Below are 126600 nucleotides of genomic sequence, written 5' to 3'. Positions count from 1 at the left end.
AGCCCTTTGGCTGGTTGAAGAGGTAGATTGTATACGTATGCTCAGTGCTGTCCCTGGGTCGCGGGGCGGTATACGGTGCGAGGGCATCGCTTGCGTTGACGAAGGTTCGACCTTCCAAGGTATAGTTTCCACCCCACCAGTGCAGACGAGTGGTAGTATTGGTCGCCAGACCAGGGACAAGGGTCGAGTACTTGTCCGCTGTGGTGACGTCGGAGTCGGGGATGTTGAGGTCAAGCATCAGGATCATGTAGGTTCCGGGGTAGGCATGCTTGACGTTGCCGGGGTAGATAGATGGAGACGATGTCACATCTATAGAGCAATTGTGTTAGTTTGTTTAAGGAGTCTCGTGGTTTGAAGGACTGTGATGTATCGGGTGCCATACCGTCGGGATTGATCCATAGACCGGGGCTGACGGTCTCGTTTCCGAACGAGGCGCCTAGATTGACTTGCGTTGGTGGCCAGCTCCCTGCAGGAGTCTGTGCCAGTGTTGTTGCTGCGAAGAGCGCTGATGAAAGGATACTGGTGGTGCGCATGGTGTTTATTGAGTTGGATGAAGAGCTTCGTAGTGGCTATCTGGGATGAGGGCGAAAAGATAATTGGGCATAGGGGCGAATATATAATGTCATTGGAAATGTGAAGCAAAGGCATGGATTGATATCGTGCGGGTAAACACAGCCATAGGGCGAGCTACGAACATTCGAGACCAAGTGGAGAGGCCTCGTCATCACTGGGCTTTTCCCAAACGCCGAGGAAGACTGGGGATGTCGGAGGTCGGATGTCGGAGGAAACCTCTAAATGCGGGAAAAGCATGCTGTCAAATCTCGGGCAGAGTTTACATTATTTTCGGTGAAAACGAGTCAAGAATCGGATGGTGGTTTGCGCCATCCTGAATGAACACAGGCCGCTTAAACGGCCCCAGACCACGATCCAGAAATATGGTTATGTCTAAGCTTGTTTGCAGGATGAGCAGGTATCCACTAAATGTATGTAATGCATTAACTAATATCTATTGACAGTTTTCTAGTGTGCTTGGTATCAACATAAATCATAAATTACAACGCGTCATCAAACATCTGATTAGTGTACATCGTGCTCATCATGCCAAGAATTCAATCTACGAGCGCAGTGCGCTGTCCAGCAAGCGATCAATAAAAATCGCCCTCTAATGCTTCTCTCCCTGTTCTTCGTCGTCGCTAAAAGCGAACTTGGAGAAACGGCGAATGGACGCCCCCTTGAAATAGAAGACATACGGGATCGCACAGCAGGCGAGGGCGATGAAAGCAAGCAGAGAGCTTGCCCACTGGTAGCCGAGGCGGGCGTACATTTGCTCAGTGAATAGAACAGTGGATGCACCCCAGATGGAGCGAAGAAATGTCTTGGCGGCAAGGGCGGAGGCGGCCTGGTGCTGATAGGTATCCACTATATGTCTATGAGCGACTGATCCTCACTGAAAGTGCTTGGTGTGACTTACCGAGATAATTATTGGCCGAGTTATACAAGAAAATGAAACCAAAACCGACTGGCCAGCCTCCGATTGCAGGACCGATCCAATGAAGTCTGGGATAGGAGGTCCAAGCGAAGATGAAGAGTCCGATCGGAATAAGCCAGCAGGAGAACATCATCGGGATCAGACGAGCTTCAGCCGGGGGCTTTCCATTATACTTCTTGTACAGTGACAAGTAGTGCTTGTTCACAAATGGTGCACATGCAGCGCTCATGAGAACACCGATAGCGAGAGGAATGAACATCAAACCCGTCGATCCGGCGCTCCAACCTTTGCCACCTTGATAAACAACCGGATAGCTGCGGGGAAGAGAGTTAGAAGATACGCTCTGTACCAATTGAGGGGACGAATACTCACGCAATGAAGAACATGTAGAGCAGGCCGTACAGGACTGACATGTAGAGAGCGATGAACAAAACAATGGGTTCCAGACAGAGAAGTTGGAAGGGACGAAACAGAGTCATTCGCAATCTCTCCGCCAACGGTCTGGCATCCAGCTCCATCTCAGTAACGTACTTGGGGTCATCCTTTTCCTTTCTGAGCTTCTTCGCCCTGCGCTTCAGCAGGGTAGGCGCATAGGTCTCAGGGACAGTGAACGTGATCAGCACCCAAGCCACAAAGGCAAGGATAAGCTGCAACCAGTAAAGCCATTTCCAGTTTGTTGCATCAGCAAGGTAGCCACCAGCGAGAGGCCCAATGGCGGGACCAAGGAAAGGACTGGCTGAGAAGGCTGCCATAGGGACTCCCCGTTCTTCATTTTTCCAGAGATCGGCCAGTGTACCGCCTACCAGTGTCATCGGCGCGCTAAATGCAATGCCATCAATTGCTCTGCAAACGATAAGGGTCGCAATATTGGGCGCAACAGCACACGGGATGACGAAGATGAAGGCCAAGAGCAAGGTGCTTGCATAGACAAGTCTGCGGCCTACAATCTCCGATAGAGGGGCGAACACCATCGGACCTACAGACCATCAGTCAGTCACTCTGAGCTACGTGATATGGTAAGATATAGATGGTTCCAATTAGGATGCGACTTACCGACTCCAAATCCAATGACGAAGACGGTCACCACGACCAGACTAACTTCCCTCGAAACGCCAAATGTTTCCGAGGGTCCTTCTATATCGGCGGTGATAACACTGCTTGAGAAAGCGACGACGAAGCAAGTGAACGAAACCACCATGGTACAGTACCATTTGTATGCTTTGGACCAGTTCTTTGGGTTTTCCGGATCATCGATGCTGAAGGTGACCAGCCTCCAGTCTTCATCCTTTCCTGTCAGGGCAGACCGCACTGGTTTGATTATCTCCCCGGTTGTTGTTTCCGTAGTATATTCTTCCATGTTGGCACCATCGTTCACCTCTCGATATGGTAGGTCCAAGGGATCCGAGTTCGGATTAGACGCCATCGAGTGGGTTCGGCGGGGATAGTCATTATGGGTCTTAACTCGCTCTAGAGACTCCATATTTTGAGTGTGAAGAGAGACTGTTCAGAGACGGATACCACAGTCTGTGAGGTTGATGTGATAAGAAACATGGTGTCGATGGGCAGACTACATGACTGCATTTATAGAAATAACCTATGGCCACAATGCTATAGACACTACCACATGAGCAATGAGAAAGTCTCGATGATTCGGTCGAGATGCCGCGAGAACCTACAAACAACAGATTAGATGGCAAAGGTAAAATGATCTCGATGCCCGAAAAGGCAACCCGCCAGTCCGGGTCCACAGCCGCAGGGGCCATATTTCCCGACGCGGTAGGCAGAGCTAACCACTTCTGGCAAGATGGCTCGAGGCCCCGATCAGATTATCATCCCTGATCCGACTTGGGTTGATGATTCAATTGCAGGGGGTTCTAGACCTCTGTAAGAGATGCTATATACAAGTCGTGCCATGGTAAAGGATTTGTTGGGTATCTCTGCTAGAATTGCGTTTGCGCACAGGTACTGTACTCCGTAGCTAAGTGAGGTACGATATGTTATGCACGTGCTCGCACACAATACCTACCTCGAATCGCGACCTTGGAACATAAACAAATAAAGGGCACCGCCGTACTTATCTCTGAGCGTCGAGTAGAAGCATCCCGAGAAGTAGCCCGTCCAAGAGCTAGTTGATGAGATCTGGGAGACCACTAAAGATCCAGGGCAGAACTGGTAACTAGCCTACGAGGCCATGTGACGGCATGGCTGCCAGCCACGTATACATTCTCCAGGTGGAAATATGACTCCGAATGGCCTGATTCTGGATCTTACACAAGTCTTTAGATGTCGACGGTTGAAATAAGTGGAAAAGCCAGACATACTCGTCCCGTGCCAAGGTGGTGAGGATTGGATGTGGCTGCCAAAGCGTCGGTCGAAATTCGCGGTTGACGGCAGGGCGGCACGCGGAGCATGTTGCCCGAAACGGCAAGGAACCCAGAGTTCAGGCTCGGAATGAAGATGTAATGAAAATTGAAAAACCTCCCCCGGACCCAATAAATCCCCAGGATGTCCCATTCCATTATGCTACATGCTAAAGCTGCAGTGGGGACTGGCAGTGAAAGAGAGAATATTGAATGGTGTATAGGTGGTCCTAGCTTTCTGCCCCAGATTGGGGCAGCAACTGTCAAAAAGCATCATCGAAACACAACGACAGAAAATAAGGCTCACTATGTCGGCCAGGAATTATACGCGTATAGCCACGAGAAGATCCTTCGTGAAAGGCACAATGACTTTTCGACCTATACCCTGAGTACAGGACTTCAAATCCAGGTCAGGTGATAAGCATCTGAGAGCTTTCGCGGGTCTGATGAGTATGTGGCGACATGAGAGAACAAAGAATCAGCAGTATGCACTGTACTCCGTATATACTGAGTTTGCAACTTTTGATTGCAGTTAATACGAGGGAGCTAAAGAGACAAACAACTGCAAAGGCCAGAGACTCTGCCCGGCTGCCTCAGGCAGCCCCAGTTTGCCGCCGTTTTCCGGGGAAAAGTGCATCTCACGTGACAGATAAGAAGCGACGATAAGCCGGAAGGAGACTAGCGCGGGGTGGTTTTTCGCACCCTCCGCTCAACGGAGCAGAAAGATTAATTTTTGATTTGATTCTAAGAGACAAGCAGCTCAAACGCTTCCTTCAGTCTGTTGAACTCACTCATTAGAGGTGTGTCTGTGACACCTCTTTCATAGAGGACTTCTTTAGTTCTCTTCTCATTCCCAGTCCACTCGACTATATCCTTCCCTCTCCTTTCCGTCACCCGTCCCTCTCTATCCTCCCTCCCGCTCCCCCCAATCGAGTGACTCACTCTGCAACCACCTCAAAATGGCCTCCAACTCGACCTACTTGGCCATTCCCGGCTCTGTCGCCTTCTCCCACTCTCGTGGACGCGCAGTTGCTGCCAGCATTGGAGCCAGCGATGTCCGTGCCCAATGGATTCACTATGTCCACCTTTCCCAGCCTTTGGACGAGTCCCAGCGCGCCGTCTTGGAGCAGCTCCTCCGCTATGGCGATATCACCGATATCCCCCCCACCTTCACCGCTGAAGATGGCTCCTTCGACGTTTTCCACGTTTTCCCTCGCACGGGTACAATCTCTCCTTGGAGCTCCCAGGCTACTGGTATCTCTCACGTCTGCGGCTTGCGCCAGTACGTCAAGCGCATTGAGCGGGGTATGAAGGTCTCCTGTCTGCACAGCGGAAGCAACGAGTACAAGGATGGCTTTCAGGATATCCTCCATGACCGCATGACCCAGATCATGAGCGAGAACGAACCGGATCTTCACCTGATGTTCTCCGAACACAGCCCCCAACCCCTCGAGACGATCCCTCTTCACGGCAGCGACAAGTCGCCCAAGGAGGTCCTCCAGGAGGCGAACAAGAGACTTGGATTGGCATTGGAAGAGTCGGAAATCGATTACTTGGCCGAAGCCTACGGACCTAACGGTCCTCTCGCTCGTGATCCTACTGATGTTGAGTTGTTCATGTTTGCGCAGGTCAACTCCGAGCACTGCCGTCACAAGCAGTTCAACGCCTCCTGGGTCATTGATGGAAAGCAGATGCCCAACAGTCTCTTTTCCATGATCCGCAACACCCACAAGAAGAACCCTGAATACACCGTGAGTGCTTACAGCGATAACGCCGCCGTTCTCGAGGGAGATCACTCCGCTTTCTGGGCCCCCAACACGACTACCGGAGAATGGGGCCACACCAAGGAACAGGTGCACTTCCTGGCCAAGGTCGAAACCCACAACCACCCTACTGCTGTTTCTCCTTACCCGGGTGCAGCGACCGGATCCGGTGGTGAAATCCGTGACGAGGGTGCCGTGGGTCGGGGTTCCAAGCCTAAGGCTGGTCTTGCTGGCTACTGTGTCTCTGATCTCAACATTCCTGGCTTGAAGCAGCCCTGGGAGTTGGATGTTGGCAAGCCTAACCACATTGCTAGCCCTCTGGACATTATGTTGGAGGCTCCCATCGGAAGTGCAGCTTTCAACAACGAATTCGGACGTCCCTGCATTTCAGGATACTTCCGTACCCTTCTGACCGAAATCGATGTTGGCAATGGTCAAACTGAGGTTCGTGGTTACCACAAGCCCATCATGATTGCTGGTGGTGTCGGAACTGTCAGACCCCAGCACGCCATCAAGAAGCCCGAAGCTGTCAAGCCTGGCGCCTACCTTGTTGTCTTGGGTGGACCTGCTATGCTCATCGGTCTGGGTGGAGGCGCTGCATCCAGTATCACCTCGGGTGAAGGTTCGGCGGATCTCGATTTCGCCAGTGTCCAGCGTGGCAACGCTGAAGTCCAGCGGAGAGCCCAGGAGGTCATCAACGCCTGTACTTCCATGGGCGACGCCAACCCCATCAAATTCATTCACGACGTCGGAGCTGGTGGACTTTCCAATGCCCTTCCTGAGCTCATCCACGACTCTGGTCTGGGTGCCACTTTTGAGCTTCGTGAGATCGACAGTGCCGACAAGAGTATGAGCCCCATGCAGATCTGGTGCTGCGAAGCCCAGGAGAGATACGTCATGGCTGTTGGTGAGGAGAGCATGAACAAGTTTACCGCAATTGCCAATCGTGAACGTTGCGGTTTCTCTGTTGTCGGCCGTGGCGGAGGTACCTCCGAGGAGGAGAAGAGGCTCATTCTCTTGGACCGCGAGTCCACCGAGTACCCGAAGCCCATCGACCTGCCGTTGTCTGTTCTTTTCGGCAAGCCTCCTAAGATGACCCGGGTTGTCGACTCCCGCAAGTTAACGCTGCCCGCTGTCGATGCTAGTCTCTCCACATACCTTCCCTCCCTCGCTTCCAACCCCCTTGAGCTCCTCGGAGAGGCCGCTAAGAGAGTTCTGTCCCTTCCGGCCGTCGGATCTAAGTCTTTCCTCATCACCATCGGTGACCGGACTGTCGGTGGTCTCACTGCTCGTGACCAGATGGTTGGCAAGTGGCAGACTCCTGTGGCCGACGTTGCCGTCACTGCGACCGCACTGGTTCAGGGCGTGAAGTCTGGTGAGGCCATGGCCATGGGTGAGAAGCCTACACTTGCCCTCATCTCGCCCGCTGCTTCGGCCCGCATGGCGGTGGCTGAGTCTCTCATGAACATTGTTGCGGCTGATCTTGTTGATCGCTTGAGCCGCGTCAAGCTTTCTGCTAACTGGATGTCCGCCAGCAGCCATCCTGGTGAGGGTGCTGCCATCTACGAGGCCGTGGAGGCTATTGGTATGGAGCTTTGCCCCAAGCTTGGCATCAGCATTCCCGTCGGAAAGGACTCCATGTCTATGAAGATGAAGTGGAAGGATGAGACTTCCCAGGAGGCCAAGGAAGTCACTGCCCCTATGTCTCTTGTCATCTCTGCTTTCGCGCCTGTTGCCAACTACCGCAAGACCTGGACCCCCGCCCTGCGTCGTCTGGAGGACGTTGGCGAGACTGTTCTGATGTTCGTCGACCTGTCTTTCGGTCGCAAGGCTCTGGGTGGTTCCGCTCTTGCTCAGGTCTTCAACCAGGTTGGTGACGAATGCCCCGACATCCGCGACATCGAGATCTTCAGAGATTTCTTCGATGCCGCTCAGCAGCTGCAGGAGGCAGGCATTGTTCTGGCATACCACGACCGTTCCGATGGTGGTCTCTTCACTACCCTGGCCGAGATGATGTTCGCCGGCCGCTGCGGTGTTGAGATCATGATTGACAACATCTGCGCTAGCTCCAACACCAAGGATGTTGTGGAGACCCTGTTCAACGAGGAACTGGGTGCTGTCTTCCAAGTCCGCAAGGAGCATGAGATCCAGTTCCGCTCTTGCTTCGCCACCTGCGGGCCTCCTGCTGGCTTGATTCACAAGATTGGCCGTGTCTCCGAGAAGTCCAAGCAGAACCTCACCATTTACCACAAGCACACCTTGGTTCACCGCAACAGCCGTGCCAACCTCCAGCAGACCTGGGCTGCCACGTCCTACCACATGCAGAAGATGCGTGACAATGCTGCCTGCGCTGACCAAGAGTATGCTAGCATTCTTGATGATGCCGATCCTGGTTTGTCCTGGAACGCGACTTTCGACCCTAAGGATAAGGCCATGCCTCTCTTGACCAGCCTGACCCAGATGTCGCCCTTCAGCAACAAGCCCCGTGTTGCTATTTTGCGTGAGCAAGGTGTCAACAGTCAGGCTGAGATGGCTTTCGCCTTCAACATGGCCGGTTTCTCTGCTGTTGACGTTCACATGACCGACGTCATCTCCGGCCGCGTCTCTTTGTCCAGCTTCGTCGGTCTCGCCGCCTGTGGTGGTTTCTCCTACGGTGACGTTCTCGGTGCCGGCCAGGGTTGGGCCAAGTCCGTCCTGCTGCACGACAACACCCGCAACGAGTTCCAGTCCTTTTTCCAGCGCCCAGACACTTTTGCCCTGGGTGTCTGCAACGGTTGCCAGTTCCTCTCCCGTCTCAAGGAGTTGATCCCTGGCGCCGAGAACTGGCCCAGCTTCGAGCGCAACGCCAGCGAACAGTACGAGGGACGTGTCGCCTTGGTCCGCATCTCCGATTCCGACCCGTCTCGTCCCAGCGTCTTCCTCCACGGCATGGACGGCTCTTCCTTCCCTATCGCCGTCGCTCACGGCGAAGGTCGCGCTTCGTTCGCCCCTGCTTCCGGCACTACCGCTCAGTCTTTCGTTGCCGAGGGTCTGGCTCCCGTCCGCTACGTGGACAACGCTACTCTCAAGCCCACGATGAAGTACCCTGCCAACCCTAACGGCAGTCCCGAGGGTATTGCCGGTGTCCGCAATGCTGACGGTCGTGTGCTGGCCATCATGCCTCACCCCGAGCGTACGGTCTTGGGCGGCATTGCCAGCTACCTGCCCCCTAACGCCGAAGAGTGGGGCGACATCGGCCCATGGGGTCGTGTCTTTCTCAGCGCCAGAAGATGGGTTGGTTAGACGTTTTGTCTCGGCACCTTTTACCGCGCCTCGTTGCAATGAGATGTACAGCTTTGGAAGAGAGAAAATCAAATACAAGGTCACGGCGCCTGTCTTGAGTTTATTTAATGATATATATACAACAACCACCCCTTTCCGTCATTTCCCTGCTTGCTGGAATTGATCCTTTACGATGACATGTGCGAGAAAAATATGAGTGTTCAATTAGTTTCACCTGGTTGGTTGTTCTAGGTTTAGTGCACGGTATGAACACAGAATGTGAATAACTTTCAATGAAATTCTTCATCTTATTTCTCTCCCTGGTATAAGTCAGGCTGTAATCGTTCATCCCACCTCTTTTCTCTACACCTGCCATAGATCAGATAGGGAACTGGTCGACAGCCCCAGGGAATCCGACCCAAAGTCCAAGCGAAGGGGCGGTATCCGTACCCGAGCGCCACAATCTCGAGAAAGAGCAGCATATGGTAGGAGGAGGTACGCAGTATATACTGTTCCAGCTCCTTCCACTCGATCCTGCAGATACAGGAACCGCCCCAAGCTTCAACCAGAGTCCGAGAACGCATCCATCAATCCCAAAATATGGCAAAATCCTGCCTGCCACGGCCAAGGCTTATATTCCTGTACTCATATAAGGGTCATGTATGCTGATCAGCGGCTTAGCCCGCGGCGCACCGGTCGCGCTGGTTCGTTGTCTCGGTCTGCAGGATTGCAGCTCCAATCCATTTTCCTAATTGGGATTGGGGATCGGCTTTCCATGTTGCTTGGGCTTCTGGGCTTTGGTGGTTTAGTGGTTGAGAATGTTGGGTGTGGTGTGTGCTATTCCATGCTTTTGCTCGTCTAAATCCGAAAAGGATTGTTGTGAAAATCATTGAAGATTTGATCATCAATTGCATTATCTTGTCTATGGATATACGTTCTTCTCTTGAATTGAATAAAAAGCTGATTGTAATCATCGACATGATGTTGCTTCTTCGACGTCGGGCGTGCCTTGCAGCCCACGAACGAATCGCAATCGAAGTCACCCGAAGGGGAAAATCCAAAGCCAACATCCCAGACCCGTCAGCAGACGTCTGGATTGGCTGAATTCAGAATCTCTGGCTCGCCAGGATTCTTTAGGGACCGATCTTGCAGACTAAGTATTCTAGAAGGGGGTCCTAAGAATAGGTGGCGGGGGCCCGAATTTCCCTCTACGGAAACTGGGGTTTTGGACCCCATACGCCCTATACGGGTGGTTGTTTCGGGATGGCATGATGGTTCTTCCGAAAACTTTGGGATCAATTATTGGGGTTCGCCTGTTTTCAACAACTATGGATAGGGTTGAGTGAACTCCAGTATTGGGCTTGCAACTGATCATTCGGTGTGGGTATGTTGGTGAAGTCATCGGCGGAAAGTGAAATAAGCAAGACATTTGCGGCCCCATTTTGCCTACCACTTGCCCTGCAATTGGGGATCGGCGATGGATCGCATGGCTGAAGGATTCGAGAGTGCTGCAGAATAGCTGACCGTCGTATACTGAAACCGCCGGTTGCCCCATCATGCATCCTCCTGGCCTTGCGGGCTTGGGGTATTGGTATGCCGACATTGAGGCGACGAAGCAAGTGAAATGTATAAAGAGGCGTGCTGCACAACCACAGAAAGACTTTTTTCGCAGCATTGACAACATCAGCAGCATTCGTGCATAATTCTCGTCTTCCAACGTCATTCAACAACTTTTTGTTCGACCTTATCCATCATGGCTTCCAAACTCTTCAAGGGAATGGCCCTCGCAGGCCTCGTCTCCGCCGCGGCGGCTTGCTCGACCGAATCCGACGTGACGGTCACCTTCTATGGCTATCCCGACAACGATCCCCCGAGTGCAGACATTGCCTATGACTGTGGCCGTGGATACACTGCTGGTGGTAAGTACGGCCTTCTACGTTGACAACATCACACAAACTGACAGTATGCAGGTACCGGTACTTACAGCGACCCCTTGACCTTCGCATCCGCGTCCGGTGAGTTCGAGCAGTGTGAGATCATCTATCTTCCCTACCTGAAGAAATACCTTCGGTACGAGGACGAATGCGCCCAGTGTAGTACGTTATCTCCCCTCCGCATCGACGTCAAGAACGCAGGTACTAATCCGCCACAGCCACGGACTACAAGTCCGGCAAGCTGCACATCGACATCTGGACTGGCTCCAACTCCGACGGAGGCGACACCCAAATCGAGTGCGAGGACAACTTGACTCCCGACTCCCAGTCGATCGTCCTCAGCCCGGCGAGCTCGTACACCGTCGACTGTAAGTTGAATTCTTTCGTCGCACCCGACTTTTGTCGCTCTCGGAAATTCAAGCCCGCTAATCTTTGTTCTGCTAGCTACCGCACTTTTCGCCAATGGCAAATGCTACACCTCCAACACCTACAGTGGTGCTGAGGCGTCGACCTACTGCTCTTCTTCGGGATCCGGCAGCAGCTCCGGATCCAGCTCCAGCTCCGGGTCCAAGCCAACCTCGACGGCAAGCTCCGGCTCGTCGTCCTCTTCGTGCTCTTGGTCGGGTCACTGCGCCGGTAAGTTGACTGTGTCTGTTGTTGATTGATTGAGTGGCGCTCCGTCTGTGGTACTAAGTATGTGATGAAATATAGGTGCCACCTGCTCCACGGAGAATGATTGCTCGGATGATCTCACCTGCCAGAACGGCAAGTGTGCGTAACTCAAGTCTGCTCTTGAGTTTTACTGTAACATCAGTGCGTTGTGCAGCGGCTAAATTTGAGATTCAGAGAGAGTTTGGACGGTGAACGAACTGACGGCGTGGCGCATGTATCAATAGACGTATAAGCTTATTTGTCGAATGTATTGGTCTATCATATTGAGAAACTTCACCCCAATGGACGGTAAAATGGCGTTGGCATGCTTTGAAGCCGATTCTACCTCTAGAATATCAAAGCCGTTCGGCAGCATGTCGATCCCGATGGATATCTGTTTCACATTCCGAAGACAGCGGAGGGCGTGAAGCGATTACACTTCCTCATTGTGTCTGTTGTTCCCGGGAGCACCTGTGTGACAGCCATGATATTTGTACTGGGTGCTGAATTTGTTCATGTGATGGTGGCACTTCGCGTACTCGAGCTGCTTTCGAACCATATATAGCCTCGCGGTGAAATAGTGAAAGCTGAAGCGACGCAACGCAGAGCAACTGCAGCAGAAGAAAATACATCGTGATGATCACTAAGCTGGCAACCCCATGGATCGTTCTCCTAGCACTTCTGCTGGTACCCACCTGGCTGGGTAGACTCGCCAATGCCGAAGAAACTCTTCAGTCGGGAAACGAGACAGTAATCAGACGTGGTTTCTGCATCATTGGCGGCGGTGCAGCGGGCACCTATGCTGCAAGTCGCCTCCGGGAGCTGGGTCAGGATGTTGTGCTTGTGGAGAAGACAGGCCGCCTGGGTGGCCAGTCGCGAACGCACTTCGATCCAGTCACACGCGCCTCGATCGACTATGGCGTGAGGGCCTTTGAAGATTGTCCCGAGACCAGGAAGTTCTTCAAGCATTTCAACATTCCGCTGAGTCTTGACACCTCAACGGCAGACGTTGAGGTCCTGAGATTTGACTTCCGCACGGGGGTGTCGGTGCCGCCATACCCAGGCAATACGAAGGCGGCCATCGAACGCTATACCATGGAGCTTCAGCGATATTCTTACATAGCTCAAGGATGGAATTTCTCGGAACAGGTGCCAGAGCCCCTTCTCGAACCATTCGGTGACTTTGTCAGTGAGCACGATCTGGGGCCTGCAATGGAGACAGTGACCATCCTCGCCCAAGGCATGCACTATCTACTTGACTATGCGACTGCCTATCCGTTGAAAATCGTCTCGTTGGGTCGACTTACGGGTCTGGAGCACGGCTACCTGGTCCCCACGCGTCACAATATAACGGAGCTCTACAACGCGGCGCAGCAAGAGTTGGGGGAGGATGTGTTGTTTGGTAGCACTGTTGTGCATGCTCGGCGGTCAGACGACAAGCTTCACCGACTGACCGTCGAGTACGATAATGGCGAGAGGGTCGTAATTGAAGCAGATGCGACTATCATGGCTATGCCCCCTAAGATTGACGAGATGGAGGGGTTCGACCTGGACAGTCTCGAATCTTTCTTCATTCGTCAGTTCAAGTACGGTTATGTCTACACGGGTCTGATGAGGGACAGCGGGCTCCCGGATGATACCCGGATTTTGAACCGCGGGCTCGATACGCCATATAGGATTCCCAGGTACCCATGCATATACTCCATCCTGTCTTCAGAGGTTCCGGGCTTCCACCTAGTGACGTATGGAAGTGCAGAGGAGATGAGCGAACAAGAAGTTCGAGATGCGATATCCGACGATATTGTTCGACTCCAGGAAGGGGGTCTCAATACGACAGAGCCAACATTCCTTGCTTTTGCCACCCATAGTCCATACGACATGTATGTCAGCCGAGAGGCAATGAAAGCGGGATTCTACCAGGACGTGAAAGACTTGCAAGGGCATCGCAACACGTATTGGATTGGAGCCGCCTGGGAGCATCCGGACTCATCGGCTATCTGGAGGTCTGTTGATCGCTTGCTCCCTGCGATCATTGGGGATTAGTCTTGGCCTCCGTGGGGACGACGCCGAGGCAGGGAAAAAGCGGAGCTGGTGGCACCCTCGACGACAAGGTATCTAGACAACCGCAGATTGTGAGACCACTGATAGCTTGAGTTCCGCAATGAGTAATGAGTAATGATTCTGCCGCCCCTTGTGTGTGTTCCTATCGTAGAATCGTCCATGTCAGGACAAAGTACCTGAATTAGGTTGCGATAAGCTGGCGAATTCCCCGCTTTTCCCGCTGACTTCCCGAGTGCTTATCTTATCGCCTGGTCAGTGCAAGGGATGGGGGTGATTCGTCGCATCACTCGAGGTCAGACAAGTTGATAAAAAGCCGAGGGGCAGCATGTTCTGTCTTTTTCCCAATCTCTTGACTCCTTACTCCATGAGAGGCTCTGTATATAAGGCTTCAAAGTAATGGCAGAGCCTTCTGATACAGCTGGTCCTTCTGAGAGCCACGATGCCGAGGATACAACTGCCCTTGCATCGCGCGTGTTGCGCAAGGTGGATCGGCGACTGATACCGCTACTGTTTGTCACCTATTTGCTCAATTATATGGACAAAGCCATCCTCTCCAGCGCCTCGGTGTTTGGATTGACGGAAGATACGGTGCGGCGGACTCGCCCCTTGCAAGCTCCCGACGTCGCTGACAAGATTCATCTTAGCATTTGGTCGGACAACAATACAGCTGGGTCTCGAGTATCTTCTATTTCGGGTATTTCTTTTGGGAATGGGTACGCTCGATGTAATTGCCCCTGGGGAATAATGACAATGGCTAATATCCGTAGCCCACGAACATGCTGATTCCCCGAGTGCGGGTGGCCAAATACCTGGGATTCAACACACTCTTTTGGGGAGCGGTGGTTGCGCTGACTGCCGCCTGTGTGAATTACAGCGGTCTTTTGGTTGTCCGGTTCCTGCTCGGGGTCGCAGAAGCCACTATCACACCCGCGTTCATGTTCATCACCTCGACCTGGTACACCCGGGACGAGATCCCCTTCCGAACGGGGATCTGGTTCTCGGGAAACTCGGTCGGAGGTCTGATAGCTAGCCTGCTTGCTTACGGCATCGGACACATTGAGCATCCACTCCGACCGTGGATGTGGATGTTCATCATCCTGGGTGTTGCAACCTTTCTCTGGGGATTCGTCCTGCTGGCTTTCTTGCCGGATAGCATCTCCAGCGCCCGATTTCTGACTCCTGAGGAACGAGAGTTCATGAGCAATCGTGCCGTCATTGCTGGTACAGGTCGCACAGAGCACACTACCTGGAAATGGGAGCAAGTAGTTGAGTGTGTCCGGGACCCGAAGACCTGGCATCTGTTTGCGATCGCTCTCTTGACCCAGATTCCTAATGGAGGTACTCAGAATTTCGGAAACCTGGTGATCAAATCATTTGGTTTCACGTCTTTGCAATCCACGCTGATCAATATCCCGGCCAGTGTGATCAGCGCGGGAACGATCGCTGTGACCGGATGGCTGGCAAGTCGTTCCAACAAGCTTAACTGTATTCTGATCGTATGCGTGATCATCTTTCCTATTATTGGAAGCGCGATCATCTACGCTCGCGCACACCATGTTCCTTTGGGAGCGCAATTATTCGGGTACTTTCTTCTCTCAACGGGTCCTGGGGCACTGCCACTGGTGATGTCCCTGTTGCAGAGCAATAATCGGGGCGTCACCAAGAAGATGACGGTGACAGCTATGATGTTTGTCGCATACTGTGCCGGTAATATTGCCGGACCGCAGCTGTTCAGGGCCAGTGAGGCACCAACGTACCCAACATCCTTCCGCGCGATTCTGATCTGTTATATCATTGCTGTGGGGCTAGCCATCTCGTTGCGCTTCTATCTGCAGTGGCTGAATGCGAGACGAGACCGGGACGAGGGAGTCCAAGGCAGTGCAAGTTTAGCTGGTGCAGTGAGGGGGAAGGTAGTCGGCGAGCAGCGCGATGGGACGGACGTTTCGGTGCTCGTACAATCTGTGGAACTGAACCCAGCGGACTATGAGGACGTGACGGACTGGAATACGGTCGGGTTTCGCTATCGTCTATGACTTGTCATAAATTCTCCAACGAAAGGGTCAATGAAAGCGCCAAGCCGATCGACAAGAGACTTTCAGCGAATTCTGCCTGTGGAACAAGTTAGGAGCAATCCTATAGCTTGGCTTGGAAGCCTGCCATACAGCAACTGAGCCGTAGTGATCGCATTGGTACCAGTGCATCTTTCTTAGTAGAGCTCAAGCACGAGCAGAAAGACGACATTCCGTACCAGTAGTCGCAAAGAGGAGAAACAAGAACAAATTCCGAGTTGTGGAGAAGGAGAGACAAATCAGGAATGATGATGGTGGATGGTGGATGCTGCGGGCACTACGGAGTAACTGGGGCGTTTGTTTGTCGCGTTTGTTTCCCAACCAGTCTATCCAACACAATCACAATCACAATCCCAATCACTATTCCAACACCCAACACTTATCTTGCCAACTAACTACTGCTTGCTTCGACATTACAAAATCCTAGGCTTGTGTACTTCATACAAGTGACAATGTCTACTACACTGCCTGTTGATGACCTGCTACTATAACTTGCTGCTATCATCTCTGCGTGGCTCCGGAGCTATATTTACTGGAAAGAGGTAAGTTGCGACACGCCATCCCTGTCGCTCGCCATAGCATTCTGGGTAACGAGTAGCCGATAGATGATCCAGAATTGTGCACAGTGCTCAGATCCTACGAAAAGCCGATGACGATAGCAGAAGTGTCACCAATGATGGCAAATATTATTCGGTGATTGATCGGATTCCGACGGGACCCCGAGAGGGGATCGGCAGGGGTGATTGGAATTCATGCGGAGAATGACCTGATAACCACTTCGCTTCTCCTCTCAAGCGACCAACGAACGTGGACTAAACAATACAAGTCACACAGCAATGCATCTGGCAGTTTCTGCACGGTGCTTGGGTTCATTTCAGTGGTCGACGCTTGCCTTCCGCGGAAACACAGCGGATGTAACCTTCATCTAAGTGTTTCGAGACATTGCCGCAGACGGACTGATCGTCGCTCATTCGAGCTTGACCCTGGCAGAGTACGTCCTGTGGCTTGACACCAGCTGCACAGAATATATTATCATGAATGGTGCCAAGCTCCGTCAAGCAACACAGCTTGCACCATTCGGCCGTCCCCGCCCGCCTTCGGGACTATTTATTCATGATCGCCCAGAGTGTCGCACAAGAAGCTCTCATCACAAGTTTGCAATTGTCCTTTGACCCAGATTGCTGCGATGAAGTTTCTTGCCACTTCTTGGCTACTGTCCACCTTGTTGGTGGGCGTAGCGCAGGCCGTTCCCCATGTACAGCGAGACACGGTATCCAAGGTCGTCAAGAGGGGGATTGAGTACACTGTCTACCATCATGCAGCCACTGGAGCGAATCTGGAGATAGTGAAGAACTCCGGAATCTGTGAGACCACACCCGGGGTCAACCAGTATTCTGGCTACCTCTCGGTAGGAGAGGACATGAACATGTTCTTTTGGTAGGAGATGCAATCTTCGTCCGGGTTCTAGCTAAGCTAACGGATCGCCTTAGGTTTTTCGAAGCCCGCCACAACCCCCAAACGGCGCCTTTGACGGCTTGGTTCAATGGTGGGCCTGGTTGCTCGTCTATGATCGGGTTGTTCCAGGAGCATGGACCGTGCCGATTTGTCAATAACGAGACGACGCCGTCCTTGAACCCTTACAGCTGGAACACCTACTCAAACATGATCTACATTGATCAACCCATCGGGGTAGGATTCTCATACGGCAACGATGCTGTGAACAGCACAGTCACGGCTGCACCATTTGTATGGAAGCTGCTGCAGGCATTTTTCGCCCATTTCCCTGAATATGAGAGCCGCGAGTTTAATTTGTTCACTGAGGTATGTTGACAAGCTAATTGGCTTCGCGACTTATTCAGAAGTCTGATACTCATGCAGTCATACGGTGGGCACTATGGTCCTGAATTTGCTCACTACATTCAGCAACAGAATGCTGGGATTAAGACGGGCGCTGTTACTGGCGAGACTATTAATATCGGATCTCTGGGAATCAATAATGGCTGGTTCGACTCCACGATCCAAGAGAAGGCTTACATCACCTATGCCTTGCAAAACCCCTACCGTCCCTTGATTAATGCCTCTGCCGGGGCCAAGTACTACAAGGATTACCAGGAGTACTGCGTCCCAGCCATCCAAAAATGCACAACTTTGGGGACAAACGCTGCGTGCATCAAAGCTGGCGACATCTGTGGCGACCTGATCGACGACCCAATCATGGAAAGTGGTGATTGGGATGTCTACGATGTGCGTGAGCCTTCGAATGACCCTTATCCCCCCGAGACCTACTATTATTACCTGAACAATGCGGCCGTGCAGCGCGCGATCGGAGCCCGTCAGAACTACTCCGAATGTCCTGATGCTCCGTATTATAAGTTTTCTGCCACAGGTGATGGTATGTCGAGACAATCTTCATTCTTCCAACATGCACTGATGATGGTTCACTAGGCACGAGATCTTTCCTCGCGACCCTCTCCGACGTGGTTCAGACTGGCATCAATGTTCTGCTCTGGGCCGGTGATGCGGACTGGATCTGTAACTGGATCGGCGGGTTTGGAGTCGCCAACGCGGTAGAATTTGCCGGCCAGGCGGCTTTCCAGAACAAGACTCTCCAGCCATACAAGGTGAATGGGACGGAGAAAGGCACTTTCAAGACGGTCGGCAACTTTACCTTCCTCCGCGTGTATGAGGCAGGTCACGAGGTTCCCTATTACCGTAAGTCATCACCAGCCTTTCCGACGGAGCTTTTAATTGTTGACTTGATTTTCACGTACAGAGCCGGAGACCGCCCTTCAGGTGTTTTCCCAAGTCATCAAGAAGGTGCCCCCTTTTTCCACTTGATGGAGCGGTGAGTTTATGTGGTCGAATCCAATGCTATTGGCCAATGCAATGATCACGGTGGCGGGGCCTCGTGCGCAAGTGAACACGAATTGAATCTCCTCGAATTGCGGAGGCGGGGAGCCAAGAGATTCGGCGACGGACAAGAAGATTGTGCATACTCATACTAGCCGAACGATTTATCAACAAATACTTTCCACAATATGAATGACGAAGGAATATCCTGCGGATAATTTGCATGAAAGGTATGCCGCTTGCGCAGTCGACGGAAAATCATTGGCGCAAGGGACCCAAAGGCCGTGATGGAAAGAGGAGTAGACGTTCATGAGAGAAAGGCTTTGCTGCGACCGCGCTGGAGAATCATCTCAGACAGACAGCCATTGGGCTCTTCGCCGGACTCGATAGATGCATACTGCGTACTCCGTAGCGGTCGGCGACTGGTCTAGTATGTCGGCGACTGAGCAGATGGAGACGGCATAGAAATCCTCGCAGCAAGGCGGTGGGCGGCAGACGCGCGACGCGACCATCGCGTTGCGCATGGCTCCGGGTCAGATGAGCTGGCACCAAGATTGCAGCCCCGAAAAAGCAACGGACTGCTGCGCGATGGGTTGTTCTGTTGCTGGAAGATGGTCGCATGCTGTGACTAATCAATTGAAATAGGCCTATAACTAACGGAGTATTAGTATGGAAAGATGAGTCAGGGGTGGCTGAGGAGCTGAGGAGTGGTTGACTCACCGATCCGGAGTAACTACGGAGTACAGTACCGTCCGTCTGCAGTACTCCGTAGCAGTATCAGATACAGTTCACTAACTAGGTACTCTCCACGTCTGAACAGAATGGACAACCACAACCTTATCTTATCATCGAGTCATTCTCCATCAGCCCATGTTTCTCTAATCTTTCAAATCCTCTGCCAGTTGGAGACTTTAACTACAACCGGACTAGTGGCCTCGAGCTAAGTGGACATCTTCCAGGGTTCAGTCCACTCGGTGGAGTTCATTCAGTTGGTTCTGTTCAGCCTCGGCCAATCTCTACGGCTCTCGCCCCCACTTGCAGAATGTCCCCCCCGGCTCCAGGCTCCGGCCATGAGTCAATCTTTTTGCACTGCCTGACTTGCTTACGGATCTCACGTTTTCCCCACGCTCTTTCTATCCAGACCAGACCCGTGGATACATATCTGGGGTGATCTTCCATGTTTTTGTCCTGAACCTGAAAAAGTAGGCAGGACTTCCGAATAGCTTCCTTGTGCGACCAGTTGACACACACCATGGAAAAACCACTCCCCGTCGGCTACCGCTGGCGCTCCTCCCGCTCCTTCATCGTGTTCACCGTCACCGTCGCCTTGTTCGCCGAAACCTTTCTTTATGGCTTTCTCGTCCCCATCCTGAGCTACATGATCGAGGTGCGGTTGGGGATCGACCCGTCCGAGACCCAGCGCTACATGACCACTTTGTTGTCCATGCACGGCTTCCTGGGAATTGTGGCTGCCCCGATCATCGCCCACTTCGCCGACAAGACCCCCAACCGCAAGATCCCTCTCCTGCTGGCCCTGGGTGGCTGCTTCGTTGGAACCGGGCTCGTCGCTTCGACTCTCAATGGTGAGTTTGATCTTGATCCTTGACTTTGCTCCATCGCGATGAGGCGGCGATGCTAACTGCTGGACAGTGGCTGCGCTTTTCGTCGGGCGCACGATGCAGGCAATCGCCGGGTGTGCTGCCTGGGTGGTGGGACACGCCATGCTGACCGATCACATCGATGCCGATCATCTGGGGAAAACATTGGGTCTCGCGATGACTTTTGTCACGGCCGGAATTATCTCCGGACCGACCGTGGCGGGAGCGATGCTGGAACTCTTCGGATACTGGGCAGCCTGGTCGGTTCCGCTGGTCGTGCTGGCGGTGGACATTGTCGCCCGGTTGATTATGCTGGAACCTGATCGATCCAGCCCTGTCCCAGCTGCGACACAGGATGAAACCACGGGTCTTCTGTCGGATAGCTCCGAGGGCCAACCGACCCAAGGCGACGCGGCTTCGACCAGCACCAGCACCACTCTCACCGATGCCTCCTCCCCTCGACATTTCTACCAGATCATGCTGAGTGACGGGCGGGTTCTGGCCGGCCTGGCGAATACCTTGTTGATGTCCTCGATCTTTTCCGGCTTCGAAGCCACGCTCCCGCTGCACCTCCGGGACGTCTTCCACTGGGGCAGCTTGCCGACCGGAATGATGTTTTTCTGTCTGCAGATCCCCTCGTTCTTCCTCTCCGCGGCCGCCGGTTGGATGCGGGATCGCCAGGGACTCCGTAATCCGACAGCGCTGGGCTGGTTCACGTTGGCGCCTCTGCTGTGGCTGTTGGGCGTGCCCGGCGACGACAAGTTCCCCTGGGCCAGCGCCGATACCAACGGCAAACCGATCTTCGTCACCACCATGCTCGGCTTTGGTCTATTCTCTATGCTAGTTCGCGGAGCGGGCAGTCTGCAGGTTACTTGTGAGTGAGAGGCGTTTATTCCCTCGCCCAGGACATGTGCTAACCAAGAATAGGGGTCGTCAAGGAGAAACAGACGAAAGACCCGCTTATCTTCGGACCGCATGGAGGTAGCTCGCGCGCCTTCTCCATTGTGGAAATGGCCTTTGGGACCGGCTCGATGATCGGGCCCTTGATCGCCGGGTCGCTGTCCGAGACCGTCGGCTATTATTACTCGACCACGGTGTTTGGTGAGTGTTTCCCGCTCTGATGGCGCATAAGCCGACAAGCACGCTAACATTTCCCTTGCTTTCAGCCATCACCTGCCTCGCGCTCTCCGTGGTGACCTACAAACTCTTTGACAGCAAAACCGCCAAACCTGCCCGACCGGCGGACTCGAACGCTTAGACGAGTTAGAGCACGCTTATGGATTGATTATGACGACAAGCATATACAATAGACGATGGAGACGGAAATAAAAGTTTGTTTTGGCTGCATCGGTTCATAAATGTATAATGAATTCGCCTTCTTTCGTCGCTTGTTTTCGTGCAATTGTAGTCGTGGTGAAACGGGGATGGTACTAGATAGTCGAAGTCAAAATCCATACTTCCTAGTATAGTATCGCGACAACCGAGAGTACAGTTTAGTCTGTGCATTTCCGGAGTGGAACGTGCGTTATCTTGTCAAGATGGCCTTGAATGCCTTTAACGGTCGCGGTGGCCCGGGCGGAGGAGGGCGGAGAGAGCCCTTTATGCCCTTCATAGCAACACGCTGTCGGGTATTCTCCTTGAGAAGTTTTGATCATAAGATAGGTATCCCTGGCGACGATGCGGCAAAAATTGAAATAAAATAAAACATCACCCGTCCTGGTATATAGCGAGGATCAGGATTGCGGCATGAAGGAGATTCGACAGTGTGTTGCAGGGTGTAACAGCCGGCTCGAGCGTTGAGACAGTGTCGGATTCCGACCGAGACAAGCAGAGCGTGGATCAGGGGAGGATGGATGGATGTAAATATCCTCATCACTACTATTTACGCCTGGAGGCCCGGGTTTGCGACACCCCGGGTTTGGAGAGACTTCACGTCTACCGAATACCTCAGTAGGGTGGGCGGTGCTTCGACTTCGACTTCAAGGGGCGACTCCACTGGAGGAGTACTGCAGCTGCAGTGGCCTGCAGTGAATGTAGTAGCCCTAAAAGGGGGGAGGGGGTGGAAGTAACTACAGTACCCGATCTGACTGGATGAACACCACAGAACCACAGATATGACGGCGCTTGAGTTCTCTGCCTGATTGTCTTTGAAGGTGGATAGAATCATCCATATTAATAGAAGTTGTCCCAGTGCAAATTAGATTTTCTCCTTCTTGAGTCTGGGCGCAGTCAAAGTGGATCTGGAGGTGGGAGAAATGCGCCAAATAAAAATATAAAAAAAAGGGGGGAAATCGGGAGGGGCCAAGCATCTGAAACCTCACCATTCCGCAAAGGAATGTCGCTGGGTGCTCTGCGGTGTTTCATTTTCCCCTTAGAACGGTTTGCCAAGTCCCCTTTTTCCCAAACCTTTTCTACTCTTTAGTTTTTCTAGAACTGCGATCCATCCTCCATCTGTCTTCCCCTTCCCTTTTCCCCTCCTGATTTTCTTGGGTCCGTTGGTGTGTCTTTCGTTGGTAGACTTCCCCCCTCCTCCAGGCTCCTCCTCAAATCAATTCTCTTCTCTCCCGTACTCTGTACCTTCGCGCCTAGGTACTGTTGCTACCTCGTACCTATCTATCTACACACCACCTGCAGCCCAGCATTTAGCACCCAGCCATCAACAACCAGCAGTAGCTCTTGATCCAATGGCGTCGCACCACTCCCTCCTACACCTGGACTCGAAACGAGCCCTCGCTGCGATGGCTTCCTCGCTGCATCTCTGGACCCGCAGCGACTGCGACTCGAGCGACAGTACTTGCGGGGAGAAGCCCGTCAGCAATTTTCTCAAGAGCGGTGTTCCGGGCATTGTCACTGGCGTGTAAGTGCTATCCTTTCCATCTTCAAGCTTTAATCGCAAAGAGGACCATCGATTGATGTCGACTAGGATCGTACTGGGTGCTATCGTGGTGTTCGTCGTCTTGCATTTCCGCAACAAGAAACGCGATGCGCGAGAAGATCAAGAGATTCGCAAGTGGAACGAGGTCAACGTATGACCACGCTGCCTGTCCTGCCAGCCGATCTCCCCGCGACGATGCTATTATCTGGTCCGTGGCGGGGAACGTCTGGCTTTTCCTTCCTCCCACTCTCACATACCACCTACATACCCCTGTTTCTCTCTCTCTCTCGTATTATGATTGAATTTGTCTGGTTTAGTCGTGTTCTTTGAGCTCCGTCGCATCTCTCTTTTTATTTCGTGTCATTCTACATTCAGCCACTGCATGACCGCCCGTCTCGTGGTCACAACGACGCGATATCGAACTGGTTTGGCATCTTGATCTGGGTTTCTTGGTGATTTGGGGTTTCTTCCTTTTCCGGAGTTGGGGTTCTCGGTCGTGGGTCGCAGGCCAACCATTGAACATGTTCTTGGTCCCTGTTTTCGGTTGAGGGTTTGGTCGTGTTAATTTCCTGCTTCGACACCTACGGCTGGCCGGCTAGACGGATGCGTCCGATGGTCCGCCGGCTTGTACTATATTGCGATGGGTCTGTGAAGCAATTAGTTACTTGGGTGCGGGCCATCAGCTCTACGCTGTGTACATAGTTGTATTGTATATTCTATCCAACTGCCATTGGGCCATCAACAATGCCGATGAGCATACTGGCCCAGTTGGCGATCCTGTTTCTACTTGTGATAATCCTTGATTCTTTGAGACGGCATGCCTGTGGTGTGGTGTGGTGTTGATGGTTCCGCGTGCGAACTGCTCTGGAATGCGCGTCTTCCGGATGCGGAGACAACTACCCCATGATTCCAGTTCCAGCACGCCGGAAATAGACGCGGATTGGCCATCAGTAATGTTGTGCCATGCTTGGACATTCCCGTCGACCTTGAATGACAGCCCCCTCGGAAGGGACCGCAGCTTGGGACTGTGCCTGCGGAGTCTGGAGATGTGGGGTAGCTTAGTACTCTGTGACTTAGTCTGGCCTTAATTCACTCTTCACTAACACGTGACATCGTCCCAACATGCCAATGTCGACGATGAGTTTATGCCAAGTAAGAACCATCAGCATGATATCATAGTTATATCGCATCCTACAAGAAAAGGACTAATCTGTCGAACAACCCCGCGGATAAATTGGACCCCTCTTGCACTAACATGCAGCCATCAGCCTGCAGTCCTCTGATTAGTGGGATAGACACTCTCCGCCGTAGCCCTAGTCCCGTAGCTGCAGTGCAGACCAGAGCTGGGCCTGCATGATCACTACCTGTAGCTCATGCAATATCCTCCGCTTAAATAGCCACGCTTATTACCCAACAACCCATCGCAATGAGTCAATGTGAATTATATCTTCTGCAACTCTCACCATGCACCCCCTCAAACTCCTCCTCCCCTGCCTCCCCTGCCTCTCTTACACCCACGCAACACCCTTCAGTTTCAACCCCTCCACAGTATCATGGCACACCGCCCCGGCCACAAACTTCACCACCACCCTCCCTATCGGCAACGGCCGCCTCGGCGCCGCCGTCTGGGGCGGCCCGGCCATCGAGAACATCACCCTGAACGAGGACTCCCTGTGGAACGGCTCGTTCGTCGACCGCGTCAACCCGCACGCCTACGGGGCGTTGGCACCCGTGCGGCAACTGCTCGCTGGTGGCGACATCACCGCCGCGGGCCAGCGCACGCTGCGCGATATGGCGGGGGTTCCGGCGTTGCCGCAGTCGTATAGTGCGTTAGGGGCGCTGCAGTTGGATTTTGGGTTCGGGGAGGGCGAGGTGGGGAATTATACGAGGGCGTTGGATTTAAGGACGGGGGCTGTGGCGGTTGAGTTTGAGGTTTCTGGGGTTGCGTTTCGGTGAGTTTGCTCCTGCTCCTGATTTGGGATATGGAATTGGGGTGGGGTACAAGGCAGGGCTGATGGGGGTAGGCGCGAGTATGTGGTCAGTTATCCAGATGATGTCCTTGCGGTCCGGCTTTCGAGTAGTCAGCCTGGGGCGTTGGATGTCGTTTGTTCGTTGGAACGCGCGGTGTTTGTGGTTGAGAGGAGTGCGAATGTGGATAGTGATGGGGTAGGGAGGTTGGTTTTGAAGGCGAATTCGCTGGAGGAAGAGAGGGGGCCTATTCGGGTTGCTTCTGAGGCAAGGATCGTGGCGTCTGGAGGTGAGGATTACTTACTATATGTGGTTGAGTCGGGGGGGGGGGGGGGGGGGGGTGCAGGATGCTGATGCTGATACTGGTTGTTGTAGGGCAAATTGATGCCAACGGGACCTCCATTGTCGTGCAGGGCGCCTCGACGGTGGATATCTTCTTCGACGCGGAGACCTCCTACCGATACCCATCTGCGAGTCAGCGCGAGGCGGTGCTCGAGCAGAAACTGCAGAATGCGGTCAAACGGGGATTTGAAACTGTGGAGCATAATGCTGTCTCCGACTACGCTGCACTATCGACGCGAGTGGACTTGGACCTCGGGTCCTCCGGCGCCAGTGGCAGCCTGCCGACGGATACGCGATTGCTGAACTATCGGCACAGTCCTGACAGCGATCCAGAACTGGTGACACTCATGTTCCACTTCGGCCGACACTGTCTGATCGCCTCATCGCGCCGCAGCATCAACGCCTCATCCTCATCGCCCAGCCTCCCCGCCAACCTGCAGGGACTGTGGAATCAAGACTACGACCCCGCGTGGGGCGGCCGCTTCACCCTGGACATCAACCTCGAAATGAACTACTGGCCGGCCCAGGTGACCAACCTAGCCGAGACCTTCACCCCCTTCCTCGATCTGATGGACATCATCCTCCCGCGGGGCCAGGCCGTGGCGCGCAGCATGTACCACTGCGACAACGGGGGGTACGTGCTGCACCACAACACCGACCTCTGGGGGGACGCAGCCCCCGTCGACAACGGGACCACCTGGACCATGTGGCCCATGGGCGGCGCCTGGCTGTCTGCCAATCTGATGGACCACTACCGCTTCATTCAGGACACCACCCTGCTCCGCGACCGCATCTGGCCCTTACTGCGCAGCGCCGCCCAGTTCTACGAGTGCTACCTCTTCCCCTTCGAGGGCTACCTGAGCACAGGACCCTCCATCTCCCCCGAAGCAGCTTTCCTCGTCCCAGACAATATGTCTGTGGCCGGCAGCGCCGAGGGCATCGACATCGCCCCCACAATGGACAACGCCCTGCTATACGCGCTCTTCCACTCCGTCCTCGAAACCTGCACCATCCTCCGGCTGTCGTCGAGCGAATGCACTCGCGCCAACCAGACCTTGGCCCGCATCGAACCCCCCCAGATCTCCCCCGCAGGCCGCATCATGGAATGGCGGCTCGATTACGAGGAACAGGACCCCGGCCACCGCCACATGAGCCCCATCGTGGGCCTCTACCCGCTCTCCCAGCTCACACCGCTGGTCAATACAACCCTCGCGGCCGCCGCAAAAGCGTTCCTGGATTGGCGGATTGACAGCGGCAGCGGGAGCACCGGGTGGTCCCGCACGTGGACGATGAGCCTGTATGCCCGACTGTTCGACGGCGCGGCCGTCTGGAACAATACCCAGATCTATTTGCAGACGTTCGTCAGTCCCAATCTGTGGAATACGGACTCCGGGCCCGATACAGTGTTCCAGATTGATGGCAATTTCGCGTTCACGGCGGCCATTGCCGAGATGTTGGTGCAGAGTCATGCGGGCGTGGTGCACTTGTTGCCCGCGTTGGCGGGGAAGGTGGCGACGGGGTCGGTGAGGGGGTTGGTGGCGCGTGGGGGGTTTGTGGTCGATATTGACTGGGAGGACGGAGGTCTGAAGGAGGCGAGGATTGTTTCGAGGAGTGGAGGGGCGTTGAGAGTTAGGGTGCAGGATGGTAAGGTGTTTAGGGTCAATGGGGTGGTTTATACGGGGCCAGTGGAGACTGTTGTTGGGGGCGTTTATGTGGTTACCTCTGTGTAGGTCGGATGGGAGCTGTATGCTTGGGAATTGAGATGAAGTGAGTTATTGTTTCTCTTACCCAAGCTTCTATATAGGCCGTAGTCTCTGGCTGGTGACACGAACAGGGATCTATTGATCCTGATTAAAGGTATATATATACTAGTAATCACGGCACGACCCAATGCAATGCTATAAACGAGCATCTGTGTCGGGAAGGTACACATAATAGTCACCATTCTTATGTATATCCTATACTTAGTACACTATCACTCCCACCCAGCAATCACAGCCGACTCGACTTCTGCCAGACTCGCTCATCAGGCATATCCTCCGCCACCGCCGCAGGCAATTCAGGCTCCGGCAGCTCCAGGGTCCGCGCAGCCTCCCGCGCCGCCCAGAAGCCCGTCACAAACGCCAGGGCCAGACCCCCAGCATACCCGCGGTTACTGAACCCTCCGGCATCGACACCCGCAATCAACAAGCCGGGGATCGCAGTTCTATCCGCGCTGAGAGCACGGCCCCGCGTGTCGATCTGGACACCCCCGTAGGTGAATGTGATTCTATAGATGATTAGATTTAGTTCCACCCTCGCATATTCGTTTGGGGTGCTTACGACGGCTGCACTTCCATTGCATAGAAAGGTCCCTCGCCCTCAATTAGAGGGCGGGGAGCCACGCCCGCTGTGCCGGTGGGTGCATTCAGCAATACCTCCCGGTTGCCCAGGCGGATGCGACTGTCGTAATTCTCAAGCGTCTGCCTCGCTTGAATGCCATCAACGCCCCATGATTCTAGTTTCGTGATCAGGTCCGCGATGGAAGTAGCACTGACGACATTACACCCATGGTCACGGGCCTTCTGTAGGCGATCGATGTCTCCTGCGTTCGGGAACAGGGCGGAGACGCAGTGCTGGAGTCGTGTTTTGTCGCTGCAGAAGTTAATTAGCTTGTATCATTCTAGACCAAGGGGCGAGCTCACTTGAAGAGGAGGAACCCCCGTCTCCCCTCTTGCTTGGCGAGGTATTGGTTGACAATTTCGTCCCCGATGCTTTCGTCGACGAACCTACGTCCGCCCCGGTTGATAAGGAGACAGTACTTGCTCTCTGGTCATGTCAGCGCCCATATAAGGGATTGATGCAGTGGAACGTACGGTACTGCGCCAGGGCAAGAAAGTCCTTTGGATTCACATCCTCAGCCCGTACGGGCGCAGCCAGGAGATGGCCGTAGTAGGTGCCCATGCCCCGACTCGTACCTGCCCCCGCCGCTGACGCCAGGGCCAGTCCATCACCCACGGACCCTTTGTTCGATCGCACAAAGATGTTGTCCCCCCCAGGACCCAGATGCGTAGACGTGAGTTGTGCAGAGCCCTGGAATCCCCCCGTCGCCAGAACAACCACCTTCGCGGTCACTTTGCAGTATTGTACCTCCTCTTCCACGGGGCCAGGCGTGCGAATGATGGCTCCGACAATGCGGGACCCTGCGACGCCAGGGTGCTCCTGCAGGAGTTGGACCACGGAGGTGTTGGTCAAGATCTTGGACTGAGTCTGGCTGTCGCGGATGCGCTGTTGGTAGTATCGGTGGAGATGCGGGATATTGATCGGGAATCCGATGCCTACAGTTATGAGAGCCGTTAGCGTCTTGTTTGCATGCTGGTGGCAGGAGGCAGGGAAAGCCTGACCAATCGTCATAATCCCGTCGAACCGTTGCGATGTCGGGATTCCGTTCACGCGCATCCACTGCACTGCACGGAGATAGTCTGCGAGCCATGCTTTTTGTAAGGCAGGATCGCCTTCGGGAACCCAGGCGCGCAGGCTCTCGTAGTTGCGTGGTCCCCAGCTGGGGGTTCGGTTGTTAGTGCTCGCGAGCGGAACTCTTCTGATCAAGGTGGATGCGCTCACAACATGCCGGCGGAGTAGTTGGAGGATCCTCCGACAGTGGCCTGCTTCTCGACTACCAGCACTCGAGCGCCGGCGGAGGCGACGAAGGCAGCGCAGGCCAGCCCAGACATTCCTGCTCCGCATACCAGTACGTCCACCTCGATTGACTTCATTGTGCTTTGATAGGGTGTGGGTTGTGATACTTTGTGGAATGTAAGGCAAGAAGTGGTGGAAGGTGGAAGGTGGAAGTAAAATACTAAATACTAAATAAGTTATGTCCCGGTTGTACAGTACCTACTTAGTAGTATACAACCAATCCTCCGGCCACTAAAAGAAAGGACCGGTCCCGTGCCCGCCCGGCCGCTCACTAGAATATCGCCGGCAGTTCTTCCTCTTCCCCACATCTTCCCCTCTTCCCCTCATCCTCATCGTCACCCCAGGCGCCACCAGACATTTCACCATTTCACTTCGGTTGTCAATTTTAAGACCCGGTCTATACTGGTCGTTGTACCCGTGTTTCATCTGGTTCTCGATCAGGATGGTGCCCACCAGCGCCAACGAAGGTCCAACCACCCGGCAATCTACCCGGCCCGTGGCGCCATCGGCGTGTGAGGCATGCAGGAAACTTAAGGTCAGTCTCATCAAACCAACACTGGAGCACTTGATCTGATAGAACAATGATTCAGATGCGGTGCACTCGGAACAACCCCCTCCACAACTCACCGTGCGATCGCTGCATGCGCAACCATCGGCCCTGCCGGATTCCTCCAGCGCGGCCTCTGGGACGCAGACCCGGGGCGGTGGGCCGCTTCCAAGGCATCGAGAAAGCATACCGGAAAATCCAGGCAGAACTCAGGAAGGGACCGACCCTGATGCCTAAGGCTGCCACGCCATACAATACCCAGTCATCGAGCCCCAGCGTATGCGAACCGGATGATGGGCCCATTTCGGCCAATCCCTTGAACAGTTCCTCCCATCTTCCCTCCGAGGGGCTCCCGGATGGCCCTTCCCAGCCCATCAGCAATCCCCTTGCTTTGCTAGCGGACGCATCTGAGGCTGTGCATGCGGATGCCTCTCAAGCATCAAAGGATAATACCCGTGAAGGAAGAGAGAGAGAGTTACTATCTCGGTCCGGATGCGTCTCGTTGGGTCTTCAGCTCAGTCGAGAGAGTCTGGAGACTGGTCTGGACACTCTCTTTGCTTCCTCGGTCAAGCCTGGGCGAAGCTCAGACTACTTCAAACCGCCCGATCCCAGCGCTTTTCGCGACATTGGACCTGATCTTGACCCGGTAGAGCTAGGACTGGTGACCATGGAAGAAGCTCACTTTTTCTTCCCGATGTCTGTGCTCACCGCACGTTCACTGCGATCTGAGGCTGACACGATATAGTTACTTTGCTCGACTGCACCCTGTCAACGGCATCTTGGATCCCTTACTGCATACCCCGGAATATGTCCGGTCGCGGTCCGCTCTCCTCTTCACCTGGATCTTGGCTCTTACCGCGCAGTTCGCGAGCACTCAGTCTTCATTGGCAAAGCGACTTCAGTTGCATGGAGAGAAGCTTTCCCGACATGTGCACACCTGTGGCTTGAAATCGGTGGAGATCGTCCAGGGGTATTACATTTCCTTACTCTCCGCAACCCCAGCGAAGACATTAGCCGAGGAGAGGACTTGGCTCTACACCATGTATGCATTTGGGACCGCTGCTGAACTCGGGTTGGATCAACACTCGCGGCCGCGCGGAAGGGTCTTCGTAACCTCCGGTGAAGACCAAGCCCATGATGCTGGGGTTCGCCTTGAAGAGCAAGACCTACAATGCCCACCGGGCTTTGGCAATGAACATCACGCCGAGAGCACATATTACCAGCGGCTTACCAGAAACCGGGAACGCACTTGGTTTCGGATATTACTCTGGGAACGAGCAAACAGTGCTGCGCGTGGCCGCATCAACCCTATTCCCGACACGAAGCTCATCGCGGGTATTGAAACCTGGTGGAAACATCCGGTAGCTGATGCAGCCGACAAGCATACGTGTGCTTTTATCCTACTGCGCCGCCGTCTGGCTTCAATCCATGCCGAATTACAGGCACACGCTGCCGCTCCACCGGATGATCCGCACTGGATGAAAAGACTCGTTGACGAGAGGCTACAGAGGTGGTGCGACGAGTGGCTTCCCGTGCCATACAATGCAGCCAAACCGTCCGAGCAACTTGCCTCGATATTCCTCTACTATGTGTACCTGCACAATCGACTCTGGATTCTGTCGTTTGCTCTTCAGGACTCGGAGAACCGCACCGGTAATAGACACATCGAGGCCATCCGACAGGACTGTCTTCAAGCGGCGGTTCATACCTGCGAGGTCGCAGTCCGCGACCTGCAGATGGTCGGCGAGCCCCTGTATTGCATGCTCGCGCCCACGTGGGCGATGATCTCATACGCTGCGGTCTTAGCACTGAAGCTCTTTCATCAGGTGCATGGTACTCAACCGGCAGGGGATATAGAGCTACTCGCCCTTTTGTCGCAGGTGGCTTTGCAGCTTGAGCGTGCCGGAACCACGCCGCCCCATCGCTTTGGTATCGCGGCCTTGCTGGGAGAACACCTTCTGGGCATTCTTAGGACTAGGGCTGCATTGACAAGAGGTGTTCAGCAGAGTGTGGTGGAAGATTCCTTGCCGAGGTATGATTCAGGGCATCCTGCTGCGGCACTACCGGAAGACTCGGGTAATCTGGCTATCTATAATGCGCAGGAACCAGTCTCCGACCCCTGGTTCACAGATGCCTCAGCAGCGATGAGCTACGACTTGACTGAGGATAGTTTCGGTGATATGTTCCGGGAAATTTTCGGTCCCGGCTTTGCGGATTCCTTTTGATCGCATTTCCTGCCGATGGGTGACAGCATGCAGCTACTGCATGAGAGAGTGCCAACCTTGCCACAATAATGCTTCAAATCAAGCTATGGCCTGTTTGGCTGCAATTGAGTTTGCTTAGGCAGGTTTCAGGTGCGTATTTGAGTTTGTCAAACCTGCTATACATTCAGCACTTCGACCTACAGGCCTAAGAGACAGAAGACCTCTTCTAGCCGCTTTTATCTTGACGCGGTATTATGGAGATCGAGCACAATTGCCAACCGCTATGGATCCCAAGTCAAGAGCCAAGTGCATGATGCACCATCGCAGCAATGACCTCGGCTAATTCAATTCTTCACTCACTGCCCTCAGGCTTCAGCACCCAAGGGATGAATCCAGGCGCAAAGCCGTCTTCTGTCACCCCATTACCAAAGCTCGCATACTTTTGTGCCGGGTCCTCGAAACAGAGGTCAAAATCCTCCCAACGAACGATTTCCGTGGCGGCATAGTAGTGGTGGTTGGTCCCCGGCCATGGAACCACTACTCGCCCTTCATTGTTTTTGTCTACTAGCGTATTAGCAATTGAGACACCCTGCAATCGACAAAATTATACTCACACCATGAGCTGCATGAATCAGACCACGGCATGTCAGGCATGCAGGATTGAGCCCAGCGGACAAAGTCATGTTGCGCTTTGGGCTTGACACTGACTGAGCGAAGGCAGTCAGTCTGCAGTCGTGTCAGGATCCGAATGATGTAGTCTGACGTCCGTTCAATCCCCGGGATGACAGAGCCGTTAACAGGGCAAAGAGGTGGATGGAAAACTGCAGTGCTTACGAATCAGCTAAGGATCAGCCCTTTCAGGAAGTGGAAAATTTGAGGCCAAACGAACCAAAGAAATTGGGGAATCCAGCCACCATGCTTGCCATATAGCTCTCGCAGTCGCTTTGCGGACCCCAGCAATTGTTCAAACTTATTCCACCCCGTCCGATCACTGGAAAGCGAGAGGCGTAGGGCTCAAAACCCGTGGCGCAAACGACAACATCGCAATCGTACTCCTCTCCCGAGCACGTCCGCACGCCAGTCTCAGTGAGGCTGGCGACATGATCTTGAACTAGATGTACATGTTGCTGCTGCATGGCCTCGATATACGAATCGCCGATTGTCCATCGCCGACACGCTGGGGCAAAGTCCGGTCGAAGCATTTTTCGAAGGTTCGGATCCTCGAGTCTGTGATCGTAGTAGGATTCCACCCGCTCTCGCATTTCGTGATGCGCTGGGGTATTCTTCCACAACACACGAAAACCAGATGCGATCCGCCGCTCGAGCTGGATGCGATACTTGTGGTACACGTCGGGGTTGTTCGCAAATTCAAGCTTCTCTTCCTCGGTGACTGGAATGATCGTTGAGACGGGTTTCGTTCTGCGAAGCAGTCCTTACGTACACTTTTTGTTGTCATCAAAAAGACCAGGACCGGCCCACGTTGGGCTTTGACAGAAGTTGAATAGCTCTGCAGCTTCTGCGCCATTTGATCAGCGATCGCATAGCAAGGTCTATGTTCTGGGAAGGACTCACCATACTGCAGGGCACCGACGCATTGCATTCCACTGGAGCCGTTACCCAGAACAGCGACTCGTTTGCCCGATACTACCAGGCCCTCTGGCCAGCTTGCTGTATGGCAGATTGTGCCGCGAAATCCAGCCCTCCCGTCAAAGTCGGGGACTTTGTAATTGTTCAGCCGCCCAACTGCATAGACTAAGACATCCGCCTCGACGACGGTCTCTTCCTGAGTAGACTCATGCTTGAACGTGGCGATCCAGACCGAGTTTCTCTCGTCCCATGTTGCAGATACGCATCGTTGTTGATGGCGAATATACTTCGCTACCCCATGGTCGGCAATCACCGAGTCCAAATAGGCGCGTATCTCGGGCGCGGAGGCATACAACGTAGACCAGCGGGGATTGGGCGCCCAGCTATACTGATACCCATGGGCTGGAACATCACACGCGCATCTACAGCAAGAGTTAGTGTGGTGTCGCGACCGCTGGGATGGGTCAAAGTGTTCGCATGCAAGGTGAACCGTACCCTGGGTACCGATTCTCGAACCAAGTGCCGCCGGCGCCTTCTTGTCGTAGATTTCAAGATCTATGTTCCTCATTCGTGAGGTGAGATCGTGCGCTATTTGGATCCCGGATATTCTGTTTCAAGACACGGAGTCAACGAAAGATCTCAAATGCGAAATACCCAAGATAGGATAGAACCCACCCAGCGCCAATGACAACTACCCTCAATCGACGGGGCATGAACGCCGTTGGACTTACAGTCCCATGTGTCATTTTCACCAGAGTTGTATCGGCATTTGCTTGCTAGCAAGTTCGTAACTGCTACTATGTTGTTGAGTTGAGATGGATCTCCGGCAATGTAGTTATCTGCGCTCGAACAATCACTAGATTCTGGGATGAACTCAAATTCGACTGTATCCATAGTGGATGATTTCATGAATCTCTTATTCTGCTATCCTTGCTTGTGTCAACAAGGCGATGCTTGTGGTCGACTGTCAACAACTGGAACGGCCGAAAGTCTAAGGTAAGTGCGATGATAGACTTTATTACTTCATCACTTGTGTTTATTTACACTTGTTCCCTGCTCCAAGTTGAGAGAACCCAGTGCCTTGATCATGCCTGGCAATAGTTCTTCCATGCTAGTGCCACAAAAGTCTTGCTGATTTTCTGGCTGGAGCAAGGCGGGCAGCAGCCTTCAACCATCTGCCACACAGGCTCTTTTGCTGGAGTCAATCACAGGTCGTTCAACACGGGACGAAAAGCGTAAGAGGCTGTTGCTGTTACTTCAGCACGACGGAACCTAGATCCTGCCTCCCTCTGCATATAGCCTGTTCCTCGGTGAGAGCTGCTTTCGAGCCTTCTTCAATTCCTGGATGCAAACAACATCTTTCCATCCAAACTCGCAGATCACTTGTTCAGAGCCCCACAATTATCTGTACCTCATCGAGAACTACCGAGATTGTCGTCAAGATGCCTCGCCAGCCCACTGGTGCGCGCCCTCCATAGTGGATGTTCGAGCAATCACAAATGCCAGCGCGATGACATCCTGACTAATGGTCTGCCCAACAGTGTTGTCGATCTTCGCTTGCCCTGTATCATTCGTATACTACATCCAAGTGACGTAAGAGTGGATGTAGTCCTGTGCTTGCCAGGTTGATGGCTCAGAGACCTGGATGATGCGAATGAATCCGGACATTCAAAAGGCCTGGATGTACCTCCGGACTTTTGCCCTCCGTCTGGCTTGAACTCTCGATTCCTTGCATGGGGTGCTATCCTACATAAGCAGTCTTGTCCCTGCATGGTCTGGTGCCTTATTACGGCTATGCGATCGCATTCCCATCGCTTGTTTGTTTCTCCAGTGGTGAAGATGCGCAGCGCCGGAGCTGCTTGCCTCTGATATCACGAGTCGTTCAAATCACTGTTCTGCTCTCTAATCTACCCAGAAACCTCACTGTCTAGGCGAAAGGTGACTCTCGTTCAAGTCGCGGAAGGAGCCATTCCCAAGCATGAAGCTGATAAGGCGAAGGCGGCTGCCGAGGGAGGGGAGGGGGGACAGATATTGTGCGAGACTACAAATTCCGCTGCTACGACAATGTCCTTCGCCCAGAAGGGCAGCAGCAGTCGATCTTTGCCCTAATCCAGACATAATAATCTTCCTTTCAGTCGTCTGAGTGGATGCGACCCTGGCAAATCCGCGATGCAGGAGAAGAGCCTGGGCGGGACCCCAATCACCTGCCTATACAAGCCCTGACTTCACCCTCCTCAATCCCCCTTTTATGGCTCCCAAGCTTTCTCTGTCTCATTTCCCTCGCATCAAACAGACAGCTGGTTGGCACGATGCTCCGACCGGCGGATCCAGCGTTCATTGCGATGTTCCAATCTGACCCAGTCACAGCAGGTCTGTTCTAGGATCATCGGCTGCTCCGACTCAAGCTACGGAATGAGGAGCGAAGTCCGATGAGTTGGATCGAGAAAATACCGATCGGTTGAGATATCGACCGCAATCGTGCCCCTGGTCGTGATAGTGGAAGCACAAATGGGGATTTTTTGACCCATCTCCCCACTCTTGAAGAAATTTACAATGGAACGCGATCAACCCACGAACGGCGATCCGCATGCTAAGCACTGCTGACAGAAAAGCTTTGCGAAGGAGCAACACTGACCGCAACAAAAAATGACAGTTACGACATGAATGATGAAAACACGCATTTTGATGTATCTGGTGGCAAATGGAGAGATATTCGACAAAAGGATTGCCAGAAACAATGACCGGGAAATTGTGCAGGGAAATGCAAAATCGGAAGTACACCGGCATAAATTGATTGATGCCTGCGATCTGAGCTCGGGTTTACCCCCGGTGGAAAACACTGCATAAGCGAAGTCTTTAGCAGTAATTAGGAGCGAGCTTAGCGTGTTCTACGAGTGGATTCCCTGAAGGCGAAGGAGAACCAAGCATTTGTTTTCCGACGCCACCCACGCACACGCACCCACCCACAGCCACTCACCACTCATCGCTCCCCCTTCATCACAACCACTTGGGAAAAAACAGCTTGAGGGGACATAGACCTGGTAATGTTCCTGAATATCGTGCCTCTGGACAGAAATCAGTCTCCATCCATGGATTGACAGACAACGGCTTGTTCATCCACTGATAACAAAAGCCGGATAGAACGGATCCTGGACCTCTCAAAATCTGCACGTCCAATAACAGACCCTCGATCGCATGCTGGCTGGAACCACTCTAACGTCATTGGAGACCACCGATGGAGTCGGGATTCAGGGCACAAGCCATTCACAGCCCATGCACGCTTTCTCGGTGCACTGCACTCCTCAGGAACTCCCGAGATTCTGTTTTCCGAGGGGCCGCCGAAGAAGCCAACAGCCCCACTGGACAATGGGACAATTACGCCAGCACAGGCCCTAACTCCTCTCCGCCTCGACGATCTCTCACATCCCATCTCCCAATCCCAGTCCATCCATCCACACACATGGCGTCATGGAACAATGGCTTGCGACCGGTGGATATCATGTTTAGCCAGGCTCTCTCCTTCACCGCGGGTCTACTGGAGGCCTTGTTGTTGCTTAACTTCTCTTTCCCCCCTTTTTTCTACTCCCCTCCCATCTCAGTATCCGTATACCCTCAACATACCCAATAATCCTCCATCATTCGCAGGGAGACTGGAATTTCTCCCAATCGACGTGGATCACATCCTGAAATTTGGTCAACATGAGTGACGCAGACGCCGGACGCGACTCTGAACGCGACTCCGGACGTCCCCGGGCCAGGGTAAGTGCCTCCAAACAACTCGCTGTCAACAGAAAGTGAAGCTGATCTTGGATTTTCTGCGCTTTAACAGTCCGACGTAGACCGAGTCCGCGAGGAAGCGACCGGGGCATCATCGCCTCCTATTTCGCCGGTCGGCCGCGGTCGCCGTGGCACGATGGACTCGGATTTTATCTCTCCCACTCGTCGCGTCTCCGGTCGTGACGGCGAGCTGGGATCTGGCGTGCGTCGTCGCAGCTCGGCCGCCTCTCGCCGGAGCGGTCGCAGCGGTGGCATTCCCAGTCTGGCTCCGCGGACGACGCTGGCTCAGCGGACGCAGGGCAAGTTCACCGTGGCCGGGCCGGACGACACGCCGCAGCTGCGCCTGGCGCACGAGCCCTTTGTGCAGCCGGGCTACGGTGACCTTAATCCTGCCTACGAGCAGCCCGTGAATGCGCGACCAGTCTGGGGTCTGGCCAAACCCTTGCCTCGTGTGGTGCGGTCGGGCATGGTGCCCACCAAGGAGGAACTGCTTGAAGCCCGCCAGAACGCCCAGTTGCCGGCGGAGAACTCCCAAAAGTATGGACTGGACGTCGACCCAAACGACCTGGAGCAGGGCCAGATCGAAAAGACCACTGACCCGCGCCTCATGGCAGCCCAGGTCGAAGACGCGCGTCTGCAGCGCGAGGCCAACTTCATGAACAAACTCCTGTCGGGCGACACCACCTCCATCCGCGGCTCCCGCATGTCTCGCACCTCGTCCACCCGTCGTCGTCGGTCCTCCGCCGTGGGGTGGGAGGAGCAGCTGTCGACGGTGGCCGAGGGCGAGACGCCGGCCACCAGTATACACGGGGGCGACGACGAGGAGACCGAGGGGCCCTCAGCAGCAGCCCCGCACCGCGGGAGCAACGACCATCGCCCGAGCGATGTTCCACTGCAGCCAGTCCCGGAGGAGCCGGAATGGCACGGCGACGACGACACAGCCGGGGGGTCTCCGCATCTCGACGAGGAGCTGAAGGAAGGGCTGGACGACCTGTCAGCCCTGGAAGACCCAGCTCTGCCGGAGGATCTTCACCCGCTGGTGCAGGAGTTGGTCGAGGACGAAGTTCACAACAACCACACGACCTGGTCGGTGATCCGAACGCACCACCGCGAGGCACTGGCGGAGGCGCTGGGCGTTTTCGTGCAGCTATTCGTCGGCTTTTGTGCTGACTTGGCTGTCACCTGCGCTGACGCGGGAAACCCCAATACGACGGATTGGGCCTGGGGCTTTGCGACCATGATGGCCATCTACGTGTCCGGTGGTATCTCCGGTGCGCACTTCAACCCAGCCATCACCATCATGCTGTGGTTCTACCGTGGATTCCCCAAGCGCCTAATGCCCGAGTACTTCGCCGCGCAGTTCCTGGCGGCCTTTATCGCCGCGCTCTGCGCCTACGGTCTCTACTACGAGTCGATCCACGAGTACCTGGCCTCGAACGCCACCTCCGGCGTCGTCAACAGCTTCGTCACGAACCAGCGATACAGCTGGATTGGCGGGGCGACGGCCTTCTTCAACGAGTTCTTGGGTACTATGATCCTGGTAATTGTCGTGCTCGCGCTGGGTGACGACCAGAACGCACCCCCGGGTGCCGGTATGAACTCGCTGATCGTGGGTCTGATGATCATGAACCTGAGTGTGGCGTTCGCCTACCAGACGGGCGCGGCCTTCAACCCGAGCCGTGACTTCGGACCCCGCCTCGCGCTGCTGGCCCTGGGCTACGGCAGCGACCTGTTCACCAACGCGTACTGGTTCTATGGGCCCTGGGTGGGCGCGATCGGCGGGGCAATGATGGGCGGCTTCCTGTACGACTTCTTCATCTTCACGGGAGGCGAATCGCCGGTCAACTACCCATGGGAGCGGACCGAGCGGGCGATGCGCAAGAGCAAGATGAAGTGGAAGCGGCGGTTGCACCTTTCCAAGGAGGAGACTGAGAAGAGCTGAGTTCTGCTTATGAATCGCAGAGGTCTGCATTCGTGGCTTATGTCTATAGACGAGTTGTGGGATGTTGTAGATATTGTATAGCGCCGTGTTGATGCGTTTGTTTGTTTGTGGGTGCACAGCACCATGGTCGGTTGTTCATTTAGCCTGATTACATCTTAGACTGGATCTCGATACGATACGCCAGACCCTGGGGATCGTGGCTTAGTGGGTCTGTTATAGCATTATTTCATCTGTTATGCTTCAGCTTAATGCCGGTCCGAGAGCATTGCCTCGCCAAACACACTTTGCTTCGTCCGGGTCCAAACTCGGTGGTGATTTCCGCAAATAACATCCAAGCCACCAAAGTATAATTCAAGGTATGGCACTCGTCCCAAGAATCCGCTGGGTTAAGCAATGCCATTGTGAGGTTGCAACCGTTGCATACCTGCTTCCCGCCGGCATTAAAGTGTGGCAACCCTAAGTCGGAGGATTCCCATCCTACCATTCCCAACACATGGACATATTTAGCAACAGACGGAGACACCTCGTGGCAGTCTGTTCCCCGATCCAGCATGGTAGCTTAACAGAGTTGCTAACGGTTTCAATTTGCGCAGGAAAACCGGGTTGGCAGCGCCGCAGAATTCAGACGATGAAGTCACGGGACCCACTTCGACCCCGAGGCAGGCCGTGACGTCACGCTATCATCCGGTCAACACTTCCCTTCTACCATCATTTCTCATGACGCTGTTTCGAGTGCGGCCAGCAAGATTGTGGTGCTTGGCGGGGTCTCGGTTCTCCGGAGGAGGAGGGAGGGCGATATGCACGACTTCAGCCTGATCAACATCGTCTCCGGGTAAATTCTCTCCTGCACAACCACCAACCACCAACCACGACAGCCATCACCGGCAATCACATACCCGAATCGCAACCACAACAACAATACCAAGACCAAGACCACATGGAAAGCGACGAGCCGCATCTCTCGCCGCTGCGACGGTTCACCTCGGCCGTGCGCTGGAGTTGGTACGCCATCTCGCTCAGTTGGGGCGGGATTGCCGTCTTGCTGCACCAGACACCGCACCAATTCACGGGGCTCATCACCATCGGCACGATCGTCTTCATCGCCAACCTAGTCATCTATGCCGTTATTACGGGTTCCTTCATCTTCGAGGCGCTCAGCCCCAGCCCGATCGGCAAGGCCGCCTCGGGGCCCCCGGACTTCCGGACGCGCTGGCTGCACATCCAGCAACTAACGGACTTGTACTTCATCCCGATCTCGCTGCTCGCCTTCGCGGCCATCCTCTTCGGGGTCTCCTACTACGGCACGCCGCACTGCGGCCGATGGCTGATCCTGACGCTCCACGCGCTGTTCTGGGTGTACACGGCCGTCTCGCTCATCCTGTGCATTGTGCTGTCGTGGATCATCCCGCACATGCACACCACCCCGGAGAAGCACTACCCCATCGTGCAGATCCTGCCCTTCTTCCCGCCGATGCTCAGCGGCACGATGGCCGGCATCCTCGCGCCGAACCAGCCCCCTAACCTCGCCATTCCAATGCTGGTGGGCGGCACGACGATGCAAGGCCTGGGCATCCTAATGTTCTTCGTGGTCCTCGCGCAGACGGCGCATACCCTCACGCGCAGCGGTCTCCCCGAGGGCAAATTCCGGCCGGAGATGTTCATCGCCGTCGGCCCGCCGTGCTTCACCATCATCGCGTGGTACGGCATGGCCTCCGCAGCCATCGAGAAGCTGCCGGATTATTACCTGAGTAAGGCCAGCAGCGTGCACACCGCGGACGTGCTGTATATCCTGGCCGTGGTGGCTGGTATCAGTCTGTGGGTGCTGGCGTTCGTGCAGTTCTGGCTGGCCGTGTTGAGTATGGTGGAGGCGATGGCCCGCGGGCTGATTGCGTATGAGTTGAACTGGTGGTGCATGGTCTTTCCGTTGACGGGGTTCGTCCTGTGTACGTGTAATTTGGGCCAGGCGTTAAATTCTCCGGCGATTCTCTGGGTGGGCTCCGCCATGACGATCGGGCAGGTCGCGCTGTGGTTGGTGATTTGTGGGTGTCAGATTGTGGTCTGGGTGCGACGAGGGTGGTAGTTTTGTTTTTTGTTCTGATACTTCGGGGATAAAACTGCTGTGGTTGGGTGTATAAAATTGTGTGTTTCTTTTTTGTTGGTTTTAGCGTCGTTTGGTATATATCTGCATTAGATTGAGCTTGGAGGGGATAGTTGATGATATCCACGTCAGATCTGCATAGCATGTACACTCTAAGCATAATCGCATAAGCATGACCCAGAGAAAGGCACGAGTGGCAGATGTGTAGCTGGCTGAACCTAGGGATGATCTCATACTAAACTATCCCGGGCTCACCTTCTTCCCCGGATTGTCCCAGGATCGATGAGTCCAGGTGGCCGATTTTGACTTTAAAACAGTAGCTCAGGTTCAGGCCATCGTCCTTGACAAATATGGGTCAAGCATAGATATATTGCCTCCATCGATGTCTGAAAAGCGTTACCGTTGTCTGGGATGGGAAATATGGTGTCCACAAGGGGTACGGGGGCTTAAATACTTGGATTAGGGCTGATGGGTGAAGCCCATCAGGGTGGCTGGGGTTTTAAAGTGACACCGGATCTTTACGACAGTAACTCGCAAGTGGTTCAATATCTTTTAAATCCATGGCTAACATGATGGACTTTGCTCCCTGCATCCAGTAAGTTAGTATGTAACCACATCATCAGTACACCAAGTAGCAGTCATTCTCAATCATCCATTCTTGGTTGATCTCAATCAGTTTACCGCAACATATCACTCGAGTGTAGTGAGTACAATATATGCCAAAACAGACATTGAGAATGTGGCTGTCTCCACTGACCATTGTGGATTCAATATGCTCTCCTCATAATACTCATAAGGTCTTTCTAAGTGATGAGTCCTGTTTAACTATTCTTACCTTTTCACGGGGTTTGCTGAGCGGTTCATGCAGCCGTGTCCGTATACCCTCGTCTTAATTCCAAATCACCTTGCTCTTCCTCTTCCCACTTTACGGAGTAAGCAAGCCCGTCATGTTTCTCTGGGAGGTAACCGCGAATCGGATCCTCAGGGACAGACAAGAAGGTGTCACTGACCCAGCCGCCCCCTCATGTGGGCAGGGGCTTGTCGAGAATGCGGCTCAGCGCCTCGCTTACTACGGAGCACAGACAGCCACGAGCTCCTCCTGCCTGTTCTACTGTTACGGACTGGACAGGACGAGCCGTGTGACAGTGAACGCTAAGGCGGCCGTGCATACGCCCCATGCGCCCCTAGTGCACAGGTGGCTAGGACCTGACTCACTTGCTGATGGCTCATGAACATACCCCTGTTCGTCCTTCAGTGCAGGATTAATCTCGTGCATAGTCACTTTCTAGCCCTAGGTTAGTAAGTATATTAGCGCCGCTACCCCGCTGGCTTGACAGGCGGTCTGAAGTTGGCGTGCAGTGGATATATCTCGACCCCGTGCCACCTGTACGGTGGCTATTACATCTTCTCTTTGAGCCCCCGTTGAGGGTCTTCTCTCCCTCCTAGCGAGAACACATCCCCTCAGAATGTGTCTACCCGGTATCTGCGACCCCTTCGACCTCGAAGACTGCTGTGGCGGCTCCGGCACGGCCGCGCCCCAGGCCAGGCAGCGACCAGTCCAGCAGCCCCCAATCCGCCAGCAGCGAGCCGGAGTGCCAGTAAGACGAACACACACGTTCCCTTCAGGTACCTTTAACTGACGGGAAGGGATTACTATCTTTAGGCCGCCGCCGCCGTTCGCCCACCAAGGCCCACGCAAGTCCAAGGCCAAGGCCAACAGATGCAGTATCCCGCGGAACCCCAGAGCATCCGGTTCCTGTGGAAGGCCGGGGGCTATCTCCGCGGGCCCATGGGGGGCACGGATACATTGCCTACCGTCAACGTGAGCAGGACGCCTCGCGGGTGGATCGTCTTGGCTGGCGTCCCCAAGGGTTTACCCAGCATCAAACCCTATGAGCAGGGCCAGTTGGTTAGCGGGTGTCTACGGAACGTCACCAAGAGCTATTTGTTCTCCAATGCGCAGTACTACCGCACCAGGAAGGGTCTGGTGATCTTGAAAGGGGGACAGGTCTCGGGAGTCTAGCTGGTATTGCTAAGTGGGTATCGTGGAGGGGAGTTTCTCAGTTGAAAGTGGAGATAGGTACTGTGCGTAAGTTTAGGCTACTGCTGGCACTATATATTCTTTACATAGTATCATAAGACTACTAGATAACTATGTAGGTCTTAAATCCCCAATGAAGTATGTTATGATATGTAGGTAGACCATACTAAGAGATCCTCGATTCCAGGGCGCTGAATCTATTTTACTACATCTAAGAAAAGAGACATTATGTGATATAGTTGTATCTAATATGCAATATTTTACTACTTTTGTATCGTCCAATTTGAGGTAGTAAGAAAAAATATTATTTGTCTCTCACATTGCCCATGTGCCTTCAATGTGAATGTGGGCAGAAATCAGACTTTCTAACTGCCTTACATTCCAATTACCTATACTGGTTCCTCTATAGGCGATACCTAAAGCTATTACGCATAAACTGTATTGGTGTGTGCGTGTAATGCCTTGCTTCAACAAGTCACATAATTTCAAATTAAACTGGATATATATAAATACTACAAATTTGTAGAGATTTCTTTTTTTCTTAATAATTAAATAATTTTATAAAATATTAAGCTTTTCTTTTTAAATAAGCAAATTTATTAGTATTATATTTATAATTAATAGATTATAAGCCCAGCTTAAGCTTAAAGCCTTTATTTAATTAATTTTTATTATTTTTTTTATTTTTTAGTATTAAGTACTAAAAAGATTTTTCTACTAATTATATAGTCTACTAAAAAGTACTAAACTAAGTTAAATATTTTAATTAATTAATAAATTTAGTAATTAAAAAAATATATTTATTAATTAGTAATAATATAGTAGATAATTAATATTACTAAGCTTTCAGCCTTAACAGATATAGACAACTATTAGATCTAATATAAGGTCTTAAAAAAATATACTTTTATTTATAAAATTTTTAAAAAATAGTTTTTAGTACTAATATAAAATCTGTTTAATTTTTTTTATCTATTTAGTTTTCCAGTAAAGCTGAAGTAGCTGAAAATTTTTAAATTATATAAAGTATATCCAGGCCTATTAGCTTTGGCTCTGGTAAAATAAATATTAACTTTACTATATATAAAAAAATATTAAAATACTTTAAAAGGCAGCTATTTATATAAAAAGTTAAAAATAAAAAAACTATTAAAGCTATTTATACTATATTAACTATAAAAATTTAATATAGTATTATTAATCTTAACAGTACAAAGAAAGTCTGGGATAAGCTAAAAAAATATTTTAATATTATTTTTAATATATAGTTATTTAAAAAACTATAAACTACTATATTACTATAGTATAATAACTGTAAAAATATTAATAAATATATTATAAAAATATTTAAAATATTAAATAAGTTTTAATATAGCCTTACTAATAATAAAAAACTTAGTAACAGTATATATATTTAGTTTTTTTTTTATAATTTTAAAAAATAGTAGTCTAACTTTTTAACTTTCTATCTTAATTTTTAATATATTAAAAAAAGTATAATATAGGATTAAATTATTTAGATTTTTATATAAAAAAAATATATATTTAATTTAATTTTAGTAATACTAATCTTATAAAGGCGCCTAAAGGCTGGAAGTTAAACAATTTTAAATCTAAAAACTAATAAAGTAAAAATAATTAATTTAAAAAAAATAACTTTAAAAAAAGAATTTTTTAAAATATTTATAAAAACTGGACTTATAATTATTATAGTAAAGTTGGGTATAAAAAGTCTAGCTGCTAAAAACTATATCTAAAGTTAAAGCTATTTAAAATAGTAAAAAATACTAAGGCTAATATTACTAAAGATAAGTAGTTTTTTACTTTATTAATATTTTTAGCTATTAGCAGCTATAAAAAAAAAGACTACCAGTAGATATAAAAAATAAAAAACTATTAGTATTATTAATTATAATATTACTATAGTATATTGTAATATATAAATAACTAGATTATTAATTTAGGTTTTACTAAATATCTTATTAAAAATAAAAGTAGTTTTATATCTAAAACTATAAAGCTGTATAAATAAAAAATTAAAACTACTACCGGTAAAATTATATATTTAGTTAGTATAAATAATATAAAATTAAAGCTAATATATAGTTCTAAAAAATTTTATATAGTTAGATTAATAAATATATTATATATTTCTAATTTTAAAATTAACTTACTTAAGATTATATATTTTATAAAATTTAATTTTACTACTTTTTTATATTTTAATAAAATAATAATTTTTAAGGTAAATAATAAAAAGATTATTAGCTAAAAAAATATTATTAAAAATTAATATATTTTCCATCTTAGCTGTAAAGTAGTTAATATAGAAATTAATACTAATAATATTACTAGTTTTTTTATTTTAGTAAATTATTTTAATTTAGTAAAGTATACTACTAAACCTTTAATTAGTATATTATTTATTAAATTAAGTAATTAAACTATAAATTATTATTTTTATTTCTACAATACCAGTAAACAGTACTAGAAATATATTTTTAATATAAATAAAAGCTATATTAATCTATTTACTTAGTATTAGTATTTTATTTATTTTTTTATTATTAATTATATTAGACTATTAAAAATAGTAGATAGTATAAATATTAAAAGTTTTACTATTCTAAAGTATATCTACTAAATATATTAATTAGCTAATATTTTAGTATACTAAAACTATATATAAATAATTCTACTGTAGTAATACAGCTAGTATATATTTTTTAATATTAGTAGTAGATATATTATTATATTTTTAAATAAAAAATCCAGTACTTAATACTGGATGTTTTTTATTAATATATATAACAGCTGGGTTAATATTAGGCTTTTAAAAATAAAAAAAAAACAGTATTTAAACTAAAGCTGTTTATTAAAAAGTTAGATTATATACTATTTAAAATTAAATCTCTATACTCTAATAATATATTTAAATTCTAAAGTAAAAATATAATTACTTAAATATACTGTAAAAATATTAAATAGAAGTTTATAGTATTATATATCTATAGTTAAAATATATTTATTAAATATATTAGCTTTACTATTTTAACTTATATATATACAGTTTTCTAAAACCAAGGCCTTAATAAAAGCCTATAAAAAAATTATAAAAAAAGTTATATTTTTAAAAAACTTATTACTAATTTATAATAAAATAATAACTGTATAGAAAATATATAATAGAGTATATTTAAATCTATTAACTTTATATATTTTTAATTACTATAGTATTATAATAATTCTTAAAAAAATCTATAGTAGAAATAGGATTTTAAAAACTTAGCTATATAGTTAAATAATTTAACTACTTAAACATACCAGCCTAGTAAAGTAATATAAAGTTTTAAATATTAAAAATAATAAAATTATTACTATCTGTAATATCTACTTTAATAAAAAAAATAATTTAAAAATATATAGATTACTAGATAATAACTATAGCTACTACTAAGTACTAGCTTTGGTAATTTTATTAATAAAAAATCTATATAAGTATACTTTAAATAACAACTTTAATAATACTAGTAATAAAAAAACTATTTAAAAATATTTTTATATACTAAAAATACTAAAGTATTAATATTAATTAATAGATAATATTAGTTTGCTAATATTTTTTACTTATTTTAATAAATTTAATTCTAAGTATAGTAATAAACTGACATCTTTTATTAAAAATCTTTTTAAATAAAAAAAAGTTTAATTTCTATATTTTATTAAATAGGCTTTTACTGCTAAAACTATTAAAAAAAACAGCAGCTATAAATATATTATTAAATTAGCTATATATAAATAAGCTATAAAATTATCTAAAGTATTTTATCAGTTTACTATAATAATTAAAAAAATTTTAATACTTTAAAAATAAAAAATATAAAAATTAGTAGAACTGCCTACCGGCTAAAAAATAATATTAAAGTAGTAAATATATAAAATTAAACTTAATATAAATAATAAAATTTATAGATTTAAAATCTGCTATATTATTTATAGTTTTTTATAGATTTATAAAATTAATTATAATCTTATATTTATTTTTACTATAAAAATAGTAATAGTAAAAATATTTTTTACTGTTATAGTAGTATTTAATTATATCTGTAAATAAAGTAATATTAAATAAGCCTTTTTTTATAAAAAGTTTTATAATAATAAAAAAATTTATATAATTTAACTAACTAGATTTAAAAATAGTAGTATTAAGATCTGTAAGCTGCTTTTATTTATTTATAGATTAAAATAATTTATTAAAAACTAGTATTATAAGTTTTTTACTGCAGCTACTAGTATTAGAATAGTAGTATTTTAAGCTAATAAATATCTTTTTATTAAAAAATATAAAAAACTAATAATTTTTTATATTAATAATATTTAAATTACGGCTTCTATAAAGAGCCTTATTAATACTGTATTTTAAAAACTTTTAAAAAGCTTTATAATTACTAACTTTAGTAATATTTTATAGTATTTTAGTATAAAAATTAAATATATAAATAAAATTCTATAATTTTTTAAAGTATTTTTTTAATATATTATTAAGGCTGCAGACCCGGCAAATAAAAAGATCTGTAAAATACTACTAAATAAAAGTATTAAATTTATTAAAAGTATAAAGTAAGCTTTTAAAAAGAATATTAAAAATTATTAAGCAGATATTAAAAATATACTATATTTAATAATATAAATTTATTCTAATATTATATTTACTATTAAAAAACTTTTATAGTATATAAATAATTTAGCTAAGTAATATATAAATAGCCTTTTTTTACTATATTAATATCTGTAAAAAATAAGTAGATATAGTCTTTAGTACAGAGCCTATATAAAAAATAATAGTTTAGCTAAATAAATTAATATTATAGTTGGCTATATTAATATAAATTATACTAAATACTTTAATATATACTATTTAACTTTTAAATATATTTTTATATAGATAAATAGTCTAATTTTATAGGCTTTACATCTCTAATTCTATATTATAGTTTTTATATATAAAGCTGAATATATAGTACTTTATACAGCAGCTAAAAAAGCCTACTAGATTATCTATATACTTAAAAATATAGGCTTTAGAAATATATATTTAATAATAATATATATTAATAATAAAGGTGCTATTATACTTGCCTAGAATAATTAGCTCTACTAATAGACTAAGTATATTAATATTATATATTACTAGATTTATAAGGCTATACAGTATAGTAATATACACCTATAATATATTAAGTTCTTTAAAAATTTTACAAATATTTTTACTAAGCTGCTTAAAAATATTAAATTTAAATATTTAATTAAATAACTGGATATATTAAACTTTTTAATAGTATTATTAACTGCTGATTATAAAGATGTGGTTAATACTTTTTTTAACTAACTGGCTATTTATTTAAAAATATTATAAAAATTATTATATTACCTTATATAAAAGGGAAGAAGACCTTATAGTTAATTTATTACAGAAATATATTAGTATATATATATAATACTTTACTTTAATAAGTTATATAATTTTAAATTAAACTAAATATATATAAACACCACAAATTTATAGAGATTTCTTTTTTTTTTAATAATTAAATAATTTTATAAGGTATTAAGCTTTTTTTTTTAAGCAAGCAAATCCATCAGTATTACATTCATAATCGATAAACTGTGATAAGATCCCGAAACCTCAAAGCATCTACTAGCGTTCTACTTTGACGTTCTCAAGACACCTACCAAATAATCACGATCTACTCATATCCACACTGACGACCGCCTCCTTGCATGCCAACTACAAGACTGCAACCACCTCCTCCCTGGCCCCCGACACCGTCGACCCCGTCGCGACGAGCACGCGCCTCCCCTCGCCATCCTCCCGCCACTTCAACGGCCCCTCCGGCAGCATCACCGGCCTCTCCTTGCCCAAAACCTCCAGCAACCCCGCATCCAAATCCGCCCGCATGCCATGCACCACCTCGAACCCCCCGCCACACTGCAGCGGAATACTCTCGTGCTCCACCAGCCCCTCCAGCGCCGGCAGCACCTGGCCCTCCGTCAGGATCACCAGCTTGGCGGCGGTGACGGGGTCGACGAATTTCTTCATCACACCCCAGATCGTACTGAAGTAGCTGGGGGCGTTGCAGACCTGTGCCCGGTTAGCGGCGCCACGAACCCTAAGAACCCATAACGCGCAGCCTGCAGGATGACTCCACCACCCGCATCATAATGACAGGGAACCCACAAATATCGTCTCAATCGTCTCGGGATAACACGTCGCCAAGATCCAGCTAATCTCCTTGGCGAAATCCCGGAGATTCCACGCCTGCTTGAGGCTGAGCGCCTTGGCGTCGACGAGGTAGATGCTTTTGGTCACGGGCGTGCCCGCGGCGGCCGTGCACAGCGGGAGGATGAACCGGGTCAGCGTGTCGAAGAAGGCGCAGGCGCGCTGCGCCATGCCCGGGGCGTTTTGGTCGGTCAGCGAGCGCGTGTGTCGCCAGTGCTGCATGGCGTCGGTGTGCAGGTGCGCGACATCGAGGAAGAGGATGGGCAGGTGGGTGCGGGTGCGGCGCCCGGTCCAGTGCGGGTACTTTCCATCCCATCATGATTCAGTATGGGATTTGAGGGGTTGTAGAAAGAGGTTTGGGGGAAGAGCTGGGCGTACCAGTTTGCGCGTGGCTTCGTAGTCGTCGATCGAGATGGTGTTGTAGACCTCGACGATGGATTTGTCGGCGCGGAAGCGCAAGGCGGATTCGTATTGCTGCAGAGCGGAGGGGGGGTCGTTTTTGCGGGCTTGGAGGAAGCGGCTGGATCTTGGTTAGTGTCTGGATCCATGATGGATTGTGAATGAAATGGAAAGAGGGGGGTGTACAGTAAGGTCAGGTCGTCGGTCAGACCGTCCACGACATCCCCCGCTTGGAGCCCCTGAGGCCGGTCCAGCAGCCCTCGTTCCGCGCACAGGGCCTTGAAGCTGGTCAGCGCCGCCGTATCGGTTTCCGGGGGCGCGGTGTCCGGGGCGAGACTCGGCATGACGGTGGTCTGGCGTTTCTTACTGCAATGAAGGGGGAGTGACTGATCAACGGGGGGAGTGAAAAGTGGAGGAATGTCAGCCCGGGAGAGACGGCGCCTAACTTAACAGCTGAAGCTCGCCAGCTGGCAGCAAAAAAAGGAATGTTTGCTGGACGGGTCGAATCACCGACGCTGCACGATTATCTCAGCCATGGCCAGGCCCACGGCGTCTATCACGGCAATTGTGAGTTAGAACTTGGAACTGGACGCACAAGGTTCATTCGCGGCATGCAGATCGTCGATCTTCGCCCCCGGGAAAGAGATCGCGAATCTCCTTCAGCGGATAAGTCATCCTCAGTGTGTAGACACTGTACTGAGTAGAGTGTAAACGTCAACCGATCCATGACATCAACAATGGTTCATGGCAAGTGGATCCCTCCCGTGGAGTCCCTCAACATCACCGCGACGCAACCATGGTTTGTCGGCATGTCAATGCGCTTCTTTCACCCGACAATCCTCAAAGGACCCCCAATTAACCTTCGTGTGACCCTGTTTTCGCTGCCGATCACGATGACCCGACTGCTCGGTACCCAGATTTGGGGACGATGTTGCATCGCGGTTGAGGGTCGAGTTAGGGCTGGGGCCAGTCGATGACGGGATGGGTGAGATCGCCGATAAGAGCCCTGCAAACTATAAGGCCCCGGGGAAATACTGGGGGACACCCGATTGTAGCTCGATACTATATTTCAGCATCTAATACAGATAACCAATCATGCAATCGATAGCACCCTGCCCTGAAGAAGACCAATTCTCCGCCCTCGTGCCCCGCGACACCTCCGACCTCCACGGCTTCTGTCACGGCTGCCCATTACGCCGACACAAGTCAGAACACAAGGCCAACGAGGGCTCGCTGCAGCTGCGCGCCGACTGGGAAAAGTACGTTGGGCCGATCGAGCGATGGGGATCGTGTAATCCGTGGGAGGGCCACTTTGGGGCTGTCGTGCTGCCCTGCTGCCGCCCGGAGCGGATGGCCATTGTCAATTACATCTTTGAATGTAGGTTGCTGTCCGTCTCGCACAAGGTAACCGCGGCTGACCGTATAGATGCCTTCATGTACGATAACGTGGTCGAGTCGGCCGCCAAATCCACCGTGAGTACGGCTCGCTATTATCCACTGCATTCACTGAGTATCCAGATCAACGCCCACGCAGACGACATCGCCTTGGACGAGACGGAATACCGCACCGTGCGCTCCGTCACCGGCACGAAACAGGTGCAGTCCAAGATGCTGCTGGAGCTGTTCGCCATCGATTCGACCTGCGCCCAGGTCGTGCTCGACTCGTGGAAGACGATGATCAACACCACCGCGACCAAGGACAAGACGCGCGCGTTCCGAGACTGGGAGGAGTATGTGGACTATCGCATTATCGACACGGGAGCACCGTGAGTTCAGCAGCTACGCTTCATTCTGTCTACTACCGTACCGTATTACTGACAGCAGCAGCTTCGTCGACATGCTCATGCGCTTCGGGATGGGCTTCGTGCTCACCTCCGAGGAGCAAGCCAGCATCGAGCCCGTGGTGCGCCCGTGCTACGCGGCGCTGGGCCTGGCGAACGACTACTTCTCCTTCGACGTGGAGTGGGAGGAGTTCCAGCACTCCGCGGAGACGACCATGACCAACGCCGTCTGGCTGTGCATGCACTGGCACGGGGTCGACGTCCCCGCAGCCAAGGAAATGGTGCGCCAGGTCACGACCAACTTCGAACGGGAGTTCCAGCAGCGGGTGGCTGAGTATATCGCTGGCGATGGACGGGAGAATCGGAAGGTGCAGGTCTACCTGCGTGCTTTGGGGTATCAGATTCCCGGCAACGTGGCGTGGAGTCTGCGGTGTCCGCGGTATCACCCGCATCTCGTTCAGGAGGCCGGGCGTTTACTTGAGGAGAGTATGCAGACCGCGTCAGATGAAGGATATGAGTCGCCCGTGCAGGAGCACGTTAAGCGCGCGAGTGTGTCTGAGGAGAGCGAGTCGAGCGACTCGTCGGTCTGGTCGGGCGCGAACTCGCCGCGCTCGTCGATCTCGTCTGCTTCGGAGGAGGAGCGGGAGGTTGGGGAGGTCAAGCTGGGATCTGAGGTATTCCCATTGCCCTACCAACCTAGTGTTAACATACTGACGCCGTGCTAGCACCTCTCCAGCCCAGCCGAGTACATCGCCGCGCTGCCGTCCAAGGGCGTTCGCGAAGCGTTCATCGACGCCCTGAACGTCTGGCTCATGCTCCCCGACCGACAAGTGACGCTGCTCAAATCCATCGCCAAGACCCTGCACAACGCCTCGTTAATGTACCTCTCTCCCGTCTATCTTCCGTTCACTGAATACTAATTCCTTAGGCTGGACGACATCGAAGACTCCTCCCCGCTCCGCCGCGGCCAGCCCGCCACGCACACCGTATACGGGGTTGGCCCCACCATCAACTCGGCCAACTACCTCCTCCTGCAGGCCCTGGACGAGGTGCGTGGGCTTGAAGAGTGCGACAGGCAGTGTCTGGACATCTACAGCGAGGAGATGCGCAACCTGTTTACCGGGCAGAGCCACGATGTGTACTGGACGCGCGAGGCGGTCTGTCCGTCGGAGGCGGAGTATATGGAGATGATCCGACAGAGTATGTTCCTCAACCCTCTGCTGCTATCTCATCATTATCCTCGAGAAGACATTAACGATTATCCATAAATAGAAACAGGTGGCCTCTTCCGCCTCCTCGCGCGACTGATGATCGCGACCGCACCTGCGCAGCGCAATCGGTCCGCCCCCGCCCCCGCCCCTTTGCCCTAAGGAATCTACACAGTTCGAATACTAATGAGCACGCAGAGATATCCCCCTCCTTCCCTTGATCGACAACTTAGGCGAATACTTCCAGATCCGGGATGATTATAAGAATCTTACTGAAGAGGTACCCTCCCAATACGTCATTGAATAGGTGTGCAATGCTGACAGGGGACAGTATACCGACCAAAAAGGCTTCTGCGAGGACCTCGACGAGGGCAAGTTCTCTTTCCCCCTTCTCCATGCGCTGCGGGCGCAGGAGCAGGAGAAGAACGATCAGCTTTGGAAGATGTTGGAGCAGGGCCGAGCACCAGGGACGATGGACGTGGCGATGAAACGGCGGGTGTTGGACATACTACACGAGAGTGGCAGCGTGGAGTACACGCGGAAGACACTGCAAAGGATAATGGGGGAGATCCACGGGGGCATGGGGCGGGTGGAGCGGCAGACGGGCTGTGTAAATTGGGTGTTGCGGTTGTTGGTGATGCGGTTGGAGGTTTGAGGAAGTAATGGCTAACGTGTGATGATTAACTATGATGCTTGTTCGGCATTGAGCATGGTGCTTAGATATCGATCCTAGGCCATGGAATGCGTGGAATGCGTGGAATCCTTCTAGAAGCTTTACGTTACCCCAGGCTTGCATACCGACACTGCAACCGGCGATGACGTAGCATACCCCAAACCGCCCCCGCATTCCAGTGACGTTATCCCAATGTAAGCGCAATGCATTCAGCACCCAAGTCAGACAGAAGGTCAAAGGGTATATTACAAGTCTAGTCTATGATACACTCTATAAATAGGATGATTATATACAGCCCAAAGGAAATCCCAGAAACGCCCCAATGCAATGGATCATGTCATGCAGCGGCACCACATCACGCATTATTCGCGCAGGAGAAACTGCTGCCGGAGCTGTCGTCGTGGATGGCCACGCCCGACACCCACAGACCGCAGACGCAGATCGTGGCGCCGATGAGGAAGAGGCCCACGTTGGCCATGGTCAACAGCGTCTTGCGCCAGGAGGAGAAGTAGTTGCCGTAGTAGAGGTAGAGCCAGAAGACGCCGGGCAGGCCGAAGGAAAACCAACTTGCGAACAGGGCGCACTATGGTGTACAATTAGCATGGTTGAGTTGGGTGAGAAGGAGAGGGGATGCAACATACCACCAAGCTGACCAGGTTGCTGAACACGGGGATAGCCTCGGCAATGATCCAGGCGATGATCCAGTATCCAGCAGCCAGACCGATCCAGGCGCCGATTCCCTTGACACTGCGCTTGTGCATGACATCCGTGCCGCGGAACAGCCGGACGTAGACGTTCTTGATGGCGACGTGACCCAGCACCACACCGGCGACGACGATGGTCGGAATGGCGACACCATAGGCGACCTTGCGGACGACGGGGCCGGCGGAGCCCAGGGCGGGCGACTTGACGTTCTGGCCGGCGTAGCGGTAGATGACGGCGGAGGCGACGGTGTAGAGCACGATCTCGAACGCCTGCAGCATGCACAGCGACTTGGGGAAGTCCTTGGGGTTCTTCATCTCAGCGATGAATCCGAAGAAGGCCGGGTGGCCGCAGTAGGCGAAGCCGATGTTGGTCACAGCGGAGAAGCCGTTCACGAAGCTCGTCTTGCGCGTCAATTGCATCGGCTCGGTGGAGGGGTGTTCGACGCCCACGCCGATCATGGTGATGAGCACGGCGGAGAAGATACTGATGAAGCCTGTACTTTGTTAGACAAGTGGTGAGATAGATGAGTAGGCAGTGAGAGAACGTACAGGCAATGGCGAACCAAGAGACGTTCTTCATGGTGCGGGGCAGCGAGCAGATGAAGGAGAGAACCAGGCCGACCACGCCAAAGACCACGGAGCAGGTGCCGTGGTTGGTGAGGGTGTTCATCATGACCGTAAAGGTGACCAGGTGACTACCGGAGGCGAACATGAAGAAGAGCAATTGGGCGACCTCGATGAAGATGCGACCGGGCTTGCCCATCAGGACCTCGCCGGCGTCGGCCATGCTGTGAATGAAGGGATATCGCGCCCGGAATTGACCGATGACATAACCGGAGTAGGTGGCCACCACGCCCAGGCCGACAATGAGGATGATCGCAGGAATCAGGCCGACCGTAGCGACAGTCGAGGGCAGAGACAAGACACCCAGCGAGACCGTCTCGGCAATCATCACTAGAGGAAGGTCAGAATATGCGGGACGGGATAGTATGATATCACCACGATCACCTACAGAAGCCAGATTGCCTATCCAGGAAGACATTAGGATCAACAATTTCGAACATTCAGGTCTGGAACCGGGTACGCAGTGTACTTACCACCAATCCAAAGTCTTATATTGAACCTCACCATGCTCCGCGCCAAAAGGGTCTTGCTCCTCAGGGGGAGCCTTGAGGTCGGTATCCCAGGCCTCCGGGTCCGATGGGACACCCGAGCCATACTCGATATCCTTCAGTTCCGGTGACGACATGGTGAATTTCCTGGGGGGATGGAAGTAAGAGGAGGGGCAGAGGAGGAGAGGGGAGGAGAGGGGAGGAGAGGGGAGGAGAGGGGAGGAGAGGAGGGAGAGGAGGAAGAGGAAGGGAGAAGAAAGAGTCGTAAGGAAGGAAGAACAAAATGGAAAGGAGCTATGAACCGTTCAACAGAATCCGGCCTTGGGTGTTTCGTTATTATACTCCAGCAAAAACCCGCCAGGTGAAGCATGGACGCCTGGGCAGGTGGTTTTGGTCAGTTTTTGTTAGTTAATAGTTCGGGGCGGCCAGCCAATCCCAGCCTCGGGGACTGCAATTTCTGCGGGTGTGACACAAACTTTGCTGGCTGCCGTTTGCCTCTCTCCCCGATGTCGGCCTTCTGCCCGGATGGCCCATGGCCCATGGCCCACTCCTCCAGGAACCCAGAGAGTGGAAAGTGGAGTGGTCGAATTTTCTCCAGTTCTTCGGTGAAACTCAATAGCTAGCTTAGTCCTGATTGACGCATTGACTCGGGATGATGAATGCTCTTGTCGGGCTGTTCGTGCATCGAGCAACAAGATGTAGTTCCAGTTTAGCCGGGGGACGCAAATAAGGTGTCTGGGGGAATCCGGGACCATACCAGACTCTGCATGGAGGCAAAAGGCAAAAGGAAATTTCCACCACCGCATCAGGCCAGGCGGGCCCTGGTGGCAACTGGTGAATGACCATCAACCAGTCAGCGGACGGGATAGGGCTGCCGGTGGCGCTGCCCTACCCACTGCCCCCAAGCAGGCTTAGTCTACTCGTGCCGCTTCCGAGTCGGCCGCCTGGCACTAGTCCTCGTCCAGCTTAGCGGCATCGATCTCGGGGCTGGGCGGCAGTACTCCGGCTCTCCGAGGCCGGTCTCGCCCCCCGATCCTCTATCCCAGTCGGCCGGGGAAAGACCATCAGATGTGCTCCCGCCATACAGCATCTCGGGATCAGGAGGACGGACGCCTAGCGCTGTCTGCAGCTCATTGTCCGGTGCAAAGCTAAAACAAGCATATTGCATAGTCTCATGTAGTACTCGGTAGCTTGATGGCAGGGCTGACTCCCAAATGACTCATGCGGCGTGGCTCCCCGTCTCCTATATCGGCCGGGCCCTCTGACTCGACTCAAGCTGACAAACGGCTGCTTACTCCAGACCCCAGGGCTTCAGAACTCTAGAAGGCGGTGGAAGTTCACCCTGTCAACTTCAATGGTCGAGTGGTGCTGTTGTAGGTGTAGGTATGAGCTCTCCACCAAGTGGCTCGGTTAGCCGACGGGCAGTCTGTCTGGAACCGTTCCCGCGGAAATCAACCGCCAGCCTTGGATGCTGGATCCCCTCCCTATTCACCTGCACCTTCAGAGAGCCAGCAGTCTCCACGGGAAGATGGAAGAGTTTATGCAGGATAGATTTCATTGCAGGCAGCCCAAGATGCTTTGCAGAACTCACCGTAACTCAACACCACGTGCGTGCTGACCTGCAGCAACCTTGAACTGGCGCACCGTCTCAACCTCGCCTGCGTCGAAATCTCCACACGACAAAATCTTCACCCGCGGGTACATCCCGTGGGTAGCCACCACGTGGTGGTGCCCGTCGGCGCGTGGCAGCTCCTACATCGGAGCAACGAGGTGGTTCTTCAGCCCGAAGGCCAACCAGATCCGGATCGTCGTCAGCATCTGACAGCCGAACCTGGGTAGGGGTGGAGCTCGATCGGCAATGACAGGCTGTGGTCGGCTTCACACTGGTCGATTCTGGGTGCCTGAGCCGATAGAGAGGTGAAGACAAAGCTTGATGTTGGGTGGACTGGTCCTAAACCAACCCGGGAACACACTTCCGCGGTATTGCCCCTCTGTGCTGCACGAGAACTGGACCTGGATGCCGGCTTTCTCTGCACTAATGCGAGGTGATGTTTAGTAATGTCTGGGTTGACATGGACTTTGCTAGAGGATCGCCTCGATTGACTACTTTTCATGTTCACTCTTCATACGGAGCTCCTGTCATGCAAAAGACGATATCTTCACTATCACTATCTGTTTCTGGTTGTGCGCAGTATATACGCAGCCTGGTAGCTGCGCTGCTCCCACTATAACTGACCTGGTATTATCTCAACCAGCATTTCATACAGAAGCTGTCAAAAGCGTACATGATGCATCCAGAACTACAGCCCAGCACTATCCTATCCACCTCAATCGGAGGCATTATACAACCGGCGTATGCAACAAACCCAGAGGGCAGCAACCACTTCAGCCAGAAGTATCATACAGCCTGCTATTACAACTGACCCAGATCGAAGCCACTAACAATCCCTTCCCCCGACTTCCCATCATCCCCATTTCCGCCGACCTACTGCTCCAACTGCCGATGGATTGAATCCCGCACCAACTCCTGCAACGACTGCGTCGCCACGACCCCGATGTCCTCATTATCCCGACGCTCGTACAGGGTGCCGCCCTCGGCCCAGATGCGCCGCAGGGTGAACGTCGTCGCATGGGGGGCGCCCTGCTCCCACGCCTGGGCTTCGAGCTGTCGCAGCTCGTCCAGCGAAGTATACTCGACCTCCCACTTCTGGCCGGTCTGGAACTCGAACTCGCGCAGGATCTCGTGCGGGGTGGTGGTGAAGGAGTTGAGCTTGAGGGCGCGGTACCGCGCCTGGTCCCAGTGGGTGAGCGCGTGGGCGACGAAGCGGCCGACACTGTGCGCGTTAGCATGACTTCGCTCTAAAGACCTGTCCCTGGACGAGAGAGAGCCGATCAAAGACAATCGATACACATCGAACCATCCCTCGCCGGGGGGATCAAGGAAGAAACTCACTCCACCCGCGCACTGAAACTGACCCTCCCCTCCCCATCCCCAACCACCACCGCCTTCCGGGCCTTCACGTCCCACGACCCCGCCTTGGCCGCCTCCTCCGACCCCGGGGCGGCCAGCCAGAACGGATAATCGGGGTACGGGCCCGTGACGATGTAGGCGTACTCGAGCTGGTCGCGCAGCTGGGCCAGCGCCGCCCGCACCTTCAGCTTCTGCTGGTGCGGCTTCTCGTCCTTCGAGGCGGGGCCATACTCGATGTCTGTCCCGTACTCGGAGGGGAGGAAGCGACGAACGGTCTCGGATTCGGCGGCCAGTTGGATGAGCGGGATCTGGGCGGCGATGGCGGTGCGGCCGAGGGCTGAGACGACGGTGTCGTATCCTGTGGTGGGGTTAGTTGGGTTGATGGTAGGGAGAGTGCAGCACAGGACAATCTAGGGGAAAGGCAAGGGGCAATACCGGCATAAGCCTTGCGCACATCGTCCGCATTCCCCAAATCGCCCACCAGGATATCGACCCCCTGGCGGCGCAGCTTGTCCAGCACCTCGGTTTTGGTCTGCAGCGACTGCGGGCTGGTGAAGACAGCAAAGCGGCCGAAGTGGGCCCGGTCGTCGAGCAGCGCCTGTGTGATGTACGAGCCGATGGCCCCGGTGGCGCCGAAGATGAGGATGTTGGATTTGTCGGACATGTTGGTTTTATGGTTTTAAATGTCTTAGATGGTAAGAGAAGAGACGCCGTAGGTAGGGACTAGGGAGAGAGGTGGTTTGGTGAACACGCAGGGTGATGACACAATTGGGGGAGGGGAAACTGAGGGGTTATTTATTGTGATTAACTGATTCTTATTAAGGCCGGGAATGCAATTACCCCGCCGGATCAAGATCCGCGATAAGATGACAACATCGTCGGAGAGGATAGCATCATAGCATCATAGCAATTGCTTCAAGCAGACTATTATCATTATCATAAGTCGTAAGAAAACATGCAATCTATACTTTGCCCTTTGCCCTTTTCCCGTTTCCCTTTTCCTTCATTATCATCATCCCCACTTACGACCTAGGTCACATGCTCCTTCTCCTCCTCCTTGGGAATGCGCACGCATGTCACCGTGATCAACGCCGCCACCAGTTGACACCCCAGCGCAAACCACCAGATGGCGCGCAAGCCCTGCAGCCCGACATCCCCATCCGGGGTCTGGTCGACGCGCGTGCCGATCGCATCGGCCACACTGGTCAGAATCGCCGAGCTGAGGTTCTGGTTCGTCACCAGCAGACTGCCCGCGCTGCCCTGGTACGAGCGCGCCACGTTGCTGGTAATGAAGATGGAGGCCGCCGCAAAGGCGAGATCGGGCCCGAAGGTCACCAGCGCGATGCCGGGGAAGGAGAGCGCCCAGTAGATGGTGTTGGCGGTTTGCGGGAGGAAGAAGGCCGGGCCCAGGGTGAAGGCGAACATGGAGATGGTGTAGATGTAGTGGCCTGGCACCAGGTGCAGCGTGCGGCTGACGACCCAGGTCGCAAACACCCCGACCAGCGCGTTGGGGATATGGTACAGCGCCACGGCCACGGGTGTCGCGTGCTGGATGCGCAGCCAGAACTGGATCGCGTAGAACTGCCAGCAGCCGAAGAAGGACCCGAACCCCAGGAAGTAGGCGATCATCAGCGGGGTGAAGCCTTTCGTGCTCCACAGCCGGTTGGGGATCAGGGGTCGCACCACGTAGCGCTCGGTGACGAATAGCCCCACCAGCAGCACAATCCCCAGAACTGTCAGAGCGATCGTGTACGGGGACCAGTTGGTCACTCCGCCCTGCGTCAGGCCGAAGAGAAGGCACACGCAACCGCCCACGGCGAAGGCCGCCCCCAGGTAGTCGAATTGCTTGATCGAGGGGGCCTCGGTGCCGGCCACATCGGCCACGGGACGCAGTGGGGGAATGGCGAAGAAGGCTGCCACGGCACACAGTCCGGTGATCATGGCGTTGGAGCCGAAGATCCACGGGAGGTGGTGGAAGAGAAGACCCCCCTGGATGGCTCCGAGGGAGAACCCGAAGGGCGCACAGGCGGCCATGGCGCTGAAGACGCGGTTCTTGCGGATGCCCGGCTTGTACACGCGGCCGAGAATGCTCATGCTCCCAGACACCAGCACCCCAATGGCCAGACCCTGCATGGCGCGCACGATGAAGAAGAGGATGCGGCGCGAGGGGGAGAGCGAGAAGGCCCCGATCAGGTTCCACAGCGTCAGCCAGCCAAACGCTCCCACCATCAGCGGCCGAGGAGGCGTGAGGTCTGTCAACGAGCCGGACACAACGACGGAGAGGCCGTTGGCCACATTGAAGGCGCCCACCAGCCAGGGCAGTTCGGTGTTGCTGATGCCCAGGGCGGTCCGGATCTGGATCTGCGGGGCCAGCATGTCGCCCAGGAGGAAGGAGAAAAGCATCAGGCCCACGGAGCAGACGGCAATCAACAGGAGTTCGGCGCCAAAGCTGGACAACTCCGGAGGGACTCCCTGTCGAGCAGCCTTGGTGGCCTCGGGGGGTGGTGAGCCGGCTTCGTCGGCATAGACGTTGTCGCCGGGGTGCACGGCCGCAGAGGGGCGTCGGAATCGGGGCCCCGTGGCCGACAGCTCGATGGCGTCCTCGTCATCGCTGCTGTCCTCGCGGGGCCGGGTGATGGTCTGGGGGAATTTCTTCAGCACATCGGCGGGGACGGCGACTTTGGGTCCCAGCAGAGGATCCGGGGTTTGCGCCCCCGTGGCCGGAGTGGACGCAAAGCGACTGCTCCCAGCGCCGAGTTGGTAATCCGAGAACGAGGTGCGGCGTGACATGGCAGCTGATGACAGTCCCGATACAGGCTTATCCTCGACCGGACTGGGGGGCTGCGAGTGATCGGGGGTGGGATACGGAGGTGGCATGGTGGCGGATGGGGATTGGCGTGGATTCTCACTTCACCGTCATGTTGAGAGGGGTGGTTTGAGCAAGGAGGGTTTTATAGGTGTTGAGAGCTCCGGAAAAGATCGTCCGGGGGCATTGCACAGCTGTCCAGCTGGATTGCTCATTCTTTTTCGCATGGTGGCCACCCTGACGCTAAGGGTTCGAAATTTGCAGAGCTAAGCATCGATCCCTTGCGGTGGTTTGCGCGTCGCCAGACCCGGTGGATCCCTCCACCCACGGTTGGCTCCACGGGCCCTGGGACACACCAGACTTTAAATCAGTCAACGGGCTGGATCCCTCGGAAACTGGTTTCCTGAACAGAGGCATTGGTCGATAAGCGGTTGCCACTGTAGGCCCCGTGGGTCGAAGGATGGGTGCGGTTGATGTTGGGTGTAGTGGTGATTTTTGGGCATGACGATAGATGCCTGAAGGTGCTGTGGTGTATGCATTGACTTACTGTGTAGAAATGTACATACACTGCTCGAGGGTCAGTCGGTCAGACACCACAGATAAGCAAGAGACATACCAGATCGAAACCCACAGCTAGGCCGTGCAATGATCTCCCGATCGACAGCGAGGCAGCAGAGGCAGCTTAAGGATCGCCGACCTGCTCAAAAAGGGACCGACGATCTAGGGTGTTCGGCTTACCTTCAAGCTTAGTGTGGAATACCGTAAGTTAGAGCGTCCGTCGAGGGATACTCAGCAGTCAATTCGTATCAAATCGGACTTGGGGTGGCTGGACCTACATGAGTACTGTATGTATCAAGACGCTTAAGGCTACATCCACATCCACTTCTCCCGTCGGCCCGACTCCATTGCCCTAACTCGACCTTCATCACCACCCCCATCGGCATTCCACGCAGTCTACTATCTCTCGGACGAGACATCCGGTCCGAATCAGCAAGCTGACCATCACCGGGTCAGGATTTGGAAATCGGTCATGCAACCGGCAAACCCGACCGTGGCAGAGTGAGCCGATGCCGACCGGCGAGGAGGGAGGCCGATGGCCGAGGGCACAAGGTCTGTAGATACGAGGGAATGTCAGCCCATTGCGCATATCAGTGAGGATGACGAGGAGTTGTCTGATTATCTGAAACCTGCTTCTGTCACAAGAAAGAGTAAATTGACCATAGCTGGATATCTCGAGTATACAGACCGACCGGAGTATATAAGCCAACGAAGGTCTAGCGTGTCTAACCCATGACATTCCAGTCCAATCCAATCCTGATCCTGTAATCCTTCTTATCACAGTTGCAGTTGCAGTTGCAGTCGCCATCACATTCACATTCCTTGCTGATCAACTCCCCTCCCCCGCCATCCCCGCTTCATCTCACCTTCTCCCTCCCCTCTCTCTCCGTCATCTCACCTTCATCATCATCTTCACCAACTCCACCCTCGACATCCACCACCACCACCAAACCAACCATGCCCTTCGAAGCAATCGGCATCCTCTCCATCGGCGAGATGGGCTTTGGCATCGCCCAACTCCTCCGCGCCCACCACTACCGCGTGCTAACCTACGCCGCCGACCGGAGGTAGAGTCTATCAACAAACCCCGCCCTCCGATCTGTATCTCACCTCCCCTCCATCCACGCAGTGAATCCACCCAACACCGCGCCTGGCTGGCCGACATCGAACTGCGGCCCTCCCTGCAGAACCTCATCGACGAAAGCGACGTGCTGCTCTCCATTGTCCCGCCCGCCGAAGCCCTGCCCACCGCCGAACGCATCATCGCCGCCGCCAGTGTCCGACACCTCGTGCGCGACAGCCCCTTGTACATCCTCGACCTCAACGCCGTCTCCCCGGCTACTGCCCGGGAATTGGCCCAGCTCTTCCGCACCACCGCCCGACCGGACGATCTCCGCTTTCTGTCGGGGGGAATCATCGGGTCCCCGCCGCATTTCACCAAGCATGCACATCATGATCGGAAGCCTCCGAATGGCACCCCCACGCCTGAAACCGAGGGTCAAAAAGCCGCGGAAGACGGGGAGTGGAAAAAGCCAGCCCTGGTGGTCTCCGGCCCCGATGCCCTCCCGGACGCCCCCCTCGCCGCCGTCCTGAACATGCGACACGTCTCGCCCGAGATCGGCACCGCCGCCGCCCTGAAGATGTGCTTCGCCGCCCTGACCAAGGGCTTCACCGCGCTGGCCATCGAGTCCTTCACCACCGCCGAGGGGTTCGGGGTGCTGCCCGAGCTGCGCGGCCTGCTCGGGGAGTATAAGCCCGCGGCGCTGGGGATGGCGGAGCGCGGCGTGGTGGGCATGCCGTCCAAGGCGTATCGGTGGGTGGAGGAGATGCGCGAGATCGGGCGGACGATGCAGGAGGGGGCCGGGTTTGGGCCGGATGTGTATGTTTCGCTTTTGTTGGTTCTGTGGGCCAGAGGGAATCGGTGTGCTGACAGTAACAGGTTTAATGGGGTCGCCGAGGTGTATCAGGCTGTGGCGGCGGATCCGGTGCTGGGGCTGGAGAAGCAGAAGGCTGGGGAGCTGAGACAGCGCGGGAAGACGGTGGAGGATGTGGTGGGCTGTTTACAGGGGAGTCTCAAGGCAAGAAAGACGGAGTCGTGATTTCGGTGGTTTCTGTATCTGTCGAAGTCGGATGGGAGAAGACTCATCGTCCAGTCCAGTGAGAGGCACATTGTTTACTGGTACTCGTGATTCAGCCAAGAATGATCAATTCGTGCGTGCATTGTACTATACTGGAGACAGTCGACATACAACCGGCATCATTGAATTAAACGAACGTCCTAAAAGTGTACACGAAGAGAAAAACGGTCTATACTGCATACTGCGGCGAACAACCCCCTCATTCCTTCATCGCTGAGCTAAGCTAAATTTACAAGACAGCCAGGGCGAGGATGCCGACAACGGCACCGAGGAGAGAGCCGGGGAGGACACGGCCGGAGCCACCGGTGAAGAGGCCGGAGGAGGAAGCGGCGGCAGCGGAGGTGCCGGTGCTGGAGCCAGAGCCGGAGCCGGAGCCGGAGCTGGAGCTGGAGGAACCGGAGCTACCCGCAGCAGCGCTGGCGGAGGGGGTCAGACCGGAGCTGGCGGAGGGGCGGAAGCCGGGGTAAGTGCCGTTGCCGTGGCTGCCCCAGGTGCCGTTGCGGCCACCCCAGCTGCCAGAGACGGAGCCAGAGCCGGAGCTGGAGCCAGAGCTGGAGCCAGAGCTGGAGCCAGAGCTGGAGCCAGAGCTGGAACCAGAGCCGGAAGCAGAGGCACCGGAGCCGGAGCCGGAGGAGCCAGAGGAGCCAGAGGAGCCAGAGCCGGAAGCAGAGGAGCCAGAGCCAGAGGCGGAAGAACCGGAGCCGGAGCTGGAGCCGGAGCCGGAGCTGGAAGAGCCAGTAGTCTTACCAGAGAAAGCGGTGGCAGAGGCAGAAGACGAAGAAGCAGTCGAGGTGGCGGAGGAAGTAGAGTTCTTGCAAGACAGGTCGTACAGAGGAGTGGTGCTCAGGGTGCTGCCAACAACCCCGAAGCTAGGGTTGGGGGTGGCACCGTCGGTGTCCTGGAGGATGTACCACCAGGTGTTGGTGTTGCCGAACAGAGGGCAACCAACTTCGTCCCAGTAGATCTTGGCGTTGGCGGCGCTGGCAACCGCATCACCCTCAGAGTCACCGCTGACGGGCCATCCAGTCTCGGTCATCCAGACCTCCTTGCTGCCGGCAACAGCCTTGGTCTTCTCCCACGAGTCGAGGAAGAGCTGCTTGGCGTTGCTGATGTCGTTCTCGAAAGTCGACTGCCAGAACGGGTAGCCGTCGAAACCGAGCCAGTCGACGGCCTCAATGACCGCCGCGTTGGAGGTGTTGGTCCAGGAGTCCCAGGTGTCGACGTGGCCGATAGGGACATCCGCCAGTCCGGTGCCGGCGATCAGGTCGCGGACCTGCTGGATGTACTCGACGAGCTCGTCGGGGTTGACACCGACACCGGCGTCAGCCTCAACACCCTCGACGGAGTTGCGGTAGAGATCCTCGCTGCCGACGGAGATACCGACGACCAGCTTGGTGAAGTCCTCACCGTACTGAGAGATGGCGGACTTGAGGGCGGCGAGCTCGTTGGCCATGCCACCACCGGAGGTCCACAGACCGAGGAGGAGGGAGGTGTCTTGGGCGATGGCAGCGGGGATGGCCTCGATGGGGGTGTTGGTGCTGTAGGCTTGCTGTGCGGGGGAGTGGGGTTAGTTTGTTCCTTGCAAGTCAAGCACTGGAGGAGACCTACGATCATGGTGTAGAGACGAGCGCTGGTGAAGCCACCGTCAGTGCCAACCAGACCCTTAGCAGTCTTGAAGGAGGCCTCGAAGTCGGCCTGGAACATGGAGCTCTCGTCGGCCTTCTTGTTGCCGTAGTTGAAACCCTGGGAGACAGCCTCGGCAGTGGAGGCCGCGAGGGCCATGGCAGCCAAAGTGGTGTAGTGCATGGTGATGGTGGTAGTGTGATAGAGATTGACGAAGGTGAGTTAAAAGTCGTAAAGAGGGAGTGACTGCAAGGAACGGGAATTGGAAAAGAATGACAAGTCCACGTTCAAAAAATGATCAAGAGAGGGGGGGGGAAGAGGATGGGGGATGGAGAGATGGAGAGATGGAGAAAGTTGCAAAAGAAGGGCAGGGACAGACAGATAGATAAAAGAACCCACGGCAACGACAAAGAGCGGGAGAAAGCAATGCCCTTGGGTGAATTACTTGGGTCTAGAACGGAGCACTCAGTAACTTACAGTAAGACTGGCAACAAGTGAAAGGCCTAACAGCCCTAGTCCCGCTCCAACGGGGCCACACACCACTGAGAATAGCACCCTACACACCCAATGAGGGATTAATTGTGCCTGTTGGCCCTGGAATCTTCATTGCCGGTGGATCCCAGTGGGACTGTCTACCCAATAATCAGTCCGTCCCAAGACTGAGTGACAAGTCTCCCCCGTGGAGCCACAGCCGCAAATGAGGGTTGGCTGACTGGGTGGTGGGTGGTGGTCCGGAGATGACGACCCTCCTGCTGTCCATCCATGTCTCTCTCTCTCTCTCTCTTCTGGCTGTCTGTCTCGCCTGCCCCTGATCAATTGAAGATTAATTAAATTAATTAATTCATGATTGCACCAAACAATCTGGTCCATTCTCCAGGGGTTCTTGACTGGGTTCTCGAATCTTTTTTCTACCTGTACTGTACTACCGTCCATCTCCCGGTCGCACATCTCTCCTGTCTCTTCATTTCCCCTGACTAGTTTGCTCGATACAAGTCATCATCCTGCTGCAGGTACCGTCCAATTTCACTGGGTCTAATTCTGGAACGCCAACAACGCACGGTGGCTTGCCCACCACCGGCGATCTTTACCTCCAGCTGGCAGGCGTCTTACCCGCTCCGATGATCGATCACTCCCCTGACTTATGAGTACTCGTCCACCTCTCAAAGAGTCAAGGCAAGTCGGCCGGTTATGCTCATGACTGACGTCAATCGTAGAATAACTTGACGGTCGAGTCGTGCAGCTTTCCTCTTGTTTGTCTTGATTCGTCGCGTGGTGAGCAGTAAAGTTATCATCGCATCGCATCGGTTCATCACCTGTGCTAAATAAAGTCCCCCGTCTGGACTCTGGACCTTTGCCCATCCTCCATGCTAGCTACCCATCTAGACCTCCATCTTCGATAAATATTATTAGCATCAGCATCTGGAGATGAACAATGGTCGGCCACTATTGACACTAGATCAGGGGAGGGGGAATGCATGGACCCGGGGGTCACGTGCACGCCGGGCAAGTCGGGCGACGGGGGGCTGCCGTGTCGAGGCGGTGCTTAAATTGCTCACTCTTTATACAGTTTGTCGTACCCCGTGATCAGGTAGTCACAGAGGCTATACACAGCGCCCGCAGTCGTATCAGTCCTGGCAAACCGATCTGAACCACACAATGCTCAAGCATCACCTTAATCTTATATTCAAGCTGGGCAGTTCTACGTAAGCCCGCGGGGCCGACAAACCTTGAACGGTTGTGCTATTGAGGTCATCTCAGAGACATGTCTTAGCGGTCTATTCATAGATTCCCCTCATTTCCATGGTTTTGCCCCCCCTGGGAGCAAAGATGCGCCACACACGCCACAGTACAAGCCAATCGGACCCCACCGCTTGAAGAGAAGTGGGTAGACAAAGGCGGTCGACGCGTTGCCTGGCAGAATGACTCAGCAGTCAGGCTTTTCTTGCGCGATCCGTGGTTTGTCAGCAGCCAACCCGAGGTTCAATTGGGGATGTGAATGTACGGAGTACTGTGCTGTGGCAAGAACCACTCGCTCATCCCCCAACCTTGAAGGTTTGCCCCTCCGCAATCGGCCAGTGCTTCTGTGAGCGCTCTCTGCAGCACTGAAGTATACAGCATATATATTGTGCCGGCATATGTATCCCCACCTGTCAGGTAGTATGGTTGACAGATATCAGACATGCTTCTATACCTCGAGAAGCTCATTTAGCAAACAAAGGAGACAAATCTCCTCTACTCACGCCCCTCGCACCACCACTCGCAATCAAAGCCCCTCCAGCACCAAAACCCAATCCACATGCCCCTGTCCAAGCGGCGGCGTAAACGTTCGCACCGAATCCTGCCCACACTGCGTATAATCAAACGAGGTATACGTCCCATCCAACGGATCAAACCAACTCGCATGCACTTGACACGAGTTCAACCCCCCGGTCTCAACCCGGAACTCCTTGCCCGTAGGCGTATACACCAGGATCCAGTCCCCGCCACCATCTTTGGTCGCTGTGACCCTAGCATCATCCGCGCCCACATCCCCGACCAGCAGATTCTGCCCCGGCACGCGTCGGAAATAGCTGTCCTTGCCCCGATCCATCACCACCTTCTGGATCCACTGCATCTGACTGGACCCCGGGAGAACGAGGTCCTGCGCCCAGTCGTCGCCCGGTCCACTCCCATCCGAGGCGTATAATCCGGGGATCGCCATTTGTTGAACTGCGTTGGCTCCGTAGGTTAGGCCTGCCGCACCGGAGAAGACCTATTTTGTGGTCAGTATCTTACAAGTAACAGTCATAGGGAATAGGGACAGGAAGCAAGGGGTAGGCCGACTAACCGCCTGCCAGCTCCCGATGCGCACGTCGCTGGCATTCCAGTAGAACGAGTCGGGATTCCCGTCATTATACCGATGTTCGTAGTGCGCCTCATTGTCGAGGACCGGTCGCGTAGAGAAGTTCCCCGCCGCGTACATGCGCTCGACGGGCTCCCAGCCCCGCCGACAGTTCCACCACGGGATCGGAGGGTTGGGCGCGTAGTCCGTGTGGCCGGACTGGCTGGTGTCCAGCGTGAGCCAGCTGCGGTTCCCGAAGAAGGCGTGCGCCAGGGCAATGGGACCGCCAGTGAACCATTGGTTGGTGGGGTGGATGGTCATGAGAGGTTGCCATTTCTCTGCTGCTGAGGATGATGATACCGTTGAGATAGCTTGTCGCTCGCCGGCCACGATCCCCTCAGCTAATGCGTCGTAAACGGGTGACCAGTCCACCACTTCAGGGGCCGGGGAGACTCCGCCTCGGAGGTAGTCCGCCTTGACGGCGGTCTTGTTCTGCCAGTAGGGGTTGGTGTCGGCCACGAGGGTCTTGGGGAGGTAGGGGTACCGCTGGCCGATGAAGTGGCCGAAGGGGGCTGCGGTCGTTGAATTGAGAACGCTGGCGGAGTTGTCGCTCCCATGCACGAACTTCCCCCACGCGGGCACCAGACAGATGCGGATGCCGTTGCTCCATGCCAGTGCGACGATTGAGTCGATATAGGCCCAGTACGCCTCGTTCGGTCGCGTCACATCTTCGTCGATGAACGTCAGGTCGCCATTGCGGTTGGGGCTGGTGATCCCTTCCTGGGTGAAGCCCACGGCGAGAACGACGGTGAATCCCTTGCGTGCGCGGTCGGTCAGGTAGGTCTCCGCCTCGCTGTAGTTGAGCCGATGGAACAGTAGCCACGCGGTGTCGGCCTGCCAGAAGAATGGCTCGCCTGTGGACTGCTGCAGAAAGCGGCCGTCCGGGGAGGGGGCGATGGCGTAGTCACTGGGAATTTGCCATGCCACCACGGCGTGTATGATGTGAACAGCGAAGTAGAGAAGGACAACTCTGAGCATGATGAGTTATGGTATCTTGATTATGGCAGTCATTGCAGCGACGGTGTGGCCGTCGACTTGGGGAAATCTCCGCTTTTCGACCATTGGGACTGCTGCGCAATGCAGAATGACCGCATCAGAACATTACACAATGTTACAGTCTCTCCGCAGCGAGACAAGCATGTGCAAGGTAAAATTCCCACCAATTGCGAATTGCTGGAGACATGCTGCAACATGCTGTACCGGACTGTGTACTGAGTCTTGTATTCCGTGCTCCGGCTAAATCCAACTACCCCGCAATCTGAGGAATCTCATTAGGGCACGGCCGGTACGCGAGGAGTTCTGCACTGACATCATGCCAGTCTCCCTCTCTCGCTCTCAATCAGCCTATTTGAACCTGCTCAATATATCCCCTGCATGATCGTTAGACCGCCTCACAAGAATCTCCACCAACCATACAAACCAAGCGTTATGAATCTCCCCGCATCAATGGCCGGGGAAACGGCCGTTGCGGGCTTTTAGTCGGTTAAAATACTACCGGGGCACACCCTGTCTATCAGACATGGCTCCCAAGAAATACTCACATCCAAAACGCAGACACCTATCCAACGCGATGAAGTCTGCGCTTGGGGTGCTCGTTCTAGCCCTGACCACCAGCCCTGTAGTCTGCGCACCGTCGCGGCGATCACAGGCACTGTTGAAGAAGTTCTCGTCGCTGGTGATCTTCGGTGACAGCTACACCGATGACGGCGTCTATTCGTATATCCCGCCAGTGGCAGCGCAGGTATGAATGGATGCTTCTCTATCATTGCTGCAGCCCAAGGACAGCCACTCACAATCAGAACCACAACAGTCAACAGACGAATGGGACGGGGGCCGCGCATGGCCAAGTTACGTCCAGCAGTACACGGGGATCAACCTCTACGACTACGCCGTCGCGGGCGCAGTCTGCGACTCCGTGGAGGCCGATTCCTCGCGCAATGGGGTGAAACAGGACCAACTGCCCAAGTTCCTCGCCGATAATGAGTATGTCAACAAGACCACCGGCCAGACCGCTCTCATCAACCGACCCGCCGAGACGGTCTACGCAATCTGGATCGGCACCAACGACCTGGGGCCCGGCAGCTTCCTCACCGAGGTGCAGCCCGCCGGCATGGCGTTGACCTACTTCACCGAATGCGTGTATGCCCAACTCGACCGGCTACACGCTGCTGGCGCCCGCAACTTCGTGCTGATGAACCTCGTCGCCCTCGAGCTGGCCCCGGAATACGCCACCCCGCAGAACGGGGGCCTCCCCACGGGGGAGTACTGGACGGACAAGTCTACGTACGACGCGAACATCACGCAGTCGAGCGAGAAGATGCGCCAGTACTCGACGCTGGTGAACGCGGTGTTCAACTATCAGACGCCGTACGAGGTGCAGATCGCCAAGCGGTATCCGCAGAGTAGCTTTGCGCTCTATGATACGCATGCTCTGGTAAGGGTGGCTCAGTTGAGAAGTGATTGATGCAGGCTGACATATCACGCAGACGACGGATATCTGGGAGAACCCGTCCCAGTACCTGAACGGCACGGCGCCGCTCAACGTGACCAGTTCGATCTATCGATGTAGCTCCGCCTGCAGCTCGAGTGCGGTCCGGGACAGCTATATGTGGTGGAACGACCTCCATCCGTCCGAGCAGACGGATCGCATCATTGCGCGGGAATTTGTGAATGTGGTCAAGGGACAGAGTAAATGGGCCAAGTATTGGAGAAGCTAGACTGTTGGATAGCGCGGAATACTGCAAGCGTGAGCCTTTACCTATACTTCTGCACAGGAACTCGTAGTAGTTGTCCAGTTAGTCCGTTCAGACAGATACGATATGAGGTTGAGCGGGGCAAAGGAGGGCTTTGAAGAAGAAATAACCTTCCCCTTTTGCGTCGTCCCCATCCATACCTTCCGAGCGGCCCGGGCCGGAAGGGAGCAACCAGTACAAGAGCCAGATACAAATGCAATAGTAGACTCTGCCAGTATGCATGCACTATACAGGATTAGAGTGGGATGACATATGGAGGGATTTTGTACGCCTTTCTCACCAGTGTAGTCGATAGGTAAAAAAGGGTCCTGACGGAGAGCATCTTGCAAGTCGAATCGCCCCGTCCAGCCCCCGGCGCATTCTCCACCTTAATTCCAGATCACAATCCCATTGAGCTTACAGACTTACAATGAAACACCGGGCAGTGATCGACATATTCTATCGACCTTTGCGGATAGACTGCTACTCAGTAGACTACTTGGATGAGCCCACTCTGATCCGTCGGATCCCGTCTTATCTCCGAGGGAATTCCCCGAGACCCAGTCACCGAGAGAGGAATGGTCGCTTCACCGATGCATGGTTAAAATGTCCTCGGAAGTCGACAGCAGATGAGTGAGGCAGCATAGAAAATCACAATGACCGTCGCGAGCCAAGAACCCCGACCGTTGCAGGTGTTGATCGTCGGGGCTGGGATTGCGGGCCTGACTGCCGCCATTGCGCTGGGCAAACAAGGGCATCATGTGGTGGTGTGTATACTTTGATGACATAGCCGAAACCCCATGAGGTGTGTGTGCTGAGCGTCCCAGATTGTGGAAAAGTCCAAGTTCTCACGCGAGGCTGGCGCTGCGATCCATGTGCCACCCAACTGCACTGCCTTGCTGAATTGGCTGGACATCGACCCCAGGGATTTTGGAGGCACACTCTTGGAACAGGTATGCACTTGGCCTTCCGCTGGTGTGGCAGAATGGGATAGATGCTCACTCGTCGGCTAGATTCATCGGTATGATCACCTGGGCGATCTGAAGTATAAGAAGGACTTCGATGGCATTCGACACATGTGGCAAGCAGTGAGTTGAGCACCATTAGCACTCGAGAATTAGGTGCTAAATCGTCAGGAATGGTACCTCGTGCACCGAGTCGACCTCCACAATTATCTCAAGCAGCGAGCCTTGCAGACAGCCACTCTGCACATGGGCTGTAGGATTGTCGGGATTGACGTGGAGAGTGAGCGCCCTTCGGTCACCCTAGACAATGGAGAAAAGCTCGAGGGCGATCTGCTGCTTGGGGCTGATGGTCTTCACGTACGTATCCCGAGTGAAGTGGGAACATGAGATGAAGACACCTTAACCCACGCGATAGTCCATCGTCCGCCACGAGATAGGACAACAACCACCTGCTCCCTTCCCGGCGGGCAAGTCCTGCTTCCGCTGGCTTCTGTCCACCGATGACTTGCGCCAATTGGCCGCGACCAAAGATATTGTCCAGGAGCCTGGTGTCTTCATCGAATGGGCAAGGGACGATCGACGCTTGGTGGCATATCCCTGCTCCAACAACAACGTGTTCAATCTCTGCGCGTTCCTCCCAACGGCCGAGGCGGGCGGGCTTGGCGAAGGTAAGCACCACTCTCGATTCAAATCCAACATCCTAACCTGGTAAATAGGCTGGCAAGCGGTCGGAAGCAAAGATGCACTCGCGTCCGGGTTCTCTAACTTCGGGCCCGCAGTCAAGGAACTCGTGGGCAGGGCCGACGACAACCTCAAAGTCTGGGAGCTCTTCGACATGAAACCCCTTCCGACATGGGTGAGAGGTCGGTCAGCTCTACTCGGAGATGCGGCCCATCCCTTCCAGCCTTGTGCGTGACAGAGATTCTCCCCGGTCGAGCACAGTACGCTAAAAGCCAAGCAGATATGGGCCAGGGTGGCGCTATGGCCATCGAGGATGCCGTTTCCCTCGCGGTCTTACTACCAGCTGGTACTCGCACGGAAGACATCCCTGCCCGTCTGGCATTGTACGAGGAAGCCCGGCGGTCCCGTGTCGAGCTTGTCCTGGATTATACTCGCATGAATGGCGTGGATGAAAACGACACCACGGCCCGGAGAATGTCCGGTAAGATCCAGTCCAGTCCAGGGCACAAGACGCTTTGCTCATGATATCGATAGCTGCGGAGATGGTCAAATTCATGGGAATCTGCTTTTCACACAACGAAGTCAAAAGCTCCGCAGCACTGCTCGAGATGTCCAAGCAGGAGTAAAGGGATCTATAGATATATCCAGTTTGATAGCATTGTTGCAAGATATTGATTGTACGAAATGGTGCTAGGTTGAATACGCCTATGTTGGCACCTCAATTCAAGTTTCGGCTGGGTGGCAACAGATGGACCCATCTCCTCTGTCACGGGCCCTATAAACCCATGTCCGTATGCTGGAGATCTCATTCGGAGCGAGCTAATTCTTTGATAGCTGAGAACACGTAGTGCTGAGAGCAGGAGTATCCGATGTGCCAACAATCTCGTGCATATCCGCATGCCACACCAGGTAGCATTCGGCACCTTAGTATTCGTGATCATTGTCGCCACTGATTCGATCTTGAAAAAAGAACCAGGAGCAGAGAGCCCCTGAGCAAAAAGACGACAGCAGTCGGATTTGAACCGACGCCTCCGAAGAGAATAGATTTCTAGTCTATCGCCTTAGACCACTCGGCCATACTGTCTTGGATAAGGTGTTTGGAGTGAAATGTGCCTACTCAAACGGATTACAAAAAGGGGTTGTGGGAGACCCACTCCTCGGTTGAGTTCCGCAGCCGCTGTCGAACAGCATCTTGAGCTCAAAGTATTGACCTGAAGATGTTCATTAAGACGAGCGCTTTCAAAAGCGAATCAATATCGCTTCAAGCAAGCAAGCCTGGTGTTGAGGAGTGGTGAGTAGGTATACTGGCACTCATTTGAATCCTTCTACACTGTCAGCAGCAAAGGAAGGAGTGCCTGCATGGGGCTCTAACCGGATTCGGCCTAGACTGAGCTACAGCTCGGCTTGCTTGATAGGGTTAGTCTGTGATGAGTAAGTAATCGCTAACCAGTTTGAGGGCTAGTGCCATTTGCTCCATGAATCTCCTCTGATGAACAACATCGTCCATTCTATTGGTCTTGACCTGCATTATTTAGATTCTGAATTCTGTGCTAATCTGGTTCCTCTCTCTTACAAAGCTCTAACTAGCTCCTTGTCTCATGAGAGGTGGTTTGACTTGGTCTATCAGATTCATGTCATGCGGATCGTCTGTCGAAACACGATACAAAGTACGGAGAACAATTGCCAATATATACATCCAGACCGTCCATAGAATCTGACTTATGATTTGAGTTAATCCCCCATTTCTTGGGCTGAGTCGCACTTCAGAACTCTATAGATATGTAATCTATACACAGAATGACAAAAGCTAATCCTGTCCAACATCATACAGTAACAGTTCTCAACAGCTGCTGGCCCAGTTGATGGCCGGAGTGGAAAAGGAATTTCCCCGCTTATCTTATCGGGCCGAGTGTTTTCCCCCCCTCCTCCCTTCCAACTTGAAAGTTCGCGTCTCCTCCTCCTCCTTACAACACGCAACACAGCACAACACAATGTCTAGGCCGATGGACAACTTCCTTCAAGTCGTCCAAGACTGCGATAAGTGAGCCCTTAGTCGTATCCTTGCATCTACTACGACCTACTCACATCCATACTAGCTTTCCCTACCCGGAAGACACCGTCTACGATAACCGCACAAGCACACTATGGAAGTTCTACCTCCCCGACGATGATCGACCCCACGGACTCCTGACCGACGACATCGTCCACGCCATGCCCTGGACGTCCGACTTCGACCTCGTAACCGATCCAGCGAAGCAAGTCCGCCTGCGCCGTCCTACGGGGCCGGACTGGCAAGCCCAGTGCACCCAGATCCTGGCGCACCAGATGAACCGCGCCCGCGAACTCGGGGTCTTCCCCGAGCTCGGTCGGACCCGCGGGGAGATGTTTCCCATCGTGGGGGCTCGGTTCCCGGTCGCTATTGATCGCAGCGAGTTCTCCCTGTGGGGAATCATTGGGCAGGGGGTGCACATGACGGTCTACACGCGCACGGCCGCAGGGTACCAGTTCTGGATTCCGCAGCGCAACCCCAACAAGAAAACGTACCCGGGGCTCCTGGATAACGCGGTTGCGGGCGGGATGGCTATCGGAGAGACGCCGTGGCAGTGTCTGGTTCGTGAGGCTGAGGAAGAAGCGGGCATGACGGCAGATCGGGTGCGATCCGACGCTCGCGCGGCGGGGACCGTGACCTGGCTGAATGTTAGTGATGCACGGGCCTCGGGACCGGTAGGACTGATGAATCCTGGGGTGCTCTTCGTGTATGATATGGAGATGGGGGCGGAGGAGGTTTTGCGACCGGTGGATCAGGATATCTGGCAATTCCATTGCATGGGGGTGGAGTCGGTGAAACAGGCGCTGCTGGAGGGACGGTTTAAACCTAGCAGTGGTGCCGTGATGTTGGACTTTCTGATTCGTCATGGACTACTCACTGCTGAACAGGAGCCCGACTATGCGGAGATCGTGGCCAGGCTGCACCGCAAGCTGCCTTTGCCGTGTGGTCCATAGAGTAAGTACTCTCGAAGAAGCAATGACCACGTGACCCAAACACCTATCACTCTTATCGGTTTTACCGTCAACTTTCCTCTCGAGAGTGCGCCATGCCCGCCAACATCGACTCAGAGTCGGATGTATCCGACTCCCCCAGTACGATACAATCACCTCACGAGCGCCTTGTCAAGCATCTCAAAACGCGTGATCCGGCCTCCCTCCTGAAATCTTTCATCGCATCTACATGTACGGGGGCGGAATTGAGCAACTGCTGCCGAGTCAGTTATCCATGGCGGGTAGCGCAAATCGTCAATTGTACTTTTAGTACTCCTACGGAGAATCCTCACGGAAACCGGTTAATCTGGCCTGGTTTCTGTATGGTGTCGCTGACAAGGACTGAGGGGATCAGGTGAGGGAACTGTCGCTGAATTCGGTTGGCAAACATCTGATACACCGGTACGACGTCGAACGCCACAAAGACCACTTCAACAGCTTAGCTGAGGAAGCTGGCCTAGATTGCTGGAACTTTCGCAGGAACAGGGTGACTCAGTGTTACGATGCACGACTGCTGATACCGCTCATCCTCACCCGAACGCGGAATGTTCAAGAAGCCTCGTTGGACTTACAAGAGGACTTCGCGTACCTTAGCTATCTGCTGCACGCGGCAGTGAGTCCCCGGAATCAAAGTCCTTCAAAGCCTTCCAGCATCTCCGCAAGCTTCGACTTGTCAGCCATCGAGGTGACTTTTATCCTTCAGTAGCCCTCTTCTGGGTGAAGGACGTCGGGCACGTCTTCTATCTTCCAGCGCTAGAAGATCTGACTATTGATGGCATCGGGGCTTTTATGGCCGGTCGCCTTTTGTGTAACGGGAAGGGTCAGTCTCCCATACGGGAACTGAGCATTACGATAGGCATGTGGCCAGAAACCACGGTGACAAGATGGGACATTGCAACTATCCTGCAGCAGCCGAGAATACTAAAGCCGTTGAGTTTTACTTCAGCCAGATCCGTATGCCACACGAGGATTTCGTCGATGGCCTCTGGAATGGTCTCCTCCACCACCGGGACACGCTGGAAAGCCTGGTGATTGAGACGGGTTTTCCGGAGTGGACCGATTGGCTTTCGTCTGAGAAACCGGAGGCGTACCATCCATGTGCCCCTCTGGGAGAATTTCCAGGCCAAAAAGAGCTTGCATTTAGCGAGGATTGTCTCCATTGCGAAACTCCTTGCTGGCATGAAGACACCGGGACGTGGACGACCGCAGCATTTCCTCCTAACCTGGAAACCTTGACGATCATGGACTGTTTCCGTGCGGATGAAGAAGAATTGGACTTTGATAGCGTGCTGGGCCGGTTCGTCGATGAAGGGCAGGATGCCTCAAACAGATTGAGGTCTCAACCAGGAGATCTTACGAAGCCTTCGACTTCAACCAGACCGAATCAGCTTGTTTGGACAAAGGGGTTCGATTCGAACAGCGGAATTACGGACCTGGTGGCTCTCGGGTTTCGAAAGTCAGCGATCCCACGTCTCTTGTCGCCGATACTCAACAGTCACAGCTCCCAGTGGAGGCATAGATCGAGACGGTTTTAACAAGTACATCTAAACTAATGCGACCTGACAAATGACCCACGGAGGCCGTGCGACCGACGCAAATTGGCGACTATAATGAAATAAAGTACAAATGCGATGATCATGCGCCCAGCGTCACGTCATCGTTGAATGGAAGCCCAAGGAGGCAACGATAAAGGTAGATAAGAACACACGTATATATACGAATTGATTGAAAGGTATAAAACTAAAGCACTGAAAGGAAGACACTCGCAGGTTCGAAGGACCGTTCCTGCAAGAGTCAACGGAAAAGAAAAGAAAAGAATAAAACGTCGAGTGGCATATGTCATTGCGTGAAGAAAGAGAAGAAATGAGACAGGCGAGTCTCAATGGAACTGTTCGTCCTCGGGCAGCGGTCAGCCCAGAACCAGCTTGATCACACTGTCCGACGAACAGCTGAGGGTATCGACATCGTCGGGGTTCTGGTACGCCTCGGAGCAGTCGCTATCGCCGGCGGCGCACTTGGCCGACGGGCACGACTCAACGCTGGGGACGGCGGAGAAGCCGTATTCGGTGAACCACGAGTTCTTCTCCATGTTGATACATGACAGGTCCCACCAGACGGTCTCGCTCTCGGCGGTGTACTCGAACTGCAGCACCTTGCTCACTTCCGTGGTCGAGGACAGCTTGATGGAGATACCACCGCCGTCCGGGTTGGTGCGCCAGCTCTCGGTGAAGGTGCCGCCGGCGGGAACGAGGGTCTGCATCTCGCCCTGCGTGTTGGAGACGGACCAGGCGTAGATGGTGTGATTCAGGTTGTTGACAATCTCGACACGGCCGCCTGTCGCGCTGCTGCTGCTGCTGCTGGTGGTCGAGGAGGCGACGGCGGAGGCGGAGGGAGTGGCCGAGGCGTGGGTGGAGGGGAAGGTCGAGGTGTGATGCGCCGTGGTGGTGGGCTTGACGGTGGTGGTGTGCGAGTCGTGTCCGTGGGAACCAGCCACAAGGACTTCGGTCACCACCTGGGTCTCCGTCTCGACCTGCACCTCGGTGGTCGTCGGGGGCATGGCGATGGGGATGGCCGAGGCCATGGCCGCGAAGAGGGCGGCGGCGCGGATGTAGTTGGAGAACAACATGGTTGGATGAAGTAGAGACAGGACGTCAATATCGACTCAGACGATTTTTAAACTGACGTGAGTTGAGAAAATAAAGGAAGGACGATCGAACGGTACGATCGAATTGTGGCTGGTTAGCTGCGTCTGGAGGTTTCAAGGAATGACTTCTGACTGATAGCAGCCAGAGAAAAAAGAGTGACAATCCCGAAGGAGAGAGGGGAAATGAGGAACGAACAACAAAGTGTAGGGGGAGCAGAAAACTGGACGAAAGGAGAGAAAGAGAAGGAAGGAAAGAAGGAAAAGGAAGGCGCAGCAGAGCCAGCAGGTCTTATAAAAGAAGTATGACAGGCCGTGAAGATTCGGCAGTGGGAAACCTGGGCTGTAAGGCGCGCGGGCCCAATGTAGCGCCCCCCTCCAGGAGGAGGAGGGGGGGCAGACGAACATGTTTGGGACTGCAGGCCCCATTCATGGACTTGATTCTCCTATTGACTGGTCTCGTCTGGTCTGGCCTGATTGCTTAACCAGATTGGCTCAAGTGGATGGCGTGGCCTGCCAGGCACCAAGTGGGCCCAACAGAAGTCTGTCGAACGTGGCACTGGTTGGTGAATCCTTCTTCCCCCTGACACACCGACAGAGTCTCTGTCATCCGTGCATTTGCAGGAATTCATCAATGAGATCAGATCGGAGGAGGTTTAATTTATTTCGATCGGGGTGGTTCCCCAGAGTCCCTCAAGAGTCAGGGTTGTTCAACATCACCTTCGAGTGTCGCCAGAGAAAATGCTGGATATGGATCAGCAGACGGAAGCTTGTCAGTTGCCGCGTAGTCTAATGGCTGAAGGCCCAGTGAGCCCCAAGGTGCAAGTGGGGAAAAGCGAAAAAACCGAACAATAGGCTGCCATTGATTGCTGTCGACGCTGCTTGGCGCTGCGTCGGCCGCGCGGGAGAGCATAGAATGGTGCCCTAACTTCTACTCACTCGATTGCATGGCCCGACCCAACCTCGGAGAATAAGTTATTTGTAGTCTCACTGATTCCCGAGGAACAGGGGTAAGGAAGGAAGGGTGGTCAGCATCTTGAAACAACCCCAAAGTGATACCTCACATTTGTTATCAGCAGGGGGATGGACCGGATTGGGTCCGGTTCAGACTGGGCGTTGGTGGTGGTGGTGGTGGTGCTGCTGCTGTTGACCGAGGCATACCCGGTTGCTTCGGGTACTCAGTCCCGGTGGATCAAACTGAATAGGCTATGCAGGCATCTCGCCAGATTCGCCACCACGAATTTTTCGGATCAGGTACAGACCGTACAGTTACTCAGTACTTTTGCCGCCTCGAGCCATGGATGGGTGGATGTTGGTGCCTGGAAAAAGTGGAGGTGATGCGGGCATTTGTCATCCGAGACTTTCGCCCTTGGCTGGATGTCTGAATGCCTTACTGCCTTAGCGCCTTAGTGCCTCACTGCCTCGGGCATGGAGATGGCTGAGGTATGAAGAACACAATGGTATTGAACCAAACTACAGCTAACTCATGACTCCTGCAAATAACAGTGACAATCTAACCCATTTGACTCCCTCACAGAACAAATTCCCAACCAAGACAGACATTCACCACTCCCCCCGCCAGGAATCCACAAACTTCCGAATCAGCCCGTTCTCAATCAACTCAACACCTCCCCTCAACGACGGACTCGCCGCCTCCGTCTTCTCCATCTGGAAACTCAACCCGGCCCGACCTGGACTCTCATTGTCGTACTTCTCCGTGAAGAAGTCCAAAAGTTTAATGGTGGGATTCGTGGCCGGGTCTGGATCGGATTCGCGCAGACGCTGCACCCATTCCCGCTTGGGCAGGATCTCGAAGTCCAGTCCCGCTTGTTGTAGCGCGGGGAGCAGATCCTCCGTCCAGCGGAAGGTTCTCGAGTTCTGCACGTGGTAGACGACCCTTGGGTCGTGGCGGGAGACTGCTGCCAAGGTGGAGGAATCGGCGGTGGCAATCCCGCTGAGTTCGAGCACTGCATCGGCCACCACGTCGACAGGCAGCCAGGAAGGGGTCTCGTCCAGCGCTGGCAGAGCTTTGAGGGTGTGTGCGGTCTGCAGCATTAGCGGGATGGCTTCGGTGCGGTTCCACTTGCCCGTCACCGTGTCGCCGACGATCTGGCCCACGCGGAGGACCTTGGCGATCATTCCCGTCGTTTCGGCCGCCGCTTGAATGATGCGCTCTGCCACGAGCTTAGAGCGCGCGTATCCCATGTTCTGGGCGTGCGCCAGCTCCGGGATCGGGCCTTCGGCGATGGTCGCCGGCAGAGGCGTCCCGGCGGCGGCGGAGATGGAGGAGCAGAAGTAGAACTCGGCCGGGGAGGTGCGCGTGCTGGAGAGGCACAGGTTGATCAGGTTGTGGACGCCGCGGATGTGTTGTTGCTCGAAGCTCTGCACGCCCAGGGTGAAGTTGACGGCCCACGCAGCGTGGATGACTTTGGTGAGCGACTGGCGCAGGTCGTTCAATACCTCAGCTGGCAGGCCGAGATCCTCGCGCCCGAACTGTGATGGCAGGGCGATAATTTTGGACACGTTAACCATTGGCAGCGATCGGGTGGACAGGCTTGTGAGCACGCGGTCCAGTGCGTCAGAGGGGCTGCTCGCCCGAACGAGGCAGTAGATCTGCTTGACGGCTGGGTTCTCCATGAGGCGTGAGAGGATGTATACGCCCAATGAGCCGGTGGTGCCGGTAAGCAGCTGCGTGGGTTAGTACCTGATGGAGATCCCAAAGAGATCTAGTGAGGCACTGAAACTTACAACAGTCTCTTTGGCAGCGGGTCTGCTCACGAAAGTCGAGTACTTATCGATCAGTCGGGCCATGACACTCAGCTCGTCTTCAACGCTGCTCTCTTGCCCGGTCCGGACTGCGTCGAGATGGGCAGCCAGCTTGCGAACGTTGGCGCAGTCGTAAATCACATTATGACCCAGCTGAGCGGACCCGATGTCCACTTGATTTTGAATGACACCACGTGCCTTGATGGCCTGAAGACTGTCTACCCCTGCTTCATAAAAGTCAGTGTCCAGATCGATGTCCCTGAATCCCAACTCGTCTCGGAACAGAGACAACAGATGCTGCTCCAGCTCCTGCACGTTTTCAAAGACGCGGCGGTTCGCTGCGGCAGTTGAGCCGCCTTCCTGGAGCTTGTGGTACTTCTCCTCAATTAGATCATCAAATTCGATGTAGCACCGGTTGCGGATCATGGTCCCCTTGTCGGTGGCGGGATACGAACAGCCGGGGTCCAAGATGATCACCATGTCGCGGGAGATCTGACTGAAAGCCTCAGCATTCGCGTTGGCCGCGGCGATGTCCGGCCAGATCTGGTCGAGGATCTCTGCCTTTGCCATCCCTTGGCACTCGACGCTGGGCACGACAAGCAGGCCCGGGAGCGGACGTCCGACGCCGTACACGAGATTGTCCTGCACACCGCGATTTTGACGGATCCGGTGCTCGATGGGCACGGGGAGCACCTTCTCGCCGTTGACGAGCGTGATGCGATCGTCCAGTCGGCCCAAGTATTTCCACGCATTCGTGATGGACGGGTGTTTCAGGAACGTATCGCGCGTGTGGAAGGAGTTTGGTGGGTCGTCCGAGTTCGAGCTGACTTTGGCCGGTAGTCCATCGAGCACGACACACTCGTACGAGCCATCCTCCAACGGGTCCATCTTCACAAAAGGAGCCACCTTGGGCAGAGGTCGCACGTAGTTCCATGCCTTGTCTTCTGGGGGTCGTTCGGAGGTCATGAGCTGGCCGAGTTCAGTTCTGCCGTCTGGATTAGCATGCAGGCATTAAGGCATCTTTGAAGCGGGCAACATACGCGCCGTAGTGACTGATCAGCCGCACGCCTTGCTCGACAAGAAGATCCCCCAGATCATCAGGGCAGCTGCTCCCCCCGAAGAGAACCTGTTGGCACTGCGCTAGTGCCGCGACACCGCCCTCGACTTCACTCAACAACTTGAGCACATACGGCACCCCATGGAAGCTCTCTGGGGTTGTCACCCGCATCGTATCGAGCACATGATTGCCTGTTAAGGGCAAGTTTGCGTTGTAGATCGCAACAGGCTTGCGCTTAAACAGCGACCGGAAGAAGGTCGAAAGGCCGTGGTTGTGGTACAGCGGCAGGGTAAGCAAGGCCCGGTAGCCCTTGCTGGTGCTGTAGTTGGCGATGCACGCCCCGTGAGTCTGAAAGATTGGCTTGGGGAGGCCAGTTGACCCAGAAGAGTGAATGATGAACGCCCATTTCTGACTCAGGTGACTGTTGTCGGTCAGCTGTAAAGACGAGCTGAAGGTGGTCGTTGAGTACGCGGCATGCTCCGGAATCTTGTAGGTAGCAAGGGATGCGGTAGACTCGAGCTTGTTCACAGCCTTTGCGGTTGACCCGGAGTAAAGGAGTTGAGTGCACTTAGTGGCTGCGAGGAGATTCACGTAGGCTTCCGTGCTGAGTCGTGTCGAGAGCAGCAAGACGGCGTATCCCAGCCGGGTCAATGCGAAAAGAGACACGATGTAGTCGAGGTTGGAGGCGCCGAGAATCGCGACAACCCGGTTCTCCGTCGGGTGGGAGAACTGCGTAGCGATATGAGAATGGAAGAGGGACCATATTGATGTGGGCATCGCTCTTACCTGTTCAAGTCCAGTCTTCTTCAACTGTTCGATTGCGCCGTTGGCGAAGCGATCCAGCTGGCGAGCAGAGTAGTATACGTAGTCGCTGACCCCATGAGAGCTTCCCGGGTAGCCAACCAGTGGTAGGTCTGGCGCATCCTGAATGAGTTGCAACAAGACGTCGTTGATCGTCTGGGGGAAGATCTCCTTTTCGTGAGGCGGGGTGGGTGGGAGTTCACCCAGCTGTCGGGCCTCTGTCACGCTGTCCATGTCTGGTGTGAGAAGCATGATTACCGTGAATGGAAAAGATGGAAAATAAGCCTTTTTGGCTGAAATGCGGCTTCGGCATATAATGAACTGTTTATCTATTACTCCGTAGATGCTGTTGCGGGGGGAGTACGGAGTACCTCACGCAAGTGAATTCCCCGGTTAACTTAGGGTGTGGGGTCGGAAAAGACCCCCCCCACTCGGATAAGCATCGCCTTAGCCGAGCGAAGCAATCGCCCCCCCAGCCCGGAAAACTGTAGCATCGAGTTAGAAACGCGTCTGGGGAAAAGCTTCGGATTTTATTCCCCTCGCATGTATTCGGTATCCCGCAATCATCCGGGCGGAAAATCATCACCTGTGCATTGACTCAACCGAGGGTACCGGACTTGTATTCTTGACATGGGCTCACTTTCGAAGCGGTCCGGAATTCTTCACGTTGCAGGACAGGGTATAGCAAACATGTAAATGAATAAAAGTCGCGACAAAGAAGCTGAAGCTGCGGTCGTCCCAGCATCATACGCATTTACTTACGCATTCGCTTCACGCTCAGCGCAATGGCAGCCAGACACTTCATCAACGACGGGACCACTCTCGTGCAGGATGCGCTTCAGGGCCTGGCACTGACCCACCCATCGCTGATCTACGACCCGGAGAATAAATGTGGGTAACCCAATGTCAAACGGGTGCAGTACGAACTAATGCTAATGCACTGCAGCGATCATTAATTCCCGCCATGACGGCAACGCCAAAGTGACTTTGATATCTGGCGGTGGTGCGGGACACGAGCCTTCGTTTGCCGGCCTGGTAGGCGATGGCCTGCTCAGCGCTGCGGTCTCTGGGTCCGTCTTTGCGTCGCCAAGTGTGCATCAAATCCAGAACACGATTGCTTCGGCTGGGGGATCGGCTGGAACACTGCTGATCATCATGAACTACACCGGGGATGTTCTCCACTTCCATCTCGCTGCGGAGAAGGCTCGTCTCGCGGGCCATGAGATGGCAGTCTTAGTCGTGGGGGACGACGTGTCGGTTGGCCGACGCAAAAGTGGCAAGGTAGGCCGGAGAGGGCTAGCTGGCACGGTCCTCGTGGAGAAGATCCTCGGGGCGGTCGCGCAGCAGGAAGACGCCACTTTGAAGAAAGTGTATCAGTTAGGTGAGGAAGTTGTGGCGAATTTGGCCACGGTGGGGGCTGCCTTGGATCATGTGCATCTGGTGGGAAAGCCTGCCACAGACCTGACGGTCCGGACAGACCAGGTCGAGGTCGGCATGGGGATCCACAATGAGCCAGGATGCTACGTGCTTAAGCCTCAACCTCATATCAACGTTCTTGTGGATCAGATGCTGGACCAATTACTGGATCAGGAAGACGAGGATCGAGCCTATGTCCGGTTCGACGATGCGGAAGAGTTGGTGCTCATGGTTAACAACCTTGGTGGCATTTCGAACCTCGAGTTCTCAGCTATGACGAAGGTGGTCGTCGGACGACTTGGTAAGGTAGAGATTCCCTTCTGTGATCAAAGTTGGCTAACAGCAGGGGCGCAGGTAAACGCAGCTTGCATCCAAGACGAGTATACGCTGGGGCTTACATGACCAGCCTGGACGGAAAAGGATTTAGCATCACATTGCTCAAAGCCAGCAAGGCGATGATACAAGCCTTAGATGCCCCTGCATCAACTCCTGGCTGGACCGCCCACCAACACCTGGAAACCTCTCCCGTAGCAAGAAAGTTATTTGCTGTGGAAGAACAGGCCGAACGCCTGGACCCAGGTTCATCGCGACTGAAAGGTCAGTGAAATTGTTGCGATACCTCCGTGTATGCGGCATTGACACACTGTCTAACAATAATCTTGAGCCAATAGTGGACAACATATCTCTTTCGGCGGCCATTAGTCGCGCCTGTCTCAAGGTTGTGGCTGCGGAGGAAGAAATTGATCGCTTCGACTCCTTGGTCGGGGATGGAGACTGTGGCTCGACGCTGGCGCGGACAGCCAGAGCAATTCTGGCGGACTTGGAGAAGGGCGGGTGCGTGCACCCCGACGGTGATGTGGTTGGGACCGTGGAGGCTATTGCCAAGGTGGTCGAGGACAACATGGATGGCACTTCGGGCGCGCTTTACGCGATTTTCCTGAATGCAGTCGGCGCCTTCTTGCGCAACGGTGGAGTAGGACTGCAGGAAGAGAGACTAGTCGGAGCCGCTGAATGGAGCGAGGCTTGTGTGGCGGGACTCGATACTCTGCAGCGCGCCACTCCAGCTCGAGTAGGTGACCGGACGTTGATGGATGCGCTCGAGCCGTTCATCAGAGCGCTGCAAGCGGGTGAATCCACAGATGCAGCTTTGATAGCCGCACAGGCTGGCCGAGATCGAACGCAAGGAATGCGAGCTTCGCTGGGGCGCGCTGTCTATGTCCCCGAGCAAGGTTGGAGCGAAGTTCCTGATCCCGGAGCTGCCGGACTTGTAGTCTTACTCAAAGGTCTCTTGTTAGCTTGAGCATGTCGAAATCTCATGTAATCTCTTTCTACCTTGCTGTGCAATCCGAGGTCTGTCGTCTGAAGCCTAATATCAAGTATTCGCAGTCTGCTTGCCTCGAGGCTAGACACCTTGAAATTCATCCAGAGGAAAAAGATAGTCCAGCTCTCCTAGTCCAGCAACTGCTAGCGAGTCCAAGGCTTCCCAGTCGGAAATATTCATAATCACTGTCCCACCGAGTGCATCGTTCGTAGGGTTGCCGTGCGAGGGCTGCGGGTGGAGGTGCACAGAGGTCAGGTCCATCCACTGGTTGTCCGCAGGTTTTGCCCCGGTCTGCAGAGGTTGGAGGCCGAACAAGGCTTCGCCCACACTGGCTTCTGCAGCTCCATCGGGTCCGGTGCTGCCATGTCCGTGCTGTGATGGAGGTGGTTGGCCCAGACCAGATGAGAAGACAGTCTGGCTTCCTAATACCCCCGAACGAGTATGGTTGATCGCTGTTCGAGCTTCTTGCCGAAGTTCCTCGAGCACTAGCACGTAGCGCTGTGCAAACGAGGAGCGCGAGCCGCAGAAGGCGAGATCCCGCTGGGCTTGCTCAGCAATCCGAAGATACCAGTCCAGTCGGTCCGGTCGATTCACTTGTGTAGAGCCCTGGACCACATGGACGTAGAGGACGACAATCGCGGAAAATGTGTAGTAATGGGTAAACTACGCACGGGCTTATCAGTGGGCTTGTTTGGAGTCGTGAAGATGGGGCCTCTTACCCAGAAGGTAGAATACATTCTGCCCCGGTCGCATAACTCACGGACGATTGCTGCGATCTTCATGGCAGCCTCCAGGCACAGTCCAGTGTACTTTCGGACCGATTCAAATGATTTGTCATTCTGAGGGCGGGTGACGGTGGAGTGACCAAAGTCTTTCAGAATGAAGGGTCGGTATAGTAGGACCTGCGCATGGTAAAAAGCGAGATTGAGAACGGTATACTGTCGTTGGTAGGTCAGCATGAGCAGATCAACATTTGCCAGATCAAGGAATCCCGATAGCTCCTGACGCCAGCGAGACAGACTGGCCCCGTATTTGGCGGCCGCTGCCGCTTCCACCTGCCCGCTGGCCCGCCGGGGCCCGTAGACATCATGTAAGATTCCCCCAATAATGACCGACAGCTTGGCATGATAGACGGGGGCCAGCATAATGCTCTGAGCCGATGTCGTCGCCGGGAGGATCTGGTCGGCTAGAATGTGGCTGTCATTTGCGACCGAGGGGAGCTCCTGGTCAATATCGTCGTCATGAAAGATGCGCGGACGGCCTAGAGCGGCACTGAGATAGTTGTCGAGACTATACGCACACCAGAAGACGCGTTTTCGGCACTCCCCCTCCACGCAATCGAAGCCAGATCCCCGGTCTCTCCTGCGAGCCCGATGAAGGCCAATGGCGATGGCCAGGCGGGCGGTCGTCCCGAACAGACTCCAACAATGATTGATGCGAGACTGCGACAGAAGGTAGAAGCACTGGGCCAAGCGGGCCTGCACACTCGTCAAGCGCACCGGGCCAGTCTCTGCAGCCAGATGATGCTCCGCGGCCGCCAGGTAGAGGGTGCCGTTGACCGACGCTCCGATCCCTTGATCTGACTCTGGTAAACACTGCTTCGCGTGAGCCAGGACCATCAAAACCAAGGCTCGAATGGCGCGCTTGCCAGGCCCCGCCACCGCCGAGTCCTGTAGGGGACCATAGAACTCGGAGACCCATCCCTCCACCTGGGCCTGATGGAGAAAGCGGTGGGTCGGGAAGGCGAAATCAAAGTATCGAGCAATGAGGATATCGGCTTCAGATCGAGGCGGAAGCAGCAGAAAAGCCGGGTCCAGCTTTGACAACGGGGCGTCACCAAAGCTGAAGATAGGGGCATTGATCGGGAGGGAGATCTGCTCTTGCAGTCTCCTCTGGGCTCGAATCAGAAAGGAAACCCCTGACGAAGGTCCTACATAGTGACCCTCCATATCGGTCTGATGTGCTTCAGGAGAGCCGCCAGAGGGAGCCTCGTTCACAAAGCCATTCTCTCTGACTGGCGAGGCTGGAGATCCGAGGGGGAAGTCGGTGGTGGTGGTGGTCTCTGTCCTGGGAGGAGTATTGGGCTGTTCACGAGAGGGAATGGGAGGGAGCTTTCCCCGGTTGTACTCGGCTGTGTAGTCGCATGGTTTGCCGGTGCGCTGACAGAGGGAACATGGCAGCGTCCCTGAGCAGCGTAGCTTCTTTCTATCATTCCGAGTCAGCATAATGTTCACCAAGAGAGCGTGGATCGAGGTTTGCCTACCGTTTGCAGGCGTCGCAGGCACGAGTTACGCGGACTCGCTCCTTGCCACATCGTCTTTTGCGAGGGGGTTCCGGCAGCGTGTCCATGGAAAGAGTGTGTAGATGATGAGAGAGGTATTAGTTATTGAAGATGGAATAGAAGAGTGGAGAGTGGAGAGTGGATGGATGCAGGGGAGAAGATGCGGAAGGTCGGAGGTCGGATACGTAGTTAGTTAACTAGTGGATTAGTCACCTCCAACCCCACGGGGTAAAGTTAAGTCACGAGGTCTCTATACTACAACTATACGAGTATCCTTTGGAAGTAGAAGTAATATCCACTCTCTACCCTTTCTTGGAAATTGTGCTTGAGTTCGCTTACATTGGCGAATCGAATAGCTTAATACAACCAAGGCCTTGTTACTTCCCATTGGAAAGCCATGTACTGTCCTGTACTCTAGTACGAGTACCTAAGAAGGGGAGGGCTCTAACATCTCCAGGCAATATACATATCCCTTCCTACTCCTACCATTCTCGCCACTCTCCCCCGGGACCCTGAAAGCTTGGACTTCGCCAGGCAGTGGCATCCACCGCTGCAGCCCGGATCTTTTCTTCATCCAGCTCGATCCCCAGTCCGGGACCATCCATCAACCGAATCAGGCCGTCTTGCACCGTCCAGACTTCAGGATTCTTGACATACGTGCCAATATCCGCTGAGCCGTGGTTGTAGTGGATCCCCACGCTCATCTCCTGGATCGCAAAATTGGCCGAGACGGCATCGACCTGCAAATTGGCCGCGAGGGCAATGGGACCCAGCGGACAGTGGGGAGCCAAGGCCACATCGTAGGCCTCCGCCATGGTCGCCATCCGACGCAGCTCCGAAATGCCACCCACATGGCAGATATCCGGCTGGAGAATACTGACCGATGCAGATTCCAGGAACGGCTTGATGTCCCACCGACTGTGCAGGCGCTCCCCCAGCGCAATAGGGATGGGCACCAGCTTGGACAGGGCGGCGATTGACTCCGGGTGCTCGGACAGGAGTGGCTCCTCGATGAACAGTGGCTCGTGCGGGGCGAGCTTGTGGGCCAACTGGATCGCCATCGCCTTGTGCACGCGCCCGTGGAAGTCTACGCCCGCGTCCAGGCCAAGTGCCTTAACAGTCTTGAGACGCTCGACCGATGTATCCAAGGTGTGGGGGGAATCTAACCAGCCCAGGTCCTCGGTAGCGTTCATTTTAATCGCCTTGAACCCCTGCGTGATTCGTGCGCGTCTATAGAAAGGCCTGCAAGTCAGAATATCTGCCCAGACACAGAACCTGTGGCTCTTACGCTTGCACCTCAACATCCCCCGGTCGGTCGCCTCCAATCCAGGCGTATACTCGCAATTGATCCCGAACTTTGCCGCCCAGGAGTTCGTAGATGGGTAAGCCCAGTCGGCGCGCTAGGAGAGAACGAGACGATTAGGCGTGAATGTGCGCAATGCAAGGGGTTAAGAGCGCGCGCTCACCTTTGAGATCCCAAAGGGCAATATCAATCCCAGCCAAGGCACTCATCAGAACTGGTCCTCCGCGATAGAATCCCATGCGATAGCCATTCTGCCAGATATGCTCGATTGCACTATATGGCGAAGGGAATCGAGTCAGCCAGAGCGAATGTAGAATGCAGGTTTGGACCGGTCTAGCTTACTTGGCATCCAAGCCGTGAAAGCGAGCCGTGAAGGCGTCCAAGCAGCCTTCCACTGCCTCCGTGTGACCTTCAAGGGAGGCTTCACCCCAGCCAGTGTTGCCATCGCCATCGGTGATCTTGACAAACAACCATCGTGGGGGGACTCGAAAATACTCGATTTGGGTGATAGGTGCCATGATTGTTGAGAATTGGCGATAGAGATGGTATGCCAGGACAGGATACACAGGCCGGCCATGTTGAAATGCAGCAGCGTCCACAAGATGGGTTGTCGCGATCCATCTTGGCACAGGGAGGCACTCCGGAACAGGTGCGGCGGAAAAGATGTCTCGGAAAAAGAAAGCTCGGAGGGGAAAGCCCTTCGGATAAGCATCACCACTCCGCTACTTTTCCGAGGCGGGCGCAGATGGCGTCACTCGGGCTCGATATTGATAAAACCGCGGGGCTAGCAAAATTTGGGCTAGATTGATTCAGGTGGCCAAGATTGCTGTTGATATTGCTGCGTGCGTGGCATCTGTCTCATTCGTACCCCTCTTTCCCACCGACTCACCACTCCATCCCTCTATCATCCCCAATATGGCTTCAGGACGCACGTTCAAGTTGAACTCGGGCTATGAGATCCCTGCCGTCGGGCTTGGGACATGGGTATGTCGCTTTTTGAACGAAACGCCCGGGAAGATGGATACTGATAGCGCGGTTATTCCAGCAATCGAAGCCGAACGAGGTGCGCGAGGCCGTGGTTGCCGCCCTCAAAGGAGGCTATCGTCACATCGACGCTGCTGCCATCTACGGAAACGAACAAGAGGTTGGAGATGGTATCAAAGCCTCGGGCATTCCGCGCGAGGAGATCTTCGTGCGTATACCCATCATTCGTTGAATGTGAATGGCCTTGGAGTTCGGAACTGACCGCGACGTGGCCCTAGCTTACCAGCAAATTGTGGAATACCCATCACCAGCCCGAACATGTCGAAGCCGCCGTGGACAAGACCCTAGCCGACCTTCAAACCGATTATTTGGACCTTTACCTGGTAGGAGGCAACACTGGTGTTGAAGGGGGCAGGCTGGTGGGACTGACTCAATGTCATATAGATCCACTGGCCAGTCTCGTTCCGTTATTCCTCCACCACCAACCAGCCGATCGTCGAGGAGACGGGCTTGATTGATGTGATCGACGTGCCGGCCAAGGATACCTGGGCAGCAATGGAGGAGCTGGTGGCCAAGGGGAAGATTCGCTCTATTGGAGTGAGCAACTTCACCCGCGAGAAGATCGAAGAATTGCTCAAGACGTCCGTGCACTGGTCTCATGGAAACAATGAGTTGACTGACGTATCGCCAGAGCCCAAATCCCCCCTGCCGTGAACCAGATCGAGGCGCATCCCTATCTTCAGCAAAAAGACCTTTTGGAGTGGTCTAAACAACAAGTGAGTCTCCTCAAAGTTGTGTCTCAAGGGGTTGTTAACGGGTGTCGTGTCTAGGGGATTGTGGTAGAGGGATACTCTCCCCTCGGAAACAACATTTATAACATTCCGCGGTAGGTGGCGTTAAGCATTTTCCGACTGCAGGTACGGTAACTGACGTGGACTTAGCGCGGTCGATGATCCTCTCGTCATCGAAACGGCCAAGAGCCTGGGTAAGACTCCAGCGCAGGTCTTGATTAGCTGGGCGGTTCAGCGCGGCACCGTCGTGCTGCCCAAGTCGGTCACCCCCGAGAGAATCCAGAGCAACTTCGAAGGTATGCCGTATTTAGAACGTCTATCGGATACTGAGAATGTAGGCCTGACCATACGATTGTCAATTTAGATTTTGTCCTGCCCGAGGAGGCATTCAACGCGATTGAATCCCTGGAAAAGCACCAACGTATGAACTTCCCGGCCCGCCTGGGGATAGACATCTTTGGTGAGGTGGGCGAAGAGAGTGCTCGGAAAAGCGCACTGGCCTGGGCGGAAGAGCAGAAACGACTCAAGGCTCAGGCTTGATGTATGCAGTAGAGAGATGGAGATTAGAGAGGGTGATTACAGTACAGTTACATAGATGAATGTGATGGATATCCGAGTCCCTTCGCAATGGCCACTCGACCACCCTATTGTCGTTCAGGCAGAACATGTAAAGTGCATAGGCTGGAGAAATTCAATTCAATACTGTATGGTACAACACAATGGACTGGCGTCACTTGCGACTGAAGATCATGAGCCTCGTGGTTGACCTCCTCCTCGGATAAGAAGAGGCAAACAAGAATACGTATCCGACAGCAGTGGCTCTTTTCCGAATTATACGAATCAAGGGTTCACAGTCCGTGCTTCACGGCCCTGCTACCCCGCAATTACCAGTGGGAATTACCCCAGGTTCTTCTCCATTTAAGCTTGGCAGAATCCTGGTCGGTCTCTGTCTCCTTGGCTGTGCTGTGGACAGGTCTGCTGGCTCTGATCCCACTTCCTTTCAAATTCCATTCCGTGAACAGACCTTCTACACCAAGAGCCATGGCTGATATCAGGAAAGATGTCACTGCCGACCATCTCGAATACAGTGAAGATGGGAATCCCATCAAGAGCCAGGACAGCGACCTGGTACGCAACATTCGCAACCTCCCCGACGATGAACGACAACGACTGGAGAAGAAACTGGTGCGCAAAGTGGACATTCGACTGCTCATCATGATCGTGGCCATGTACATCCTGAACTACCTGGACCGCAACAACATTGCAGCTGCCAAACTGGCCGGGTTGGAGACAGACTTAAACTTGAAGGGTGACCAGTATCAGGTAGACCCACGCTCGGAAAACCATTCTTCAGTGCATAATTGACCTCTTTCCAGCTCTCGGTCAGCATTCTGTTCATCGGATACTTGCTTATGCAGGGTACGTCTAGTTGATTGGCGTCCATTGTTGGGGTTCTCAGACTGATGGATCCATGCATAGTCCCATCCAACATGATCTTGAACAAGCTGGGAAAGCCCTCGCTCTACCTCCCCGGGTGTATGCTGGTATGGGGCGTGATCTCCTGCGCCACTGCTGCCACGCACAACTTCACGGGTCTACTACTTTGTCGTTTCTTTCTGGGATTTGTCGAGGCCGCGTATTTCGTATGTGCGCCGACATAGCCAAATGGCACACTTGAAGCCATGCTGATGACTTGCTAGCCCGGCTGCCTGTATCTGCTTTCCGCCTGGTACACCCGCAAAGAACTTGGGAAACGAACTGCACTGTTATATTCCGGGTCCTTGCTATCAGGTGCCTTCTCCGGTCTCATCTCGGCGGGAATCACCAGTGGGCTGAATGGCGCCCGAGGCCTGGGCGCTTGGAGATGGTTATTCATCATCGAAGGATCGCTTACTGTAAGTGCGCGACGCACCGCGATATCGAAGCAGAGGGATTAACATCGCGACCAGGTATTTGTTGCGTTCATTGCGTTCTTCATCATCCCCGATCTACCACGAACCACGCGATGGTTGTCGGAGGAAGAGAAAGCCCTGGCTGCCTGGCGGTTGGAGGCCGACATCGGTGAGGATGATTGGGTGGACCAACAGCACCAGTCTATGTTGCATGGCGCCAAGTTGGCATTCTTGTAAGAGCTTCAAGACGTTGAGCTTTGGAACCCGTGGGAACGATTGCAGCTAACCCTCAGTCCAGCGATATCAAAGCCTGGCTCCTACTGGGAACCATCTACGGCTGCACAGCTTCAGGAGCTGTAACTACCTTTTTCCCGAGGTATGTATCTGCATCAACCATTCCGGCGAGATATAGTGCTCATGATGTGTAGTGTAATGGCTGGGCTGGGAAAGAATAATATCGACACTTTGCTGCTCACGACACCACCGTATTTGATCGGAACCATTGTCGTCCTGATCAATGCCTGGCACGCTGATTTGACGGGCGAGCGCTATCTGCACATCGCCCTGCCTCCGATTCTCGCCATTGTGTCATTCATCCTCGCCATGGCGGGAAATTCTTTCGGCGCACGTTATGTGTATGTTCCTTCTTTTTCTAAGACTATTGGCCATTGAGGCTGACTGGAATTAGGGCGATGTGTATCATGCTCCCTGGAATCTATTCCACTTACGTGGTGGCCCTGGGCTACATCTCCAACAGTATGGCGCATCCTATGTCACGCGTACAAGAGCCCCTTGATTGACAAGACACAGTCCTCCCCCGTCCCGCAACAAAGCGAGCGGCGGCTCTCGCCTTAATCAATTGTCTGAGTAATGTTTGCCAGATCTATACACCGTATCTATACCCGAGTAAGTTGTCCTTTTAACATGATGAGTCAAATTTAGTCAAATGGTTGACTGATCGTTCTGATGACAGACTCGGCATCACCAAGATATATCACGGCGTTCAGCGTGAACATCGCAATGTCTTCCATGACTATCATCTTTGCCACAATCCTGCGCATTTACCTTGGACGACTGAACAAGCGGTTGGACCGAGAAGAGGGTACCGATATGGGGGCCTCGAGTGGCCAGCGAAACGATAATGAAGAACATGGGCTGCCTGGTCAGGCTGTGACTCGAGGATTTAGATTTCTGCTCTAGAGTCACTTCGGAGGTAGCAACTCGATTCTTCGCTATGTGGTGATCCTGAGGCGATGGGAACTTGTGCATGACTTCAACCCCAGGATCAGGGCCGGTGGGTATTTCAGCTGCTTATCATGTCTACCGCGTCAACAGAGTTGAAAATGGGAACTTTTCAGGGGAAAAAATCGGCTTGATTGACCCATTCCTCCGGGATGATCAATAGAGGGACAAAACTAGCGATGAAAGTGGGGCGTAGTTCGTGTTGGCGTGGGAATGAGGGCAATTCTTCCCGAGACGGACACGCCGACCTCCGAAGATGGAGCCATCCATCCATCCAGATACGCGCTCAAGGCCCACTGCCAAATGACAAGATGTTATAAATGGCAAAGAGTTCCTAATTGACTTCACCGTCCTCAAGAGATTCCGTCCCAGTCCTTCGCAAAGTCTACTTCGGCCCTTGTGGCCCGTCCGCTCCTTGACTTGGTCGTCATTGTCATTCGCTTACCCACACACGATCATTTGAAGATCAAATATGAGACTCATTCATTCCCTGTGGCCACTAGTATGGCTCGTAAGTTACGGCATTGATGCTGTCTACGCCACCGACATCGACGTCTGCACCCAGGTCACCCGCGATGCAGTGGCCAACGGCGATTTCACAGACGAGTCGGCCTGGACCTCGACCTCGACCTCGGATGAATACTCGATCGTGACCAGTGGAGGTGCTAACAATGGCGGTTATCTGTAAGTTTCTGCAGTCTTGTCTCATTGTGCTTCCACATGTCTCTAACGCGCAGTGCCTAGTGAAATACCCTATAGCACCTCGCAGAATGGGTTCGTGCTGGAGCAACCCATTTCACTCCGAGAGGGCCCCTACTACCAATTCAACATGTATGCCAACCTATTTGGAGAGGCAGACTCGAACGGAGCCTACCCGTACTGTGAGATGGATGTCTACGCTGTGACCGAGGATTCCTCCCGGTTTGTGACCTATGGCTACGTTTGGTCTGCGGATGGAAGCGCCACTGGTTGGGATTTGATAATGGGACAATGGCAATCAACGACTACCGAGGCGACCCTCCGGCTAAGCATTACCTGCTCGCAGGCTTCCACAAGTACGCTCCAGATCTCTAGCGTCTCGTTCTTGGGACCGGAGGTGGTCTGTACATCCCAGTGTGCAGCTGCCACAACCACTTTGACCGGGGAACTGGTGCAAGACGGCGACTTCTCCGACGACGAGAGTACAGTTTGGCGTGACATGTCACGGAGCACTAATCTCGACTTGGTGGACGACAATGCCCCGGGTGGTGGTCAATGCGTGTAAGTGAGGGGCACAGCAGTTTATCACGAACGCTTACGCTGACCAGGTCGGTCTAGGTTCGTGTCAGGCTCGAATTATAACTTCTACCAACTCAACCAAACCATTGCCGACGCACAAGTTGGACAAACGTACGTGGCCTCAGCTTCTTGGAGACTCAAGGCAGGGGAGTATGACTCCGATGTGGCTGTCTCTTGCAGTATCGACTACCGGCTGTCGGATGATGCCTCGGGACTTCTGTTGGATCTCTTCCATGACGAGGTCACGCTTTCATCCACTGATAGTGGCTGGATGACGGCGAATGGAAGCTGGGATGCCACAGTTTCGGACTTTCAAATCCTCGTCAGTGTGCAATGCACTACCGATGACTATACGTATCTGCCCGACATGGAAATTGCCAATGTCCACTTGGGTATCCCAAGTGTGAGTTGCCCAGTACGTACATCTTCATCAGTCGTGGTAGCGAGCTCAACTCCTGTGCCTTCATCGTCTGCCATCCATTCCTCAGCAGCGATTTCCTCGTCTGCAATTGTTAGCCCTAGCTGTGCTGTTGCTGCTGCTTCTTCTTCGCCCGCCACATCAGTTTTGGCAGTGTCCTCGGCATCAATTCTCTCGTCTGCGAATGTTAGCCCTAGCCGTGCTATTGTTCCTTCTTCTTCACCCGTTTCATCAGCAGGGACCGTGTCTTCAGCACCAGTCTCTTCGTCGCCAATCGCCAGTTCCAGCCGGATACCTGTGTCTCCAGTGTCATCTGCAGCTAGACCGTTCTCAACGCCCATTCGGTCGCCGTCCGCTGTAGTGAGCCGCAGTCGCATTGCCGTTTCCTCTATTTCTGAAGGTCGCACTGCCTTCACTCCTGTCACGACGCCGGTGGTTGTCCCAGTTTCAGTTCCCAAGTTCTCGTCGGTGGTAGCTTCATCAGCGCCTCCACTCCTCCCTTCAGCTACAGTGTCTTCTGCTCCGACCGAAGGCAAATCTACCGCGACGCCAGTCGTGACTCCAGGCTTTTCGAATTTGCCATCTAATGGTCTTCCTGTGACCTCCGCTGTTACAAGGACTGTGCCGAGCACTGATGCTGCGACATCAATTTCTGCCGGGCCTGACTTGACTACATCCACCGTCTTCGCCACTAGCACTGCTACAATCACCGCATGCCCTTCCACTATCCCTAACTGTCCTGTCTCAAAGAAGACCACATACCTCACGACCGAAACGATTCTTGTCTCAACCACAATCTGTCCTGTCACAGCCACTGCAACCGTCGTCGACGATGGCTCCTATACGTCCACAATTCTGACAACCCGAACGATGACCATCACCTCGTGCGCTGCAAAGGTCACCAACTGTCCGGCTCGCGCCCAGACCACATTCATAAGTACTCAGACATTGGTGGCTGGAACCACGGTCATTCCGGCCAAGGCAACTCTGGCTACCGCAGCAGTCGATCGCATCCCTGCAAGTGCAACCGATTCCGCATCGCGCTATACCCACACCGTGTTGCCCGAGGCTGGTGAAGACGGTGTAGCAGGAAGTCGAGGAGGTACTGGTCTGGCCAACACTATCAGCCAGTATAAGGCAGCTGCCACATCTTCCATAAATGGCGTTGTTCCCAGCTTGGAGACTGCATCTGTCTCTACTAGACCTGGAGCAGCTGTCCCAGACTTGACTTCTAGTTCGAGGGACGGTTCAACTTCAAGCTTGAATATCGGCTCGGGGGTGGAATCTAGCTCTGGTTCTGGTTCTGCAGATCATCTATCATCCGAGTCGAGCCCTAGCTCTGAATCTTCAGCCGGGGCTGGTTCTGTCTCGGGCTCTATCCCAGGCTTTACCTCAGATTCATCCACAAGTTCCTCCACAGGTTTTTTCACAGGTTCCTCTGCAGGCTTCGCCTCAAGCTCGTATGCAAGCTCATCGGCTGGAGCCCTTCCCGGCTCCCCTTCATACTCCTCGGATTCTGTGTCCGACTCTTCACTCGGGCTCTCTTCTAGCTCCTCATCCAGCCAATCCTCTAGTCCTGTTGACGGGCATTCCTCTAGACCTGCCTTCGACAGTGCCGCTAGCACAAGTTCTAGCCACAGCTCCGGCACCGACTCTGCGCTTGCCTCTACTTCCGGCTCTGGCCCTGCATCCGGCTCTCCCTCCGGTTTCAGCCCCGACACTACCTCAAGCCCAGCCACCAACCCCACCGCGTCGACCAACCCTGACTCCACCCTTGACTTGGAGCCCATCTCGAACGACGCCCAGTCCGCAGCAAGTTCTTCAACATTGGAATCCGAATCCGGCGTCTCGGCTACTTTCACCAATGCGTCTAATAGTGCTTCCACGGCACAGAACGTATCTAACCCAATGGCACCTGCAAGCATGAAGGGCATTGAGACACCAGTCCCATCTTCAGTTGCGGCTGCCTACACTTCGAATCCGTCGAAGTCACCCATCAACTCGCCCGCAGCATCATCCTTCGCCACCGTGAAAGCGACGGCGCACACGTCTGCAGTGCAGGGGTCGTCCAGTACCGGAAGCGCTGCTGGGCCCATTTTCACCGGTGCTGCCGCTAGCCATCGCGAGCAAATTCCGGTGTGTGGGTTACTTGCTCTCGTCGTCGGTCTTGGGATGTTGTGAAAGCCATTCCGATGGCTTGATATATATTTGCGCTCACAAACCACCCCCCTTGGTTTCGTCCTGAGCTCACCTGGGTCAGACTGATAATTACGAAGTATACAGTCTTAATATAATCTCACCATTCTGACGCGCAAGAAAAAGAAAGTAGAGGATTGCTGATAAAGGGTCTTTGACGTCAACCAGAACATCAAATATAAGGCTACGTAGACCCCTGGTTTTGAATCTGTGGTTGCACAATGGAGGACATTTCACCTTCACAGTCACCTGGCAATGATCTTGATCTCCCAAAAGAGGCTACGGTGTGAGAACGCGCCAAGTTTTGCGATGATGGTATTATTTCTATATCTTGGATTACTAGGGGAGACTACTGCCAGCAGTAAGTATGCTCCCCGATCTGGGTTTAAAGACCAATCCCTAGACCCCATGACGGATCTGCATCCAAATCCCCCATGTTAAACCACCCGCACATGTCTTGTAGAGAGTCTAAGGATAGAAGAACATCCGACTCGGAGCTAGATATTGAGACTTCTGACGTAGTTCCCGATGCCGTTGTCTCATTCCCGTGAATTAGACCGGGTAGCTCACTCGAGCTGGTACTCTCCCTGGAGCGCGCACTGGTCGCTGTTGCGGGGACGAGACCAAGCACGTGGCTCGCGATCGTCTGGATCTCGCGGACGTTCTTCGCGGTCCTCGGCCACCATTCGCCCAGTGCCTTGAGGCATCCGATGATCAACCGTATCTGGTCGCGTGCAATGGCCAGGTCCTTGCCTGCCAAAAGGCAGTAGCAGGCGGAGAGTAACGAGAGGACGCCCTCGCTGATCATGCAGGTGACGAACGGGGTATGATGAAACTGTTGCACGGGGAGGGCCAGCAGGCGGACCTGGGCTTCGACGGATCGCAGGACCCGGACTGTGTGGACGTTGACTAATTCCGGGGTAGGGGCGTTCGGAGGTGGGTCTCGGGCGCAGCTGGATAGATCCTCGACCGGGTTGAATTTGAGATCGGAAAACGGCCGGTGTAGGCCGATAGAAGCGCTTGTGAGGGATGGTGAGCTCGATTTGATTTTTCGGGAGCATTCCGCAACAGGCTTACACGTGGATGAGTAAGTGCGCTTGAAACATGAGCTCGTCGATCTCGCCGGTCTTGCTCATCAGCTGCTTCCGGCTCGGGGGTAACAGCAGCATCCACCCGTCCAGTATTGAGTCGGCCGTCTGAATGACTCGGGTCGAGTCCTCTTTGACTGTATTCCTTGGAGCGGTCGCGATCGCCATTGCGGCGCATCGCGCGGCACCAACCAGGTAGGTGAAAGACGAAAAGACCGGGTCATCAAGAGCGAACTCGCGGCAGTCAAAGTCTTGCATAGTCTTCGGCGGGGGGATTTCCTACTTTCGCGTGAGTCGGGCCAGTATGTGACGAGGCAGGGGACTTTTCATACTTACACCTGACTCATATTCATGTTCTTCGCACGGCAGACCCGCCGTGGCCTGAACGTCTAGAAATGCGAAGGCCATCGTGCCAAGCGTGCCTGCAAAGAATAAGTCCAGAACATAGACTGACCACCACGCCCGCCGCCAACACTCTTGTAGCACTCGATCCTCGCCGCCGTGAGTGAGGGCAAATTGCGACTGATACATCTGCAGCTCTTTCGCCAATCGTCCTGCTTGTTGATTCTCAGACAATGCTTTCTCCTTCCGCCCATACCAGAACAGAGCTATGGAGTAGAGGAGGCGGGACGGAACCAGGACGGGGTCGAGGGGGGGGGCTTGAGCCAAGCAGGTCTCGGCTTGCTCCTCTAAAGGATCGGACCATTCGTGTGCCAGATAGATATGACCTATACAATACATAACAGCAAGCAGGGGCCTCCATCGGGTCTCTTGACCGGGATCCTGAAGGAGGGTTAGGAGATGGGTCTGCGGTGGTGCATAAGGATGCAAAGAATGGAAATGGCGGTAGTACGAGTCGAGGAGGCCGGCATGATCCGGCTGATCGATCTGCGTCTGCGGCCGAGAGGAGGTTGATGTAGAAGAGGTCGATGTAGACACAGTGGATGGAGGGATATTGAAGTGTTTTGTGCTGGCTGGGATGTTGCTGAGCAAGTTGGTCTCTGTCTCTGCCTCTGTCTCTGTTGCTATTGCCGCGGCGGCCAAGCGCTTGCGCCGTTCCGCCAGCGCAGCGCGGTCCAGACCCCCCCGACGCGACCGGGTATACTCACACGGCTGAGCCACTTCCACGCAGCGACTGCAGGCGGGTCGCTTGCCGTCGCATTTGAGATGTCGACTCCGGCATGGTAAGCAGGCCAACGATGAACGGGTGACTTTGGAAGTCATGGCGAGGGAGAGTGATGATGATGATGATGATGCTACTCAAGTATCGACAAGAAGATGGAGATGGAGAAGAGGAAGACGGAGTGGGGGACGGGGACCGCATGACTCAGCATCCAGGCCCAAAGCAGACTAGCGCCGGGTATCCGGGTATTCGAGGGTATTTGAGGTGAATAGCCAATTGAATTGAGAGTCAACGTGTATAGCATCAATACAGGGTACCACTTTAGAACCCTGATATCCGGAATCCCGTCCATAAAATTGACTACTCTATAAATCTCTAGAAGATGCATCTGCCTGGGCTCCTTGTATCATCTCCAACTCATCAATCATTCCTCTCTCATATCTTAGACCATCTTAGACCACTCGACACTATCCCAAACATGCCAGCCAAAATCGTCATCCTGGGAGCCGGATTTGCCGGGCTTTGGAGCGCACTGGCAGCCCAGCGTCTCATCAACCTCGCCAACCAGACCGGCAATATCAAAGTACTGGTCATTGCTCCTAGTGCAACTCTGGTCCTCCGCCCTCGTCTCTACGAGGCAGACGCTGGCAATATGATCCACCCACTGGGTCCCCTTTTCGCGGCCACTGGCATTGAGTTCTGCCCGGGGACCGCCCAGAGCATCGATGTCAAGGCGCGCATGGTTCATACACAGTCCACCGATGGAGCCGAATACGACGTTCCGTATGATCGCCTTATCTTGGCTACCGGAAGCTCCGTCGTTCAACCGCCAAGTATCACTGGGCTTCGCCAACATGCGTTTGACGTGGACTCTCTAAAGTCTGCTGCGAAGCTTGACGCGCATCTGGCCACACTCCAGTCTCTGGACACCAGCCCTGCGCGAGATACCGTGGTGGTCTGCGGGGCTGGTTTTACCGGAATCGAATTGGCCGCGGAACTACCCAAGCGATTGGGTCATATTGCCAATCTGCGGGTCATCCTGGTAGATCAGGCTGAGGATCTCGGTCCCGAGCTGGGACCGGGTCCGCGTCCAGTCATCACACAAGCCTTAAGTGAGCTCGGCATTGAGAGTCGATTGGGCTCGGGCATCCAAGCCGTGGATGCGGATGGTGTCACCCTCATGTGCGGAGAACGCATTGCCACCAAAACGGCCATCTGTACGGCCGGGGTTCGGGCCACTCCCCTCACGCAGCAGATCCCGGGACCAAAAGACTCACTCGCACGAGTCTTTGTTGATGAATGGCTCCGTGCCCCGTCTGCCAAGCATATCTTGGTCACTGGCGATGCCGCGTGCGCCATGGCGGACAGGGAAGGGCACTATGCCTTGATGTCCTGTCAGCATGCCCTGCAACTGGGTCGGGTGGCGGGCCATAATGCAGCAGCCGATCTCCTGGGTGAGTCTCTGGTGAAATACTCCCAAGCAGCCTATCTGTGCTGTCTGGACTTGGGCAGTTGGGGGGCGGTGATCTCGGGGGGCTGGGAGCGGCGGGTCCAAATGTCCGGGGAGATGGCGAAGCGCGTCAAGTGCTACATTAACCAGAAGTTGATATATCCACCGGAGGATGCGCATGACGCGTTGCGGGCTGCGAACCCAACTGGACCAGGCTCAGACGAGTTGCTACAACAGATTCTACAGGTTGTTTGACGGGGCTTGCGGGGTTATGTCGTGATCACCCTTTCTCTCTCCCTTTCTTTCTTTATTTGCTTTTTGTTTCTCAGTGGCTTGATGTATTTCTAACAGCATAGAACGATTTCAGAACTGGCTATATTGATTTTCCAAGATCTTAGTTGATTGTCACGTAGAGCGGGGTATTGCGCACTGTAGTCCATAAAGCCAAACTCCGAGTATTAATAATATACAAACTCCTCGGACCCGCCGTGAGCCTTTGATGCAGCCATCAAAGGGCGTGCTCAAGCTTTCCGTAAGAGGACGGATTGAATTCCATTCGCGAAGAGCAGTCTCGCATACTGATAATGAAATTGTTTCAAGATCTCAGAGCTGAAAGGTACATTCTTCTGCGGGTTGCATTGAAATGACTGGAGCTCAATCTGCACCTTGCTTTCGGCGGTTGAGTCTGTCTTGCCCTTGCTGTCCCCGTTTCCTTCAAGTCTTGTGATCTGAAATCGGTGACAGCCTGCGAATGAGGATGCATCCGACCCAAAGCCGTAGTCAACCCAACTAGCGTGTTGACCGGTTTTGGTCACTTCTGACTCGGTGGCAATGTGCTTGTCTAGAATCATGAATGTGCCGAAAAAGCAGGTGCCCACAGGATGGAGCTGGGAGTCGGAGACCTGCGCCTGGCGCCAGAGAGTTGGGGCCATGTGGGTTTCTCTTGTAAAGCCTGAGGCATCGTTCTATTAATGAACTCTACTATTACTCGCATTGACTCAGGAGATACGGACCGGTATACTCCACAGGTAGAACTCTTCCCCCAGCAGCCGTCAGCAGCAGCCACTCCGGGGCAAAAACGAAGCCACCAAAAAAGCCGCTTGTGAAGAGTGCAAGGACGCTCTCATCACTAATTCCAGCTACCGCCGAGCCAGGAATGGTCTGGGTGATGCCGTCAGTGCCTATGATGTGCTGGCGTGGGTTGACATAGGATGAACTGAGTGAAGTGAGAAATTCAGGGCGCACCGCAGCCGTCGAGGTGGAGTGAAGGAGGGAGTGGAAAAAGGGTGGTCGAGGAATCCATCGGGCAGACATCTCTGGTAGCATGTATCGATATGACCTCCAGTGCGGTATTGATATTATTGATAGTTATAGTTCTCTATTTGTACTGTACTCGCATAGGTCCTTCTTCCGATTCTACCCGAGTCCCCTTCCGGCTTGTTATCGATATGACTCAGAAATGGCGGTGTTGCCAACTACGTATAGACATTATGCTACTAATTGCTTAGGAGCCGAGTTTCCTGCATGATGCGAACTTTGGTACCTAAACACTATTGTATGCAAAGCTTCGACCGGCAACCATGCTGCTGATCAAGGGGTAATGTATGATTGAACGGGGGGAATATCTTTGCCCTAACGCGGCAGTCCCTTCAACAGCTGAGGACCTCGTCACGAGTAAAGCTACGGACAGGAGGAAGCAATTGGCTCTGCGGCTAAGCTCTGGGGTTGGCGTGAGGGGAAGTGGGAAACATCATGTTTAGAACAAGACAAGACAAGTCGTTACTCGATGAGTGAGTGCATTTATCCGGCTGGAATGCGGGGGTTTCTGATTGTTTCCCAGTCCTTATGCAGGTCCCCTCACCTTATCCTCGCTTATCCGGCAAGCAATCTAATTTCTCCATAAATCACATAAAATGCCCTGACAGATGGTTGCAGTCCCTAGAAGTACCTTGCAGCTCTGCAACCCCTTCCCTGAGTAATTTCCCGGTGGACTCTGCCCATAATGCGGGGTGTTCATAAGCCCGCATGCATGGGGTCAGTCACGCTCGCATGTCGCGGCACATGAAGGACGCAGCCTAGCATCCAAGATCAGAGTGAATATAAGCAGCAACCTCCCATCGAAAGTACTTGATTTGATAGTGACTGAGACGGAACGCACTGAAGTCTTCCGTTCCACCATCATGCATCTTGTTTCCCTGTCGGCATGGGCCATGACTTGGCTTGCGGGTCAGGCCCTGGCCATTGACCTGACCGTGTCGAAGACTGGTGGAAATGCATCCAGCCCCTTACTCTACGGCATCATGTTTGAGGTCAGTAATAATATTCCACACAGGGTTCAGGCTACGTATTAATCTTGAATATCCCCGCTCAGGATATCAACAACTCAGGTACGATGCAGTCAAACCTATCTATCATCCCTCCGGGTCGCCTGTAAGCCAGCTAACTCGAACATAGGCGATGGGGGAATCCATGGCCAGGTGCTTCGCAACAACGGGTTCCAGGGCACCAGCCCCGGGCTGACTGCCTACGCCGCCGTAGGCAATGTCAACATCACACAGGACACTTCCAGTCCTGTGAGCAGCGCCATCACCTCCTCTCTCAAGGTCACGGTTCCTTCCGGAGCCACCGGCTACGTGGGATTTGCCAACACGGGCTACAATGGAGTTCCCGTTTTGGATACCACGTATACCAACTCGTTCTATATCAAAGGTGCCTACTCGGGGACGGTCAATCTCCGGCTCGTGGGAACCTCGAGTGGGATCGTCTATGCAGACCACAACATCACAGTGAAGAGTACCACCAGCAAATTCACCGCTTACAAGACGACCTTCACGTCGAGTCAGTCTGCCGATGCAGACAATGAGTGGCAGCTGCGGTTTGATGCTTCGAAAGTTGCGGGAAAGTCTCTCAATTTCGGCTTGGTTCAGCTGTTCCCACCCACATACAAGTCGCGGTAAGTCTACCTCATAGACATCAGCTCAACATTCCAGCTCGACCAATGTATAACCAGAATATGTCATATTTGTGTAGACAAAACGGGCTGCGAAATGACGTCGCCAGCTTTCTGGCTGAGATCAAGCCGTCTTTCCTGCGTTTCCCGGGAGGCAATAACCTGTAGGTGCAACGGTCGCGAGACAGGATATTCTGTGGTACTGAACCCTAACCTCCGTCCAGTGAAGGAGCTAGTCCCAGCAATCGGTGGAAATGGAATGAGACTATTGGCGCTGTTGTCAATCGACCGGGTCGCCAGGGTATGTGACATCTCGTTTGTTCTATGAGCGAACAGTTGGAGATCTAACGACTTACAGGTGATTGGACTTACGCGAATACCGATGCACTGGGTAAATTACTCTGCACTGCACGGAGGATATTATGCTGATGCAGCTGTCAGGCCTCGACGAATATCTTTACTGGTGTGAAGACATGGGAATGGAGCCAGTTCTTGCCATCTGGGCAGGTCTTTCACTAGGGGGAGGTATCATCTCTGGTTCGGCATTGGACCCGTACATCGATGATATCCTCAACGAGCTTGAGGTTTGTCGCTGACATCGAAGTTCACTCTACTTCAACACTGACTCTGGGGACTAGTACGTGCTTGGCTCTACGGCGACGACATATGGTGCGCTCCGGGCGAAGAACGGCCGCACGGAACCCTGGCCAGTGAAATATATCGAGGTAGGCAATGAAGACAATGTACAAGGCGGATGTAGCACGTACGCCAGCCGATTCACGGCGATCTACGATGCGATCCATGCCCAGTATCCCGATTTGATTATTATTGCCTCGACGACCTCGAGCTCTTGCCTCCCGGCCACATTGCCCACTGGAGCCTACACCGATATCCACCACTATCTCTCGCCCGACTCCTTCGTTGCTCTTTTCAACGAGTTTGACAACTATTCTCGTGATCATCCCCTTCTGGTTGGGGAATACGCCAGCACGACTGGCAATGACGGGAGCACCACCTACTGGAGCTACATGCAGGGCAGTTGTGCCGAAGCCGTGTACATGATAGGTCTGGAACGCAACAGCGACGTGGTCAAGATGGCGAGTTTCGCCCCGTTGCTCGAGCATTTTGACATGGCCGAGTGGTCGGTAAGGACTATGCATTCTTCCTCATTCACTGGACCCACAGCGGCTGATACTTGGTTCCTCCGCGCAATAGCCGGATCTTTTCGGTCTCGATTCTAGTCCCGATTCCATCACCGGCTCAACATCATTCTATGTCCAGAAGCTATTCTCTACCAATCGGGGGACCACTATCCTCCCCGTCACAAGCTCTGCAGACTTTGGGCCTGTCTATTGGGTCGCTTCTGTGTCCGAGGACAAAGTCTACTATGTGAAACTGGCGAATTACGGGTCGACGGCCCAGAATGTGACGGTCAATGTTGCGGGAACCACCACGGGATCCCTGGAATTATTGTCAGGCGGCGAGCTCGTGAGTAACTATCCACACGACGTGTCGATTACGCCTACCACCTCGACTGTGTCGGGTCGTGGCAGCTTTACCGTGAATCTGCCGGCCTGGGCAGTTGCCGTTCTTGCGGTATCGTGAAGCATGAAGTCGGTCGATCAGGGGATGTACTGGAGTCTGAACGTGCAGTAAATAAACAGAGGGTATGAGTACTGGGGATAACAAGTGTCCTGATCGAGACATAGTCCGGCGAGTGATCCAAGCAATACATTGTCTGAAATACATTCCCATCCGCCCGTTCATGGCCGAAATCTATCTACAGCTTTGCCCTCTCTACACTCTGGCTCTCCCCGGCCTTCAACTTCTTCCAGTAGGCCTCCTTGGCCTGCAAGATCTCAAACGCCTCCTCAGCCCACCGGTCCTCCCACGGGGGTAGACCGGCTCCCTCCCCGGCCAGATCCACCAAAAAGTCAAAATACTCCTTGAAGTCTGGTTTGATCTCATGGAAGGCAACTCCATTTCCTTTACTTTGCAAGCGCCTGAACTCCCAATGATCCTGTTCCGCTTTACTCGGGAGGTCCCTCGACCGACCGGCAAAGTAGCGTGCCACCGCGACGGCCTGATACTCGTAGACGCGGAAACTAATAGCCGCACGGACCTGTCCCACCAACGCCAGCGAGGGATCGGCAATGCGGAAGATGTGCTGGTAGAAGCCTGCCACCCGATTGTTCGGGGTCACAGGGTCTGGGGTAAGAAAGGGGTAGGAGGCTCGGTAGCCGGTAGCGAAGATGATTTTATCGAAAGTCAGCGAGGTGGCGTCGGTGAAGTGCGCGGTAATCCCTTGCTCGGTGGTCGAAACGTGCGCAATGGTCGGTTTACGCTGCACATTCGAAAGTGTCCAGGCGGGTTCGAGGACGGGGTTGGACCCTCGCTGGCTGAGATACAGGGGCCCTGCCACGAGGGGGTGGATTTCCGTGACGATGTCTGCGGCGGAGACATTGCCTCCGACCACCAGAACGCGCTGATTGACGTAGTGGTTGGCACTCCGGAAGGCCTTGGCGTGCTCCAAGGCACGCGGAGACGCCTCCCACGCGGCGGCCAGCCCGGGAATCTCGGGGATGTTGGGGACGTTGTAGTGCCCCGTGGCCACGATCACAGCATCGAAGGCCTCGGTCCACCAGTAGTCTTGAGGGACCCCGCGGTAGAGCTGGCCGGATTTCCGCAGGGTGAGTCTCCATTCCTCGCCGATCTTCTCCACTCGTTCGACCGTCGTCTGCAGCGAGACTAGATGGAGGTAGGGTTGGAAGAGATCCTCGATGTAGTTGGCTACCACGCGGAATGGACGAGAGGCATTCCCGGGTCCAAATTGTCGGATGGAGAGGGCCGAGTTGACCTCGGGAAATGGAGTGTGGGTGAAGGACATGGCCTTCGCTCCCACGTTACTGTCGAGGTGATAGTAGATGCCTGTGCGGGCAGTGGTGTTCTCTGGCAGAGGAGGAGTGAATTGAGGGAGCGCAGAGGGCGCCGGGTTGGACACATCGAGAAGAGCGTTAGGGCTAGGGAAGGGATCCGGCGCCGCATCGTAGTGCCAGATGCCCCCCACCCGGTCGCGCCGCTCAAACACCCGGATCGTGTCAAACGTGTTTTCATCATGGAGAGCCTTGACAGCAGACAGTCCTGAAGGACCAGTGCCAATCACGGCAACACGACTGTATCGTGGGGGCATGGTTGGCGGCGAACTTTAAACACATGGAGTTGTAGTTGACATCTGGCGGGATGATGCATTCCTGATATATATGCACCGCTTGCATCCGACAACAACAACACAAACACCAACACGTCAATGGTCTCCCTCCTGTCGCCATTGCTTCCTGACGCGATATTTGGAGCAGGTCAATGGCCAATTCCATATGGTTCTGAGGGGCGATAAGAGTTGGGGGGTATCTCCAATGGTGTCATTTCTGCAACCATCACACAACGGGCCCGCCATTCCGCACCAGCCACACTACAAGCACAAGGAAGGATAACCACCACCTCATTTGCCTCAAATCTCCAGGAGATCACTCTAGTCATTATGCACATAAAGACAAACACCAGTTATCAACTGAAAATGTATACAAAGGAGTGAAAGAGGTATTCCGCCTCACTTAGAAAGATAAATAACCCCCCGAGTCTATGTACAACTGAATCCCTGGCGCAGCATCCATCGCCACAAATAGCTCCATCGATCTCTTCTGCACCTATAGACCAACAACAATGAGGATTGAGGCAATCGCCGAGGCACTGCGTGAGGCAGAGGTTGAGGCTCCGCCAACCACTTATTCTGGTACTTACTACCGCGTTGGACAGGCGTCCCGGACCACGCGGTATGGGATTATCGGGGGCATTCTGGAGATCGATGGCATCCACTACGGACTGACTAGCATCATTCCATTCCTTCAATACCACCCTCCACATCCGCCGGTCGTTCGCCGCAGCGCGATCTATAGCGTCGAGACCGACCAGTACATCGGCGGACCTCCACCAGACCAGGCCAACGAGGCGGAGCCCGACCCCCGGTTCTGGAGCCGGGAGCAAGGCTGGGCCCTGGTGAACCTGGGCCCCAAGCCGGAGCACTGGACCAACTACTGGAACCATGATCTGACCCCAGATGAGGTGGTGACGCCGCGGTGGCCCGTTTCGCTCTGGAGGGGGTTTATCCCATACCACCGAACCCGCCAGTTAATTGGGTTGCTGTGGGATGCCTGGTCGGAGCCAGTGACCTTTCGAGTGACCAACTATGTAGAACTTAGGACGCCCCGGATAGGCACCGTGGATGCCTACCGGATGAGAGCATCCATCCCATTTTATGACTTGCTAGGCACGTGGGTGGTAGATGCGGAGTCTGAAGTTCTCGTAGCGATGATTATAGCCGGCCCGCTACGATGGGAGGATCAGCGTGTTGTGTACGCGGTGGATGCGACGATCATCATGGATGAGCTTGCCGGTCGATTTCCGGGCGTGAGCATCACCATTCCGAATCGCCACGAGTAGACTCTTAGGCTAGGTACTAGTAGTCAATGCTTCGACGGTCCAAGAGAGCATACAAATTGAGAATTCCGTAGACTCGTAGAGGAAGCTCCATGCAATCGATCTGAAGTGAATCTATCAGGCGGCGGACACTTGGCACTTGGCATCTCATCTCGAAGATCCAGACATAAAGTGGCAGCGAAAAAAATTAAAAAATGAAAAAGGAAAAAAGAACAGAAATAAAAACAGTTTGCAATGCATTATCCATTGTATTGTGTAATATGGAACTGTGTGTTACATACGGTACTGGCCGGGTAGGGCAGGGCCATGGTTGGCCAGTTAGCAAGCCGTCTTATCGCCCGGTAATACTCCCTAACGCCACCTGGAACAACCCTTCTCTTTCTCTCCTCCCTTTCAACCCCCCCCACCACCTCTTGTCAATTTTGGCTGCTATGACTACTAGGTAACTATATCATTTAGATGGACTCCATTATGTCTGACAATACACCTGTCACCCTGGCGCAGATGCCTCAGCAAAACCATCTCTGGGTTCCGGAAGATGACTGGACCGGGGTGGTCGACCGACAAAAACGCCGCCGCCTGCAGAACCGATTGAATCAACGTGCCTATCGTATGTACAGTATCACCTTCCTTAACGTTGATAATCATCCTATTCACCACCTGCATTGTACGGGATCTCAGGCATGAAGCAGAAAGCAATCAATCAATCCTCCGCATCAGCACGCGAGACTACTGAGTCTATGTTCGATACCTTGGTCCAGGCCCGCAACACCACCACCACCACCACCACCACCCACTCAACGGACTCACCACGGTCGCATTCCGCAGATGAGCCTGATGACAACGATCTGGATTGCCATCTCGTTCCTCAAGGTGCTCTGCAGTTCCGGCAGCAGTTTGAGGCAATTGCACAGCAGAGTTTTCGGCTGGGCAGTCCTCAGATTGAGCACTTAGTCAGTCTTCGCCGGCTGAATGTCCACCGCGCCATCAATGAGAACATCCGCGCCGTGGGCATGACTCCAGCTTGGATGCAGCCGGACGATGCTCTGTCTATCTTCAACTTGTCGCTGCCGGGCTCTTCGGAGGCACAAATCCCCCCCAGTCTCCGGCCCACTCCTATCCAGCGCCTCGTGCCTCATCATCCCTGGCTGGACTTCTTCCCCTTCCCGCGGATGCGCGAGGTCATGATTCTCGCCGGAGACCGGCTCGACGAGGATGAACTGTGCCGGGATCTGATGGCCTTCTGGGACACCCGTAATACGGGGGCCTCCCTGGTGGTCTGGGGAGCGCCATGGGACCCCCGGAACTGGGAGGCGACCGAAGAATTCGTGCGCAAATGGCGCTGGCTACTGGTAGGATCGCCCGAATTGCTCGTGTCCACCAATTGGTGGCGGGCAAAGAGAGGAGCTCCTGCGCTCCGTTGGCACCAGTTAGGGTTACAATGGCCATCGAAGGTAGCCACCTAGCCACCTAGCTACACAAGGAAACCATCATGGGCTCAGGATCAAAGCCATTGCGACCTCTAAAGCTAACGCCGGAATAAATATCGCCAATTAGACCTCTTCTGGCTGTAAACGATGCGACGCAGACTACCTCTGGGCTGTCACAGACGCACGCGTTCTGGACCCCGCGCGATGACGAGGAGTACTGCAGGACCAGATCAAGACAATTAACAACCCAAGAACTAACCCTCCTCCGATTCCAGCAACCAGTCCAATTATCAGCGAGCGGTAGCGGTCGAACCACGAGTGTGCTGACTGCTGATTGTCACAGCTGTCGCCTTGACATCGACTTCCATTATCTCCGTGACACTGAGCGCCTGCCCCCTCCCTGAAGCGGCACGTGGCCCCGTCGCAGCATGCGTCCTCCTCACAATGTCCACCACAGTCGCACTCCTCCCCTTCCTCAACGATACCATTTCCGCATCCGTCTGCTGTGATCATCGTCAGGTTGCGGTCGCTATCATCCGCAAGGCACGAGGCCTGCACCTGTCGGTTGCCGATCAAGGAACATATGCTCCCCATGCTGCAGGGTGAGAATGTGGTCTGTCGAGATGATGATGATGGGTTCATCAGATATGCACCGGCTGCGTCGCATATAGAAGAGGAAAGGGGACAGCATTGCCGGTGAGACGAAGAGCAGGCCGGGGATTCGCAATCGTGGATCGCTCCAAACATATGCCCTGATTCGTGGCTGTGGAGACCAAAGAAGCGTCAATATGGATCAGGCTAGTAACGAACAGAAGCAAAATACAGACACTCACGCAAAGACCTGCCATTGATTCAAAGTGCGCGCCACGACGTTCGCACCTTGATTGATGTTGCACAGCCCCCCGATCAAAGACACACCCACCACATTGTTGGTTGGACAGTTTGTCATCAAGGTCCAGTAGGCATTCGTCGCGTCTTGGGACTCTCTCCAGGAGGCAAACTGTCGGAGACGCCAGTCTATGTCCCCGGCGGAACACTGTACGTTCCAGGGCATGGTCTCGGAAGCATGCTCAGGGCAGGCTTCGTCACTGATGGTGAGGTTCCTGATGGCAAGGGAGATGTTGAAAGTCCGCTCGAACACTTCTGAAGCTGCATTGACCATGCCGATTAGTCCTCGTCGCATTTCTTCACTCGACCCAAAGGCATCTCGAAAGGTGCAATCCGTGGCCAGGCCAATGAGAGCAATTCTTCGCGAGGTGGGACATCCGGCGGTGCTGCCAATGTGCTGCAGCACCTCGTCGAAATTTCCCATGTACTGACGCCAAGAAACCCGGCCATGCGTCACGACTCCTGCGGCTGCCGAGACAGTGACATTCCTAAAAGCGCGACTATCCTGCACCGTGCGTGTAGGTAAGTCTCGCAACTGGTCTAGGACTGCATCGGGCGCGGTGATCTCCACGTGCGTGATGGAGGTGTTGTCCAAGCCATCGACGGCGGTGACGGCTTTGAGCTCATAGTACCGACTAAGCAGATATACAGTCCCCTCGAACAACGGATTATCTCCATCACGGATCAGATACACACGGGCTCGGCCAGCTGGATGCCACGAGCTGTTCGTGGAAGATACCCAGGCATCGCCATAGAAGACTCTTCCCTGGTGATCGGCAAAGGACTCAACCTCTTTAAGCTTTCCACTGCTATCGAGATAATGAATGTGGGCATCTTTCCAGATGATGGCACGATTGGCCTCCAGCTGCAGCCGGACCCTGACATCATGTTGGTCAATGACGAATGTAAGGTTCAATTGTTCTGCAACCCGAGCATCCTCCGAGGGAGTCTGAAGGTGAATCTCTTTTACTCGGGCTGCACGTTCTGCTCTGGGAGCGTGGGTTGAGTGGGCTAGTCAGGTTAGCCGGCTTAGAGCGACGCAAGTTTGAGACGATTCACTTACCTATGGCCGGATGGATAAGCAATACAGCGTACAGCAAAGAGACAACCAGGCGATGGAACATGATTCTTTGAAAATGGATTGATGCTCTGACTTTCGCACATCTCTAAGCCCCCTTTTTAAGCATCGGGCCTGATATCAGAACTATATCACCGAATGGCTCGGTGACGGCGGAACTCTGCTCAGGAACGCCACTTGCTTTACAGTCATGGCAATGTGAATCAAAGTGCTTAGGCAACAGTATTCTTTGTACACAAACGATGTGGTTGATGCTAATCAATGCCGATGTTCTCGGGTTTTACTTCGGATACCGTGAGCCGTCTCACTAAGTCATGACGCCGCCAAGCACAGGCATTCAAAGGCCAGTGCAAAGAGAAGCACAGCCTCCTTTAAGGTGTCCTGTATCTTTCCTACCCCGAGCAATAGCGTATCGATTACAGGTCAAATATGACGAGCATAGCCTAGAGAGTGTCTAATTATGATCCAAGCTAGAAGGTTCCAGTCCCGCCGGCCAAGCAATGCTAATATCTAGGCATTGAGGGCATTAAGAGGCAGTGCCCTAGTACCATGGCCCATGGCTGCAGCCCAGGTCAGCATCCGGTGGAATCTCGGTTGGAGATAAGGTACGGCGCTAATGCAGCTTGCTTACGCCAAGAGCCCCACTTGGACTCCTTTTCTTCCTTTTTATCGGCTGTCTACCATGGTAATCATGAAACATGCTGACATCCCCCCACGGATCGCCATTCCCAAGGGATCCAAGAAACGAATGATTAATGTATTCATGGTGAACTATACGTCTTCATTGCTCCCCAAAGACCCTGGACAGACTCCTATCTACACAAACAAGCCCGCCGACACCGGCGCACTCAGCATCTGCTCGGTCTGGATCTCCCCAAGCAGCGCATTTCCCGGGTAATCCTCCAAATCCAGGTCCATGAAGCCCCTCGCTGCCCACTTCCTCGCCGTGACGAAGAACGAATGACCGTTGACGGTGGGGTCACTGAGCACCCGCAACAGACACTGCCCGGCATCTTCAGTAGTGGCGAATTGCACTCCGACATTGGAAACGTGGGCGAACGCCTCGTCCGATAGGATATTGGTTCGAACGTACCTAGCGCCATATTTTAGCACAAGCTATGACGCCATGTCCAGCATGCATGCTTCTGCAACCTACCAAGGAGAAATCACGTTGACGCGCGATCTGTAGTAGTACGTGGTCCGCCGCAGCGAATGCATGATTCCTCGCATTCCCCACTTACTCGCGCTGTATTGCGGTCCCCGGGGACAGTCCAGGAAGGCTGCTCCTGACCCGATCAGAATCAGGCAGGTATCCTCCTGCTCACGGTTGGGTGTGGTGCCATTCTGACGGATGAAGTAGTGCGCAGCCAACTTGGCCGTGTACAAGGGGCCCTTGATGTTTACGTCGATAATACTCAGATCCGGCTCGGATGGTTCCTGGGCAAGAGGGGCTTGTAAGAAGACCTCGTCCGGGCGATGAATCCCGGCATTTGCCACCACGTAGTGAATGCGGCCGCTCGGGGACCAGGCCACTGCCTCTCGGAATAGTTGCACCTGATCTGCCCAACGACTAGCGTCGCAGGCAACAAACTTGGTCCTGAAAGACATTCCTAGTCAGTGACAGACAATCATTGATCCAAAATGATGGACCCAGCCTACCGGGCGAGCTCTTGCTCCAGCTGTTTGCCCTTCTTCGGGTCAATGTCGGCGAAGCACACGTAGGCCCTGGTGTACGCGGGTTAGCTGCTTGACTCGGGATGATGTGAAAGAATTCCAGGCTTGTTCCCACCCTGCAGCAACCAGCGCTCGCACGTAAGCTTCACCCAGCCCACTAGCCCCTGTTCGTTACTGAGTTCAGACATGGTCGGGAGCAGGAAAGGGTTTTGGACGAAGTACCTCCTGTGACAACGGACAGCTTGTCCCTCAGATTGCTGGTGTCAAAGTCCTGGTCGCAGTTGACCGGCCCGGTATGAACGTAAGGAGCCATATCTAATGAAGGCTTGGATGGTGGAGAAGGCCGCGTACGTGGATCGTGGCTTATCGTGAGTTGGAAAAGTGTTAAAAGAAGGAGGCACAGGAAATGGCAATGACCATGCAAAGAGGCTTTTTATCTGTTTCGGGTCGAACACTGGGTCCCTTGCCAAGGTCGCAGCTGACCTCGAATTATAAGCTTTGGAGACTCTGAATGGTTAGGGTTCCGTGAAGGAGTGTCGCCCCACACGTCAGCAACTTGCATGAGAGACCCGGTGACACACGTCTTCTAATCGAGGCTAATGACGTAGAGCAACGAACTGTAGATACATAAGTATGCTGGTCAATCTGTCTGTTGTCCTACCTGAAAGACACCAACTCATCTTCTCGTTCTTCGACCTTCAACTTCACGCTAACGGAATCACCATGAAAGTTGCAGCTGCTCTGAGCCTTTTACCAACCTTGCTGTATACCATGCCAGCAACCGCTCAGAACATGTCCTATGCTGCCGACAACTTCTACCGGAGTGACAGCGTTACTCTCCGGCCCATTAGCTTCAAGAACCAATACCAGATGACTGTGGCTGGGAATCTCTTCGTTCCCCACAACCTCACTGAGAATGGGGGCGGTGCACCAGCCATTATCGTCGGCCATCCGATGGGCGCGGTGAAGGAGCAGAGCGCCAACTTGTATGCCACCAAGCTCGCCGAGCAGGGCTTTGTCACCCTATCGTTTGATCATCAGTTCTGGGGAGGAAGCTCCGGGGAGCCGCGCAATGCTGTCTCGCCTGACCTGTATGCTGAAGCATTCAGCGCCGCGGTCGACTACCTTGGCACTCAGGACCTGGTCTCGATTGATCGCCAGCGCATCGGTGCAGTGGGCGTCTGTGGCAGTGGTAGTTTCCTCATCAGCGCAGCCAAGATTGACCCGCGAATCCGAGCCATCGCGACGGCGAGCATGTACGACATGGGCTCCGTCAACCGGAATGGTCTTCAGCACTCCCAGAATCTCACCCAGCGCCAGGCTATCATTGCCGACGCCGCGCAACATCGCTGGACCGAGCTGGAGGACCCAAGCCAGACGGAATACACTAGCGGTACACCCAACGAGCTGAATGCTGACACTCCAGCCGTCGCACGGGAGTTTTACGACTTTTACCGGACTTCTCGCGGTGAATTCACCCCGGCCGGTTCGACTCCGGAGCTCACTACTCACCCGACCTTGACCAGCAATCTCAAGTTCATGAACTTCTACCCTTTCAATGACATCGAATCCATCTCTCCTCGTCCCCTCTTGTTCATCTCCGGCGACCAGGCTCACTCCCGGGAGTTCAGCGAGGATGCTTATGCCCGAGCCGCTCAACCGAAAGAGCTTCTTTGGATTCCGGGTGCCGGCCATGTTGACCTCTACGATCGCGTCGACCTCATCCCCTTCACCAGGCTCACCCAGTTCTTCCAGGCCAATCTTGCCAGCAATGGCACGGGTGTGGCTCGTCGGGGCATGATCTATGCCTAATCGCTCCACACCTGTCTCATGCGGTGGCTCGGTACCAAATAGCGGTGTTTCGGGTTATGACTCTTAGGGCTGCCAGTGAGTACCGCCGGACATGAGACAGTAATCAGGGAGGGGGGAAATCAATGCGATTCCTCGTATGCAATTGCTGATATCCAAGCCAGGACTTTTAGCACTTGCTTTGGCACCTGTTTTGGCACTACTCATTGATTACTATGCAAGACCACTTGTAAGGCTTACTCGTGGGGGCTGATTAATGTGACATACTACCACAAATATGGCTGTTCGATAGGTATACTCTCATACATATTTTTCATTCATTGTCGGCGGTGCAATGTCCTTTGTCCTCTCTCTTCCTTTCGACACGGCCATCTACAGCAATCGATGCTAGGCCTTGGATTAGGTAGACCGCATTGTCAATATTGCATACCCTGCTTTTGACTCCATATCCTGCAGACCCTTTTTTTTATGCTTTTGTGTGCAGTTCTCTGTAATGCTGTGAATGATATTGGGTCAAAGAGCATCGGATAGACTCTGTTCTTCATGCTTTGTTCCCACTGTTGTTCATGTTGAATCCTTTGAACTATCGTATTCGACAAAGGCCGCAATCCCCTTGGTACAAATTATGTCCTGGTACTGCTGGTAAGTATTCATTGTACTGAACCAGAACTTCTTTCTTCACTTGGTCAAAAGCATGTGTGGCATTGTAACCTGTTTCCTTCCTTGTTCCCTGCATGCAAACTATATAAGCCCGCAAATCTCCTCATCTTTAGTCTACATCTCAACCTCAATAGCTAGAGACGCAAACCTAACACATACTAGACACCGTCTCAACATCGGCAACACAACCTTATCTCTCTCTTACCTTTCAACCTGGTCAGAATGGGACGTGGAACTTACGACACTTCCGGTACCTCTCAGCCTGCAGGCCCGGCACCACCGCCAGCTAAGGAAGACGAGGACAAGAAGTAAGGTCTTGAGCAATCTTAACCTTCCCGCCACACTCGAGCCCAATGTAGGGTTGGTTGGCAGAAGACTGAAATGCTGATGAGGAAGTAGAATTTCTCTACATCCTCCTTTCCAAGGATCAATGTTAAAAACAAGAAAATAAAAAAAATGTGAATTTGACCCCAAGTCAAGGGGGCTCTATCACTAAATGAACGAACCATTGTTTCATGAAAAGACTCTTTAGCTTCCCAATGTTGTCAAACTTTAATTTCAATTCCGTTAGGATGATTCACACTAGGAACCTTACACCAAGCTTCTTCCGAAAATGTCTTTCGATTTTAGCAACGGTAAGACGTGTTACCCTGGCAAACCAAGCGTGGCGGGACCCGGTATTGGCGGAATATAGAACTGGAATCCCGCGCAAAGGAAGCCACGCGTCAATCGCGGTCCTCCGAGTGATAGACACACATCAATTACAATACAGAAGCCCATATCTCAGAGCATCCACTCTTCTTCTGCCCTAGGCTGCCATGCGCTCAACTCGAAGCTGCAGCTCCTTGACCAAGTCGATTCCTACCCTAGTAGCCTCGTCCAGCGTCTCATCCGGCAATCCGAGCAGCTCATTCTGCACCTTGGCCGAGAGATCACCGGGATCCTGTGGATAGAAAGCCCTAGCGTACAGCATCTTGCTAAAGCCCGCCATATTCCCCCGTTTAACCTGCATCAAACCATCCTCGTACCGCTTCTTGGTATCCTGGTAAGTAATTCTCCAATCCGTATCGATGGTGGAGGTCACACGCTTTACGCTGTCAAACATCTCGTTTTGGCTGACCGCAAAGCTTTTGATGTACACGCCCTTGTTTGAGAAAGTGGACAGAGTAAGGGTTTTGTCGCTTTCATCCTGGGGAAGCTCCTTGAGGCTCAGCACTTTGGCCACGGCGCGTCCCACCTGCGATAATGTTGACGTCGAGATCTTGACGTTACCATCGCCATAGACCGTCAGGGAACGGTGGCCAAAGTCGAACCCAAAGCGCGCCTCTCCACCCGCCAAGCTGTAATCGTACCAGAATCCACAGCAGACTGTGATCCACTGCATGCCCAGGCTCTCAATCTCGTCCCTGTTGGTTTCGGCGACAGGCCCCAGCAATGTGTCTTTGCCAAACTCGATATTTTCAATGTCGCCGGCGTATCCGTTGGGCATTACGTATTGAATTCCCGCCTTGGCAGCCGCCCGCACAAGCTTGCTGTGAGTGTCTCTGGGAGCAGTCGGGGCCATGGTGATGATCAAAAATTGCTGGCCCTTGAAGGCTGCAACAATGGTGGCCTCATCCTCGTAGTTGATCGAGGCGACTTGAACACCCTCGGGAAGCTTGTTGTCACTGTCCTTACGGGAGATCGCTGTGACAGTATGTTTTCCGGTGGCTAAAAGCGCCTTGGCAATGTGCGACCCAATCGTACCCCCAGCCTGAATAACATGGTCAGTTGTGCTGTATCTCTGCATGTGTTTCTTGGGTTTACCTACCCCAACAATGGCGACTCTTTCAACGGTGTTGGTGAAGCCGGCGGGCTGGTCGTTGGCGTACTTGGGCATGGTGGTCAGGGAACCGGTTGCTTGTCGGTGTTCTTGTTCAATGAGGTGCTCGTTAGGTTCAAAGTTCGTGAAAGGTACAGTGTCAGTTCTTTCTCCAGGGCATACATGGAATATCTCCATCTATTTATGTACTTCGCCGTGCCTCAGCCCAACGACAAAACCCGCGCTGGGCCGCACGCAGGGTATATGAACACTTCCTGATTGGCTCGTGCGGCGATAAGAAAGCCAACTCCGCAATAGCCGCAAATTAAGCCCGCCGCCGACCCAACTGGTCATTTTCATAAATGATTCGCCCGGGGTCTACATTTGAGTTCTCTATGAATATGCAATGTATGATATCATTTTACATTCTAGAATTGTGGGCGACTCGGGTGAGTCGGTATTAGGCATGCACTTCGCCCTCATCGGTGTCTTCATAGAGGGAGGTCAGGACCGAGCATCGACAAATATGGCTCAATGAAAAATTGATCCCAGTCAATTTCCCAACCCATGTCTGGCATCGCGGGATTGACCTGGCATGTCGGCGGTGTCTGACCAAACTCATAACCTGCCTCGACGGCTTCCAGCTGAGCCAGTTCCTTTCGCTTCTTGGTCATGGTCAGGCCGAGGAGGTGCCGCGCCATGGACAACGCTTCCCGCGTCAGTCCGGTATCGGCGGCCTTGACAAGGTGCTCCAAGCCCTTAAATGCACCGTCAATGTGGGGGAAAGCTACCGGGGTGTCAATGGCCAACAGGATGCAGCAGTATTGGAAGACGCTGCCAATCGCGTTCCAGAACAGATGACCTTGGTCAGCTTGCTTCTTAGCTGCCTCCACTGCGGCGTTGCCGCTGTCAATGACGAGTTTGATGATCTCGTCCGGTATCTGGGTGTTGAGTTGGTAGAGCCGTCGGTAAAAGCAAAATGCAAGATCCGCCTTCGTCACCACCAGGAACGGCTGTGTCACTTTGAACTCATTCAGGGCTTTGAGGCGGTAATATAGCTCCTGTGTAGGACTGGACGGCTGTGTGTTGTACGTCAAGGCTGCGTTGGGCGAAGGAATGATGTGAGCGAGTTGTACGAACTGATCAGCCACGGACCCTGGCACGGAGATGATGGGCTGGCAAGTCACGGTCCGGTATCCGACCGAGGATAGATCGTACTCGTAGGACAGGATGTTATGCCCAGCCCACGAGACCCAGAAGATTCTGCGCAGACGGTCGGCACTATGACCGAGGACGGCGGCGCCAGCCATGGAGGCCATCTTCTTAATGGTGACTTCCTCATGCAGGCCGATGGCCTCGCAGAGATGCATCTGCGTGCACGAAGCGATCCAAGCATTACTGGGCCGGGTCGTGGCTCGCAGATAAAAGACTCGCATACCCCAAGCAACAATGTGGTCGATGCCATGCAGACGCATGGAGGAGGGATCATCGAGAATAGCCTTGGCGTATTGCACCAGGTCCGACTCCCGTGGGTGTCTTCTTGGGGACAGGAAGGATCCGAGGGCCGCCACGCCGGCGGCCACAGCAGCAAAGGCGACTGCATTGCTGCCAGAACTACGGTAATAGTCCCAGCACCGCTGAGTGTAAGTGGTAGGGTCAATCACGTCGCCGATGGGACCCAGTGCGGAGAAGTACATGCTCGAGAAGAAGCCAAGGTCTTCCTCCGAGATGAGATCCCCCAGAAAGCAGTGAGCGTTGGATACTTCTTCGGGGCGAACGCCAAAGTTATAAGCAAATGACCGCATCTTGGGGGGGCTTTCGGAGCCCAGAGCCACGCCCAGAATATGCGGGAATGCCATGGCCGCTGATGCCCCCGAGTATCGAAACTTTTGCTCGTCAAAGATGCCAGGAGATGGGCCCCCAGCCACGGCGTGAAGGGGACCGCGGGATGGCGAGGGGACTGGCTCGATCTGAACCCGGTTGGGTGTTTCATTGTCACGCTCGAGATTTGTGCCCTTGGCTGGCGGCAGAGGACGGTGGTCGGTGGAGGTGTCGGTGTAGGTGCAGTTGTAGCCGTGGGTGGAGCACATCCCACAAGGATACACGGTGTCGCATTTTCGCTTGCGCTGATGGCACGGAATGCATGCCTTTCTCGCTCGCCTGCGCTTGGTGACTGGCATTGATATTGATAGGACCTACCTAGCCCGATGCAGATGCAGATGTGCCCGACATCCACATCCGTGACATTGAATCAAAGATCAATATCTCTGTAAGAAGATATCATGAAGGAATTCGATTCACGGTCGGAGGCGGGAGAGAAGTTTAACTCCATCGGGCTAGCGCGATTGATACCCGGTAGATACGAGGTATTGTATTGTAATGTATTGTACTGTCCGGTATTGTACCTTGTATGTTATCTACCAGTGCAGTTTAGGGTCACGTACGGTATGACTGGGGCCTGCTTATCACGGCAGGTAGAATCAGGCATCAATCCCAGAGGTCTGGATCTGACTCATCTGAGTTCAGTCACTTGGTAAGTATCAGTAAGTATCAAACTAACTGTTCCTTCACAGGGTGAGAGTGAATATCGGTTTCCTTTCCTCAAACTCCGGGCAAGATGGCGTCTGAACCCCACCTACACATTTAGAACGTCATCCTAGAAACCAAGGCGACTTCCACTAAACCTTCGATTGAAGAAGGTACGGCACTATTATGCATTGCAGCGCCCACGTCTTAGCCGCCCACAAGTCGAGCAAACCCACATAAGCATCAACGTGAGGATTTACAGGCCGTGATGAAGCCGGCCTTTGACTTCTGGCTGCTTTCTTCAAGTTGTGGGCGCTGTGTCTGCGGCAAACACTCCCGGCGACGTTGGCATAGATTTGATCTAGCCCCAATGCTACCAATCAGAGCCCAAGCGAATTCTGGACTTGGCAACTCACTCGTCTTCTGAGGTCGTTGGTGGCTGCACCGTAGAGAGCGTCATCGTGCTGTCACAGTGGTAACACATCCCGGTGCGTAGGCGGACAAACCCTCCGAGGATTATTGACGGCGGAGGTGGGGATCATGCATGTCATGGATAAAAAGCAAGCCACCTGCATTGATTCTATTTCACACCATTCAGGCATCTTATATAGATTGTATTCTGCCAGGGATTGAGGACTGAGTGAGCTAGTTGTATGCGCATCCCAGCACCTCCGATGCTGGATCAATCAAGCAGCATCCGCCCCCAAAGCTTGCTAAGTGACAAACAAGATGCCGAGTAGCTCTGTCCATTTCGGGTCATCCTCTGGCCGTGTGGGATGATTGAATTGCTTGCCGACCCTCTCCCTGAAAATGATGCCACTATGTGGTAGATGTCGTATGTTCCAAATCACGAAGGCATTTCCTAAACACTTCCGCAACTGACCATCTCGCTTGATTAGCATAGTTGACACCGGGATTTTTGGTAGTAAAACTAGTTGAGCCGGCTAATGGTACCGGGCCTAACAAACGGAAAGGAACAATGGATTGTGCTGAGGGAGGGGAAAGATTTGCTTCGGCTTCATACAATGGCGTCATTCATAGGAAGTCGGTAAGAGATTCCATCTCTCAGGAAGCCATTTCCTACGTCCGATATGGTAGATCATCGGGCAGCTTTCCCCCTCAATGTTGAAGGTTAAAAAGCAAGCTACCTGTAGCCTATCTGCTTCTTCTCTAAGACGTTCTTCTTTGCAGCACTGCAATCATCGCTATTTTCTCGATCGACCCCCGAGGCACCGGCGATTCCAAAACTTTCTCCACCATGGCACGATTTCAGTCCTCTCCTCGCATTCCTGTCCTTCTTATAATGGCCTTGGCCCTAGGCGTTATGGGCATAGTTCTCCCCCCCAAAATTCCGGTGCCTGAAAGCGTTGCTGCAGCGCCCCCTTGCGGCGAGGTGGTCATCCTGGCAGGGGGTGCGGCGGGCCCAGGGGAAAAAAGGTGCATTGGGGCTGGATGTCCTATTCTTTGCAACCCACCAATCAAGGATTCAGGAAGCGACAAGAAGTCCGATGGCAAGAATTCTCATGACAAGGACTACGATGAAAAGGACTACGATGAAAAGGATTACGATGAAAAGGAATACGATGACAAGGACACTGATGACAAGGACACTGGTGACAAGGACACTGGTGACAAGGACTCGGAAGACAAGGGCTCCAGCGAGAAGGAATCGAGTGGCAAGCAAACCGACGGCAAGCAGTCAGGGGCCAAGCAATCGAAGAGCGAGCAATCCACTGATAATGAAGATGGCCACCAACCGATCAGCAGGCGATCCCTTGACAGGTTTGTCAGAAACGGGAGGCAACGGATTACCCGGCAAAACGATGGCGACGAAACCAACAATGAGCAATTCGGCGACAGCTCCCATGGCGATCAAGCAGACGGTGAGCTTGTGACCGACAGCGATGAATCAAACGACAAGCAATCTGATCGCAAGCAGACCAATGGCAAGGGTTCTAAGAGCCAAACTTCCGCCGGTGAAGAGTCCAATGGCGAGGATTCCAAGGACAGCGACACCAATACCAAGTCCAGCGGCAAGCAGTCGAACCGCAAACAATCCAGCAGCAAAAATGATGATGAGGAGACTGATGAGGATGAATCAGAAAACAACTCCGAGAACGCGCAGTCAGATGGCAAACAATCCAACGGCAAGAAGTCCAATGGCAAGCAATCTGATGACGAGGATTTCAATGAGGAGGATTCTGATAGCAAATCCAATGGCAAGAAGTCCAATGACAAGCAATCGAACGACGAGGAATCCGATGACGAGGACTCTGATAATCAGTCCAAAGGCAAACAATTCAAAGGCAAGCAATCGAACGACAAGGAATCCAATAAGGATGATTCTGATAACAAAACCAATGGCAAGAAGTCCAAGGGCAAGGAATCCAACGACGAGGAATCCAATGATGGAAATTCCAAGTACTGGGAAGAACAGACCAATGGCAAACAATTCGGTATCAGGCCAGAAAATCGTTAGCAAGCCACCAAAGAGCATCCGACGACGAGCTTACCGGAGACAGCACTCGGTCTGACGGTGAGGACGGGCAGGTCTTTGTCGACGCCTCTGAGGTTGTCCTCGCATTGCCCCACGCAATGGGACTGCCACCAAAATGAACGTTGAGTTCGGGTCTCGAAGAAAAAGGGCCTACTATGCGAGAGCGAACCTCGTCATAAAAGTGGTTTATGTTCTTGAAGATTCAATATGGGTAAGGGGGACTGGGGAACTGGCTCGCAACGGTCGCCAGGAGAAAAGAATATGAAAAGTTTTGATTTAGGGCACAATGCTAAATGATGATTGTACGAGGCTAAACCCCGTAAAGGCGCTTGTTTCTCAGTAACCAGTGATTAAACTGCGCAGTGATATAACTGCGCTTTGATGATATTAAACAAGATACCGTGGCACATAGCGTAGATGGTGATTATATACTGCAGGCTGAAGAACATCACTTACATCACCACACAATTTGCGTCCGCAGCAGAGCCCAGGGTGATGTGAGAATCAGGAATATTACTCGGCTGCAGCCGGACCCTGGACACGGGCACACTTTTCTTCTTCCATTGTTCGTACTTACCATGCTCACAAGGCACCAACAGGTGCAGTAAAGGTGTTTTCTTGGTGTAGCCTAGGGGCTTGAACTTGAAGGCATACATTCCGGTTACAATGTTCTCAGGCTCGTCCCCGGGGCCAGCTTCGCGGTAACAGCGCACCATGGGGAAGGTCTCGGTTCCACGTGAGACGATCCCATGAAAAAGCGGAGCGTCAGGATAAACCCCTCGGAGCAGCTGGAAGATTGCCTGCAACCGTTCCTGGCCTGCCTCAAAGTCCTTGTCCTTCGACCCGTGCACCTGGATAAATTGACGCCCCGGTGCAAATTCAAGGATGCCAAATCGGTGATTCGGCATTGCTGCTGCTAGGACGAAGAGAGGTAGCTTTGCTACTTACGAATTTCATATCGGGACTGCACACCGTGGTGATCGAAGTCACTGATAAGAGTCAACCTTGATTATATACTCTCTTGTCATCTGCTCGTTCCAGAGCCGGAGACAAAGCAGCTTTGTGGCGGCATGGGGAGTTTCTTAGATAGCGCGGAAGTTCCAGGGTCCCCGCATGCATAAACAATGTCCTTTATTCCTTTCTTCCTTATATGGGAAAGAAGGGTTCTGAGAAGACTTGCCGGAATTCTAGCAGACAATGATCAAGTCACATGATCACGATCAGCTGGGGCACATGGAATGGCTCGCTCAGCGATTCACAATGACCTTCAATTCCTGAGGATTGGGGTCAGCAGTTGGGCTAGCTGTTATAGGACTCTACCAGTAAACGCAGTTTTGTCAGGGGGTCAACACTATGGAGAGGTTGGATGATACGACATCAGATCGCAGTGGCGCTTGCTCCTATGGCACATTCTGCGCGCTCCGCAGAGAGAGTCTGCTCCCGGCTTATGTATGTGTTTCATGATATCTTAGACCACAGGATCAGGGTATCTGAGCCGGAGAGGCAAGCAAAGCGTGACGTTCTTGACCGTCTACATTTGCATTCGAAATTTCACCCTCGATAGATGAAGTTGATGAAGATGCTGTCGGTGTTGATAGACAGTTTAGAGAAAGAGGAATCTCTTCAAATTTTACAGACCAACTGTTAACAGGAATAAAGGCGAGAAATAAACAGAGAACTAGCCACTAGAGAATGAAGGACCAGAAAGGAAAAGGGCCTCCTGCGTCTGAATGCACAGATGGAATCTGGCTTCTACTGCGTGCCCGCTGACTACTGTGGTCCGTAACCTCGGATTTCGTCTACCTGACGGTAAAATCCAGGTACCCTTTCCCAGAAAAGCCTTCCAGGGTGACCATCTGGAAGACTGGGGTGCCGGGGCTGAGACCTAATTCCTTCCAGCGCTGGAAATGGGCGCTCACATCGACGGTGCCGATGGGGCGGTGGGACCGACGCACCGACCAGTGCTGGTCAAAATTGGTCACCCCATAGATCTCTGGGACATTGCGGTAGGGTAAATTGTAGACATCGTAGACGCCGCCATCACTATATACCTGACCTAGGATGTGCCCGTTGCCTGGGGTTCCACTGCCATGCGACTCCACAATATACCACTCGGTGACGGGGTTGAGGGTCCAGCCATAGATGGCCAAAGTCCAGTCCCCCTCGGCGGTGAAATAACCGGCCCAGGTCAAGGATCTAGATGACGAGTCAAATCACGGTCAGCCTTACTTCGAAACTGCCAGCTGGGAAAGATAAAGGAACGAGAGAGAGCCTGGAAAAGAAAAGTGGCACTTACCGCGGGCTGCCGCCCCTATAGCCCTTCCCTCCAAGGAACTCTGCCTTAGCATTCCAGCCAAGTTCAAACTGACCGGTCGTGGGGTATTCGGTGTACCCGACTTCGGCTCCGTTGGCATTGTACAATGAGTAGTAAAATCCCGCGCTGTCGACGCCGTCTTTGCTGTTACTCAAGACAGTGCTCCGTTTAGCGACATCCGAGATGGTCCCGTTCTCGGTCCGGTTGCCAATCACGTCCCTAAGCCATTGGAGACGTTCGGGTGAAAGCGCTCCCTCGGGCATTGGGGGAATGGCGGATCCCGCCACAAGCATCCATGGAAGTGCTAACACGAGTGGCACAACCAGGCGTGCTTGACTAATGATAGACACCATGACAACAACTTGAAAGAAGAGATTCGCGTGGAAGACTGAGGGTTGGAAGCCAGGCACAGCTGTTTGCCAGACACCTACCTTTATAACCTTCACCTGCCGAGTATCTTTTCATCAGTATCTGCCTCGGTCAGTCTCTCATTGGAGGCTACGGTTGAAGCACTGTGAAACAACCCTTTATCGCCAGGCCTAGGCCAAATAAGATTAACCGAGTGAGACCCTTTTCTTGATCTTCTGGATGGTGGTATTGAGATAATGACTGGAGGAGACATTCGCGCTGAAATAGCCTCAGTTGGTCACTGGCCCTTCTTTAGGGGGGGCCATCGGGTCAAGCCGATGGTTACATTAGGGTTTACATTAGGGTTTACATTAGGGTTTACATTAGGGTTTACATTAGGGTTTACATTAGGGTTTACATTAGGGTTTACATTAGGG

General features: G+C 53.0%; 50 protein-coding genes and 1 non-coding gene across 51 annotated transcripts in view; 27 read left to right on the top strand and 24 right to left on the bottom strand.

Annotated features, from left to right (window-relative positions):
• BO86DRAFT_439350 (YbhB/YbcL family Raf kinase inhibitor-like protein) overlaps window positions 1–823 on the bottom strand; it is a gene marked incomplete at its 3' end in the record, with an annotated part of 966 nt that extends 143 nt beyond the window's left edge. The window contains exons 1-2 of the mRNA XM_025676163.1: window positions 383–823; window positions 1–309 (exon numbers count right to left, since the gene is read on the bottom strand). The exon at window positions 1–309 is cut by the window's left edge and continues 143 nt beyond it. Coding sequence (XP_025524022.1) covers window positions 1–309; window positions 383–533 — 460 coding nt within the window. The 5' untranslated portion in view covers window positions 534–823. The remainder of the gene's footprint in view (window positions 310–382) is intronic.
• A 213-nt stretch (window positions 824–1036) lies between these two features.
• On the bottom strand, window positions 1037–3163 carry BO86DRAFT_439348 (MFS transporter). Its single transcript, XM_025676162.1, has 4 exons — window positions 2543–3163; window positions 1862–2465; window positions 1472–1803; window positions 1037–1419 (listed from the first exon to the last, which is right to left on the bottom strand). Exons 1-4 carry the CDS (start codon window positions 2967–2969, stop codon window positions 1163–1165), a joined length of 1620 nt encoding a protein of 539 aa, XP_025524021.1. The 5' UTR covers window positions 2970–3163; the 3' UTR covers window positions 1037–1162.
• Window positions 3164–4603: 1440 nt separating this feature from the next.
• BO86DRAFT_392063 (phosphoribosylformylglycinamidine synthase) lies at window positions 4604–9184 on the top strand. The gene has a single exon (XM_025672731.1). The coding sequence runs from the start codon at window positions 4809–4811 to the stop codon at window positions 8892–8894; it is 4086 nt and encodes a 1361-aa protein (XP_025524020.1). The 5' UTR covers window positions 4604–4808; the 3' UTR covers window positions 8895–9184.
• A 1442-nt stretch (window positions 9185–10626) lies between these two features.
• BO86DRAFT_403084 (uncharacterized protein) lies at window positions 10627–11586 on the top strand (the record flags this gene model as incomplete). Its single annotated transcript, XM_025673908.1, has 5 exons — window positions 10627–10792; window positions 10844–10969; window positions 11026–11175; window positions 11252–11443; window positions 11519–11586. The coding sequence occupies 5 exons, from the start codon at window positions 10627–10629 to the stop codon at window positions 11584–11586; spliced, it is 702 nt and encodes a 233-aa protein (XP_025524019.1).
• Window positions 11587–11990: 404 nt separating this feature from the next.
• BO86DRAFT_197612 (amine oxidase) lies at window positions 11991–13898 on the top strand. Its single transcript, XM_025666720.1, has one exon. It carries the CDS (start codon window positions 12095–12097, stop codon window positions 13499–13501), a length of 1407 nt encoding a protein of 468 aa, XP_025524018.1. The 5' UTR covers window positions 11991–12094; the 3' UTR covers window positions 13502–13898.
• Window positions 13899–13915: 17 nt separating this feature from the next.
• On the top strand, window positions 13916–15552 carry BO86DRAFT_369352 (MFS general substrate transporter; the record flags this gene model as incomplete). Its single annotated transcript, XM_025670240.1, has 3 exons — window positions 13916–14107; window positions 14164–14232; window positions 14287–15552. The coding sequence occupies 3 exons, from the start codon at window positions 13916–13918 to the stop codon at window positions 15550–15552; spliced, it is 1527 nt and encodes a 508-aa protein (XP_025524017.1).
• An 886-nt stretch (window positions 15553–16438) lies between these two features.
• cp6 (putative carboxypeptidase S1) lies at window positions 16439–18605 on the top strand. Its single transcript, XM_025666717.1, has 5 exons — window positions 16439–17025; window positions 17079–17409; window positions 17467–17980; window positions 18034–18300; window positions 18362–18605. The coding sequence occupies exons 1-5, from the start codon at window positions 16775–16777 to the stop codon at window positions 18424–18426; spliced, it is 1428 nt and encodes a 475-aa protein (XP_025524016.1). The 5' UTR covers window positions 16439–16774; the 3' UTR covers window positions 18427–18605.
• Window positions 18606–18630: 25 nt separating this feature from the next.
• On the bottom strand, window positions 18631–19222 carry BO86DRAFT_197599 (uncharacterized protein). The gene is made up of 2 exons (XM_025666719.1): window positions 19159–19222; window positions 18631–19085 (listed from the first exon to the last, which is right to left on the bottom strand). The coding sequence occupies exon 2, from the start codon at window positions 19057–19059 to the stop codon at window positions 18784–18786; it is 276 nt and encodes a 91-aa protein (XP_025524015.1). The 5' UTR covers window positions 19060–19085; window positions 19159–19222; the 3' UTR covers window positions 18631–18783.
• Window positions 19223–19528: 306 nt separating this feature from the next.
• Window positions 19529–21228, top strand: BO86DRAFT_197542 (putative MFS transporter). The gene is made up of 3 exons (XM_025666718.1): window positions 19529–20021; window positions 20089–20910; window positions 20964–21228. Exons 1-3 carry the CDS (start codon window positions 19691–19693, stop codon window positions 21155–21157), a joined length of 1347 nt encoding a protein of 448 aa, XP_025524014.1. The 5' UTR covers window positions 19529–19690; the 3' UTR covers window positions 21158–21228.
• Window positions 21229–22720: 1492 nt separating this feature from the next.
• On the top strand, window positions 22721–23068 carry BO86DRAFT_403079 (uncharacterized protein; the record flags this gene model as incomplete). The annotated part of the gene is made up of 2 exons (XM_025673907.1): window positions 22721–22893; window positions 22960–23068. 2 exons carry the CDS (start codon window positions 22721–22723, stop codon window positions 23066–23068), a joined length of 282 nt encoding a protein of 93 aa, XP_025524013.1.
• A 1307-nt stretch (window positions 23069–24375) lies between these two features.
• Window positions 24376–26951, top strand: BO86DRAFT_412602 (glycoside hydrolase family 95 protein; the record flags this gene model as incomplete). Its single annotated transcript, XM_025674661.1, has 3 exons — window positions 24376–24863; window positions 24936–25168; window positions 25255–26951. The coding sequence occupies 3 exons, from the start codon at window positions 24376–24378 to the stop codon at window positions 26949–26951; spliced, it is 2418 nt and encodes an 805-aa protein (XP_025524012.1).
• A 262-nt stretch (window positions 26952–27213) lies between these two features.
• Window positions 27214–28996, bottom strand: BO86DRAFT_439336 (FAD/NAD(P)-binding domain-containing protein; the record flags this gene model as incomplete). The annotated part of the gene is made up of 6 exons (XM_025676161.1): window positions 28825–28996; window positions 28605–28762; window positions 28077–28538; window positions 27906–28029; window positions 27544–27855; window positions 27214–27490 (listed from the first exon to the last, which is right to left on the bottom strand). The coding sequence occupies exons 1-6, from the start codon at window positions 28974–28976 to the stop codon at window positions 27214–27216; spliced, it is 1485 nt and encodes a 494-aa protein (XP_025524011.1). The 5' UTR covers window positions 28977–28996.
• Window positions 28997–29239: 243 nt separating this feature from the next.
• BO86DRAFT_197492 (Zn(II)2Cys6 transcription factor) lies at window positions 29240–31825 on the top strand. Its single transcript, XM_025666716.1, has 3 exons — window positions 29240–29434; window positions 29490–30142; window positions 30192–31825. Exons 1-3 carry the CDS (start codon window positions 29342–29344, stop codon window positions 31669–31671), a joined length of 2226 nt encoding a protein of 741 aa, XP_025524010.1. The 5' UTR covers window positions 29240–29341; the 3' UTR covers window positions 31672–31825.
• A 177-nt stretch (window positions 31826–32002) lies between these two features.
• BO86DRAFT_421845 (flavin-containing monooxygenase) lies at window positions 32003–34131 on the bottom strand (the record flags this gene model as incomplete). Its single annotated transcript, XM_025675302.1, has 8 exons — window positions 32003–32196; window positions 32265–32471; window positions 32540–33040; window positions 33092–33166; window positions 33223–33659; window positions 33690–33845; window positions 33913–33963; window positions 34112–34131. 8 exons carry the CDS (start codon window positions 34129–34131, stop codon window positions 32003–32005), a joined length of 1641 nt encoding a protein of 546 aa, XP_025524009.1.
• A 2478-nt stretch (window positions 34132–36609) lies between these two features.
• BO86DRAFT_439330 (MIP/aquaporin family protein) lies at window positions 36610–39205 on the top strand. The gene is made up of 2 exons (XM_025676160.1): window positions 36610–36996; window positions 37067–39205. The coding sequence occupies exons 1-2, from the start codon at window positions 36937–36939 to the stop codon at window positions 38954–38956; spliced, it is 1950 nt and encodes a 649-aa protein (XP_025524008.1). The 5' UTR covers window positions 36610–36936; the 3' UTR covers window positions 38957–39205.
• A 469-nt stretch (window positions 39206–39674) lies between these two features.
• BO86DRAFT_392059 (tellurite-resistance/dicarboxylate transporter family protein) lies at window positions 39675–41163 on the top strand. Its single transcript, XM_025672730.1, has one exon. It carries the CDS (start codon window positions 39894–39896, stop codon window positions 41034–41036), a length of 1143 nt encoding a protein of 380 aa, XP_025524007.1. The 5' UTR covers window positions 39675–39893; the 3' UTR covers window positions 41037–41163.
• Window positions 41164–42520: 1357 nt separating this feature from the next.
• Window positions 42521–43077, top strand: BO86DRAFT_403072 (uncharacterized protein; the record flags this gene model as incomplete). Its single annotated transcript, XM_025673906.1, has 2 exons — window positions 42521–42652; window positions 42718–43077. The coding sequence occupies 2 exons, from the start codon at window positions 42521–42523 to the stop codon at window positions 43075–43077; spliced, it is 492 nt and encodes a 163-aa protein (XP_025524006.1).
• Window positions 43078–48851: 5774 nt separating this feature from the next.
• BO86DRAFT_439326 (SEC14 family lipid-binding protein) lies at window positions 48852–50400 on the bottom strand. Its single transcript, XM_025676159.1, has 4 exons — window positions 49961–50400; window positions 49754–49895; window positions 49334–49678; window positions 48852–49237 (listed from the first exon to the last, which is right to left on the bottom strand). The coding sequence occupies exons 1-4, from the start codon at window positions 50116–50118 to the stop codon at window positions 48884–48886; spliced, it is 999 nt and encodes a 332-aa protein (XP_025524005.1). The 5' UTR covers window positions 50119–50400; the 3' UTR covers window positions 48852–48883.
• Window positions 50401–50869: 469 nt separating this feature from the next.
• Window positions 50870–53418, top strand: BO86DRAFT_321632 (bifunctional terpene synthase/polyprenyl synthetase family protein; the record flags this gene model as incomplete). Its single annotated transcript, XM_025668350.1, has 9 exons — window positions 50870–51152; window positions 51201–51247; window positions 51293–51540; window positions 51602–52229; window positions 52281–52435; window positions 52484–52755; window positions 52828–52894; window positions 52962–53043; window positions 53095–53418. 9 exons carry the CDS (start codon window positions 50870–50872, stop codon window positions 53416–53418), a joined length of 2106 nt encoding a protein of 701 aa, XP_025524004.1.
• A 373-nt stretch (window positions 53419–53791) lies between these two features.
• BO86DRAFT_321505 (uncharacterized protein) lies at window positions 53792–55389 on the bottom strand (the record flags this gene model as incomplete). Its single annotated transcript, XM_025668346.1, has 5 exons — window positions 53792–54019; window positions 54078–54634; window positions 54690–55094; window positions 55153–55166; window positions 55238–55389. The coding sequence occupies 5 exons, from the start codon at window positions 55387–55389 to the stop codon at window positions 53792–53794; spliced, it is 1356 nt and encodes a 451-aa protein (XP_025524003.1).
• A 2023-nt stretch (window positions 55390–57412) lies between these two features.
• Window positions 57413–58957, bottom strand: BO86DRAFT_345925 (aromatic alcohol reductase). Its single transcript, XM_025669227.1, has 3 exons — window positions 58659–58957; window positions 58206–58581; window positions 57413–58086 (listed from the first exon to the last, which is right to left on the bottom strand). The coding sequence occupies exons 1-3, from the start codon at window positions 58885–58887 to the stop codon at window positions 57738–57740; spliced, it is 954 nt and encodes a 317-aa protein (XP_025524002.1). The 5' UTR covers window positions 58888–58957; the 3' UTR covers window positions 57413–57737.
• A 37-nt stretch (window positions 58958–58994) lies between these two features.
• On the bottom strand, window positions 58995–61338 carry BO86DRAFT_197417 (efflux pump antibiotic resistance protein). The gene has a single exon (XM_025666715.1). It carries the CDS (start codon window positions 61098–61100, stop codon window positions 59253–59255), a length of 1848 nt encoding a protein of 615 aa, XP_025524001.1. The 5' UTR covers window positions 61101–61338; the 3' UTR covers window positions 58995–59252.
• Window positions 61339–62544: 1206 nt separating this feature from the next.
• On the top strand, window positions 62545–63686 carry BO86DRAFT_382413 (phosphogluconate dehydrogenase; the record flags this gene model as incomplete). The annotated part of the gene is made up of 2 exons (XM_025670811.1): window positions 62545–62654; window positions 62717–63686. The coding sequence occupies 2 exons, from the start codon at window positions 62545–62547 to the stop codon at window positions 63684–63686; spliced, it is 1080 nt and encodes a 359-aa protein (XP_025524000.1).
• On the bottom strand, window positions 63527–65662 carry bgt2 (GPI-anchored beta-1,3-endoglucanase EglC). The gene is made up of 2 exons (XM_025672729.1): window positions 65334–65662; window positions 63527–65274 (listed from the first exon to the last, which is right to left on the bottom strand). Exons 1-2 carry the CDS (start codon window positions 65529–65531, stop codon window positions 63955–63957), a joined length of 1518 nt encoding a protein of 505 aa, XP_025523999.1. The 5' UTR covers window positions 65532–65662; the 3' UTR covers window positions 63527–63954.
• A 1949-nt stretch (window positions 65663–67611) lies between these two features.
• On the bottom strand, window positions 67612–69210 carry BO86DRAFT_439317 (glycoside hydrolase family 140 protein; the record flags this gene model as incomplete). Its single annotated transcript, XM_025676158.1, has 2 exons — window positions 67612–68100; window positions 68176–69210. Coding segments are annotated over 2 exons (1524 nt in total), but the record flags the coding sequence as incomplete, so codon positions are not given.
• Window positions 69211–69799: 589 nt separating this feature from the next.
• BO86DRAFT_439312 (SGNH/GDSL hydrolase family protein) lies at window positions 69800–71019 on the top strand (the record flags this gene model as incomplete). The annotated part of the gene is made up of 3 exons (XM_025676157.1): window positions 69800–69970; window positions 70040–70663; window positions 70716–71019. The coding sequence occupies 3 exons, from the start codon at window positions 69800–69802 to the stop codon at window positions 70944–70946; spliced, it is 1026 nt and encodes a 341-aa protein (XP_025523997.1). The 3' UTR covers window positions 70947–71019.
• Window positions 71020–71616: 597 nt separating this feature from the next.
• On the top strand, window positions 71617–73233 carry BO86DRAFT_450539 (FAD-dependent oxidoreductase; the record flags this gene model as incomplete). The annotated part of the gene is made up of 8 exons (XM_025676803.1): window positions 71617–71728; window positions 71789–71914; window positions 71975–72049; window positions 72098–72283; window positions 72342–72594; window positions 72643–72834; window positions 72888–73088; window positions 73142–73233. Coding segments are annotated over 8 exons (1237 nt in total), but the record flags the coding sequence as incomplete, so codon positions are not given.
• Window positions 73234–73609: 376 nt separating this feature from the next.
• Window positions 73610–73691, bottom strand: BO86DRAFT_t263. Its single transcript has one exon. It is a non-coding gene; the product is annotated as a tRNA-Ser (tRNA).
• Window positions 73692–74610: 919 nt separating this feature from the next.
• Window positions 74611–75610, top strand: BO86DRAFT_369316 (putative thiamine pyrophosphokinase; the record flags this gene model as incomplete). Its single annotated transcript, XM_025670239.1, has 2 exons — window positions 74611–74648; window positions 74704–75610. 2 exons carry the CDS (start codon window positions 74611–74613, stop codon window positions 75608–75610), a joined length of 945 nt encoding a protein of 314 aa, XP_025523995.1.
• A 460-nt stretch (window positions 75611–76070) lies between these two features.
• BO86DRAFT_197025 (uncharacterized protein) lies at window positions 76071–77368 on the top strand. The gene has a single exon (XM_025666714.1). The coding sequence runs from the start codon at window positions 76531–76533 to the stop codon at window positions 77179–77181; it is 651 nt and encodes a 216-aa protein (XP_025523994.1). The 5' UTR covers window positions 76071–76530; the 3' UTR covers window positions 77182–77368.
• A 187-nt stretch (window positions 77369–77555) lies between these two features.
• BO86DRAFT_299584 (uncharacterized protein) lies at window positions 77556–78056 on the bottom strand (the record flags this gene model as incomplete). Its single annotated transcript, XM_025667435.1, has 1 exon — window positions 77556–78056. A coding segment is annotated over one exon (501 nt), but the record flags the coding sequence as incomplete, so codon positions are not given.
• A 1763-nt stretch (window positions 78057–79819) lies between these two features.
• Window positions 79820–83163, bottom strand: BO86DRAFT_458706 (putative NRPS-like enzyme; the record flags this gene model as incomplete). Its single annotated transcript, XM_025677313.1, has 4 exons — window positions 79820–80975; window positions 81036–82038; window positions 82094–82839; window positions 82897–83163. The coding sequence occupies 4 exons, from the start codon at window positions 83161–83163 to the stop codon at window positions 79851–79853; spliced, it is 3141 nt and encodes a 1046-aa protein (XP_025523992.1). The 3' UTR covers window positions 79820–79850.
• A 533-nt stretch (window positions 83164–83696) lies between these two features.
• Window positions 83697–85627, top strand: BO86DRAFT_421828 (dihydroxyacetone kinase; the record flags this gene model as incomplete). The annotated part of the gene is made up of 4 exons (XM_025675301.1): window positions 83697–83802; window positions 83858–84628; window positions 84682–84854; window positions 84992–85627. 4 exons carry the CDS (start codon window positions 83697–83699, stop codon window positions 85625–85627), a joined length of 1686 nt encoding a protein of 561 aa, XP_025523991.1.
• A 102-nt stretch (window positions 85628–85729) lies between these two features.
• Window positions 85730–89750, bottom strand: BO86DRAFT_421827 (uncharacterized protein; the record flags this gene model as incomplete). The annotated part of the gene is made up of 7 exons (XM_025675300.1): window positions 85730–86311; window positions 86368–87907; window positions 88229–88253; window positions 88441–89159; window positions 89218–89329; window positions 89396–89505; window positions 89575–89750. The coding sequence occupies 7 exons, from the start codon at window positions 89748–89750 to the stop codon at window positions 85730–85732; spliced, it is 3264 nt and encodes a 1087-aa protein (XP_025523990.1).
• Window positions 89751–90147: 397 nt separating this feature from the next.
• BO86DRAFT_439265 (aldo/keto reductase) lies at window positions 90148–91547 on the top strand (the record flags this gene model as incomplete). The annotated part of the gene is made up of 8 exons (XM_025676156.1): window positions 90148–90216; window positions 90278–90424; window positions 90495–90599; window positions 90661–90857; window positions 90908–90992; window positions 91047–91102; window positions 91158–91303; window positions 91372–91547. 8 exons carry the CDS (start codon window positions 90148–90150, stop codon window positions 91545–91547), a joined length of 981 nt encoding a protein of 326 aa, XP_025523989.1.
• A 597-nt stretch (window positions 91548–92144) lies between these two features.
• Window positions 92145–94093, top strand: BO86DRAFT_276276 (MFS transporter; the record flags this gene model as incomplete). The annotated part of the gene is made up of 10 exons (XM_025667269.1): window positions 92145–92330; window positions 92384–92426; window positions 92487–92650; window positions 92708–92902; window positions 92957–93132; window positions 93198–93275; window positions 93328–93534; window positions 93588–93655; window positions 93710–93805; window positions 93873–94093. Coding segments are annotated over 10 exons (1434 nt in total), but the record flags the coding sequence as incomplete, so codon positions are not given.
• A 4325-nt stretch (window positions 94094–98418) lies between these two features.
• BO86DRAFT_369309 (putative C6 transcription factor) lies at window positions 98419–100368 on the bottom strand (the record flags this gene model as incomplete). The annotated part of the gene is made up of 3 exons (XM_025670238.1): window positions 99458–100368; window positions 99111–99400; window positions 98419–99052 (listed from the first exon to the last, which is right to left on the bottom strand). Exons 1-3 carry the CDS (start codon window positions 100343–100345, stop codon window positions 98419–98421), a joined length of 1812 nt encoding a protein of 603 aa, XP_025523987.1. The 5' UTR covers window positions 100346–100368.
• Window positions 100369–100722: 354 nt separating this feature from the next.
• Window positions 100723–101949, top strand: BO86DRAFT_321518 (NAD(P)/FAD-dependent oxidoreductase; the record flags this gene model as incomplete). Its single annotated transcript, XM_025668347.1, has 1 exon — window positions 100723–101949. One exon carries the CDS (start codon window positions 100723–100725, stop codon window positions 101947–101949), a length of 1227 nt encoding a protein of 408 aa, XP_025523986.1.
• A 117-nt stretch (window positions 101950–102066) lies between these two features.
• BO86DRAFT_392051 (uncharacterized protein) lies at window positions 102067–103039 on the bottom strand. The gene is made up of 2 exons (XM_025672728.1): window positions 102708–103039; window positions 102067–102646 (listed from the first exon to the last, which is right to left on the bottom strand). The coding sequence occupies exons 1-2, from the start codon at window positions 103006–103008 to the stop codon at window positions 102216–102218; spliced, it is 732 nt and encodes a 243-aa protein (XP_025523985.1). The 5' UTR covers window positions 103009–103039; the 3' UTR covers window positions 102067–102215.
• Window positions 103040–103874: 835 nt separating this feature from the next.
• BO86DRAFT_321596 (glycoside hydrolase) lies at window positions 103875–106249 on the top strand (the record flags this gene model as incomplete). The annotated part of the gene is made up of 8 exons (XM_025668348.1): window positions 103875–104003; window positions 104130–104647; window positions 104725–104808; window positions 104869–104945; window positions 105003–105035; window positions 105086–105228; window positions 105283–105789; window positions 105860–106249. The coding sequence occupies 8 exons, from the start codon at window positions 103875–103877 to the stop codon at window positions 106247–106249; spliced, it is 1881 nt and encodes a 626-aa protein (XP_025523984.1).
• A 175-nt stretch (window positions 106250–106424) lies between these two features.
• Window positions 106425–107834, bottom strand: BO86DRAFT_439257 (FAD/NAD(P)-binding domain-containing protein; the record flags this gene model as incomplete). Its single annotated transcript, XM_025676155.1, has 1 exon — window positions 106425–107834. The coding sequence occupies one exon, from the start codon at window positions 107832–107834 to the stop codon at window positions 106425–106427; it is 1410 nt and encodes a 469-aa protein (XP_025523983.1).
• A 402-nt stretch (window positions 107835–108236) lies between these two features.
• BO86DRAFT_439255 (uncharacterized protein) lies at window positions 108237–109302 on the top strand. Its single transcript, XM_025676154.1, has one exon. It carries the CDS (start codon window positions 108365–108367, stop codon window positions 109139–109141), a length of 777 nt encoding a protein of 258 aa, XP_025523982.1. The 5' UTR covers window positions 108237–108364; the 3' UTR covers window positions 109142–109302.
• A 340-nt stretch (window positions 109303–109642) lies between these two features.
• Window positions 109643–110604, top strand: BO86DRAFT_421819 (bZIP transcription factor; the record flags this gene model as incomplete). The annotated part of the gene is made up of 2 exons (XM_025675299.1): window positions 109643–109748; window positions 109820–110604. 2 exons carry the CDS (start codon window positions 109643–109645, stop codon window positions 110602–110604), a joined length of 891 nt encoding a protein of 296 aa, XP_025523981.1.
• Window positions 110605–111397: 793 nt separating this feature from the next.
• On the bottom strand, window positions 111398–112974 carry BO86DRAFT_450531 (zinc metallopeptidase Mde10; the record flags this gene model as incomplete). The annotated part of the gene is made up of 3 exons (XM_025676802.1): window positions 112520–112974; window positions 111968–112467; window positions 111398–111853 (listed from the first exon to the last, which is right to left on the bottom strand). Exons 1-3 carry the CDS (start codon window positions 112578–112580, stop codon window positions 111398–111400), a joined length of 1017 nt encoding a protein of 338 aa, XP_025523980.1. The 5' UTR covers window positions 112581–112974.
• A 298-nt stretch (window positions 112975–113272) lies between these two features.
• BO86DRAFT_458702 (putative short chain dehydrogenase/reductase) lies at window positions 113273–114583 on the bottom strand. The gene is made up of 5 exons (XM_025677312.1): window positions 114431–114583; window positions 114324–114372; window positions 114194–114259; window positions 113691–114131; window positions 113273–113627 (listed from the first exon to the last, which is right to left on the bottom strand). The coding sequence occupies exons 1-5, from the start codon at window positions 114519–114521 to the stop codon at window positions 113351–113353; spliced, it is 924 nt and encodes a 307-aa protein (XP_025523979.1). The 5' UTR covers window positions 114522–114583; the 3' UTR covers window positions 113273–113350.
• A 307-nt stretch (window positions 114584–114890) lies between these two features.
• BO86DRAFT_345895 (alpha/beta hydrolase) lies at window positions 114891–116345 on the top strand. Its single transcript, XM_025669226.1, has 2 exons — window positions 114891–116095; window positions 116182–116345. Exon 1 carries the CDS (start codon window positions 114932–114934, stop codon window positions 116018–116020), a length of 1089 nt encoding a protein of 362 aa, XP_025523978.1. The 5' UTR covers window positions 114891–114931; the 3' UTR covers window positions 116021–116095; window positions 116182–116345.
• A 1140-nt stretch (window positions 116346–117485) lies between these two features.
• BO86DRAFT_369294 (aromatic alcohol reductase) lies at window positions 117486–118577 on the bottom strand (the record flags this gene model as incomplete). The annotated part of the gene is made up of 2 exons (XM_025670237.1): window positions 118488–118577; window positions 117486–118430 (listed from the first exon to the last, which is right to left on the bottom strand). The coding sequence occupies exons 1-2, from the start codon at window positions 118554–118556 to the stop codon at window positions 117486–117488; spliced, it is 1014 nt and encodes a 337-aa protein (XP_025523977.1). The 5' UTR covers window positions 118557–118577.
• A 178-nt stretch (window positions 118578–118755) lies between these two features.
• BO86DRAFT_439245 (C6 zinc finger domain protein) lies at window positions 118756–120719 on the bottom strand. Its single transcript, XM_025676153.1, has one exon. It carries the CDS (start codon window positions 120656–120658, stop codon window positions 118970–118972), a length of 1689 nt encoding a protein of 562 aa, XP_025523976.1. The 5' UTR covers window positions 120659–120719; the 3' UTR covers window positions 118756–118969.
• A 1231-nt stretch (window positions 120720–121950) lies between these two features.
• On the top strand, window positions 121951–123483 carry BO86DRAFT_439241 (uncharacterized protein; the record flags this gene model as incomplete). The annotated part of the gene is made up of 2 exons (XM_025676152.1): window positions 121951–122052; window positions 122196–123483. Coding segments are annotated over 2 exons (1390 nt in total), but the record flags the coding sequence as incomplete, so codon positions are not given.
• A 470-nt stretch (window positions 123484–123953) lies between these two features.
• On the bottom strand, window positions 123954–124409 carry BO86DRAFT_403038 (uncharacterized protein; the record flags this gene model as incomplete). Its single annotated transcript, XM_025673905.1, has 1 exon — window positions 123954–124409. The coding sequence occupies one exon, from the start codon at window positions 124407–124409 to the stop codon at window positions 123954–123956; it is 456 nt and encodes a 151-aa protein (XP_025523974.1).
• Window positions 124410–125161: 752 nt separating this feature from the next.
• On the bottom strand, window positions 125162–126196 carry BO86DRAFT_439238 (glycoside hydrolase family 11 protein). The gene is made up of 2 exons (XM_025676151.1): window positions 125798–126196; window positions 125162–125697 (listed from the first exon to the last, which is right to left on the bottom strand). Exons 1-2 carry the CDS (start codon window positions 126166–126168, stop codon window positions 125301–125303), a joined length of 768 nt encoding a protein of 255 aa, XP_025523973.1. The 5' UTR covers window positions 126169–126196; the 3' UTR covers window positions 125162–125300.
• Window positions 126197–126600: the final 404 nt, after the last annotated feature.

The sequence above is a fragment of the Aspergillus japonicus genome (assembly GCF_003184785.1).
Source record: "Aspergillus japonicus CBS 114.51 unplaced genomic scaffold BO86scaffold_62, whole genome shotgun sequence".
In the NCBI taxonomy this organism is placed as follows: Eukaryota; Fungi; Ascomycota; class Eurotiomycetes; order Eurotiales; family Aspergillaceae; genus Aspergillus; species Aspergillus japonicus.
This window is presented reverse-complemented; position numbering and strand designations above follow the sequence as displayed.

Bases quoted from the DNA above. Each gene is read 5' to 3' on its own strand.
- BO86DRAFT_197612 (XM_025666720.1), top strand. From the start codon at position 12,095: ATGATCACTAAGCTGGCAACCCCATGGATCGTTCTCCTAGCACTTCTG.
- bgt2 (XM_025672729.1), bottom strand. From the start codon at position 65,531: ATGCACTACACCACTTTGGCTGCCATGGCCCTCGCGGCCTCCACTGCC. The intron at 65,275-65,333 runs GTAGGTCTCCTC...TCCCCCGCACAG, and splicing joins CTCGTCTCTACACCATGATC to CAAGCCTACAGCACCAACAC.
- BO86DRAFT_197542 (XM_025666718.1), top strand. From the start codon at position 19,691: ATGGAAAAACCACTCCCCGTCGGCTACCGCTGGCGCTCCTCCCGCTCC. The intron at 20,022-20,088 runs GTGAGTTTGATC...ACTGCTGGACAG, and splicing joins CGTCGCTTCGACTCTCAATG to TGGCTGCGCTTTTCGTCGGG. The intron at 20,911-20,963 runs GTGAGTGAGAGG...AACCAAGAATAG, and splicing joins GGGCAGTCTGCAGGTTACTT to GGGTCGTCAAGGAGAAACAG.
- BO86DRAFT_439330 (XM_025676160.1), top strand. From the start codon at position 36,937: ATGAGTGACGCAGACGCCGGACGCGACTCTGAACGCGACTCCGGACGT. The intron at 36,997-37,066 runs GTAAGTGCCTCC...GCGCTTTAACAG, and splicing joins CCGGACGTCCCCGGGCCAGG to TCCGACGTAGACCGAGTCCG.
- BO86DRAFT_392051 (XM_025672728.1), bottom strand. From the start codon at position 103,008: ATGTCTGCCCGATGGATTCCTCGACCACCCTTTTTCCACTCCCTCCTT. The intron at 102,647-102,707 runs GTCCGTATCTCC...ACGATGCCTCAG, and splicing joins TCTACCTGTGGAGTATACCG to GCTTTACAAGAGAAACCCAC.
- cp6 (XM_025666717.1), top strand. From the start codon at position 16,775: ATGAAGTTTCTTGCCACTTCTTGGCTACTGTCCACCTTGTTGGTGGGC. The intron at 17,026-17,078 runs GTAGGAGATGCA...GGATCGCCTTAG, and splicing joins GACATGAACATGTTCTTTTG to GTTTTTCGAAGCCCGCCACA. The intron at 18,301-18,361 runs GTAAGTCATCAC...TTTCACGTACAG, and splicing joins TCACGAGGTTCCCTATTACC to AGCCGGAGACCGCCCTTCAG.
- BO86DRAFT_439245 (XM_025676153.1), bottom strand. From the start codon at position 120,658: ATGCCAGTCACCAAGCGCAGGCGAGCGAGAAAGGCATGCATTCCGTGC.
- BO86DRAFT_458702 (XM_025677312.1), bottom strand. From the start codon at position 114,521: ATGGCTCCTTACGTTCATACCGGGCCGGTCAACTGCGACCAGGACTTT. The intron at 114,373-114,430 runs GTACTTCGTCCA...AGTAACGAACAG, and splicing joins GCTGTCCGTTGTCACAGGAG to GGGCTAGTGGGCTGGGTGAA. The intron at 113,628-113,690 runs GTAGGTTGCAGA...ATATGGCGCTAG, and splicing joins GTCAACGTGATTTCTCCTTG to GTACGTTCGAACCAATATCC.
- BO86DRAFT_439326 (XM_025676159.1), bottom strand. From the start codon at position 50,118: ATGCCGAGTCTCGCCCCGGACACCGCGCCCCCGGAAACCGATACGGCG. The intron at 49,679-49,753 runs GTACGCCCAGCT...TGGGATGGAAAG, and splicing joins ACGAAGCCACGCGCAAACTG to TACCCGCACTGGACCGGGCG. The intron at 49,238-49,333 runs GTGGGTTCCCTG...AACCGGGCACAG, and splicing joins AGACGATTGAGACGATATTT to GTCTGCAACGCCCCCAGCTA.
- BO86DRAFT_197025 (XM_025666714.1), top strand. From the start codon at position 76,531: ATGGGACATTGCAACTATCCTGCAGCAGCCGAGAATACTAAAGCCGTT.
- BO86DRAFT_439255 (XM_025676154.1), top strand. From the start codon at position 108,365: ATGAGGATTGAGGCAATCGCCGAGGCACTGCGTGAGGCAGAGGTTGAG.
- BO86DRAFT_439348 (XM_025676162.1), bottom strand. From the start codon at position 2,969: ATGGAGTCTCTAGAGCGAGTTAAGACCCATAATGACTATCCCCGCCGA. The intron at 2,466-2,542 runs GTAAGTCGCATC...GATGGTCTGTAG, and splicing joins CGTCATTGGATTTGGAGTCG to GTCCGATGGTGTTCGCCCCT. The intron at 1,420-1,471 runs GTAAGTCACACC...ATAGACATATAG, and splicing joins CTCGGCCAATAATTATCTCG to TGGATACCTATCAGCACCAG.
- BO86DRAFT_197417 (XM_025666715.1), bottom strand. From the start codon at position 61,100: ATGCCACCTCCGTATCCCACCCCCGATCACTCGCAGCCCCCCAGTCCG.
- BO86DRAFT_197492 (XM_025666716.1), top strand. From the start codon at position 29,342: ATGGTGCCCACCAGCGCCAACGAAGGTCCAACCACCCGGCAATCTACC. The intron at 29,435-29,489 runs GTCAGTCTCATC...ACAATGATTCAG, and splicing joins AGGCATGCAGGAAACTTAAG to ATGCGGTGCACTCGGAACAA. The intron at 30,143-30,191 runs GTCTGTGCTCAC...GACACGATATAG, and splicing joins GCTCACTTTTTCTTCCCGAT to TTACTTTGCTCGACTGCACC.
- BO86DRAFT_392059 (XM_025672730.1), top strand. From the start codon at position 39,894: ATGGAAAGCGACGAGCCGCATCTCTCGCCGCTGCGACGGTTCACCTCG.
- BO86DRAFT_345925 (XM_025669227.1), bottom strand. From the start codon at position 58,887: ATGTCCGACAAATCCAACATCCTCATCTTCGGCGCCACCGGGGCCATC. The intron at 58,582-58,658 runs GTATTGCCCCTT...ACCCCACCACAG, and splicing joins TGTGCGCAAGGCTTATGCCG to GATACGACACCGTCGTCTCA. The intron at 58,087-58,205 runs GTGAGTTTCTTC...TAACGCGCACAG, and splicing joins AGTTTCAGTGCGCGGGTGGA to TGTCGGCCGCTTCGTCGCCC.
- BO86DRAFT_197599 (XM_025666719.1), bottom strand. From the start codon at position 19,059: ATGCGACCATCTTCCAGCAACAGAACAACCCATCGCGCAGCAGTCCGT.
- BO86DRAFT_345895 (XM_025669226.1), top strand. From the start codon at position 114,932: ATGAAAGTTGCAGCTGCTCTGAGCCTTTTACCAACCTTGCTGTATACC.
- BO86DRAFT_439238 (XM_025676151.1), bottom strand. From the start codon at position 126,168: ATGGTGTCTATCATTAGTCAAGCACGCCTGGTTGTGCCACTCGTGTTA. The intron at 125,698-125,797 runs GTAAGTGCCACT...CTCGTCATCTAG, and splicing joins TATAGGGGCGGCAGCCCGCG to ATCCTTGACCTGGGCCGGTT.
- BO86DRAFT_392063 (XM_025672731.1), top strand. From the start codon at position 4,809: ATGGCCTCCAACTCGACCTACTTGGCCATTCCCGGCTCTGTCGCCTTC.